Source organism: Sapajus apella, unplaced genomic scaffold, assembly GCF_009761245.1.
Source record: "Sapajus apella isolate SASKATOON/1434 unplaced genomic scaffold, GSC_monkey_1.0 scaffold14, whole genome shotgun sequence".
NCBI lineage: Eukaryota > Metazoa > Chordata > Mammalia > Primates > Cebidae > Sapajus > Sapajus apella.
Genome location: NW_022436954.1, coordinates 34,737,096 through 34,881,274, shown reverse-complemented (window position 1 = coordinate 34,881,274; position 144,179 = coordinate 34,737,096). Strand labels below are relative to the sequence as shown.

General features: G+C 40.5%; 1 protein-coding gene and 1 long non-coding RNA gene across 9 annotated transcripts; one reads left to right on the top strand and one right to left on the bottom strand.

The window, feature by feature from the left end:
• Positions 1-75,184: 75,184 nt before the first annotated feature.
• BDNF (brain derived neurotrophic factor) lies at positions 75,185-141,262 on the bottom strand. Of its 8 annotated transcripts, none has more exons than XM_032283692.1 (2): positions 140,609-141,262; positions 75,185-78,908 (listed from the first exon to the last, which is right to left on the bottom strand). In XM_032283692.1, exons 1-2 carry the CDS (start codon positions 140,609-140,611, stop codon positions 78,141-78,143), a joined length of 771 nt encoding a protein of 256 aa, XP_032139583.1. In that variant the 5' UTR covers positions 140,612-141,262; the 3' UTR covers positions 75,185-78,140. The 8 variants fall into 8 exon arrangements, with proteins under 8 accessions (XP_032139583.1, XP_032139585.1, XP_032139588.1 ...); XM_032283694.1 differs by lacking the exon at positions 140,609-141,262 and adding an exon at positions 139,531-139,964; XM_032283697.1 differs by lacking the exon at positions 140,609-141,262 and adding an exon at positions 139,614-139,964.
• LOC116555193 lies at positions 92,180-96,380 on the top strand. Its single transcript, XR_004270420.1, has 2 exons — positions 92,180-92,657; positions 95,615-96,380. It is a non-coding gene; the product is annotated as an uncharacterized LOC116555193 (long non-coding RNA).
• Positions 141,263-144,179: the final 2,917 nt, after the last annotated feature.

The window sequence follows — 144,179 nt, the reverse complement described above, 5'->3', positions numbered from 1 at the left end:
CACTATGACAAGGATTTTGGACTTTAAAAACTAAGGAACATTTGACATTTTACAAATACTTGACATGATACTTCTCTTTTAAAAGTAAGGAATTGATTACCTTGTCAAAAGGAGTTACCCACTTTTTTCTTTATTCACAAATAATTACTAGTTTGTGTATATGAGGATGACGTTAAGTCTTTAGGTTTTTTTTTTTTTTAGAAGCTCCTGTGATGTAGACCAGTATGGACCATAAAGTTCTGTAATAGAAACATGCATCCAGAATTGACTAAGTAGTTTTGCCTCTTTTATGTAGCAATGTCTAAATTTTTAAGTTTTGGATAATTCTTTATATATACATTATATACATATATATTTATAGAATATCTGAATTGATAATTACCTCACAAACCATCTAATTCAGTGATTTTCCCCCTTGGCTGCATATCTGAATATTTGGAGAGCTTTAAAAAAATACTGCCTTTCCTATCTCCAGAAATTCTAATTTAACTGGTCTGGAATGGAACCCAGGAATAGACATTTAAAAAAAAAATGCCTCAGGTGATTCTCATGAGCAGCCAGGACTGAGGAATCTCTGGTTTAATTCAACCCTGGTGTTTCACATCTGAGAAAACTGAGGCCCCTCTTGCTTAGCTGTCACTGTGGGTTAACAATCTCAATATCCCTGTGAATCTCTAGATGTTTTTAAAAGGGCTCTGTAAATGTGACATCACCTTCTTTATTTAGAACTGATCATAATTTTTATGGCTTCCAACAGATGTCTTGGTTTCTCGAATTATCCTTTCACGTCATGGGGCTTCTAAGGCACTTGCTGCCAAAGGAGCCGGAAGGTATGCCTCTTTTTCTGTTCTCCAGGTAGTACAGCATATTTTAGCTTTTTATTTCTTGCCAGTATTCTGCTTCAGTATATCTTTTGTCCACTAAAGTTTATCTTCTAACACTTTAGATTATGTGGATTACATGCCTGAAGATATCACACTTCAAAAATATTTCTCTTTTCACTTTATACTTGAATGATAGTTTAGCTCAGGGGTCAGCAAATTATGTCCCAAAGGCCAAATCCAGTAAGCTGACAGTTTTTATAAAGTTTTATTAGAATACAACCATGCCCATTGATTTATAAGTTGTCCACAGCTGCTTTCAGGCACAACTGCAGAATTGAATAGCTGTGACAGAGATTGTACAAGCCACAAAGCTGAAAATATTTACCATCTGGTCCTTTACTTTAAAAGTTTTCTGACTAGTTAGCTAGTTAAACTCCCTGGACTACAGCTTGTAGGCATTGCACTTCTATCTTCTAAAGTTAAATAAAGCTGTGGAGATGTCAGAAGTCAACTTGATTCCCGCCTACACTTCCATTACTCACATTAATGACTTGGTCTTTTTGCATGATTATAGGGATTTTTTCCTTCATCTCTGAAATCTCATAAGTTTTAGGCTCAGTGTCACTTATTCTCCATCAGTTTTTCTTATCACACTGTATATTTGATTCTTTTGTTATTTTTGAATGTTGTTTTGAACATCTGTAATGCAAGGATGCCAGTTATCCACATTTTCATTTAATTTTGATGGACTTGTATAGTTCTACATTTTTTCATATGTATTTCTATTGCTTACTTTTTTAGCCCTGTATTCTGTATATCTTATAGTATTTTCAGTAATGTCTATTCATTCTTTCCCTGGCTCTTGTATCTTTGCTTTAAGATTGTTAAAAATTCTTAAAATATATGACAATATGCTTGATCACAATTTTGTCTGCCTGGTGACAGCATTTTTTTTTTTTAAAAAAAAAAACAAATGTTCCTTCTTCATCTGCCATTTGTTTTACTGTTTCCTTCCTCCATTTTTTCTTGTGATATCTTTACATAGCCTGTATACTGGTTTCTTTTTAATCACGACATCTTTGAATGAGATAAGTTCTTTCTGACTATTTGCAGGAGATAGGACAGGGTTATGTTCTGAGCTATAAAGAATTTTCTATGGTTTATGGTTGTGGCATAAACAACTAATTGCATCCTCCAGCTCTCATTTCTTCCTTCTAAAGTAACAGAAAACAGGTTCTATTCATTGTCAGTGTGCCCAGCTATAGCCCTAAAATATCTCAATTTTTCTTGCAGGGGGTTACAGCCATGTGACTAATCTTTGTCCATGAATATATAAAGCAAAATTGTTGAGTTGGCTTTTGGGTAACATCTTAAATGTGGGAGAGGAATGGAGCCTTCTTCCTCATCTCTGCAGCCTAGAATATGGATTTAATGACCAGACTTCCAGAAGCCATTTAAAACCATAGTGTGCTTGAAGATGGAAGCCATGTACAGAGAGCAGCAGAGCAGAAAGTTAGGACCCTGGCTTCCTGATGATGCCATGAAGCCACTATACAAATCTTATTCCTGAAATTTTTAAAACAAAAAATAGTATTTTGAGATACAACTTATATATACAGTTCACCCCTTGAAAGTGGACAATCCAATGGTTTTTAGTTTGTTCACAGAGTTGTGCAAACATCATCACAATCAATTTTAGAACATTTGAAATTCTTTTAAATGAGAGAAAAATAATGATGTTAAAGTTTTTTGGTTTTTTTGTTACATAGCTGAACTTCATCTTAACTGATATGGTAATAAAGCTTTTTATAACACAGAGTTGTGTGAGTGTGAGTATGTGGGTGTGCAAGAGAATCGCTTTGCCTTTATTTTTTCACTGCTTACCTAAAGTGCCAGCTTGGAGTTCAGGATCTTCCTCTATCTGCCTCATCTCCCCAATAACTTCCTTCCTGTTGAAATGTCATGTCTGTGTGATTCTGATTTCAGTCCCAGTTTCTCTACTTCTCTAAGGTGCCAAACAAGCACCAAAGAAGTTTCTCCTCTAAGCCTGCATATTCCAACACCATTGTTCAGACAAGAATTGGTGGTTGCTGTCCCACTTCTTAGAAGAACACAGGCTCTGCAGGCTTGTCTGAGTTCTGCATTTTCCGGTGGGTCCTGGTTTTGTCTTCCCATTGGCCAACTTAATGGGCTCTTCCCACTGGGCTCTTGGCGATAGACTCTACATTAGGCAACCCCTTCCTTAACATAGCATGGTTCAGGTTTACAGTCATTTCCTAGTTTTCTCAAGGGTAGAACTTTTATTCTGCTTTCCTTCTGGTTGTTGCAGATTGACTTTGGAGAAGAGAGAGGAGACAGATGTTTTTACTCCACCATGTTAAAACCGGAAGTTTCCCTGCTTAAATTAAAAATAAAGTTTTTTAAATTTAGCAAAGGATATATGTCCACCAATCAGTGGTAACTACTATTAACATTTTGGAGAATATTTTTCCAGATTTTCGCTCCCTCAATCTCTTTCTCTGTCTATATTAACCTGTTTAATTTCTGGACAACATAATATGGATCATCATTAAATAGTTTACAACATTATTTTTAATTGGTCTTTGGCATTTCAGTGTACAAATATACCATAAGTTATTAACTACCCCCCCTGCCCCGCCCAGTTTGGGACACAGGCCACGGGGTTGAAGAGCATTACCTCAACCCTAGCGGTGAGGTTAAAATAATTCCTGAGGTTGGCCGGGCACGGTGGCTCACGCCTGTAATCCCAGAACTTTGGAAGGCCAAGGCAGGCGGATCATGAGGTCAAGAAATCGGGACCATTCTGGCCAACATAGTGAAACCCCGTCCCTACTAAAATATAAAAATTAGCTGGGTGTGGTGGCGCGCGTCTGTAGTCCCAGCTACTCGAGAGGCTGAGGCAGGAGAATTGCTTGAACTCGGGGAGGTGGAGGTTGCAGTGAGCCGTGATCGCGCCACTGCACTCCAGCCTGGCGACAGAGCGAGACTCTGTCTCAAAAATAATAATAATAATAATTCCTGAGCTCTAGGGCTCTTATATGAACGGCCCAATAGGCCACAGACTTTCAAGGACTGGAATATCTGCTCTGCTGGGGGTTCCCAATGTCGTAAGACCCAACAGCCCTACTTCCCACTGAAGTCTTTTAAAAATACTTTTTAAATTTTAAACCAATTTTAGACTTATGAAATAGTTGCAAAAGTAGTGCAGAATTCCTTATAGTCCTTACCTCATGTTCCTTAAAGTTAACATCTTACATAATTATAATAAAAGGATCAGGAACAGGATATTAACATTGGTAAAATATTGGCAGCTAAACAACACACCTTATTTGAATTTTATCAATGTTTCCATTAATGCCTGTTTTTTCATAGTAGGATGCTAACAATGATCCCAGATTGTATTTATTTGCTTTTTTCTCCTTAGTTTCTTTCAGCCTATAATAGTTCCTCAGTCTTTCCTTGTTTGTGTGTGTGTGTGTGTTTGGGGATGTTCACACTTTTAATAAGTACCAGTCAGTTAATTTGTAGAATGTCATTTAATTTGGAATGTTTTCTCATGATTAGATTGAGGCCATGTGTTTTTGGCTGGAGCACTGTAAAAGTGCTCCTGTATCTTTCTCACGGTATCCTTATCCAGCAGAAATGATATTAATATATCTTACTGCTAGTGATGTTTATCTTGATCAGTTGATTAAGTTGGTGTCTGATCAGTTAGGCAAAAAAAAAAACTTTTTTAGACACACAGTAGCCTATCAAGACACTATCTTCCATACTTAGGTTAATTCTTTTACCCATCCATTTTAGTGTGGTAATGTTATTCACTTGTAGTACAATTAGGTTCATTTGTTAGTGTTTCTACTCATTTCTGGGTTCTCCTGTCCTTGCGTCTTGGTTGATTTTAAGTTTTTGTTTATTTTGAGGATATGTGAAGGGTTTATGAAACATTACTGTGGTTCTAAGAGTCAGAGCTATACAAAAATATGTGCTTGGGGAAGTGTGACTCCCTCCTCATCCCTGGAACTGTTTCCATCTTCACCTCTTTTCTTTTTCTCTTGCTTTCTTAGGTAATCACACTATTTAGCTTCTATTTATCCTTCTTTTTAGATCTTTTGCACAAAAGAGTAGACACCTTTGTATTTCCTATCTTCTTATGTCCTACAGATACTCTTTCGGGCCTTGCTTTTTTCACTTAACAGCATGTCCTGGAAATCATGCCATGCCTGTTCACAGAGATCTTCCTCATTCTTTTTTGCCGCTACATAGTATTCCATGGTATGAATGTACCATCGTTTTTTCAACCACTTTATCATATATGGGCATTTGAGTTACTTCCAGTATTGTACAGCTACAAACAAAGCTGCAATGAATAACCTTGTATATATGTATTAATGTGTTGTTGAAAGTATATCTTGGGGGTAGATTCCTAGAAGTGGGATTGCTGGGTTGAAAGGTAACAATGTATGTAGTTTTGTTAGGTATTGTCAAATTTATTTCCAGAAGGGTTGTGCCATTTATATAATTGGTACATAAAACCCATAAAAATGACTTTTTCCTCACACCATCACCAACAGAATGTGTTGTCAAGTTTTTAAACTTTTGCTAGTCTGGTGAGAAATGATACTTAGTGTTGTGTTAATTTGCATTTCTCTAATTATGAAAGAATTTGAACATTTTCCCATATTTCCAAAGGCTATTTTTAATGTCCAGGTTTTGTGACTTGCCCATTCATCATTCATGTCTTTTCCCATTTATATATATATTTTTTAATTTTAATTTTTTTTTTGAGACAGAGTTTCTCTATTGCCCAGGCTGGAATGTACTGGTGTGATCATGGCTCATGGCAGCCTCCAACTCCTGGGCTCAGGTGATCCTTTTGCCTTAGCTTCTCGAGTGGCTGAAACTACAGGGACATGCCACCATTCTCTGTTATCATTATTATTTTTTGGGTAGAGATGGGGGGTCTCACTATTTTTCCCAGTCTGGTCTTGAATTCCTGGCCTCAAGCGATCCTCCTTCCGTGGCCTCCCAAAGTGCTGGGATTACAGGCATGGCCCAGTACACCTGGCTTCCTATTTTTTTAAATTGAGTTTTCTGTCTTTTGTACCTCAGTTATTAAGAGTTCTTCATGTATTAAAACTATTAGTCCTTTGTCTGTGGTATATGTTGTAAATCTTTTCTCTCAGTTTTATCAGTTGCTTTCTAACCCTCTTTGTGGTGCTTTTGTTATGTAAAATATTTTTTATTTTCAAGTAGCAAAGTTTATCAATTTTTTTTTATTGCTTTTTATTGTCTTGGGATTTTGAGTCATCCTTTGAAATCTTATCCCTACCGTGAGATTAGAAATGAGTTTACCCATAGTTTCTTGTAGAACTTTTAGTTTTATTTTTAAATATTTAGATCCTTAATTTATTTGAAGTTTATTAATATGGGTGATGTGAGAGATGGATTGAATTTTATCTTTCTTCAAATGGCTACCCAGGACCATTTGTTTAAAAGTGTCCATCTTTACCCTAGTGATTTGAGATGTCTTCTTTTTTATATACAAAGTTCTCATATTTTTTAATTTAGCTCAGGACTTTCTATTAGATATCACTGCTTTATTCGTCTATTCATGTACCAATACCAAGACATTTTAATTATGAAAGCTTTATACTCATTTTAATATCTAGTAAGGCTAGTTCTTGAAGTTTTTTTTTTCAGTGTTTCTTAGCAATTTTTATGTTTATTTCTCCATATAGATTTTGATATACTTGTCTAACTCTACAACGTAATTTGTTGGTATTTATATGAGGATTATACTAAATTTATAAATTTAACGTAGAAAACTGACATCTAAAAAATTAATATTAACTTTTATTTTAGATTCGGGGGTATGTGTGCAGCTTGTTAAATGAGTATATTACATGATGTGGTGGTTTAAGATTGGAATGATCCCATTACCCAGATAGTGAGCAGGGTACCTAACAGTTAGCTTTTCACCCCTTGCCCCACTTGTTCCCCAGCCCCTCTAGTGGTCTCCAGTGTCTATGGTTGTCATCTTTATGCCTATGCATATCCCGTATTTCGCTCCCACTTATAAGTGAGAATGTGGTATTTTGTTTTCTGTTCCTGCATTAATTGTCCTGAAATAATGGCCTCTAGTGTATCCATGTGGCTGCAAAGGACAAGATTTCATTCCTTTTATGACTGTGTAGTATTCCATGGTATATATGTACTATATTTTCTTTATCTAATTCGTTGTGGATAGGCACCTAGATTGACTCCATGTCTTTGCTATTATGAATAGTGTTGCAATAAACACACAAGTTCATGTGTCTTTTTGGTAGAACGATTTATTTTCTTTCAGATACATACCTAGTAATGGCATTGCTGAGTTGATGGGTGGTTCCATTTTAAGTTTTTTGAAAAATCTCGGCTGGGCACAGTGGCTGACACCTATAATTTCAGCACTTTGGGAGGCTGAGGCGGATGGATCACTTGAGGTCAGGAGTTCCAGACCAGCCTGGCCAACATGGCAAAACCCCCTCTCTACTAAAAATACAAAAAATAGCTGGGTGTGGTGGCACATGCCTGTAATCCCAGCTACTCAGGAGGCTGAGGCAGGAGAATCACTTGAACCTGGGAGGTTGTAATGAGCCAAGACCACGCTACTGCACTCCGCCCTGAGGGAAAGAGTAAGATTGCATATTAAAAAAAGAAAAATCTCCAAACTGCTTTCCACAGTGGCTGAACTAATTTACATTCTCATCAACAGTGTATAAGTATTCCCTTTTCTCCATAGATCTGCCAGCATCTGTTGTTGTTTTACTTTTTAATGATAGCCATTTTGACTGGTATGACATGGTATCTCATTGTGGTTTTGATTTGCATAAATCTGATGATTACTGATGTGGAGAATTTTCCTATATATTTGTTGGCCACTTGTATGTCTTTTTTTTTTTTTTTTTTTTGTGAAATGTTTCCTTGTTTTTTGCCCCTTTTTTTATTTTTTTTTTTTTTTTTTTACTTATTGAGTTTTTAGGTTCCTTATAGATTCTGGATATTAGACATTTGTTGGATACACAGTTTGTGGATATTTTCTCCCATTATATAGGTTGTCTGTTTATTCTGTTGATAGTTTCTTTTGCTGTGCCAAAGCTCTTTAGTTTAATTAGGTCACACTTCTCCGTTTTTGTTTTTGTTGCAATTGCTTTTGAAGACTAGGTCATACATTCTTTCCACAGTGCTGATGTCCAGAATGGTGTTTTCTAGGTTTTCTTCTAGAATTCTTAGAGTTTGAGGTCTTACATTTAAATCTTTAATTCATCTTGAGTTAATTTTTATAAATGGTGAAAGGTAGCAGTCTGGTTTCATTCTTCTGCATATGGCTAGCTAGCTATAGCAGCACATTTTATTGAATAGGAATTCCTTTCTCCATTGCTTATTCTTGTTGATTTTGTTGAAGATCAGATGGCTGTAGGTGTGCAGCTTTATTTCTGGGTTCTCTATTCTGTTACATTGGTCTATGCATCTGTTTTTGTACCAGTACAATGCTGCTTTGGTTACTTACTGTAGCCTTATAATATAGTTTCAAGTCAGGTTATGTGACGCCTCTGGCTGTGTTCTTTTTTGCTCAGGGTTTCTTTGGTTATTTGGGCTCTTTCATAATTCCACATGAATTTTAGAACAGTTTTTTCTAATTTTATGAAAAATTACATTGGTAGTTTGATAGGAATAAGTGTTGAATCTGCAGATTGCTTTAAGCTGTATGGCCATTTTATCAATATTCTTCCAATCCATGAAGTTGGAATGTTTTTCCATTTATTTGTGTAATCTATGATTTCTTTCAGCAGTGAGAAAACTGGCATCTTTATAGTGTCGGCTTACCTAAACCAAGAACAGAATATTTATCTTTTTTCTTTTCTTTTCTTTTTAGTTTTTCTGGAGTAATTTAAATTTTTGTGTGTGGAGTCTTTTGGTTGATCTAGAACTAGGAAAAGACTGTCCTAGACCATAAGTGGTCAAGAAGGAAAATACACTAGAAAATGAATCAAGGATCTGGTAAATCTACTTACATTGTCTCACAGATCTTCACAACCACTCTGCAAAGTAGGCATTGTTAGCTACATTTTACAAATGGTTTTAATGAGCCTTACATGTTAAATAAATAGAAAGTGGTCAATAGTGAAGGGAGGAGATAAATTCATTTGTCTGGATGTCTCCGCTCCACATATTATTTGCAAGAGCATGCCAGGTAATGGAACATCTAGGGAAAGAAGCATTGATAATAAAATCTAAAGTCTTCAGAATGAGGCTACAATGATGGTTAGCTTAGATGCAGTATTAGAACTCAGTGCTTGAGGCTGGTATTTAGTCCCACTTTTAGAGGGACATGGCTAAACTTGGATAGCAAAAAGATTTCACCCTCTTGTTAACACTAATTGATTGACCAGAGCTAGAGAGCTGTGCTGAAATTGATTACAGGACTTCATCTGGGCATAGTAGCAAAGTACATAGGGATCAATATGCAGTGTTTTCCATGAGTATGAAAACAATGTGCAATGTTTTCCATTTCCCTTGGACTATAAAAGAAGTCCAAAGGTAAGTGACAAAGATGGGATGGGAACTTATAAGCATGCCATGGAATGGAAGGTTTGAAATCCAGGGTTGGGATGGGAGAAAGTTTTGCTAGTTGTTTTTTAACATTTGAAAATAAAGTTATGTCAACTTTTTGTGTGTGATTCCTGTGGTTAGAACAATTATGTTGTGTAGAATGCCAACTCAGTTTCCATAGAAGAACTTTTTAGCAATCAGAGTTGTACTGCATGTTTTCACTCATATGTGGGAGTTGAACAAGGAGAGCACATGGACACAGGGAGAGGAACATCACACACCAGGGCCTGTTGCAGGGTGGTGGTGGAGGGAGAGATAACATTAGGAGAAATACTTAATGTAGATGACGGGTTGATGGGTGCAGCAAACAACCATGGCACGTGTATACCTGTGTAACAAACCAGTATGTTCTGTACATGTACTCCAGAACTTAAAGTCTAATAAAAATAATCAGAGTTGTCTAAGTATGAAAGAAAATGGCCTGGAGGTGATCATACACTTGGTGACTTTTCAGTGGGACATACACATTGAGAGTTCAAGCTTTGGGATTGTAAGATCATGGGTTACTTGTGTTGAATTTATTACAGAAGTCAAATCACTCCATTATATATACTCTGAACTCTCTAGAGCATCATGCAGACTTATTTTACATTTATTTGTATGATCCTTTGCTAAAAATACCTCTTTCCCAGCACATGAGTATTCCAGTGATGACAGTTACTGTTTTGCTCATAGTACCTGACACAGAATAAATGCTCAGTAAATGTTTGCTGAATAAATGAATGAATGAATGTAGGTTTGTCATTCTCAGTTGTTCTCTCCTGGCAGTTACTATCAATCTTGTGCTTGAGTCACCAATACCACTTGCTCTGAGGTACCAAATTATGTTAACCAATAGGGGCCCCAAGTGACACAGAAGTCACAGAATGGTGACACTCATGCTTTGTGTCCCTGATGCCAGTTTCACTCACGGATCCAGAAAGGGGTAAGGCGGGGAGGGGGGATGTTTAGAAGATAAGTGAGGGAGGGGTGGTAACCTCTTGATAGTTGTTCTTTCAGACTTTGCACTTCCCTTTAATAAACCTCATCATACTTCTTCTTAGTTGTTGAATATTGTCTTTTCTGCTAGATCCTCCTTGTTCAATTTCTAGTTTTCCTGTTATGCAGTATGCCCCATGAGGGTAGGGACTTTGTTTTCCTTAATTATTTCTGTAACCCAAGCACCTAGAACAGTGCCTGGTATATAGTAAGTACTCAATAATTTTTGCGAGACGAATAAATAAATGAAATGTGGCCTACAATCTGTGTGCCCAATACAGTAGTGTATGAGATATTAGAACATGCAATACACAGTCTTTGTGTTCAAGTAGCCTGTAGCCTAGGTAGATACTTAGGAATATGCACACAAAACTCCAATACACAAAGAAAAAGGCACTAACACAGAAATTAAGTTTAAATATTTGCCCCCAGTGATTTGGCAGTGAATAGGATTTCAGCGGCCAGTAAAAATTACCCTGCTCCTTCATGGTGAGTTGCCATAAAATATATGTGCTCCTACCTTTTCTTGTATCATCTAGTAGCAAAAAAATATAAGGCTGAAACTTACAAGTCCAGCATGTAGCCTATTCAGTTTCCCTCAACTGTGACAGGTGAGTGGGGAGCAATAATTCAGAAGGATCTTTCTAGAGATAATCTTGCAAAATTCTTACAAAGTCTAAATTGCAAAGTGAATATACAAGGAGGCAGTTGTGCAAGCATCTTCTGCCCAAGATGCTTCAAAAGTACTGAGTCATTATCAAGGCCAGAAAAATAGACCTTATCTCATGTAACCACACATTGAACTATACATGAACTTAAAATAAGGGAAATTAAAATGTTTTATTTTTTTTTTGGATATTACATAAAACAAGTCCCTGAGAAGCCAGAGAATGATATCTTGGTTAAAGGAGTATTTGATGTTAGTTGAACTGTAAATTTTTAGGAATTTAATATTGATTATAGTTATATACAAAGAGGACATGAGGAATGTCATGGGCTGCCATCAGCCAGGAGAGACTGTTGTACTTGGAACCATAAGAAGTATGTGTGAGTGGTCAGGGTGCTGAAGGAATAGGACTGAAATGGGCTGTCAAGAATGCATGAATGATTAATATGTAAGTGCAGTGATGTGGATTGGAATATATTGCAAATTTGATTGAGTGGGAAAAGCGGGAGGGGAGACTTAGTGCCTCTAAATGTATGTGGGATTGTTTTAATGTCATGCATTAATAGACACTAGCTAGATCCATTAAGATGTTGTCACCAAGACTCATCAATTTTTCTTACCTTATATTTCTTGTATGCATTCTTCCTTTTCATTTCCTCTGCCTTTTCTCTAGTTTGGACCACACATTTCATGTCTTGGCTATTTCAATAGTTTTCCAATTAATCACCATGACTAGTATTCCCCAAATCAAGTTGACAGCATCTAAAACCACCAGGTCAGTATTTCTAAAACATTACTCTTCTGTCTTAGTCCTTTATTGTCATTCTCCCAACCCCCGCCCCCCAGTATTACTCAAAATAGTGGGTTTCAAACTATGTCCTAGGACCATGTATAGTATGCTCCAGAAATAGAGATTATGTTTATTTTTACTTAACTTAGCACGCTCTGGAGGCAGAAGAAGTGTTCAATGACTATTTGTTGAATGAGTGAATGAGGTTGCTCATTGATTGCTGGGAAATGGAATTAGATGAAGATAAGAAATTGGATTCTGAGACTGTAACTTCCTCTCAAATCAGCAGCTTAATTATTGTCTGCTTATTATGTAGGTGTTTTGAGTAAGTTTTGTCTGAAAAAGAATCTTCCTCCAATATTTGTTTGAAAACCAATTAACTAAAAATATTTTAACTCGCACACCTGACATACAAAATGCTAAATTAATCTTTCAAAGGAACCTGCTAGTACTTCCCAAAATACAGGACTTTGTGTGTGTGTGTGTGTGTGTGTGTGTGTGTGTGTGTGTGTGTGTTTGGCCCAGCAATCCTCTCCAAAACCCCATGGGTGTGTGCGGCTGCCATATTTGTTGCTATATGATCCCATTCCTGAGAAACAGGTTTTGAACCAAGCCTGGCAAATTGTAATGTCTTGACATTCAGGTTTGAGTTTGTGTTTGGGTAGGTACCTGACCCTAGCTGGGCTCTTTATTATCCTTTCCTGGGATTTAAAACAGTTTTTTATCAGAAATCGAGCAATAACAATCTGATCATTTCTGTGGCTAACATTTTTTCCCCTGTGGCTAATGGTAAGAGAAACTGCACATGATCAGACTTCCCAGTGTTTGGAGAAGCAATCTGGAGTGGAAGAATCAGAAGCAAAGATGCAGAAATAATGAGATATGACAGACAGAGAGAGCATCCTGCTGGCATTTGAATTCATTTCTTAGGCTGTTGAAGGTTGGGTTCTACTGAAACAGTCCCTGAGATAGAATTCAGGGTGCAGGATATTTATTAGGGGATGACACTTATGGAAAGAAGGAGGAGAAAGCAAGATTGAGTAGAGGGATAAACTAAACTCAATGCAAGTCTGACAAAACCAACTCCACAGAGAATTCTTGAGCATAAATGGCCCATCGAAATTGTTCTGCATGGGCTGAGATGTCCCGGCCTTTATTCTTCCACAGTGATTAGTAATTGGATATGGGCTACCCAGGAAAGGGCAAGTTCTTGGACAAGGCAACTCTTGGCAGCTGAGGAAAACTGAAGTAGATGACAGCTGAAGGCTGTCAGCTGACCACATGGCCAGCATCTGGGATAACACATTGTTCTGTGAAAGGGAATCTGAGCAGCACATCTCCATGTCCACCATGTTGGCCCACATTTACCCTGCCTTCAACATATTTGATCTTCAACTTATTCTTTTAATGATGTGAGATACTCCAATATGCTTTCAATACATTTCTGGGTTTTTTGTTTGTTTTTGGCTTTCTGATTTTAAAAATTATTATATTTAAGTTCTGGGATACATGTGCAGAACACATAGGTTTGTTACATAGATATACACGTGCCATGATGGTTTGCTGCATCCATCAACCCGTCATCTACATTAGGTATTTCTTCTAATGCTATTCCTCCCCTAGCACCCCCACCCGCTGACAGGCCTCAGTGTGTGATGTTCCCCTCCCTATGTCTATGTGCTCTTATTGTTCAATTCCCACTTATGAGTGAGAACATGAGATGTTTGGTTTTCTGTTCTTGTGTCAGTTTGCTGAGAATGATGGTTTCCAGCTTCATCCATGTCCCTGCAAAGGACATAAACTCATCCTTTTTTATGGCTACATAATATTCCATGGTGTAGATGTGCCACATTTTCTTTATTCAGTCTATCATTGATGGGCATTTGGGCTGGTTCCAAGTCTTTGCTATTGTGAATGATGCTGCAATAAACATACATGTGCATGTGTCTTTATAGTAGAATGATTTATAATCCTTTGGGTATGTACCCAGTAATGGCATTGCTGGGTCAAATGGTATTTCTGGTTATAGATCCTTGAGGAATGGCCACACTGTCCTCCACAATGGTTGAACTAATTTACACTCCCATCAACAGTGTAAAAGCACTCCTATTTCTCTACATCTTCTCCAGCATCCATTGTTTCTCTTGACTTTTTAATGATCACCATTCTAACTGGGGTGAGATGGTATCTCAATGTGGTTTTGATTTGCATTTCTCTAATGACCAGTGATGATAAAGTTTTTTTCATGTTTGTTGGCTGCATAGATGTATTCTTTTAAGAAGTGTCTGTTCATATCCTTCACCCACTTTTTTGATGGGATTGTTTTTTTTCTTGTAAATTTTTTTAAGTTCTTTGTAGATTCTAGATATATTAGCCCTTTGTCAGATGGATAGATTGCAAAATTTTTTTCCCATTCTGTAGGTTGCCTATTCACTCTGATGATATTTTCTTTTGCTGTGCAGAGGTTCTTAAGTTTAATTAGATCACATTTGTTAATTTTGGCTTTTATTGCCATTGCTTTTGGTGTTTTAGTCATGAAGTCTTTGCCCATGCCTATGTCCTGAATGGTATACATTTCCATTAAAAAAAAAATCAAGGTCAAGTTAGATTTTTGTCACTTGCTATTAACATCCTGACTGATATCCTTCAGCCAGATTGCCGTCCAAAATACTGTTTTATCCTTTAGGCCTTGAAATACCTGTGTGTTATTTTCTCTACTGCTAAGGTCTGCTTGTTGGTGTCTTCTCCAAATTCATATGTTAGAACTGGAAAACAAATGTGATAGTAATAAGAGGTAGAGCCTTTGGAAAGTTAATAAATCATGCAGGTTCCACCCTCATAGATGAGATTAGTGCCCTTATAAAACAGCCTTTAATGGACTCCCTTGTTCCTTCTGCCACATGAGGACACAGGTAGAAAGCATAGTTCGTGAAGCAGACACTGAATCTGCTGCACCATGATCTTGGACTTCCCAGGCTCCAGAACTTTGAGAAATAAATTTCTGTTGTTTATAAATTGCCCAGTCTAAGGTGTTTTGTTATAGGATTCTGAATGGACTGACATCTACACAGTCATTCATGCAACAAATACTTCCAGTGTACCCATCATGGATCAGACAAGAATCTAAACCCTCCCTTTCCTAAAGCTTCAGCCCACTGCCTTTCTTTGCAGATGGCCCCTCATGGCATCTGCCCACCTTTGAATGACAATAGCACTCACGTTCCTCATCATCTCTACCATTTGTCCAGCACCACTTTGTCTCCCACTGGACCACTGGCCTCTGGCAGAACTCTTTTTTTGTGACACTGTTCTATGAAATAATGGGCCTCAAATGAGGGACGGCGGGAAGAAAAAATTTCATGGGACTTTGTCCCAACCTCTAAGGATGTTGTTCACTACATTGCAGTGTTCTCTCTATAAGACCCTCAGGAGATATTTCTTTTTTATCTCAATATCAATAGCACATGTGCTTCTGAATAACTGCTTGGTTTTTATCTTACTACCTTGTGAATTGTGCAACTGGCTAAATTTCTCTTTTCACATTGGCTGCCAGAGAACTGAAGCCAAACTTGCACCCTCTTAGCAAATGTGTAACATACTATGTCAGATGCCAATAACTGTTGCCTCTAGGTCATTGAGACTGAGGCTATGTTTGTTTAAGTGGGATGATATGGTTTGGCTGTGTCCCCACCCAAATCTCACCTTGAATTGTAATAATCCCCAGGTGTCGAGGGTGGAGAAAGGTGGGGATAGTAAAATCATGGGGGTGCTTTCCCCCATACTATTCTCAGGGTAGTAACTAAGTCTCAGGAGATCTGATGGTTTTATAGTGGGTCATTCCCTTGCACAAGCTCTTTTGCCTGCTGCCATGTAAGATGTCCCTTTGCTCTTTGACTTTGTCTTCTGCCATGATTGTCAGGCCTCCCCAGCCATGTGGAACTGTAAGTCCATGAAACCTCTTTCCTTTATAAGTTATCTAGCTGGGTATGTCTTTATTAGCAGCATAAGAACAGACTAATACATGGGGTTTCTTAAAACTTTAACCTGAATGCATTAGGATTGGACATAGAGTCTTAGTTGCCTCAAACATACCCCCTGTTGTAAGCACTACTTGTCACTTCACATATGTATGCACACGCTGGCCCCATTGAAGTTATTTGCCTTTATTATTCTTCCTCTATGGTTTGCATTTAAAAATTTAAGAATAATATGTTTAATTTAACCCACCACATTCAAATATTATCGTTTCAACTTGCAATCAATGCAGAAAAAAGTATTAATGAGATATTTTTCATTTCTTTGTACTAAACCTTTGCAGTCCAGTGTGTTTTTTATTGTTGTAAAATATATATAACATATAATTGACCTTTTAACCATTTTTAGGTATACAGTTTAGTGACATTAAGTACAGTCACCTTGTTGTGCAACCATCACCACTATCTACCTGCAGAACTTTTTTATCTGTCCAAGAGAAAACTCCAAACCATTAAATAATAACTCCTCATACTCCTCTCTCCCAAGCCCACGGCAGCCACCATTCCAGTTTCTGTCTCTATGAATTTGACTATGCTAAATACCTCTTTTAAGATAAATTGTACATTATTTGCCCTTCTGTGTCTAGCTTATTTTACCCAGGATGATGTCCTCAATACTCATGTAGCATGTGTCAGAACCTTCTTCCTTTTAAGGCTGAATAATATTTGATATATATATATATATATACAAATATTTATATATATATAAATATTTATATATATATATATATATATATTCCATGTTTTATCTATTCATCTATGGTTTCCATTTTTTTATTAGCCAATTTTATGTCGTTGCCCTTGTTTTCTCTGTAACTGCCTTTAATTATTTTATTAACAGTGTGCAGCTTAAATACATTCATAGTTTTCATCTTCAGTATGACGCTAAGCTCCTTAAAGACAGCATCAGCACATGTTAGCACAAAGGAGATGTTTGACACGTGCGTTCAGTGGCACAAGTAACACTGTGCTCTAAGCTGTAGGTGAGATGAATGTGGTGGGGAGGTAGGGGATGCCTGCACCTCGGCTGGGGGTGATGAGGAACACAGAGCACATTGTGTCCCTGTGTCCATCTTTCTGCTGATCTTATCTGTATATTCTATGATCCTGCAATGACTCTTCTTTCCCCAACATCTTTTTAATGATCATTTAAATAACAGTACTTTCAGCATACATTACACTGCAGATGCTGAAAAGGGCCACTTTAGGAGGAGGCACACCGGTGAAAAATTGCTCTTATTTTCCGCTCCTTCCTAGTCCAGCCTCAACTGCTGTTCTTGGTGGAGACAACCACTGTGGGATCAGAGTAGATTAAAATGTAGGGCTGCCTTAATGCTAAAAAGTTTCCCAGTATTCAAATCCGCTGAAAAATGCCCTTAAGCTTTAAAATAGAGAGATACAGTTCAGTGATTGTAGGGAAAAACATTTAAACACCAATATAAAAATAGAAGTTTTGGAAAGAACCTATAAACAGAGCCTTGTTGTCCCAGGAGGTAGGGTTATAGGGACATAATGGCTTCTTCTGTGGTATAACTAAGGAACATCAAAGTCTTTCTGACCTTATGCCCAGCATGCCAGGAGAATTTTCCCTTGTGTAGTGACACTTGACTGGCATTCATGCCAAAAGGCTCTTTTGAGATGGTTGCCTGAGCAGAGTGAGACGGGGCTATAGTAGCACATCAACACAGATTCCCCATGTGCTCCCTGCACTATCAGCCCCTAATACATAGGCATCAAGACTCTGCTGGAGGCACTGCAGGGATGGGAGCTCAAGACCCACTCATGCCTCCCCTCACTTGAGTAGCCCACTGTGGTTTGGGACAGCCTTGTTGTTAGAAAAATCTTTGTTTCATTGAGAACAAAACTTTCTCTATAATCATCACTTTTGGCTTGTAATTTGCCTTAACAATCACATCTAATCTTTTTTTTTTTTTTTGAGACAGGGTATTGTTCCATTGCCCAGGCTGGAATGCAGTCATGCAATTATAGCCCACCGCAGCCTCAAACACCTGGGTTCAAGTGATCCTCCCATCTTGCCTCCTGAATAGCTGGAACTACAGCCATGGGCCACCATGCTACCTGGCTAATTTTAATTTTTTTTGTACACATTGGGGGTCTCACTACATTGACCCAGGAGGTCTTAAACTCCTGGCCCCAAGCAATCCTCCCACCTCAGCCTCCCAAAATGCTGAGATTACAGGTGTGAGCCACCAAGCCCAACCCACATGTCTAATCTTGAGTGTACATGTTCAGCTAGTTCTCACCTAGCCAAGAATTGGCACCAAGGGACCTGCATACTGGATTGGGTGCCTTTCATGACGTAGGAGTCCTTTCATGACATGAGAGTATGTATTTCTGTTTTCATACTGCTATAAAGATACTACCCAATGCTGGGTAATTTATAAGGAAAGAGTTTTAATTGACTCACAGCTCTGCATGGCTGAGAGGCCTCAGAAAACCTATAATCATGCTGGGAGGGGAAGCAGGCACCTCCTTCACAAGGTGGCAGGAGAGAAAAGAACAAAGGAGGGACCTTCAAACACTTGTAAAACCATCAGATCTCATGAGAACTCACTCACTATCATGACAACAGCATGGAGGAAACCACTTCCATGATCCAATCACCGCCCTCCCTCAACACGTGGGGATTACAGTTTCCATTACAATTCATGATGAGATTTGGGAGGGAACACAGCCAAACCATATAAAAGTGGTTTATGTTAATTCCAAATGAAACTCTTGATGGGGGTTGGGTGAGGAGTGGAGGAGGGCAGCAGCTCTGGCAAAGACTTTTGAGCAGCCAAAAACCAAAACCACCAAGAGGGCTTTGAATGACTCCTGAAGACAGGAAGACAGGCTAAAGAAGAACCAAATGTCCCAAGACATTGTCGACTTGCATTCATTCCTACTTTCCCTGGGATCTCTCCCACCCTGGAGACTTGGGCATCAGAATCCACTGAGCTCTGGGCTAGCAGTTAGGAAAACTTGTATCTGAGGTTAGGCCCCCCCGCTTATTTTTTTTAACCAGCTTTGTCACCTTGAGAAGATCATTGAAGTTCTTAGAACCTCAAGCCTTCTCATCTGTAAAATTGGATTAATAATGCCACACCCAGTCTTCCCAGTTCATAGGGTTGTGTCAAGGATCAAATGGGATAATGCACGTGAAGTCTAGAAAGGAGAAAGGGCTTTAAAACACAGATAGCAAGTAACATAACCTCTCTGTGTTTCCACTTTATTTTCCTATTTTCTTTGCATTAGTTCAAAACTTATTTTGTAATTGTTTATATACTGCTAAATTGTTTGCATATTTTAAGGTGCCTTGTCTCCTTTTTGAAACGTGTGGAATAAATAAAAATATACACAAAATTAACATTTACTTGATATACTGTTGTCTTAGGGAAACATATTGGGGGAATTATGTATAGAATATATTATCAAGAGAATATGCTATAGAGAAAATATATGATATTATTGGTCTAGGCCTTGGCACAGGCATTTTAAGGGTGCTACTTTACTAAATGGGAAACTCCTTTACCTTGAAATGTGTATTTCAAACCCGGTTCCATGAAAAGGAGAACTCACCAGGAGGCGCTGCAGAGTTCATTTTCACAGGATGCACGTTCTTTCCTATTCAGCACTAGGAAAGTCATTCACTTTGCCATTGAGGTGAGGCCTGTGAGTTAGGGTACAGTCCAGTATGTGGTTTCCTTTAATTTTCTTAATTTAAAATTGCCATTTGTAAAGTCTTCCACAAGCCACCATTTGTATCGTGTTCTTGACAACAACAATGAAAGGTAGGGTAGGCCTGCTCTGGTTGTGCAGATGGTGAGATCGCACCCTGGGAGACGGTGTTGTACAGTGAGAAATGCAGGCTGAAGCCAAACAGACCTGGGTTGAATGCAAGGTCCACCAGGCATCTGGGTCCACTCTCCCTCTCTGGCCTTGGCCTAAGTCACTTAAACTCTCTGAGCCCAGTTTCCTCATCTATTAAGTGGGGAATTTAATAGCAGCTACAGAACAGGGTTGTAATAATAATGAATTATAAAGTTGTACAGCCCTAAGCTTAAAGCTTGGATCGTGTTATTGTTGTTAATAAACTATTCTCCACCCACTTCCTTTCATTTGAGTAAATCTGCAGCCCAAGCTTTACTCAAAAGAAAATATTTTGCATTATGAGAAAAGGGGGATTTTAAAATATCCTTTCTCTATGATACCTGGAGTCTGTTTTATGGACCTAGAAACTAAATATTCTTATCAACTTGGCAGGTAAATGAAACCACAATTATGTCACACCAAACTGAAAAGGTGAATGCATCTTCTTGCATCTGACTTTAAAAAGCTGTCAGGTCTAAGCCACCTAGTTTTTATTCTAATCAAGATTCAGGCCCAGCTTGCGAATCATGAGTCATGTGCAGGCTCTTAACCCAGCAGTTGGTATGCTGAGCTTCAACAAATAACTTAATTAAGGAGAACCACCGTCTTCCTGCCCCTGACTTATTACCACGCTCAACCCCCACCCACAAACCACAAAGGTATATGCACCTTGCACTAGGTTTTTGACATGCACAGTGTAACATTTATCACTTCACTCAACACTGCTGGATGAAAGCAGTCTTCTTTCAATTTACAAAAACCCACTTTACAGGAAACGTAGGAGAAAGGCCAGAGTACAGTTTAATGAATGCTATCAAATACATCTACCCAAAATATCACCAATTTTACTGTGCCACAGTTCTGGAATTGCATCAGAGATTTAAACTTTTGGATGCACCAGTATTGTATCCCCAAAGACTTTGAAAGAAGTGCAAATATTAGGTGCTATTCACAATGCACCATCATGCTTATTTGCATGTGTGTCTGGTTTGCTTTATTCCAAGGCCCTCCATGAACTTTGCCCCATCTGCCTCTCCCATCTCTTTCCATCCCTCTCTGCTTCAGCCAACCTGGCCTTCCTGTTCACTGAACCAGCAAAGCTAATCTTGCCTCAGGATATTTGCACCTGCTGTTACTTCTGCTTAGAACATCCTTTGCTTGGCTTGCTCCTTCTACCATACAGGTCTCAGCCAAAATACCATCTCCTTAGAGAAGCATTTTCTTATCACTCCTCTGAAGTAGCAGCTCTCAGCTTTTCTCTGTAACACACTCTCCCCCACCCCTCGCTTTTTTTTTTTTTTTTTTTTTTTTTTTGCCTTCACTGTACAGTCTTTCCTTGGTATCTGTGAGAGATTTGTCCCAGGATCCCTGGAGGATACTAAAACCCCAGGATGCTCAAGTCCTTTATGTAAAATAGCATAGTATTTGCATATAACATACACACATCTTCTGTATACTTTACATCGTCTCTAGATTACTTATGATACCTAATACAATGCCTACACATGATGTAATTTGCTTGAATTCAACGTAGTACTTGGCAAGTGGCAAATTCAAGTTTTGCTTTTTGGCACTTTGTGGAACTTTTTTGACCCAAATATTTTTGATCCACAGGCGGTTGAATCCGTGCATGTGAAATGCATGGATGTGGAGGGACAACTGTATTTACCACTGTATCTCAGTGATTTTAGTTAACAGAGGTGACAACACGGAGAGGTCAATGCCACTGGAAGAAGACTTATTACTTTACATTTCCTTAGAGAAGGGGATGTACCATGCTACACAGGGCCACAGAGAAAACACCAGGTTTTGGTAGGAGGCAGAAGCAGGAAAGGGGAGAGTATAGGCTACAGTCTTTATCAGGGATTCCATGGGAAAGTTAAGACAGGGCAGAAGAAACACTTTAGGATTGGCTAGTTTTAATAATTTCAGTGGGCTTTGGGCTGTAGAGGTGGTCTTTAATTGCCTCGTACATGGTTCTGGGATAATTTAGGGCAGGGAAAATATTAACTTGGTGTGTGAAAGTTAGATAAAGAGGGTAGTTGGAGATATAGACTCTGGATTGGTTGTTTAGCATATGAAAGGTACAATCCTGAGCTCTTAACTATCTCTAAGAATTGGCTAGTGTTGCAGGGAAAGTCTCTTTCCAGACAACAAGAGTTTTCAGATGTCAAAATGTCGTAAGACATAGACAATAAAAAACATGATTAAGACATACTATATGAAATAATCTCATTTACTTTTTGTCTATCTACTCTATCAGAAGGTAAGCCCCATGAAGGTAATGGCCATGTCCTTATTATGCACAACCATATTGCTAGCACATAGTAGGTGTTCAATAATATTCGTTGCATGAAGCTCATAAGGAAATATGAGCTTCTAGAGTCTGGGACTGTGTGGTCTGCACAGTTGTATCTCCTTGTTGCAACCCCATACTTATACTTTCCTTAGCACAGTGCAGAATACATAGTAACTATCATTTAAAAAGGGTTGTTGAATTGATTTGAACTGAGAAGGGTAATATACCATTTTAATTTGTGTAGTTTAAAATAGTTTTAGCAAATTTATTCGTTTGTCACAGATAAAGTGGATGGCACAAAAAATCATACATTTTGGTAAGAAGAAATAAGATCAAACAGATTCAAAACATATGCTCCTTTTAATTAGGGATTAGCAATTGCATATTCAAATATCAAGGACAACGCAGCATGGGTTATAATGACCCGATCTCTGCATAAAAATGAAATTTAAATTCACTTCTAAAAACAGGAACACAGCCGGACATATACCACAGGGTGGTATATGCCTGTAGTCCAAGCTTCTTGAGATGCTGAGGTGGGAGGATTGCTTGAGCCGAGGAGTTTAAGTCTTGCCTGGGCAACACAGCAAGACTCTGCCTCTAAAATAATAAAAATAAATAAGTAAATAGGAACCTAATACAAAGTGTTAATCTCTAAACAGCAGGATAAGTATCTTTGTAGTTTTCCACATTTTCCTTATTTTTTACAATGAATGTGCATGGCTTTTAAAATAGGAAAAAAAAATCATTCAAAAGAAATTAGCATTTTGGTTACATTTTTTTGGCTTCCACATTAGAGTATGCCAGCAGATTAATGGAACTAACAAAGGAGCCTAAATTCTGCAGCATTTTTTCTGGCTCCTTTTTTATTTATGCCTCAGAAGCAATGTGAATTCTTAAATTATCCTTTATTAAATCTAATCAGTTTCGATTGACTCCAACAAACGAGAGCATAGCACGTTAGTTACCATGTCATGCCAGAACAGAAAATAACCTGGTAGATTCTCCGTGTCCCTTTACCAATGTCAGCCCTGCCAATGTTCCTTACTGACGTTCCCAAAACTGACATTCCCCTTTCATTGATGTCACTGAATCAGGAAGCTGAGAAGCTGTTGCAAAATGACTGTTTCTATTGCAAAGGTTTAAAACTTTAGAGATTGAAAGGTTAAAGTTAAAAATATGTATTTTAATTTGAACAACAGATGGCCTTGGAGTGACTACAAGGCTGAATTAACTCTCGAGTCTCTATGGCTGTTTGTGGAAAGAAAAAATAAAAAAGACAACCAAAACCCTTAAAAAGCCCACACTGGAACACACAGCTCAAGTGCTGGTGACATCAGCAGAATCTCTCTGTTGAATTAGAGTCCCGAATTTGGCTTCAGAGCCATCTGTTAGCCTCCAGATAGAATAATCTTCTATGAAATTATACTGCATAGTTTCACTAATGAACATTTCCAATTGTCAGGGCCTCAGCCTCATAGCTGTCTCACCTCTTGGAGCCTCTATGGCTCCCTGAGCCCCTGTCATACACAGAGGGATCCTACTTGCTAAGTTCACAATGGATCTGTCCTTTGAAAAGATGTGTCCTAGCTTAGATTGAGTTCTATGGAAACAGATTTTGAGATGGAGAGCTGCATGAAGAAGTTTATTAGAAAGTGCTGTTGGGAAATACAGCTATGAGGAAATGGGGAAGGTTGCATTGTGCTAAGGGAGAAGCTGACTTCCAAGGTAGTTCTAGCTCAGGCCTTGCTGTCCTATGGGAGAGCTCTGTTGCTGGGAAAGGCCCTCAGAGTTGTCCCAGATTGAATCACAGGATCTTGGTCTTTGCAGCCTCACATCAGCTGTCATTGGAAAAAGGCTTCTTCCTGAGAAAACATTTATTAAATGATTGTTGCATTATTATTATTGTTTGCTATGGACTGCATGTTTGTGTCCCCTCAAAATTAATATGTTGAAACCTAACCCCGTAGGTGATGCTATTAGGAGGTGCAGCTGTGGGGAACTGGTTAGGTCATGAGCATAGAGCCTTCATGATGAATTAGTGCTCTTATAAGGTGCTAATAACTCTGGTCACCCCTTTGCCATGGGAGAACACAGCAAGGTGGCACCGCTGATAAGCCAGAGGTCAGGCCCTCACCAGATACCAACAAATCTGCCTTGATCTTGGACCACCCAGCCTCCAGAGCAGTGTGAAATAAATTTATGTTGCTTATAAGCTACCCAGTTTATGATACTTTGTTATGAGAGCCAAATGGACTAAGACATTATTAATCCCAAAGTGAATGGATCCTTTTTCTCAACACCAGGCACCAGTCAGGGAGCTTTGGTGCCATTTGTATGGGTGATGAGGAAGGATAAAGGGCTGAGTAGAACACAAGTCAGATGTGCAGTGCTGAAATTAACAGAAAGGCAATGCCATCCTGGCATGCCTATGCACATGTATGGAATAGCAAAATGTGTGGAGAAGCCAGCTACCCTACCCAGCAGAGATGAAGTCCCAGAGTCTACTGGCTTGGGCATCTTGCTGCTCTAACTGGAAAGCTCCCAGCCTGGGCTGCTGCCAGAGTGGGTATAAGCGGTCCCTTTTTAGGCAGAACATTATCTAGATTGGATTACATGCCTGTAAACTGATCAGTGCATCTTCATATGCTGTCAAGCATCTGGGTTCAAACAATTGGACTATTTTAATAAGATTAGCAACTTGGCCCCTTCCTACAGTTTTCTCTCTGCAGGATTCCATTCAGAATCCTCTGGAGAAGAGTGTCTTAGGGAGGTAGGAGGATTTCAGGATGCCCTGCATCTGCCTTCCTGAGGCAATACAGTTAAAAAAAGTCCTCCATGTCCACTAGAACCACCTGTACACCCCAAAATGTGCCAGAGAAATGTGCCCAAAGTCAAGGGAGTAGTGTTGTGGACAGGAGGTTTAATAGGATGAATGCGTATTCTTGGGTGGTAAACCTTGCAATGGGTGTGCTTATAATTCACCCATGGATTAAGAGCCAATCTCTGCCTGCATAGGCTAAAGTGTAAAAATGGCCAGATGGCCATAATGAGGCACAGTTTCATAACTGTATAATGATTAAGGGTTTGAAATAAAGGTTATAGAATTGTACAGATCTGCTTTTCAAATTTCAATTCCTCCACTTACTAATTTTGAAAACTTGATGAAATGATTTAACATCTCTAAATCCTACCTCCTCTTTAAAATTGGATAGTAATAATCCTACTTGTGGCAAATGGACCTAAGCCAATTTGCTCATTCACAAATACTAGATCCTTCAAGGGTTATGATTGGGTTCTTTTTGGTAGCTGGCAGGTAGATAGTAGATGCTGTAATCATTGCAGGTAGAAAGCTATCAGTTTCCTCCTCAAAATTTCTCTATCAAATGCTATTTTGCCATGAAAGAAAGACTCAGGCCAGATTGTCAAATTCTGCCGTAAAGGTAGACCCGAAAACAGTCTTTTAACCCATTCTGTAAATATGACAAAATCTCAGCTCTCTTTAGGACAATGTTTAGAGGAAGAATTCAGCTTAAATTTCTAGTAGGTTCTAGGTAACACCATCCTGTCTTCAGAATCCTAAATCTAGGGGTTCTTTTTTGAAGCAATTGTGCCATTTCAGTAAAGTGGGGTGTGTCTGTATGATATTTATAGACAGTGCAGTGCCTGGAACACTTTATTTCACCACCAAAAAATGGTTTCTAACATTTTTATGCTAATGAATAAACCTTTGGTGTGGACCAGAAATCATGATAGCTAAAGAACTAAAGTAGTTCTGTAGGAACTGTTTCTGAAATACTGTATTCTAATAGGGTTTAGCAAAAGCTAGTCATTTTTGGAAACTGCTTTCCTAATTAGAATTCTTTGATTATTAATTGACCACCCTTCAGGTCATTTTAATTAAGGCAATTAACTAAGGTAATTAACTACTCTAAGATATAGATTAAAATACATACACACACACAAACTACTGTCTATGCTGATATATTTTAAAGTTAAAGAGCACATAGACTGTCTCATAGAATTAAATGAGATCGATATAATGCTACACAGAAATTTAAATATGCTGTATTTATAGCAACTCTAATGACAGTATTTTAGATAAGATGGCCTGAGCATAGTAGCATTTTAACTGAATGAATGTCCCTACCTGAAGAATACAGGTAAAGAGACTCATGTTGACCTGAAGAAAGGGCTCTATGGTAGTCGTTGGAAGGCTCCCTTCTAAGCTCATCATAGTCTCCATGTAGAGATTGCCATTTTTCATGTATTTTTTTTAATGAACAGCTCTTAATTTTAATTATCAAATCTATCAACCTTTCTTTTTTTGGTTTGCACATTTTATACCTTGTTTAAGAAATTCTCTTCTTGATCAAGGTTAAAAATATATACTTCTTTTTTATTTTTTGCTAAAGTTTTGAAAAGTTTGTCTTTCTCAGAGGTCATCAAACCATCAGGAATTGGTATTTTGCATATGGTATAAGGTAGGAAAATACAATTTTATTTTTGCTCATATGATTAGTCATTATTTAAATATAATTTTATTTAGTCCAATAACTACATTTTATCATTTCCATCTAAATCTTGACTAGAGGCCTTTTTTAGGAAGTGGGAAGGGCAGGTTGTACAAGTCATGTTAATTTTATTCTCCCAACTAGTGTGAATGGGAGCCTATGGGTAGGGATTTGGTGAGAGGAGAGATCCTTCCTCCCATACTCCCTCTTTTCCAGCTTCAACTGTCTCAAATCTGAGCCAGGCCATGACTTTCTTCTCATTTCAAGTTCATTAATTATCTAATGAGGATGTCAACCTTTGGGTTGTGGGAAACTTTATTCTAGAATTTCTGCTTTACCTTCTCATTCTGCTTTATTTCCTCACATCTCATGTCTGCCCCAATGAAACCAAGGCTTTTGCTACCAGGAGTAAGGAATTTAATACTAGATTATTTCTCCTTATTGTTGATTCTGGCCTCCAGGGTTTTGGAAATTCTCTTTAATCTCCTCAAAGCTCATTCATGCATTAAACAAATTTTTAAATTTTAATTCAAACTTGTAGATGTTCTAAACCATGAGGAAGTCTCCAAAAACCTAGGCTTTCATGTTGCTGAAATAGAAGTGTATGGTTGGTTTTGTTGTTGTTGTTGTTTTTGGGGGGCTTGGTTTGTTTTTTTTGGTCAGTGCGTTTGGAAACAAATGTGTTTTACATTCACATCTTTGATCCATACAGACTTAATTTTGATATAGTAAGATGTATGTTAGGGATCCTGCTTTATTTTTTCATAGTCACCCAGTAAACACAAAACAACACTATTTATTGAATAATTTACAGAGTGGAAGTTTTAGAATGTAAGTACTCAATATATGATAGGGAAAGAACACTAATACAAAGTATAAAATCTTCCAAAGCAAGACTGACCCCTATTATTACTATCTCACCAGCCTTCACTGGATGTGGTCAGCTTCTTGAATCACCAGGGCTGTCCATGCTAGATATACTTCCATCTCTCTTTAGCTCAAAATATTTACAGAAATACATATACTGTTGGGAATATAATGGAGGATATATTATCAACTTTTTCATGTTCACTGTTTTGTTACTATACATAGTAGATGAGTTTTAGAAAAGTCGTATTAAATTAAAATTATGTTTTAGTTTCCCTGGCAAGTTTTCTCCTTAAAGGGATTTTACTCTGAATTATTTTTGAAAATCATCTTAAAGGGTAAATACTGACTCCCTAATTTTTCTATGATGCAAATAAGAGTTTTTATTTACTAAGTTTCTCAATGCAAGACATACTTGCATAATGCAGTTTCCTTTCTAATATAGGAGAAAAAAATTAGTAGGCTAAATTTTAAAAGCAAATCAATGTGTATTTTAAAAAATGCAATTGTTGGAATACAGACTTAAAGACATTTCTTAAGGATCATTTACATGAATCCAATTTGCTTGCCTCTATATGAGAGGCAACATTTTGGGTGATATTTTTTTCCCAAAATCTAATTTTTAAGCTTTGTAGGGTAGGTGCCAAATGGTATTTTAAAAACACACATTTAAAAAAGGAAGAACGTGCAGTTTTGCCTGGAGTACAGATGGCGCCCGTGTCAATTGAAGGCATTTTGCCTAAGGACACAGAGAAAATCACTTTTTCATAAAGACCATAAACTCCACTCATGTTTCTGTTCATTTTAATTTGCGGAAAGTGGAAAGAAATCAAATAGGGGGCATATGGGTTCATTTGTTTAAATAATCTCATCACTCAAATTTTATATTGTGCTTTAAAAATTATTTGACCCCCAAATTAGTAACATAATTTTTATATGAAAAAATATGGTCATTTATGGTTATTTCTTGTTCTCTTACTGATTTTTTCTATCATGTAGTGTGTATTGTGTAGATAGGGCCCAATTCTATTGTATCTCCATACCTCATACATAACTTCTATGTCTCCTCAATTTGGTCCCCTGCAGCATATCTTATATTAATAATTTTTAAAATGATGATGGTTACCCTCATTCCCTGTGCCAGGAATTGGCTCAGGACTGTAGAGGTAACTTTTCATTTAAGCTACAAAACAGAAATGAGGAACCACAGAGTATTTGAGTGGTAAGAGGCAGAGCCAATACCTGAGAATGCACTTTGGCTTTTAAAACCCCTTCCCTTTACCACTCTGCAGATATTCTTTATAAAGACATAAATGTGAAACTGCTAGTAAGAAAATAAGTCTTCACTGATTGACATGAAAATATGTCTATTATAAATTGTCATGTAAAAAACTCAGATTTTAATACAGGGTAAGCATCAGGATCTCATTCTTTTAAAAATAAATGTGCATATGTACAAAAATGGCTGGAAGGATAGATTCCTAAATGTTAACAGCAATTCCCAGTGGTTTAAAATATTCTTCTTTAAATTTTTGGATTTCATTTTTTAGGGAGCGTTTTTCAGTCATGGTTCTTTATTGCAAGCAACAACTCTGGTGGGTTGGGGGAGGGCGAGGGGAAAACAGCAGCACATGGCTAGACATGAGATCTTTGGTTTTAACCATGTGCTGCCGTATCACTTATAGATGATAATCTTTTTCATTTTATTTCTTCCTTCTACTTTTGATTATAAAGCCAATTCTCATATTATCAAATAGTTGGGACGAAGTTAATCCTGCTTGGCAAGAATTTCTCATCATTTTTCTATTTTTAAAGATTAACTCATTTTCATCTGTTCTCTCTGTCATTAATATTGTAGTGGTGTCAAGCTACAGAAAACTCTGCACAAAGTGACCTGTATAAAAAAAGGAAATGTATTGAGTTATAACTGGAGTGCAGAGGTTGAGTCAGAGGTTCTCATTGTCACCAGAGTACTGAAACAGTCTCTCTGTGATTCCTTTCGCTCTACTCTGCCCCTTTTGATAGGCTCATTTGCATTCTGCTTCCTCATCCTTGTATAAAAGGCTGCAGCTATTGCAGGCTCCACATCCTTACCTTCCTCTCTTCAGAAGGAGAAAGACCATCACCCCTGATAACTGCTGGGAAAACACAAGGAAACTTCTTTCCCAAAGAAACCTCAGCAAATGTCTGTTTCTTATTTGCCCAAGTAGGGTCACCTGTATATTCCTGAAGCAATTTCTAAATATCTAATTAACTACTAAATACCAAATTTATTACTCAATGCTAATTATCATGAAGCTGAAGTGGGTGGGTAGGTCTCCAAAGGGAAATTTGGCTGCTGTTAGTAGGGGAAGAGGAAAATGAAGGCTGGGAAGCCACTCATTCTCACTGGCTTTTATATCTACTCCCCAGTACCCCCTCCCTCCCAACTGTCACTCTTAACTCTGCCTTACTTCATTGTTGTGACAGTTTTATTCTGCCTACCTACTGAATTATTTTCCTCATTAAGGTTTTATGATTACTTTAAGAATCTAACATAACTTGCTTTTGGCCACAGCATCAAACCCAAACTCTCATATCCGTTTCAATATTTCTCTCCCCAACCATTCACCACCATGTGACATATTATCCTAAATACAGTTCTCAGTTTGCCGCTTCTCTACTGAAAGTTGTCTGAGTCCTGGCTGCATAACAGGTGAAGTCCATTCACCCTATCCTGTCATTTAAAAATTTCAACAATCTGGCCTCATCCACAATTTAACTTTTTCTCTTGTCCTTCCCCTTACTATTTCTAGAAAACACCATATTCCTTCTTACCTCCACAACTTTGAAAACACTGTCTCTTTCCATCTGGAAATCTTTCTTTTCATAGATCTGGATAACAAAGTAACATTCTATACCATATACTTCTGCATACTTATGTCTTTTTCTGTGAATTATAACTGTTCATAAAAACACAAACTAGCAATATTTATATCAAGGCATGTTTCATTCATTAGTTTATTCACTGATCGTGGTCTATAAGGTTCTGCATGAGCAGATACCCACCTGCCTCCCAGTCTTGTGTCACATTCTCCTTTTTCTTGCTTGCTGTGCCCTACCACACAACAAATGCTTAATGCTGTTTCCTGTTTTAGAAATTCCATGCACATATCCTCCACCTGAAATGCTCTTTCTCCACCTCTTCACCTAGATAAACACTACTCCTCTTTTAGATATCTCCTTGAGTGTCATTTCTTTAATGAAACCTCTGACTCTCAAAGCTTTGGTCCTCCTGTTATGTGCTTTTATGGTACCCTTTACGTTTCCTTTATAATATTTATTTCAGTTGTTATTAATTATCCATCATATTATCTCTTGAATGCTTATTTCTCCTAACATACTCTAAGCACCTAACACGATGATTAGTACTGATGGAGGCTCCATTCTTTTTGAATAAATAATGGTGGATACTTTTTCTCCACAGCAGTGCTTTTTTTCATTAATCTTCACTGGCTAACAGGTGCTGCGTAATCTAACATCGGTTTTATTTTTGGGTAAAGCATTAAATTCAAATCATTAGATTTAGAAGTCTTCCTGGAAATAGATGTGAACTATCAACTCTAAAGCTTTGGAAGTTGACTTTACTTCCAGCCCTTCTGCTGTCTTCTCCTCCTGTCCTTGATCATCTCACTTGCCTAACAAGTGAGTCATTCACATAACATTTAAGAAGAAACTCCCATTTGCTACTGTGTCCTGTTCAATGTCTTCTTTTCCTTAAGGACAAAACACAGGATAAAAGATAATAAGTATTACACCAACATGTCTTCAGCATGCCTGGCCTTTTTCAATCAGTATTCCAAACATATACTGCACATAATGCATTCTGTTCATTTTAAATGAGCTCTAATTAAATGCTATTTTATGCCAAATATCAGCAATCCAATTAGCTATTCAAGTAGACTCCAAAATATTTTCTGTTTGGCCATTCTTACTGAATATTTCAAAATTTATTGAGTCAAAATTTTATACTATTTAAACCAAGGCTTCAGAGTTTCAGAATGAGTTTTAGAGAAACGAATTCAAATTATATTCTTATTGATCCCATGATATCTTTCTATGAGAGATATAGGACAAATACTGCTCTTCTGATTTCTTCAAAAAATGAAGAAATGGGAACTATGTCAATAGCCCACTTTTCTTTGGAGCAATGAAAATGTTCTAAATCTTGCTGTTCAATATGGTAGCACTAGCCACATGTTACTATTGAGCACTTGAAATATGATTAGTGCACTGAGAACCTGAATTTTAAATTAAATTTAATTAATTTAAGGTTACGTAGTCACATGTGGCTAATGATTAATGTATATCATAGCATCCCTTTATATGCTCAAAGTGACGAATAAATGGGCTTCTGGATATGTAAAAGAAGAGAGAATCAAGAAGTGACTATTAGCCAGGTGCAGTGGCTCATGCCTGTAATCCCAGCACATTGGGAGCCTGAGGTGGAAGGACTGCTTGAGGCTACGAGTTTGAGACCAGCCTGGACAACATAGTGAGACTCCATCACTACAAGAAAAAAAAAGAGTGTTGGTTAATTCTGATCATCTCCTCACTTCACAGTTAGGTGAGGGGACAACTCACAAGCAGACACTTGTTTCTAAAAGGATGTACTAACTATGTGAGACATTCTATGCCCTTAAAACTACCATCACCTCATTGGAAAAACTGAAAGACAGACTTCTACAAAAATAATTTGCTAAGTTTGTTTAAACAGACATGCTGGGTTTCTTCTCTCTCATAAGACTGAGATGTAGAAATATTTAAAGGGTTCCAAATCATACCATTAATATGAGCACGTATTATGGCTGAGTGTTTATGGAAATATTGCATATCCGCCCAGTTCATCACCTGTGAAGTCACATCTTTGTTTAATTTTCAAAGATGAAATGATTCATAGTCATTTCATTCATGGGAATTGGTGCCAGTTTATTTCTGGGAGTTCAATTGCCAGCTTCTGGAATTGAGACACAAATATCTTAATATAAACAGGCTATATGCAGGAGCTTTCAATCTTGTTTCCCTTTGGAAAAGTACCAGTAATTTCATATTTGGTTTAATAAATCTGTTTCCGGAAGAATGTTTGCTGACGTCATTTTTTATCCCTCATGGATTTGATATGGAAAAATAGCCTGGCCATGTTCAAAGCAATAGATTAGTACTGGTAGTGTCTTTCGGCCTGTGGGAGCCCTCATTCCTCTGCAGCCACGGTTTAGGAGTGGTTCTGTATCATAGTACAAGAGAAATGCTTTTGTGAAAGGCAGATTTGGAGGTATGGTGGGCAGAGAAGCTGGAAACTGATCTCCTTGAAACATTGATTTCATCATGTCTGTGTTTAAGTTGTGGCTGCAGTTTGCTATTTTTGGAGACAAGGCCAATGTCAGCCTGTATTCAAAGCTCTCCATAGTAAAGCAAGTTACACTTACTAGGTGAACCACACTGCAAAGGCCCCTCTCCCTCACATTTAAAATTTTATCTATGTGAATTTTGATCAAGATTAACATTAAAGGCAGCCTTGAAGGCAAAGAGAGGAGAAGATTCCACCAAAAAAAAAGCAACATGCAGCATAAACATACTTAAAAAGTAGAGAGGTTTTCTGTCTGGAGCCCACACTGCTGTGATTATATGTTTAGGAGAACACAGTGATTTTCATTCATCCTGTAGCTGTTTTCCATGCTCCAATTCTAGTAACTCATAATGCACCTATTAAGCACCTACTATGTGCAAAGAATGGGTCTCAGTGGTATAAAAGAATCTGTTTTCAGCCTCATTGGTTTTTTGAAGCCATGCATTTTAAATGAATCTTTATTTAAAGCAGTTTCAAACACAGAAAGATTGAGAGACAAATACAGTGATCATCTGTATAGTCATCACCCAGCTTTAACAATTAGCAAGCATTTGCCATGTTTGCATCACTTATTCTTTTCTGTTGTAATTATTGTTGATAAATATTTTTAAGCAAATCCCAGATTTGATGACCTTTCCCAACACATTCGTACATGTCTGCAAAAAATATTAGCATTTTCTCTCGTAACTACAGTGCCATGATCACACCTCAATAAACTGAGAATATTTCCTTGGTATCCTCCAATAATCAGTCCATATGCAAATTTTCCTACTTATTAAGAAAAGATCTTTTTAAAAATTAGTTTGTTCGATTCAGGAACTAAACAAGGCCCAACATTACCTTACATTACCATAACCATTACCATAACCATAAACTTTACATTAATACAATCCAAACAAATTTTCAGTTATATACAATATACTTTTATATGAAAATATAAAAATATTTTTATTATATTTATAGAATAAACACACAAACACACATATATTTGACATGTTGAAGAAATTATGTCAGTTGTCCTGCATTCCCTACACTCCAAAATTCTAAATTTTTCTATTTACTTCTTTGTGGCATCATTTATCGACGGAGCTTCACTCTTTTAGCCCAGTCTGGAGTGCAATGGCGCTTTCTCGGCTCACTGCAACCTCTGCCTTCCAGGTTCAAGCAATTATCCTGCCTCAGCCTCCTGAGTAGCTGGGATAGCAGGCATGCACCACCACGTCCAGCTAACTTTTGTATTTTTAGTAGAGACAGGGTTTCACCATGTTGCCCAGGATGATCTCGATCTCTTGACTTGCGATCTACCCGCCTTGGCCTCCCAAAGTGCTGGGATTACAGCTGTGAGCCACTGCACCTGGCCTATTTTTTTTCCTTTTCGAGACAGATTTTTGCTTTGTTGCCCAGGCTGGCGTGCAATGGTGTGATCTCAGCTTACTGCAGTTCCACCTTTCCGGCTCAAGCAATTCTTGTGTCTCAACCTCTAGAGTAGCTGGGATTACAGGCATGAGCCACCCATACCCGGCTAATTTTTGTATTTTTAGTAGAGATGGCGTTTTACCATGTTGGCTAGGCTGTTCTTGAACGCCTGGTCTCAAGTGATCTGTCTGCCTTGGCTTCCCAAAGTGCTAAGATTTTAGACATGAGTCGCCACTCCCGTCCCCTCCATTTTCAATAAGCTTGAAAGTTTATGTTCAATTTTTCTTTTGGCAAGCATACAGTACTTCAAAAGTGGTGCTATGTGCTATACATTGTATCACATCAGAAGGCACACAATGTTGATCATTCCACTTTCTAAGCATCCTCCTTCTTCCCCTATGAAGTTAAAGAGAAGCTTGGGGAAATTATTTAACCTTGCAGAGCATCAGTTTTCTCATAGAGACATTGGGGATAATAGTAGTATACCCTTGCAAAGCTTGGTGTAAAGATTACACTATGTAATCTTTGTAAAGACCATAACGTGGTGCCTGGTACATTGAAAAATATGAGGTGTTAACTTATTATGAATAAGGCATGCAAAGTACTTAGTACAGTACACTGATCTAGGAGACTCTTAATAATGTTAGCTATTATTACCTTTATAAATTATTTTGGCTGAACAGGCCAGTTAAATTTCATTGAGTAGACAGTATTTGAAGGATGAAATGAAAAGGCATAGACCCCAACACATTAAGGTTCAGAGAAACCTCTCTGATAAGTTTCTTTTTAGGACTAGATTATGAACTACAAGATGGCAGGAATTTATTAGTTCTTTATCCATAGTATGCAGTTCAGTGCATGGCCCTCAATAATAGATGAGTAAAAAGTCCTACACAAACTCAACTTTGGACTGGCTGGTCTCTTATTGTGAAGTCCCCTGCATTCACTCCTATGATATCCACATAACATCCCTTTATTCCCAGTTCTGTATACTTACCCCTGCAATCTCTGCTGCTTAGAAGACCTAGGCCTGGCCAGTTGCGGTGGCTCATGCCTATAATCCCAGCACTTTGGGAGGCCGAGGCGGGTGGATCACCTGAGGTCAGGACTTCAAGACTAGCCTGGCCAACATGTTGAAACCCATCTCTGCTAAAAATACAAAAATTAGCCAGGCGTGGTGGTGGGTGCCTGTAATTCCAGCTACTTGGGAGGCTGAGGCAGGAGAATCTCTTGAACCCAGGAGGTGGAGGTTGCAGTGGGCAGAGATTGTGCCATTGCACTCCAGCCTGGGAAACAAGAGTGAAACTCTGTCTCAAAAAAAAAAAAAAAAAAGACCTACAGCCTCTACTTCTACCAATGTAAGTTCTACAATATATATCCTTCCAAATTTTTTTCTCTTATCTGTATCCTTTGGGAGGACTTTTCCAAGGCTGTTCCACCCTGTATCACACTTGTCCTTTTCTCAATACCCACTTCATACTCTTTGTCCACAAAATTTGATGCTTATACTTTAAAGATTTGTAGGTTGTCTTGCTTTCTAATAATTCCCTACACTTACATCTTATTTCCTCTAAGTAAATTGTAAACTCTTTAATGGCTGATATGTTAGTCCGTTTTTGCTTTGCTGCAAAGAAATATCTGAAGCTGTGTACTTTATAAAGGAAAGAAGTTTAATTGGCTCATGGTTCTGCAGGCTGTACATGAAGCACTGTGCTGGTTTCTGCTTCTCCTGAGGACTTCAGGAAGCTTACAGTCATGGTAGAGGGGAAGAGAAGCCAACATGTTATACACACATAGAGGGACTAAGAGGGAGAAGGGAGAGGTACCACACCCTTTTAAGTAACCAGATCTTGCGTAAACTAACAGAGCGAGAACTCACTCATCACCAAGGGGATGGCATTAAGCCATTCATGAGGGATCCACTCCCCTCATCCAATACTTTTCACTAGGCCCTATCTCTAACACTAGGGATTACATTTCAACATGAGATTTGGAGGTGACAAACATCCAAATCGTATCAGCTGAGTTGGTGTTTTCTGCCTTTCTAACTTCTATTCTCCTCTTACCCAATACCCATTCCCAACCCAAACACCTGGCACAGGAGTAGACACAGTAGAACTTCAAATAAGTACTATTTGCTAACTTATCATCTCCTTATTACACCTTTTTCAATGTACTTGGGAACTCGAGGACATGGCCATCAACACACTGCCAAGATGAGAGTGGTGTATCCCTACTACAACTGCATTATGGTATGTCTGCTTACGTGCCTGTGTCCCTATCATACTGATAGAATCCTGGAAACAGAGATTATGGATTTTCACCTCTGAGCCCTAGGAACTAGTACAGGAGCTGGCACATAACAGATAATCAATGATGAATTTAGGAAACGGTGGGTCAACCAATTTGATGAAATCCAGTTTTGCCTAAAAAAATTTGACTATTTGGACTAGTTCAGCCAACAAATTAAGATGTTTGAACCATTTACACATATGGGCCAAGTCCTCATGAAAATATAAAACATGTTTTTAGGAGTCAGATAAAATTAGATCTAAAATTGAAATGGAAAGAAAAAATAAAGAAAGTCATTGACTACTAATGGCTTTATTGTTCGACTCAGGAGCATTACGGAGCTTTCAAGATTTTAAACCTAAAGAAAAACTCTTGACAGTACAATTTCAAGCAGGAAAGAGAGCTATTTTGAGGCCTCTTGGTACTGCTAAATTCACACTCAAGAGATAACTCTCTTCTGTCTTCTGGAAGCTATACTATAGTTCCTCCTTCCCCACCCAGCAACCAAAAAAACAAAGCAGCTTCAAGTCCTAGAAAGTACAGAAGAAAAATCTTCTCTGCTTATGTTGTAGGTGTGTTTCTTCCACTCTTTGGGGTGGAATCTGTCAGCAGGTTGGGGCATGTTCAGGCTGTGTTTCACACATCTTTTGAATCCTCAGTCCGGGCAGAAATCAGTCACCTACATGTTGGCCTTTAAGAAAAGAGCTGGCATTTTAGTGTTTTAAACACTGGCATCTTCTGGTTCAGTGCCCCAGCCAGAAGTAAGGAAAGTGTGTTACCCAATTTTTTTTTTATTCTTTGAACCAAAAAGACGCTCTTCCCTATGTTTTACTCCACCTGACCATTGCCTGGCTTGAAGGAAAAAAGAGGACACTTTCAAGAGATGAGAAAATTGGCATTGATGATTTAACATAATTTAGTTAAAAGTTAATTCTCCCTTCCCATGAGCCACAGCTGATTATTTAGAGAAGGATTACCATTCATTGTTCATCGAGTTTTATCTTTCTAAATTTTCACTGATTAGCATGATGTGTTACTAGGAAAAATATTATGCTTTTAATTGCATTTTGGCATCTTAAAAGACTGTTTCACACTGCTTAACATCTGCAGTCAACAGATGTTTAAACACAACTCCCTCAATGACTAAAATTTGGCAAAATGTCTAGTAGTTGGAACAGCTTAAAATTCTAAATATACTTCTAGGAACATGATACAGGCAGATGAAGTACTAATTGTGTGTGTTTTATATTAAATATTAAAATATTATATATACCATCCCTCTCAGAGATGACAGGTGTCAGGGAAAAAACAACAACAGCCAAGAGATGTTTCAATCCTACCGTTCCAGAGATATTCTATCTATGAGCAGGGCTGTGTCTTGTGGTCACTGTCAACTGCAGTGGGGACCCTTTTTAAAGTGCTATTTATTGTGGTTAACTCTAGAGGCTGGTAGAGGCAAAGCTGTGAGACTGACACGTTTGTCCCGTTTGCTTCCTCTTTTGGTATCCTTCTTTTCTCTGACTCAGATCCTTAGGAACTTCCATGCAGGTAGATTCTAAGATTAATACCTTGGACTGGAGTTTAAGTTAATTGGTCAGCCTTCAGTTAATTGTGGCAGAGATTCATTCATATCAGAGTGTGTGTGTGGTGTCTGTCTGCTGTCTGTTTCTCAAGGCAGGGGGGCAGAGAGAAGAGAGGATGATCCAATTAGCATTTAGTCAACTATTTGACAAATCATTGGTCAAATTAGCATTGGACCAACCATTTAAGCCATTATGTTTAGCATGGCTTAAATAAATCCAGAGAAGATCATGAATTTCATTTCAGTCACAACTTGTAATAATCAACACCTACGGGCACTTTAGGACAGTTGATAACTCAGGGCTTAGAGGGCTGCTTCCTGTCCCCTTGTTGAACTCACCCTCAGTAAAAATGCCATTTCTACTCAAGCATCCTAGAGGCTGTAGCAGAAAGAATGAGAAATCCACATTTTCTATCCTTGGGTGGTTAGGTTCGCAGTCACAGGAACTGTGCAGTAAATAAAGACTTTCAATTGATACATCTCTGCCTGAGCTCATCACGTCATTCTTTTCTTTGTTACTGATTTAAGTAAGTAAATTTTGAGTATAGCCGATTACTTTATCTATTATGGGCGGGCCTAGTCCAATCAATTGAAGGCCTTTGGAGCAAAGACTAAGGTTTCCTGAAGAAAAAAAGAAATTGGCCTCAAAACTGCAGCGTAGAAACCCTATGGAATTTCCAGCTTGGCCTGACCTGCAGATTGTGGACTCAACGCTGGATGGAACATCAACTCATCTGAACTTTCAGACCACCAGCTTGCCCTACAGATTTTGGACAGGCTGGTCCCCACAATTGAATAAGCCAATTCCCTAAAATCTCTCTCTCTCCTCTCTTGTTCTCTCTCTCTCTCCTCTCCCTCTTGACTACACATGTGTATATATAACATCTGGATTCAGAGAAGGTGACTATTGCCAGGAGGAAGTAGAATCATGGAGAGATAGATAGGACTAGGCTATGAGGAGCGCAATGCAGGTGGTCCATCAGGAAGAGGAAGCAGCTTCTACAAAGACCAGGAGACGGGACCTGTGCCTTTGACAGGGGCAATGGACAGAGACAGCCTGAGAGTCAGGAGGCTGTGTGTTAGAGAGCAGTGGGTACTAAGACTGGATGAACTGGTAGGACCCAAGAACTGATGTGTAGAAAAGAGCCTCTTCTTCTTTTTATTTTTTCCATGCAGGGGGCTTAGAATTATTGCATTTTTTAAACACTGAGTCATCTTTTCTGTAGTACTCTACAGCAGAGACCACTTCAGACTGTGCAGCTGTCCCCAGCTATCACCATATCCTCTATCTTTTGTATTCATCCCAAAAGGGATTTGCTCTTCCTAAAAGGGATGCCCTCCAAAGAAATTTTAAAAGAATCTCATCAAGGAGCCCTGGAGAATAAAGGGATGTGAGGGTCAAGTCACAACTTTGAGGGGAAATAGAAAGAGGGCTCCTTTCTGAGAAAGGAGAATTTCAAAAGACTCTCAGAGAACCAGAAATTCAGGACCCAGAAGGGTAAGCATTTCTGTTTATGCAAGCATCACAGGCCGTTTAAGAGAGTGGATTTTTTCAGAAGCTATATAAATGAATAAACAATATCCATGTCTCAGGGTCAGAAATGGTACTTTTGCAGCTGATTCTGTCCCTCTTGAGAGGCTGTCACCAGACTGAGAGGGTGGGATGTCTTAATGAACATTACAAACAATGTGATTAGGCTGGACATGGTGGCACATGCCTGTAATTCTAGCACTTTGGGAGACTGAGGTGGGTAGGTCCAGGAGTTCGAGACCAGTCTGGGTATGGCAACACCCTGCCTCTAATTAAAATACAAAATTTTAGCCAGGCATGGTGGCACATGCCTGGAGTTCCAGCTACTTGGGAGGCTGAGGTGGGAAGATCACCTAGGCTCAGGAAGCCGAGGCTACAGTGAGCCGAGATTGCATTACTGTACTCTACCCTCCGTGGACAGCAGTGAGACCCTGTTTGAAACACAAAAAATGATCAAACAAAACGCCACATGTTATTTTAAAAAATACTGAGGGGAGAAGATGTGGGAAAAAACAGAAAACCTGAAACTATGCATAATCGTACCATCAGAAAATTATATTCATGTGATAAGTGACATTCTCCCCTCTGAATCCCAATTCCATTAACTTGTAGTAAATATAAATCTTATTCCACGAACTCAGATGTGCAAAAAAATAGCACTTTTTACATAAAATTAATTCTGAGCCTATAGCAACTCTCTTTATCGTATTAAGTAATTAGGAATTCAGTCTCAGGTATCATTGTCACCCTCACGGATAGGCAAAGGTCTCAGGGTTTTACGTAGCACCAAACTCTAATGAGATCTCTTCAGCCACTGAGCTTAGTCTACAATGTTAACTGCTGAGGTGTCTGTGGCCTCAGACTACATGGTCTTTTCTGGTTCTGGCTCCTCTGCTGCCACTTTTAAAATTAGGAGAATCTTTGGTGAGGCTTTGGAATTCCCATCTCCCTAGCCCAGCCTCCCTACCGTCTTCCTCCTCTTCAGAGTGCTCCAGAACTAAGACTAGGATTCCATGTACATTCCAGATCCTTTCCCTTCTCTCTCCAGTTCCTCCAGGACACCAAGAATACTCTCCTCAATGGGTTTAGATTTTATAAAATTCAAGACCAGAATCGGAAGTGTCTTTCAGACAACTTTGGCTTCTGGCCCTATGACAAACATCTCCCCTGTGGCAAGAGGCCACAAAAAGGCCTGACCATCTGCTTGCAGGGGAGGAGGGGAAGAAACACCGGGAGGACAAACACAAGTTAATATTCCAAAAATTATACCACAAATTGTTGACAGTTTGGTGAGTCTCTTTCCATAATGTTCTCATGCTTATAAAGCAAAAATCTCTCTACGCATAAGCTTTCTTTTCCTTTTTTTAAATATATATATTTTATTACACTTTAGGTTCTGGGGTACATGTGCAGAACATGCAAGATTGTTGCATACATATGCTGAGATCTCATACATACATAGCAATGTGATTTGCTGCCTCCACCCCGCAAGCTTTTCTTTTTTAAGCAAAAAGCGATTGTACTATATATACATTCAGTTACAGCTTGCTTTTTTTTTTTTTTTCCCACATAGGTTAGTGTGGGTACCTTCCCAGGAAGTTTCTTATTTCATTTGTGACATTGGGTACTGCACCACGGATCGGTACTAAGGTGGTTTCTATTGTTTTACTTTTTTACACAATGTTGTATTGTGCACATACATGTATATCTCTGTGTTATTTTTCTATCATCACTTTCTAGAAGTGAACTGACTAGGTTGACCAAGTGGCTAGTGAATCAATACTCAGGTTTATTTGCAAACCATAGCATAGTTCTCTGTTTCTCTGCACTGTAGGCCCCGGCCAACTCTGGTGGGTTGGTTAGCACATGCTGGCTTTAGGGAAAGAGCCTGAAAATGCCTTTCTCAACATCGTAGTCTTCGTCAGTTTGATAAAGTTGGTGGAGTTGGTGCAAAGATTATTCTAAACATCTCTCTAGTTTGCCTCAGTGAATAGGAATCTCACTATTAGTGGATAGGGAACCACTAATCTGGGCTTTACAACTAACCAGCTAAGAGACCCTGGACACATCATGTCCCACTCGAGGTCTCAGGTAGATCATTTGTAAAGTGGAGATGGGACAGACAGATGATCTGCTAAAGACTTCCTGAAGTGATATCATACATGTGTCATATGTCCTCTGTGTTCATAAACATACACTGTCCTGGACAGGTAACGAGTGTCTGTGGATTGATGGCAGACTTTGGGCTTTACTGACTTTGCTATGCCTCTTCAGTTTCCTACTTTATATTTTAGCAACAGTACAGTACATTTGTATTAGCTTGTGTTCCTCCAAAAGCTGACGCAGTGACAAGGGTTCAAGTTTAAGATGTTTATATTTGGAAAGTACAGGAAAGACCAGTAAGGGAGGTGGCTTATGTAAGGTATGTTATCAAGCCAGCTGTCAACGGGCTTAATCTCGAAGGGCAATGTTGAGAAACAGTGTAAAACCCATGCTTTGGAATTATCTGCCTTTACAGCAGGGGAGCTGGGGTGTTTATATATCAAATCCCATCAGCACACCCTAACGTGCTAATGTGCTAATTACCAGCATATCTAGCCTGCCATGCAAAGGCTGAGCAGCCTGCCTTAGTTTAGAGAAAAGCCTTCAGGTCAAGAGTGCAAGAAGAATTTTCTGGAACCAGCTAAGGGATGTGGGCATGGCCATAGTGTCTACTGTGTAACTCTCACAGTTTCACTCACATCAGTGTTGCTTTACTCTTCTGTGTCTTTGCTCATGTTGTCTTTACCCCTTTCCCTTTCTGATTAATTTCAAATCCTCAGACTTCCTAAGTTTGTGTCCTGTCTCTGCTACTTCCTAGCTGGGTGACTTTGGGCATGTTACTTAAGCTTTCTGTGCCTCAGTTTCCTCATCTGGAAATAGGCATAGTGATCATTCTCATCTCATTAAACTGTTGTTAGGATCAAATGGTAATGGTGGAAAGCACTTATGGCAGTACCTACCACTTAATAAGTCTTCGGTAAATGTCGTCATATTTGTCATCCTTCAATAGCTACTTCAAGTGGTAGTGCCTTGAAGAAAGCATCCCTGAGACTCCAGGCTGGGTTAAGGGCTCAGGCCCCTTCTTAACACATTATGGTGATATTTTCCATATGCAAGTTTATCTTCTACTATGGACAGTGAGCTCTCCAGGAATCCATCTCTGTGGCTTACTCAGGTCTGTGTCCTCTGCAATTCTTGCAGGACCTAACCTGCCATTCTGTTAATGAATGATAACAGAGACTTTGCTTTCATTCACTCAGAAATAAACCCTTTCCTTTAAGATTCCCTCTGAGTAAAATGTAAACTTCATCAAACTGTAGTAATAATACACTTTCTTTATCCTAACACATACATTGCCAAAACTGCTCCTTTAACACACACACAAACACACACACACACACACACAGAGAGAGAGAGAGAGGGAGAGGGAGAGGGAGAAAGAGAAAACCACTTCTTAATATTTCTGAAACGAGGTTGTCTGTCTTAATACTGAGATTTTTTTTCACTTTATCTTCCTTTCTTTCACAAAGTAAGCTATTATTAATTAAAAGCTAGACTCTAGTATTAAAATTGACAAACATATGGTTTAGACCTCAAAATGAAGGATAATTTGGAAATAGTTTTCAGTTGTTCTTCAAGAAGAAAGCAGGTTCCTGGGGTGCCCTGCCATGTGGTGGATCTCATACTCCTGTCATTCTGCTAACACAATTCCAGGAGCTGATTCTGCTGCATTTCACAGGGTATCAGTCTCATCCTGATCAAGAATGAGCAGATCAGACTGGTGGGTCCTAGGAGTAGGAAATTAAAGAAGAAATAGTTTCATGCCATGTTGGAAGTTCAAGACAGAGACACTAAATCAGAAGCCAGGATGGTGGAGCCAACAAAATGGGCAATACATGACACAGTTGAGGAATGGAGTAGCCATAGAGTGGGAAGTAGGAACCCAGCACAGGGATGCAAACCCAGCCGAGAAGTTATCTTGCATTAGATGACAGTGAACTGGCCTAGAATAGACACCCCAAAGCCAAGATCCATGGCAGAAAGGACACTGGTGGTGCAGGGTCTGGCCCTGGGCATCAGCTGGGTGAAGCTGTTAGGGATGGTGGAGAAGAAGGCATTGACAATGAACTACAAGGCTTGGGAGGCTTTAGACAAGTATTAAACATTTAATTGCCTCATTTAATTTTGCTTGAAAAGAAAAATAACTCTGGTTAGAATATTTTAGAACACAGGCTTGCTAGTATCACTAAACTAGAAAAAAAATTGTCAAAAATTAAAACAAAAAACAAAGAGCAAATCCAGATTTGAATCTAGGCTCCTTGAGTTAATAGCTAGAAGAATTTGGGCCAGCAATTTGGACAAGTAAGTTCTCTGAATTTAACTTTTCATCATGAAATACACGTAATACCCCTGGGTTGTTGTGAGGAATTATTGGGTAAGAAGATAATGACAGCAATGGTCTACTGAATACTTAATATTTGCAGGCATGGTACCAAGGGTTTTCCCATACTTGGTCTTATTTTCTAAAATTAGTCTACAAGGTAAGTACTAAGGTTCTTATTTTTACAGATGCAAATTGAGCTTCAGTGTGATTAAGTAACTTGTGGCATGTCTCATAGCTAAAGAATATATATAAATCATCACACATGGAATACAGTAGGTGTTTAACACATGTGAGTTTTCTCCTTTCACTTTGCTTGCAATGCTAGCCGTAGAAGATTTTAAAACTGTCTGATTTTTGAAGAAGAAATCCTTGGAAGAGCACTCCCTCTCTGCTGGACTAGAGTTTAACTATCATCATGTTCTTTGGGAATTTGATAGCCTTTTAATCCGTCGAGGCCATGACCTTCTTGTAATGTGTTGACTTCCTCTGCCGCCAGTGTTTCTCTCGAGGGACCTCCATCTGCATTTGTTTGTGGCTGTCTCTCCCAGTGACATTTCCTTTTTTACCTGATTCTCAAGATAATTTGTTTCTCATATGAGCTTCAGCAGCCTGAGAGATGATATCAAAATCAATCAGTACTCCAACAAGCTTTGTAAATACAATCCCTTGGCTTTGCATAAAGGGTGTAAAGGGTATCTCTATTGCCCAATTCTTCCTGGAGCAGTGGGGCCACTCAAAGGAGAATCAGGAGGTTAGAACACATCCTAGAACATGAAATCTCATGTATGAGGGGATGTCAGCCTCATAGCACCTGAGCCCTAGTGTGGAAAGATGAGAGCTAGGGAGGTGTTATCCCCTGGGACTTCTGAGACCTGCAGATGGGACATGGTAGCCCTTGATCCAATGTGGATAATGAGGAGCCCCCTTAGCCACAGAAACCATCCCTGAGTCATGTCTTCCCTTCTCCTTCAGTATGACCTTCTCTGTTTGGGGGAGGCAGCAATACCTTGGAAAGTTTGAGCTGGTTTGTGAGGAGAGGTTGAGGCTAGAATCTCATGGTTATCTCCTTCCTCAAAACAGAGCCAGAAGATGCAAGCCAGCTGCCATGGCCTGACTGAAGCCTGTTATGGATTTGCCTTTTAATATATTTGTTAAAAATTTGAATCAGATGCAACATTTAAAATAAGACTTCACATGAAACTCCAGATTTCTGGCCTCCCTTGAAAAATCACACCTGATAATCCTGGGCTAGCATTTCTATGGGCAAGAGTAGGCCGGATCTAAGTACACCTCTTCAGGTGGGGCAGGTGTGGTCCTGTGTGCCCCAGTCCCCACCTGGCCCCACGCTTCCTTAGGTTTCCTGTCTTGTTCCCTGGGCATTTGAATTTTGAAAGAAGGAACGGGAAGGAAAGTAATGATAGAGTTAAAAGACTTACAACCTAACCCAGTTAATAACGGGAAAAGTAAAAGTTGCTTCAGGTAACTATTTCCCTTACATATCATCCAGTTTTGCAGAAAGAGTAATTGGAGATCAGAGAAGTGAATTAAGCCGCTCAAAGTCACGTGGCGTTGGTAAATAGTACAACCAAAATTTGAGGTCTGGTCTCTTTGATTCCAAGTCATGTGACCACAAAATCCCACTTTGCCACAGTGGCCTCGCGGAGAATCTGCTTCCCTTTTATGAAAAGGATACCCTCACACTTCTGCATACCTGGGGTACCTGATGCCCTGTCAGATATCAAAGAGTTAATGCTATACTGGTCACCATTCTTGATATCAAGAAAATTCAAGAGGAGTCTTGTTTTTCTCTGATGCTGGCTGGCATCCTCTCTGCTCCCCAAGTCACTAATGACTGTACACTGTACACTAATATGTACAGTGATATTCAAATAGGATAGGAGAAACTTCTCGTATCATTGAGGTTACCATTTGCATTAAGGGAAAAGAGGTTCGATGACTCTCAGTTCGGCAATTCAGCAGCCATCTGTACTTCACATCATTGGCCTGAGTTTTCAGCCTCATTAAATTCTTTCAGGTCATCTGGTCTCAATCTTTGTGGTTGCCCAAGTGCACATTTATGTCCCATGAGCTATTGCCATTTCTAACCTGTGCTTAACTGCTCCCACCTCCCACCACCCTTAATTGATCTTGCAGTACTTCTGGTATTATTTTTAAAGTCTTCCATTTCCCAATTATTTCCAAGAGCCCACAGGGGTTACTGCCTGTGTAACAGACACTGTGTCCTCTGGGTTTCTACATGGCTTTTACCTTGTTCTGTCAAAGCTCCCTGGTGAGCTATTTTTGGTGGGTACTGCAGTCTCCTACTAGACACTACTGCCAAGAGGTGTTAAGGTCATATGGCGTGCATGCAGTGGTGGGTAGAATGAATGTTTCTTTCTCATGATCTATGTTTCACATGGCTACCAAACTGCTGGTATTGCCATGTCTTAGAGAGTCTTAGCTTGATTGGTTTTTGTCACAACATCCCTCTGCCTACATACATACCTTTGTATTGCTCCACAGGATTCAGAGGAGATGCTATGGGGACCTGGGCTGGGAGATACAATACTGAGCTAGGGTTTTCTCCTTCCATTTGATGACTAAGGCTTTATTTTTGCACCAAGACTATAACACCCTCTTTCCTTAGGCTGAGTTTTCTCCCAGGTGGTTCTTTACTCCCCTGTGCAACCCTTGCTATCTTGCCTGCGTTGGGCATGACTGGCTCTAAGTGATGGATATGGCTCAGTGGCTTGGAGTCAAATTGGAATCCCTGAAATCTGTTGTTTTGTTTTTGTTTCTTTGTGTGTTTCTTTTTTTTTTAAAAGACAAGGTCTCACTATCTCATCCATGTGAGAGTAAAGTGGCACACTCTTGGCTCACTGCAGCCTCAATCTCCTGGGATTAAGTAATCTTCCCACCTCAGCTTCACGAGTATCTGGGACTACAGTCACATGCCACCATGTGCGGCTCATTTTTTTGTATATTTTGTAGAGGCAGGGTTTCGCCATGTTGCCTAGGCTGGTCTTGAACTCCTGGGCTCAAGCTATCTTCCTGCCTTGGCTTCCCAATGTCCTGAGGTTACAGACAGGAGCCACTATGCCTGGCTGGAACCCTTGAAATCTTAGGTGGCAGTATTTTATATAATTTTATCTCCTTAAAGCCCAAATCATCTGAAATAGGTTTATCATACAGCCTCAATCCAGTCACAGGTTGGCTTAAGTGTTCCTCTGGGTGCTTGGGTATGCAGTTTCATTGTCTTCTTTCCTGAACAAGCAAGCCTGTGACTCAAAGAGATTTTGAAATTTGGACTCTTGCATGAGAGCTGAGTAACAAGGTTATAGGGCCACAGACACCACTGCAATAGGTGACACTCCCGGAGCCAGCTGAAGCATCAAGCAGGAAATGGAAGTGAAACCCAAGAAAAGGATTATGGCTAGGTCTTGGGAAGAAGGGATTGAGGCAGTGAACTTTCTCTTGTTCCTGCCTTCCTCTGTCGACTGGTTTCTTCCTCTCTCTCTCTCTATGCAGACTGTCTACCTTTGCCTCCCAATTCACAAGGTGGCATATGACCATCCCATTGTTTTCAGGTTTACATATAATAGTTCCAGAAATATGCAAGACTTTTTTAGTCCCAAATTTAAATTCTCAGGAGAAAGAGCCTGATTGTTTCTGTTTAGATCACTGTTCACCTCTGATTCAATCAACTGTGTTCCAACCACCAAGTCTGTGTCCAAGGATCAAAGATAGACCAGAGAGGTTAGAGTGAGCTGGACAGTCACATACACATTCATTCTACCCGAACATTTTTTACCCCCCCATCTTCTCACATTTACTTGTCTTTTCTGGAAAGCCATTGAGGAGTAGAGGAGCAATACTCAAGAGAAGCAGTGCAGTCTAACAATAATGTTTTCTTTTTTTTTTTTTTTTTTTTTTGAGACAGGGTCTCACTCTGTCATCCAGGCTGGAGTGCAGTGGTGTGAGCTCAGCTCACTGCAACCTCCGCCTCCTGGGTTCAAGCGATTCTTGTGCTTCAACCTCCATATTATCTGGGATTACAGGTGCACACAACAACTCCAAGTAATTTTTGTATTTTTAGTACAGACAGGGTTTCTCCATGTTGGCCAGGCTGGTCTCAAACTCTTGGCCTCAAGTGATCTCCCCTCATCAGCCTCCCAAAGTGCTAGGATTACAGATGTGAGCCACTGCACCCAAACCTAACAAATAATCTTAGTAACTAATATTTACTAAGAATTTCCTATGTAACAGATACTGTATTGAGTACATCACAGGAATTATCTTACCTATTACATACAAGAAGATCTTACCATTGGTTATTATTATTAGTGTCATTTCACATGAAGACACCAGGGTTAGGGGGCTGGCTGGACCAAGATCTATGTGGAGAGCAGAGCTCACACCAAAATGCATGCTTTCTATCACTGTATTTAGAGACAGACACACCTGGTTTCAAACCTTGAGGCTGCCACTAGCTATGTAATTTTTGAATAATCATTCTGAGTTTTATTTTCTTCATCTGTAAATAAAGATGAAAATAGCTTTCTAATTAAAAATGGTTTTAAACTAGGCAACTTAGGCAAATTATTCTTTTCCTTCATGTATCTGGGCTTTCCTGCCTCGTCTAAGCACGTTTGTTCTTTCTAATGCTCCCTGACTGTAACCAAAACCTCCAGAGCCCTTCACCCCATCCTGTGATTGTCATGAAATGCCAATCTCAGATAAATAGTTTAAAAAGTGACAAGAAAGCAGGATTTGAAGTCAGAAGACTCATATTTAAATCTTGTATCAGCTTTGTATTAATTGTTTGACCTAAGGCAAATCTTTTTATCATTCTGAATCATAGTTTCTGTAAGGGTTATTGCCGAGTTTAAAATGAGGAAACTGAGGCCAGTATAAGAAAATTAAATGCCAATTTATTCAGCTCCTGGGCGAGGTTGTATGGTCCTGGGGAAAGGAGGTCAGAGAAGTCGTACGGACTTCCTGGGGTGTGGGGTTTTTATGGCTATGAAGAACAAGCAACAGCTGGGTGCTCTGATTGGCTCTGGGGAGCAGGATTGAGACGGGGCGGGCCGCTATTTGTTGTTGGGTTGTTGGGCGGGTTTTCCAATGCGAGAGCTGGCCAGGGTTGCATTAGCCAGAGCCTTCCAGGGGAGCCATGCGGCAGAGCTAGGTGTCGAGTGCAGAGCCTGGTGCCAGGTGCAGAAGTAGGTGTGTCTGGCCTCCCAGTGAGGCAACTGGCCTTACATTCTGACCCTTTTGATGATATAGGATGCCGCTTCCTTCTGGCTACTTCCTGCTGAATAGGGGCAGAGTGAGGGAGAAAGGTCAGTTGGCTGGTGCCTTGGTTGGGAGTCGAACATAGGGTTGAAGTAGCATCTGGTTTACGGCCACCCTGGAAATTTCCCTCATGCGGGCCTGTAAAAACTTGAGGAAAAAAGGGGCTAGCATTAACAGAAGACAAACTATGATAATGGAAGTGATAATAGGAGTTAGCCAGGTTAGCATGGGGGATTGCCACCAGTTAAGAGGCGAGACTGATGCATTCTGCTTCTTGCGGAGGTCTTCTTGTAGGTGATAGAAAGTGTTGACATTTTCTTCTACAAGGCCTGTTACATTAATATAATAGCAACACTGCTCCTGAAGAAACAGACAGGTACCTCTCCCTTTTCTGCTGTCAGCAGGTCAAGGGCCCATGGGTTCTGGAGAGTTACCTGGGCCAGTGATGTGATTTGTCGCTGGAGGGAGGCCAGGGAGGTGGCCAATGCTTCGATAGCCACACGAAGCTTGTCCTCTAGTTGAGTGGCTAAGGTGACACGTAGCCTCGGGCACCGCTAACCAGCCCAGCCGCCACCAGAGAGGATGCTAGAGTGAGACCAACAACAATTGGGAGGAGGACTGCTCATCTGTCTCAGTGATCATGGGAAGGTGGAAGGAGGGATAGAAGTTCAGCCTGTCTGTACACTTCTAACTGCGGGACTAAGGTGACAGGCACACAAGGGAAAGGGAAGGAGGCTCTGAAGGGTTAGGGGGTGACGGGTCAGGGCCATAGGTGAGGCGGAGACAAGTGGGGCCCAGAGGTTCGGATTTCCACTGATCATTTTGGGGGGCCAGTTTGAGGTGGGACACATGGTACCATGGAGTGTGACCCAGGAGTTTGGCTGCTGTGGGGATGGTTAGGCTAACAATATGGGGTCCCAACCACCTGTGCTGCAAAGATCCTGGTTTAAGCTCTCAGAGGAGAACGCTGTCACCTGGTTGGAGAGGCGTCGCTGGGTGGGGGTCTTCCGGTCCTGGAACAACAGGGAGGTTGCGGTCCGCATGTTCCCTAAGCAGGTGGAGGAGAAGAGAGAGGAAGGGAAGGTACGAAGCCAGTGGGGGCGGTTTTACAGGGAGATTGTGAGAAACCAGGAAAGGCCGGCCGTACAGCGATTCGAAGGGGCTAAGGCCCGTTGGCTCCCGTGGGGTGGCCCAGACCCAGGCCAGGGCAAGAGGTAGGAGTGTGGGCCAAGAGAGTTTTACCTCAATAGCAAGTTTGGCCAAATGGTCTTTGAGGATGCTGTGGGCTCATTCAACTTTACGTGATGACTGAGGATGGTAAGGGATGTGCAGTTTCCAGGAGATGTTGAGAGACTTGGCAACCAGCTGGACTACTTGGGCTGTAAATGCTGGACTGTTGTCAGACTGGATGGTGGCAGGTAGGCTGAAGTGAGGGATGATTTCTTAAGTAAAGAAGGGAGGCCACCGTGTCTGCCATCTCCTGGGAGGTGGGGAAGGCTTCAATCCAACCTGAAAAGGTATCTATGAAAGTTAGGAGGCAGCGGAGCTTTTGTGAGTGGGCAGATGAGTGAAGTCAATTTGCCAGTCTTGGGCTGGTAGATTGCCACACATTTGGTGAGTAGGAAACTGTGGCCTTAAGCCTCCCTGAGGCGAGACGTTAGAGCAAGTAACGCATGCCTTGTGTACCTGCTTAATTGTTTGTTGCAGACCTGGCAAGAAAAAGAGGGGCTGTACAAAGCAGTGTAATGCCTTAGGCCCTATATGTAAGGACTGGTGGATTTCAGCAATAATTTTAGGGGCCTGTTCCCTGGAAAGGGCAATTCTGTTATTTAGGAAGATCCAGCCCTGATTAGATTCTGTTCCCCCTTTTAGTATGAGGGCCTGTTTTTCTGATGGTGAGTATACAGGCTGTGTGGCGATGGTAATGAAGAGAACAGGGGTAGGGGTCAACTTGGCATTAGTTAAAGATCTTGCTGCTGTATCTGCCAGTGCATTGCCCCAGGAGACGGCATCATGCTGGGCCCGGTGTCCTTGGCAGTGTATGACTGCAACTTCCCTGAGCAATGATAAGGCCTGTAAAATGCTGGAGATCTGTGTAGCATTGATTATGGGGGACCCCTTTGTGGTAAGGAATCCCCACTCTCCAGAGGGCAGAGTGGCAGTGGGTAATAAGAGTCAGTATAGGTATTTGCTCACTTTCCCTGTGCTAGTGTAAGAGCTTGGGTTAGGGCAGTGAGCTCCACCTTTTGTGATGTGGTTAATGAATAGTTTCTGTGCTAGCAGGTGGGTGACAATAGGCTTCAGGCCTTGACGGTGGGTTTTCGAGATGGGAAACTGAGGATGTAAAGGAAAGTGGATAGGGTCTTTGAGAAGTATTTTAACCGGGGTACGATGTTTGGCTACTACAGGCTTGGAGGTATCCCATACCAGGGGATTAACTACGTCAGGAGAGATGGGGGTGGGATGAGGAGTTAAGACAGGGTGTGGCGTTGGTTAGGAGTGGCAGTAGGAGGTGGGCGGATGACATGCTTGAGTGTGGGGTGCCAGTGAGTTGGAGAGTGGCCCCCACAGTCTGGAGAATGTCTTGTCCTAAAAGGGGGACTGTGCACAAGGGTATGATTAAAAAGGAGTGGGAAAAGGGGTGTCCCTCGAGGACACAGGCTAAAGGGTGGGTTTGATTAAGACAGGAAGGCTTGCCATCAATTCCCATGACTGAAACCTGGGAAAGTATGCTAGGTCCTGAGTAGGAAGGCAATACAGAATAGGTAGCCTCATGTTCACTTAAGAAGGAAATGGACTTACCGGCTACCTGCAGTGTTACCCTGGGCTCGGCAAGGGTGATGGGGGTCTTCGAGTTCGGGCTGTGTCAGTCGTCCAGAAGGCCGAGAAGTTCAAGCGATGGGATTGCTTCCTGCGGACCGGCCTGCCCTCCACATAGATGTGTGGGGGGTGAGCCTGTAGTCCGGGAGACGGGCAATCACTGCACCAATGTCCAAGCTGCTTGCAGTCCGGGCAGGGCTTGGTAGATGGTCAGGGACATGAACACTGACGTGCCCAGTGTCCCTCCTGACTGCACTTGAAACAGGCCCCAGGCGGAATGCCTCCAGAGTTCTTGGTGGGTTTTGATGGACCCCCTCCACCAGGCGCCTGGTGGGCTGCAGGCCTCAGGGCTGCCACAAGAGCTTGGGTTTGGAGGCTTACCTTTTGCTGTAGATGGGCCTGGTGGGTGGCCTCAGCCTTTTCCTCTCCACCATTAAAAACTTTAAATGCCATGTTTACCAGGTTTTGTATGGGAGTTTGGGGGCCCTCCTCAGCCTTTTTAAGTTTCTTTCTAATGTCAGCCGCTGACTGAGAGATGAAATGGGTGGCTAGAACTGTAGCCCCCGGTAAAGAGGCCAGGCCCAGCCAAGTATGAAGGATCATAGCATTAGTTAATCGGTCAAGGAAGGCGGCTGGGTTTTCAGTAGGGACCTGAGTTATTTCCCTTAACTTATCATAATTAACTATCTTTTGGGCTGTGCTTTGCATGCCCGCTAGGAGGCACTGTAGCATTTGGTCTCAGCAGCGGTGGCCATCTTGACCAGTTTGATAGCTTCAATTACGGTTGGCCTCCGGGACCGCTGCTGCACCTACTGGCATTTGATTGTTTGTGAGATGTACCTGATCAGCATGTGCCCAGGCCGCCATAAGGATGTGGTTATGCTTATCTGGAGTAAGGGTGGAGGACAGAATTACATAGGTATCATGCCAGGTGAGGTCGTAAGCCTGGGTGAGGTAGCAGAATTCTTTGGTGCAAGCAGTAGGATTGGTGGAAAATGACCCTAGGCGTTTTTCAATGGTGGATAGATGAGAGAGGGAGAAGGGAACATGTACTTGGACAACGCCTTCTGCTCCAGCGACCTCACGCAGGGGGCAAAGAAGGGAGGTTTTATTGTCAGGAGCACAGCACGAGTGAGTGTGAGCAGTAACAGGAGAGGCTAGGTTGGGACCAGGAAGAGGAGGAGCCGGAGGGGGTTGAGGTTCCGCATAGGGTGGAGGATTAGTGGGTCAGGCGGGTGGAAAGGAGAGTCCTTTGGGCAGGTCGGGATCGGAAAAGGAGGAGGATGGTGGAGGGACCGAGGGCCAAAGAAACAGAGGGTGGGGTGGGAGCGAAGATACCAGAAAGCCTGAACACAGGGGACCTCCGACCATTTACCATTTCTTTGACAGAAATTGTCCAAATCGGTCAGAATGCCAAGATTGAAAGTTCCCTCCTGTGGCCACTTGGACTGGTTGTCCAGAGGATACTGGGGCAAGGCCACAGTAGAGAGGAAAAGCAGCCTTTTTTTTTATGGAGAGGCCCAGCTTGGGTAAATTTTGAACTAGACATCCCAATGGCGACTTGGGGTCTAGGTGGGACTCCTGATTACCCATAGTTCCCTCTCTGTTGCGGGATGGTCAGGAGTCAGGAATGGCATCCCGGACCTCAATGCCCGACTACCAGAGGTTACGGGGAAGGACAGGAGTATAGGGACGTCTCCACGATATTCCTGTCTTCTGGAACGGGTGAGCAGGGGCACTGGGACGTCTCTGCGAGGCCCACAGCTCGAGAAGGGAAGGAGTCCCTGATCGCGATTACGGAGAGGGTCTCCTCAGATCAGAGCAAACAGAGGATGGGTTATGGGTAATAGCAGTCTTACCGAGTGATGGCTGCAGAAGATCGGAGAGGCGACGGCTCCCTGGTTCGGCTTATGGTAGAGGAGTCAGTTTCCCCCAGGAGGGGTCTTGAACTCCTCCTGGGTTTTTGGCACCACTTGTAAGGGTTATTGCCGAGTTTAAAATGAGGAAACTGAGGCCAGTATAAGAAAATTAAATGCCAATTTATTCAGCTCCCGGGTGAGGTTCTATGGTCCCGGGGAAAGGGGGCCAGAGAAGTCGTGCTGACTTCCTGGGGTGGGGGGTTTTTATGGCTATGAGGAACAAGCAACAGCTGGGTGCTCTGATTGGGTCCAGGGGAGTGGGATTGAGACGGGGTGGGCCGCTATTGGTTGGCGGGTTGTTGGGTGGGTTTTCCGGTGCGAGAGCCAGCCAGGGTTGCATTAGCAGGAGCCTTCCAGGGGAGCCATGCGGCAGAGCTAGGTGCTGAGTGCAGAGTCTGGTGCCAGGTGCAGAGGTGGGTGTGTCCAGCCTCCTGGTGAGGCAACCAGCCTTACAGTTTCCCTATCTAAAAAATAAGATGTAGAGTTGTTATTATTGGTGGTGGTCTGTCCTAAGCATTAAATTAAGAAATGCACATGAAATGTTCTGAAAACTGGAAGACACCACACACTTCAAAAGGAGTCTGTTACCGCCTCACCAATGTACCACAATGTAGCTGTCTCTCCATGTGAGGTTATCACCTGAGGCCAAGAGAATTAAGGACTGTGGACACGAAGGGTGAGGTTGGAGTAAAAGTTTAATAAGTGAAAGAAGAAAGCTCTCTGCTATGGAGAGGGGACACAGAAGAGGGTTGCTGTTTTTCACAGTTGAATGTAAAGGCTTTTACAGGAAACTGATGAGGGCTGGGCATATCATTTGCATAAGTCATGTATTTCTGGTAGCTTCACCCCCATCCCCCTAATGCACATGTGGGCCTTTAGCTTGAGTTACCCTATTGCTTTGTTCCCCTTATTACACATGTGTCAGGGGATGAAATTTTCTACTGTGGGCATGTCTGGACAAGTCACCCATGTAGGCTTTCTTATCTGTGCAGCTGTGGGCATGTCTTGGGCAAGCCTCCTTGTGCAAATTCCCTTATCTGTGCTTGTAGGCTGTTCTTTTGTTTGAAAGAATTCAATCCACTACCCATCCTAACTGCCTGCCTGATTGGTTTCTTTCTTTCTCCTCTCTCAATTCTTATTAAGGCAGAAAAATTCTAGAATGACTTTTTATCCTATAGCCTGGTTCCTAGAATGTTTTGGGAATGTAACCACCCAGTGGGTTCACCTTGCCCACTGCCTACACTGAGCCAATTTATCAACATGGGAATTGCAACAGAGAAAGAGTACCTAATGTAGAGTTGAAGAGAAAAAAGATAAGATCTTTTAAATATATATAGCTTGGATATTCATGTTTAATTAAACATATTTTAACCATAGAGCTATTTTGTTTAAAAAAAATCTCTTGTACATCTCTTATTACCAGACTGTAGTCAAGACAGCCAGTATTTCTGGCCTTTGAATTCTACCCCAGGAAACCACCCATATGAAATTAGTAAGTTTTAATTAAGGTTATAACTTAGCCATGGATACATAAGATGTTTTAAAGAAATGGTAAGCAGTTTTTTGTTTTTTTTTTTAAACAAGATTTAGAATATCCCCAAAGGTAGTTCAGTGAAAGGAAAATTCAAGACAGGAAATCAGAAGCTATCCATGGGTTGAAAAAAAAACCTCAATAAATGGCAAAGTTACACAAATAACAAACCAGAAGGGAATCATTCTGGAAGCCAAGAATTGAACCCAGGCCACCATTGTCAAAAGATAAAGCCTTAGCTACTGAGCTACACAGCATTGAGCAGTTTCTACTGCTCTTCCCAGAAGTCTAGAGCCGCTGATTTCAAGCTTGTAAAGACTTTTAACTGCTCAAGAGAATTGTTAGGGCTGTGACATAAACCCCAAAATTTCTGTCCTCTGGATGGTGGAGACCAAGATAAAGTTTCTTTACATGGTCACAAGGTTAGGCTCTTAAGGACACAAAACAAGACAGAAATTTCATCTGGTATTGGTTTCAGGGACACACAGCAAATTTTATAATTGACCAGCCTGCTGGGTTGGCTTGAAAAGCAGGCTTTTAGGGGTCCTAAACTCATGTTCCTGTCTGGACACCCTTCTCTCCATTACAGAAAGATAAATTCTTAGCACAAAGTGCACCAGATTTGCTACAGCCAAAGACTAGTCTCACAAATCCTTTTTTTACTATTAAACTCTTGCAGACGAGACACACAGTGACATTTATCATATTGCTTACCACTGCTCCCCCCAACACACACACAGCAGAGAGAGAGAGAGAGAGAGAGAAAGAGAGAAAGAAGACACTTTTCTGGCAAGAATACTTACCCTTTTTGCCATCATATCAGGTTTCTGGGTCCCCTGTCTCTGCAGCTTCCAAAAGAGTGGAGCAGCTTTTGATGGCCCTGTTCACTGTGCCATAGCTGTGGGGGACCAAGCCCCATTACAAAAGAAAATCATCCTTTTCTGTTTTGTGGAACCATAGGCAAAAGCTTCGCAGTTTTGCAAGATGCTGCCTGACAGGCTACATGGGGAACTAAATTAACATTTTCCATCCCAGTGGAAGCAAAATACACGTAATGCAACAGACACTGGTCACCTGGTTTGGTACCCAACATCGACCTGGCAAGGCTCAAACTTTTTCCCGTTGGTTCTTGTTGACTTTGATCTATGCAAAGTGGGGAATGGTGACCTCCATTCAGGAGTTCAATGGGTGGTCTCTGGGCAAGATGAAGAGCAGTCACTCCAATCCAGGGCTGTTAAACTTCTTTCGGGACTCACAGAATGTGACCAGATAGATAAGGAGAGTTCTTTGAATTAGGCCTGCTGGACTTCAATCAGCAATTCCTTCAGAGATCCTTTCTACATATACAAATACATGCAGACAAGACAGACAAAAGGCCTTCCACATCAAGATTCCTAACCAAGAATTCCAGAGTATCTCTTCCAGACTATCCTCCTATTTTCTGTTTGAGAAATCTCCCTGAAATCTTGATTGAGGAGAAGTTTCTTGAACCAAGACTCTTTCTAATAGTTAGGGAGAGACAACTGAGACCCCCCAGGAGCCAAAGCAAGACAGACACCCCATGGTGTAGCTACAGACACCTCACAATGGATCTGTAGACAGACACCCCACCATGGGGCTGTAGAACTAGTTGGGAGAGGGAAGGAGACACTGGCAACATGTAGGATACTCACCAACCCAGACACCCCACAATGGGGCTATAGACAGACACCCTGTGATAGGGCTACAGTTATGGTACGTCTCCCCAGGACTATTTCTATATTGCAATTAAATTCATGCACATTGGGTTAACAGTACCCTATCAGTGCAGAGAGTACCAGAGTCAGCCCACTCGTCTAAGTGAGCTAGGCAGCTGCTTGGGCTGGCCTCTGAAACCATTGCTAGAGGGGGCTAGTGAACCACAGGCGGGTAGCCACAAGGGCAATCTTCGCTAAGTCTCCAAATTTATAACCACCCAATGGGCTCACCTTGACCACTGCCTAGACAGAGCTGATTTATCAAGACAGGGGAATTGTAATAGAGAAAGAATAATTCACCCAGAGCCAGCTGGGCAGGAGACCAGAATTTAATTACTACTCAAGTCTCCCCAAAAACTCAGGGATCAGAGTTTTTAAAGGATAATTTGGTGGGTAATGATTGGTTGGCTCAGGGATTAAATCATATGGGGTCAAAGCTGTTCCCTTATGCTGAGTCACTTCCTGGGTGGGGGCCACAGAACTGATTGGCAGGTCCAGGTGGGGCCATCTAGTTGGTAGAAATCCAAAAACCTGAAAAGACATCTCAAAAGGCCCATCTTAGGTTGACAACAGTGATGGTACCTTTAAGAGTAATTGGGGAAGTTGCAAATTTTATGACCTCTGGAATAATGGTTGGTAATATCTAGAATTCCAGCCCCTCTCGTTCTAACTTGGTGGCTGGTAGCCTTTCATTCATTTTACAAGAACGTTTAGTTTTCGGGAAGGGCTATTATATAAACTATAAATGACTTCCCAGGTAGTTCAGCCTACACCCAGGAATGGAGAAGAACAGTTTAGAGTTTAGAAACAAGATGGATTTGGTTAAGTCTGATATTTTTCACTGTCATAATTTTCTTAGTTATAATTTTGCAAAGGCGGTTTCAGGAACGCATTGTTTGCACAGTACTTTCATACTCTTAATTTGTAGTTGCATATGTTTGCCTGTCTTACTTTTTAAGTGGCAGGAGTTTTGAGTCCAGTTTTGAAAGAAACTTGGGTATCTTTCAAGTTTCTTATAGAACTTAGAAATAATGGATGTTTAATAAATGCTAGATGTACAGATAACATTCAGGCTTTCCATACATCTGTCTTTCATTTTTTGTTGGGATGTTTTTCAACAGTCTGGGGACCTCTTAACAATGTGGGTGAAAGGCTTTGAAAAATCTCTAAAAGTCCTATATAATGCAAAAGTATTTTAAATTTACAGGAGGTGTTATTACTACTAATACTGTGCAAATTAATGCAGAGTTGTGGAAATAATAACTCCATAAGCAAAAATGCTTTTATTTGTGTTTTGTTCTTTGCATTGTGCAAATACAGCCTATATAAGTAAAATTTCTACATTTCTGTATCCTGTGTGCCGTAAGGCATATCTTGAGATATCAAAAGAATAAAGAAACATAACAACATGAAATCACAAATGATCAGAGCTTGAAGATCATTATGTTCAGCCTTGCCATTGTACAGACAAGGAGACTAAGAGACACAAAATAACAAAAGGTCACACAGCAAAATAGTAATCTTTTCTCTGTCGTTATTCATCCTCTGAAATATTTGGATGTGTTTAGTATTATTGACATTTCCTTGAAAAAAGAACAATTTTTAAAATGAAATTTTTTGTTTCCAGGGTAGAGTAATGCATCACTCCTTAGCCTCACCTAAGGAGGTTGTAGAGATGAGGCCAAGGAAGGAAACCAGAAGAGTCCCTGATTCACCAGTTATTTGTTGACTCCTTACAAACATGTCATTCAAGTGGGTAATCTTACACCAGCACCAGGTAAGTTTCTCTAAATTAAATATTGAGTCGCTTCAAATAATTTTTTCTTGAGCATCTAATTCATGCCAATGGTGTGCTAGGTTCTATGAGAGAATTAAATATGAATTACTCACAGGTGAAAATAAATAACCATCAGGCCAGGTACAGTGGCTCATGCTTGTAATCCCAGCCCTTTGGGAGGCCAAGGTGGGGTGGATTACTGGAGATTAGGCATTTGAGACCAGCTTGGCCAACATGGTGAAACCCTATCTCTACTGAAAATGCAAAAATTAAGTGGGCATGGTGGTGCATGCCTGCAATCCCAGCTACTCAGGAAGCAGAGGCATGAGAATTACTTGCATCTGGAAGGCAGAGGTTGCAATGAACTAGGCTCTCACCACTGCACTCCAGCCTGGTTGACAGAGTGAGACTCCATATATATATGTGTGTGTGTGTGTGTGTGTGTGTGTGTGTGTATAAAATCAGAGAATAGAATGAATATAGCCCAGTGGACAAGACCATGGACTATGGAGCCAGACCACCTGCTTACCAGCTGGATGATTAATTTTGAGCAAGATCCTTAAGCTCTTTGGGAGTCAGGTTCTTCATGTATAAAGTGTGGCTTACTTAATATTAATAGTTTCTGTGAAGTTATGAATTTAACAAATATCAAGCTCTGTGTCAAAGCTAACTAATTTGCTAATCACTGATTTTGCAAAGTGTGTTGTGGAGATGTGGCTGGACAGGTTTGCCATCAGTGGATATACTGCTGTATTAAAAACAAACTGCCAAGTTCTTTAGCCGGTGGTTGGTTGGTCTGAAATCCTTGCAAGGCGCTGATGCACAAGCTGTTGACACACTCTGCCTACTTTAACAACTATCAGAGAAACATGATATGGGATAAGCAGGTACTTTTTAGAAATCGTTCATGGACTTCTGTAGAATGCAAGATAAATAAGTTATAACAGTGGAAAAAAAATATCAGGTGCTTACAGGGTCTGACATATAGTAAGTGCTGTAGTAACAGTTATTTTACATTTATTATCTCACCGGGTCTCACTCTAATCCCATGAAGTAGGAACCATCCACCTTTTATGCAGGAGTAAAATGAAGTTCAGAGGTCAAGAAGCTTGCTCACAGTCACCCTGCAACCAGCAACAGAGCCAAGAGTCAAGCCCAGGTCTGTCCGACAGCCAGGCCTGGTCTCGTAAATACTGTTTCGGGTGCTGTCCTCAGATACAAATCTTGCTCTCAAGGAGGTCGTATTCTAGAAGCCTTATTGCAGGACTGAAAACACTAAGTGCCACTAGAGAAATAGAAATAATGTGGATGGGGATTTCACAACAGGGCCTGTGGGAAATTGTTTCCAGCTTAGAAAATCAGAGGAAGCTTTAAGGAAAAAGTGGAATTTGAGGCTTGAAGGATTTATTTGTGCAGAAGCGGGAGTGAGAAAGGACAAACAAGAAACCAGGGATGAGAGGGGTGAGGTATAGCTGGAAGACAGGAGGTAGTTGGTTCAATCAAAGTGGACCCTGGGGTATGTGCAGGGCAGCAGGGAAGGCTGAGGCCTGAAGCCTTCCCTAGGTGAAACTAGATCACAAGGGGCTTCAAGTACCAAGCTAAAGAGTGTCTATCTAAAATTGAAGGTCCTTAAATGGATTTTCAGAGGACTAAAAACAAAACAAAACAAAACAAAAACCAAATGCGAAAAGAACTAAAGGAAAAAGTAAGACCTAAGACGCTGAGACATGATCATTTGTCAGTAAGAATTGGCGGAACATGGGCTTATTGACCTAGTTAGTTCTCTTCTGAAAAAGCCACATAGGTTTACAGAAAAAAAAGGAGTTGATTTTGTAAACCTACTTGTTCATTTGAAGGGTTGAAGCATTCTTTCTAAAATGTGATATAATTTTTATATTTAAGTTAAAATACAATTATAAGTATTTTTCCTTCATTGGCTAAAACAGATCTAGAATTTAAATTTTATTCGTGAATTGTTTCCCTCCCTCTCTCCCCCTCTCCCTTCCTTCCTTCTACTTGCATTTGTGTTTGGTTCGCTCCTCTCTCTTAGACAATAGGTATTTTCTCATTTTTTAAGTTCCAATTTCTCGTCACGTTTTGAATGCTGTTTTATGTTTAAATTTCGTATTTATTGTAATGTGAACCCTCAGCCACTAGGTCATCCAATATCCCTAGAATGGCAGAGTTGAAAGGAACAGTACAGATGATCTATTCTAACATTCATCGTACAGCTGAGACAACAAAGGCTCAGAGAAGGAACATGACTTTTTCAAAAACACAAGAGCTAGTTCAAGGCAGAAATGGGACTTGGACTTGTTTTCTGGCTCCTTTCTAGTGCTCATTTCAGTGCATCATCTGAGTATGTGTCGGGGCTCTGGGGACTCTACCTTCTTGAGAATGGTTTAGGGAGTCTCAGTAGACTTCTCATGTACTACTGCAGGACTTAGAATCTATGAAGTATTTAGAGCTGGAGGGAACCTAAAGACCCTCAAATCCAGCATCTTCCTTGCTATAGTCTAAATGGTCCCTCAAAAATTCACGTGTTGAAAAGAATCCCCAGTGCAACAGTGTTGGGAGGTGGGGCCTTTTTGGGAGATGCTTGGGTGAACAGATTAATACCACTATAAAAGGGCTTGATGGAAAAAGTTTGGCTCCTTTTCCTTCTCCTTTCCCTTCTGCTATGTGAGAACACAGTGTCCTCCCATCTGAAAAAAATGCAGCCTCAAAGTGCCATCTTGTAAACAGAGAGCAGTCCTCACCACACAGCTGAACCTGCTGGTACCTTGATCTTGGACCTCCCAGCCTCCAGAACCGTCAGAAATAAATTTCCATTCTTTATAAATTACCCAGTCTCAGTGATTCTGTTAAAACAGTACAAATGGGTGAAGAAACTCCTTTTGCAGAGGAGAGGATCAAAGCTGAAAGAAGTAAGGGGGGACCTGCTTAACTCACATGGCTGGAGACGTGCAGAACAAGGTCAGAGATTTCAATCTGCTGACTCCCAGGCCCATGCTTTCATTCTGTATATGCTCATCCTTAGTTTCAAAGTCTCCAGTTCAAAAATTCATCTCTTTATAGTCACATATACTGAAAGGAAGTCTGCTTCACAATGCCTATAGCAGCTTCAAGTTGAATGTGTCCAAACCAGGAGGAAATAATTCCTTTGATTTTCCTCTGGATGTTAGTGCAGGTTGGTGTGCAGTGAAGGTAGGGGTGTGGAAAGCTGGCCAAGTCCGCTTTACGAGTTCTTTATTTTTTCACACCCAGAAAGTACCACAGCCATTGAATTCTTGGTGAAATCAGAACATAAAATAGTGAAAGTGGGGTTGGGAACCTGGTAAAGCAATACTCAACATAGCCAAAACCAAGATTGCATATTTACTTAGTATTTCTGTAGCCATTTAGTTCGTCACACTCACAAAGTGAACACACCGCTCAAGGCTCAGTGGCCAGCCTATGTAGTGGGGGTGGGATGTGCCAAGGTGTATATGCATGTGAAAGAACAGTGTAAACTATGAAACATGTACAACAGGAAAAAGCAAAAAGAAATCCATATCTCTCCCTCTGATTATCTTGTTCTCTCTCCTCTGTCATGGATTAGACCCAGAGAAGAATATTAGTCTAAATCTCCAGCAACTGTTCATCGTTTTCAACCTTACCTGCCGGGTGAAATCACTTGGGAGCTTTGAAAATAATATTGATGCCTGAGCTTCACCCCCGGAGATTCTGATTTACCTGATGCAGGATGGGGTTTACAGATCATGATTTTTTTTAAGACTCCCCAGATACCTAATGTGCAACTAGGATGGAGAATGACTCAATTAGACTATCAAGTAGCTTTCCCTGACTGCTGGGATCCATTCCTTGTGCTGCTGTGAACAATTTTGTAGCCAGTTAGGGCTAAATACACTTATAATGTGGTCTTACACTGCATTCATTCAATTTAATAGATACTTGGTGAGTGGTTTCTGGTACATGGCTAGGTGAACTGTAGTGGGTACATAGGTAAATGAAAATGTCCACTGCTCTAGAAGAGTTTATACAAGTAACTGTGGCCTAGTAAGAGAGCAATGATCTTTCCCAAGGAAATGCTAAAGGCCTCATGCATTTGACCTTGAAGATTCTAAACACATAGAAACCCTTTTTATATTATGGAAGATTCATTTGTAAAGAGAAACCTGCCTAATTGAAAATTTGCTTTGATAAGTCTACCATGAAAACAAGCCTTGGACTGGTGCCTGGGTTTGAAAAGTGAAAGCTTCTCTGATCAGCACTAAATGCTATGTAGGGAGATGGTCAAAAGGACACTTAGTGACTTTTAGAGATGGGGTCTCAATCTGTCACCCAGGCTGGAGTATAATGGCATGATCATAGCTCACTGCAGCCTCAAACTCTTGGGCTTAAGTGACCCTCTCACTTCAGCCCCCTGAGTAACTGGGACTACGGCACGTGCCACCACATCCAGCTATTAAATTTTTTTTTTTTTTTTTTTTTTTTTTTTGTAGAGACAGGGTCTTGCTATGTTGCCCAGGCTGTTCTCAAACTTCAGGTCTCAAGCAATCCTCTTGCCTCAGCCTGCCAAAGTGTTGAGATTATAGGCCTGAGCCATCGTGCCCAGCCGTAAGGCCATTTTTAAAAAGGACTGTTAAAAATGTCAATTATGGAATGTAAATCTCATTTTCACATTTATTAAGAATTATGCCAGAAAATACACATTGCTCCTTATTTAGTAAGAGTAAATTCTGTATGGAAAATTCAAAGAAGTGCTGAATCCCATCTTGAGATGGTCAGAAGAAAACCAGAGGGTGCACATGGGGCAGCTGCCTTATGTGTGGGTTTGCTAGACTTTACCATTAAAATTGCAGGACACCCAGTGAAATTAAATGTAAATGAATACAAATCATTTTTTTAACTATAAATACATTCAATGGAGTATTTGTGCATACTTATATTTTTTTTCCTAGGAATTTTTCATTTTACTTAAGTTTTAAAAATTTTTGTCACAAAGGTTTTTAGTGTTCTCTTTTTATTTTTATTTTTTTAAATTTTACTTTAGGTGCATACTATTTCTGGCATTTCTCCCTGCATTATCCCTCCCCAACTTCCCTACCCCCCACTGTCTCTCCCCTACCCCACCCAACTGCCTCCAGTGTGTGATGCTCCTTTCCCTGAGTCCACCTGTTCTCACTGTTCAACACCCACCTATGGGTGGGTGAGAACATGCGGTGTTTGGCTTTCTGGTCTTGTGTCAGTTTGCTGAGAATGATGGTTTCCAGATTCATCCAAGTCCCTACAAAGGACACAAACTCATCATTTTTTATGGCTGCATAGTATCCCATGGTGTATATGTACCACATTTTCTTGTCCAGTCTATCATTGATGGGCATTTGGGTTGGTTCCAGGTCTTTGCTATTGTACACAAGGCTGCAATGAACATACGTGTGCATGTGTCTTTATAGTATAACGATTTATAGTCCTTTGTGTATATACCCAGTAATGGGATTGCTGAGTCAAATGGAATTTCTATTTCTAGATCCTTGAGAAATCACCACACTGTCTTCCACAATGGTTGAACTAACTTACACTCCCATCAACTGTGTAAGAGTGTTCCTATTTCTCCACATCCTCTCGAGCATCTGTTGTCTCCAGATTTTTTAACGATTGCCATTCTAACTGGCTTGAGATGGTATCTCAATGTGGTTTTGATTTGCATTTCTCTAATGACCAGTGATGATGAGCATTTTTTCATGTTTGTTGGCCTCATATATGTCTTCTTTGGAAAAGTGTCTGTTCATATCCGTTGCCCACTTTTGAATGGGGTTGTTTTTTTCTTGTATGTCTGTTTTAGTTCTTTGTAGATTCTGGATATGAGCCCTTTGTCAGATGGGTAGATTGCAAAAATTTTTCCCATTCTGTTGGTTGCTGGTTCGCTCTAATGATTATTTCTTTTGCTATATAGAAGCTCTGAATTTTAATTAGATCCCATTTGTCTATCTTGGCTTTTGTTGCCATTGCTTTTGGTGTTTTAATCATGAAGTCCTTGCCTATGCCTGTGTCCTGGATGGTTTTGCCTATGTTTTCTTCTAGTGGTTTTATGGTGTTAGGTTTTATGTTTAAATTTTTAATCCATCTGGAGTTAATTTTAGTGTAAGGTGACAGGTAGGGGTCCAGTTTCTGCTTTCTGCACATTGCTAGCCAGTTTTCCCAACACCATTTATTAAACAGGGAATCCTTTTCCCATTGCTCGTTTCTGTCAGGTTTGTCAAAGATCAGCTGCTTGCAGATGTGTGGTGTTGCTTCTGGGGCCTCTGTTCTGTTCTATAGGTCTATGTCTCTGATTTGGTACCGGTACTATGCTGTTTTGATTATGTAGCCTTGTAGTATAGTTTGAAGTCTGGCAGTGTGATGCCTCCAGCTTTGTTCTTTTTGCTTAGGATTGTCTTGGCTAGCGCATACTTATATTAAACAATTTTTCATTTGGTTTGATGTTTTTTTCTGACAGCCCTATTATGGGTTTTGGTTGGATAGGGATTTTATAATCAGAGAGGGAGACAGGAAATGGGCAAAGGTACAGAAGAGGTAGAGTGTAAGGTACATTTAGGGAATAGGGAGAAGTAGGGTGAGAGTGCAGTGTCAAGTGCGTTGGGAGTCGCCTGGGCATTAAAGCAGGAAAATAAAGCTACATCCTATAAGACTGTAATGCCAATATTGCTGACTTGTGCTCTGTCAGCAATGGAGAGCCCTTTTACATGTTAAAGGGAGGGAAATTATATGCTCTATTCATCCATCCATCCATCTATCCATCCACATTAAGGTATCTGTATCAGTATGGCACTCTTGAAAAGTATATGTTCTTTGAATTTCTCACTGATCTTCTGCAAATTACTGCCTCTCTCAGTTCCCTGAAAAATGGGCATAATTAGATCTACATCTTACATCTCTTATCAGGTTTATCACAGCAACATACAATTACCAAGCAGACAAGGCCACCTTGAAAGCCTTTTTGAGGACTCATTTGAGGGTTCCAATACTGTGTGCCAACTTAGATCATTATTTCCTAAACACATTCTTCTCAGTCTGTCTATTTCATTCCCTTGCAACATACTGGCCTTTACACCTGTGTAGTCAACAGTGAGTAAAGACTGCATTTCTGTCTCTCCTGCCACATTGGTCCATTTGTTATAGGTGGGTGTTGCTATTTGTGTAATGGATTACGAAGTGTTTTCACATTCCTTATTTTCATTGAACCTTCAGAGAGATCATTCTGCTATCATGTGAGGATAGATTGGAAGTGGGTGGGGGTAACAAATTGGAGGTAGAGAGATGGTTTGAAGGCTGCTGTGATAGCCCAGGTGAGATGCAATGAAGACCTGAACCAGAGTAATGGAAAGGTGAACTGAAAGTGAAAGGAATGGATGAAAACAAACGGCACAGAAATAAAAACAAAGGAAGTTCTGACACCCACGTTTTGGTCTCCTTGACATTGCTTCCCTTTCCTCTAGGGACATGTCCTGGATAAGGGTGAAACTGGATGCTCCTTGGCAGTTTCAGATGACACCACCCCTAACTTTCCATTGGATAAAAGAAGGCCTAAAATAGCCTCTGGTCCCATAGGCTAGTGATTACTGGGACTCAGATTCCTGTCCTGAAAACATGGGGAAGAAGCCAGGCATTTGCCTACTTACCCTCTCACCAGCTGACCTGGAGCATTAGCACCCTGGTGCCTGCTGACGCAGAGCATCTGCCAAATTCGATTAGCCCTGTGGCCTGGCTAAGCTGGGCATGTCTTGTATTGCTTCTATAACAAGCCCTCCAGGAAGGGGCTGTGAGTCTCGGAGATGCTTTTTCTCCTACTGTCAATCAGGACTCACTGCTTGGCAGTTTGAGGTAGGGATGGGGAGGAGATAAAAATATTAGAAGATGCAGATGATAAAGCAAAAATGAATCTAACAGTCACTTCTCAAAACAGAGAAAACACTCCAAACAGTCAACATAGATTGTTTTTCTTCTTTTTGCTTCAACTTAATAAAGCCGTTTGGAGTCCAGCAGAATGAGCCAAGCAGTGTGAAATGTGTGGAAACATGTTGCTGGCTCAGAGCAGGTTGCTTGGAGGTGGGATAGGTGATGACCTGACTCTGAGAAGCCCATAGAGCTCTGTTTTCCTCACCACCTGGTCAGTTGATCCTCATCTGTAGACTCAGCCCTCCTGCAGCCCTTAGCGCCTTTCCTGTTTTTGATCACAGAGAATCTAAAGAAATTTAAGGAGCTTCGTTCAGGAACTCAGTATTAGATTGAGCTTTCTGTTGGGTCCATTCTGACTCTGAATGTTGATTTTACAATCTAAAATCATTTTTCTTGTTTCTACGGCTAGGTTCCTACTTATATTCAATTTCCTATAGAACTAGGGTCCTGTCTGGTTAATTCCCAGTCATTAGAATCCCACACCCAAGTTTGAGACCAGGTTAGAGCTCTGAGTCCCATGGGCAGAAATCTCTGATACCTCTAACTCCTGTTTACCTGGAGAAAGAAGAATCTGGGGCAGCATTTCTACCCTGGTTGGTCAACAAAACCACTGGAAAGATCTTTAAGAAATACAGATACCTGGGCTCCACTCCCAGAGATTCTATTTAACTTGTCTGGGCATAAATATATATTTAAAATTCCCTATGTGATTCAAATGTACACATCAGGATTGAGAGCAACTGGTCTGGTGGTTAAAATTTGAGGCCTTTGGATTATATAGATGTGGCTTCAAATCTGACTATATCATTTATTGTGACCTTGGGCAAGTTATTTAGGCTACTGTGTTGTCAGTTTCTTTGGCTCTCAAATTACACCTGTCTTATGATTGATGAGTATTTTAGATAGCATGCAAAGCATTTAGCGTGGCATCTGGTACAAAATAGGGACGTAATAGTATTGCCTATTGCCACACATTTATCCTTGTGTTCAACCAATTCCTAGGGTAATCTTACCCTTTACTGGGCTTCTTTGCATATGAATCGTCTGTCTGAAGCCCATGGATAGAACTCTCTACACTCATTTTAGAACATTCACATCACCCTTTCGCATCTAGCTTCTGCTCAACCCGAGGGCACCTCCAGTCCTCAGCACCTTGACTTTACTACCTGTTCTACCCCATCACCAATGGGATCTGTTCTTAAGAAACTCAGGAAGCCAAGATAGCAAACTGAGTTCATCTTTTGGTTCAAGTCAATTCAATTGGCAGTGGAGCATGACCTTGAGATGACTTCTGAGGCTGAGGCACAGCAAGGACTTACGAGTGATGTCTACTATACATGGAGGAAATTGGGGAGAGAAGGCTGGTGCTGGTGGCCAGGGCTATTGCAGACCCAGCAGTCCTGAGTCATTGTCCCTTCTCTTCTCCACCAGTCCCAAACACAAAATAACTATAAAGTATTGACCTAGGGAGGATTGAGCATTCCTGAATTTTGCAAGTGGTTCCACACCACTCTGCCTATCTACCCAATCCCAGCAATTTACAGGAAGCTCTTCAGATTGGTCATGAGGTTAAAGGGGTGACAACTACCTCATATCAAAGATTGGAAACAGCTGGCATGAAGCTCTAGAAACCCTGTCTTCAAGTTTCTCAGAGCAGGGTTGTATCCACTTTTGGAAAGTCCTCCACGCAATGTGAGCCTATTTGCATGTTAACCCTTAAAAGAGCAATCCAGTGCTCTCTCGAAAGCTAAAAATTCTAAGCACCACTAGTGGTCTCCCTTTTTGAGGGAAGCCAAATGCCTGGGACATGTAACTAGCTATTTTCCCCACCCAACCTCTCGCCTTTTTTTTTTTTCCTTCTGTACGTTCTCAATTCCTTTTGCACTTTTAAATTTTGCAGTGGTTAAGAGTGGCTCCAGATCCAGGCTGCCCTGCTACTCACGAGTATTGTAGCCTTTGCCAACTTAACTGAATTCTCTGTGCCTTAGTTTCTTCATCTCTAAAATGGGAATACTGAAATATGGATTGTTGTGCAGTGAGAAAATCTGCATAAGGTGCCTTGAACATGGCCTGCTTCACTATAATTGTGCGATGGGTTAAATATATGTCAAGGACATGGGGCAGAGGCCGACGTAGGATTTTCCTGATGGGCCCTTGTTTCTTTCAGACTACATGAGTTCATCCATTTCACCCTGGCTTCAGTCATTGCCATTCAGCTGAAAAGACACTTAAAGATAATGGGCTTTGTTTGGAATGTATAGTCTAGAAAAACACCCTTTATTGTAGTATATCTCTTCCATTTGCCTGGGTGTATGCAGTGGCCACAGCTTAACTGCCAAGCAGTATTGCTAGTGGGTAAACAAGAGTTGTCTCTCTGAGTCTTCCAGAAAAGACAAAGTGACCCTGGATGTTAATGGTACAGATGAGATGGGATCTCTTCCAGGAGTCTGAATATGAGAAAAGAGTCTCTGAGTTATGTACTAGATGAGTCCAGCTTATCACCAGTCAACAGAGTGACTACCATGAGTTTGTAAACACTTTCTGAGGCTTTCCTATGGGTCCATAACTTTCCTAAGTGCTTTGTATGTATTACCTCATTTAATTCTCACAAAATCCCATGAGGAAAGTGGAAGTATTTTTACCTGTCCTTTGCAGGTGAGCAAACTGAGGCACAGATCAGTTAAGTGACTTGACTACAGTCATACAACTCTTGTAGCAGAGTTGGGATTCAGTCTCTATTCTTTTCTATATTATGTGCCCTCTGAGAGGTGAGACATTGGATCCCAGAGGAAGCAGAGCTCTGGGGTCATCAGGAAGGGAAGCATGGCATAAAGTGGGAGCAGAAGTGAGTTGAACAAAAACAGATTTCTTAGAGATTCAGGCACAAAGGACTCTGGGCCAGGAATAAACCAAAGTTGAATTGCTGAAATGAGGAATTTCATACCCTGGCATGCCAGCGAGATTTGTCTCCTAAGTTGGCCAAAACGCCGCTCAGAATGACCTCTCTACGATACTGAAGTATCAGTTGTTGCTCTGAAGAAATCCGCTGCTGAATGTGGTGTTGCTGTGATTTGTTATGAGATACTCTTGTCCTCAAGGCCATCCTCTCAAGAGGATGAGCTATTCAGAGTGCTCAGGGGTGGTGGTGAAGCAGGTTGGGAGCTGAACATCCTTGGTGAATTTATAAAGCCCAAAGAACAGAGGTGCAAACCCATTTCATTGAGAGAGTTCTATAAACAGTGACTCTACAGGATGCTAATCCAGCAGTTTCATGCAGTTTCCTGACTCTGCAACTCAGCAAAGCACATGGAATCTCTCCTTGCCAGGCACCATGTAATACAGTAATAATGAGTGACATAAAACAAAGGTAAATACATTGCCTGGCTTTGAAAGTAAGGTTAGAACCTGGTAGAAAGTTTGCACCTTGAAGAATATTTGGGCACTTTCCCCTAGGTATTTTCTGCCTGCTTGTCAAATAGGTGGTGATATTTTTATAGTTGCATATGAAGTAGAAACCTTCCTTGGGTCACATCCTCCCCAACCCCCATGCTAACCCAAGGTGCCTCCTGCTTTTAATCTTGTGGCAAGTGCCAAGAAATAAGGACACCAACTATGGAGGGAGGCAGGAGATGCACAGTGAATTATCTCAGACTGCTTCCCAGCCTTTAAGTGCTTCAGAGACCTCTTTAATCTCTTTTTATAGCAAACAAAGCAGTAGAAAGAATGAACTTGTAGTCTTAAAACTGAAATTTACCTCCAAGACTATCCTCTTGGTAAATCACCCAAGTTCAGCCTTTTCCTCTGACAGATGAGGGCATGTGGATGCTCAGATACCAGAAGGGGTTGGCCAAGCTAGTGAGATACCTGGCTACCAAGATACCTGGCTCTCGAGGTAGCTTGTTAGAACTAAGGCTTGTGTATTGCCTAATGGATGGGTAATACATTTGGACACCCTCTCCTCCATCCCAGGAACAGAAAAATCTTCTAATGCAGTTTGCAGTATAAAATATGCAAGAGGGTGCACACACACATACACATACACACAGAGATGGGATGGGGATGGGAATAGCTATGTTCAGGTCCTCATTTCCAGAAACCAGTTCTTACAATGTGGAAAAGCTTTGCCACAAAGTCTGGGGAAGCCCTTTGTATTTATAGTCTGGTCATTCTGGAGGTGTGAACCTAGAATTCTTCAGCTGGGTGCCAATAGCTGATTAATTCAGGATGCTGATTTAATTTGTGACCAATAAAATGCTATTTCACAGAGAATGGGCTATGTTGGCATGTGCAGAGCCCAGCTCCCCAGATGGAATAATCTTTTCCTTATTAATTTGCTGCATGTTGCTTCTCATTTCTCACAGTCGTTCCAAATGTGTTACAAATGACTACATGCTCTGGGTCCTGAATCCACTACTGTTGTTGCTTTGAAAGGAAAGAAAAAAAAATTATTGACTATGAACGGCACTGAGATTTCCTGGCTCACATTTGCATGCTTGCTTCCAAACCATCAATGCACTCTTCTCTTACAACACTAAGTATTGCTCCACCTGCGAGCACCCATCACTCTTGAGTTGTTTAGGAAATGCAAACATGGACAGTTTGATGTTTTCAGGGCCAAGGAAAGAGGTAGTGGCATGACTAGGATCAGATCTCACGGTTCCAAATTCTTGGGTTGTGCTATCTTCCTGTTATCTAAAACATGTGAAAGGCTGTTTAATCCCCTCAGTTCAATATTCCTCAAATTTGAGTGGGCACAGAATCACCTAGAGGGGTTGCTAAAACTCAGTGCTGTGCTGTACCCCCAGAGATGCTTATTTAGTAAGTCTAGGATGGGCGCTGAGAGTGTGCATTTGTAACAAGTTCCCAGAGACGCAGATGCTGGTCGCAGACCACACTTTGAGATCATTGCATTAGTCTAACTGGAGGAGAGTATGGGTACTGTTATCTCCAAGTAAACGCTGCTTGGTATCTGTTGGAGAAGGTCTCTGCTGGATAAGGTTTCTATTTTATGTCTTTTCCCTCTTTCCTTCCTGATATGCACCAAATCCCAGTTTAGCAACCATTTTTTAAATGTTAGAGCTCAATGGAGAATGCAGCTTGACTAAATAAATTTAAATGTGTACTGCAGTACTAGATATGGATTTTTTCAAATTGTGAGCACTTAAGCTAGACAAAAACATTTCCCCTGGGTCCAGCCATTCTATGCAGCCAGCCCCTGGTTTCTAAGGAACAATTTGAAATAGAATACAATACCAAAGTGCAGAGCTGCGGAAGCATCTTTATGTCCTTTCTAAATGTAGAACATACACCTCAAGCGGATTTCAAGTAATACTTTTTGGTCATTTACAGGCTTAAGACAAGTCCTGTCATTAACTACAACATTGTGTGTGAGGTTTTTTACAGGACAGATAGGCTTATTTTTCTAAAGGAAAGGACTTTTGTTTTGCCAGATATAAATTAGCAGCTCATACTTAAATATATAATGAATGCAAAGGTCTTATTTATTGTTTGTGTGATGAGGTTTAATTGGAAGGCCAGCTTTTTACAATTCCCTGCTACTGACGTTACCAAACACACAGGATTGTTGTTAGAAAAGCAAATGCCAGGGTGGGGAGCTCCTAATCTGGTGGTCTATGCCTTGTCAATAATTAGGCGGCGGGAGTGAGGTAATGGCCTACAGAAATCCTACAGAGTGCCACAGAAATGGGTCTTCTCAATGATTATATGTAAGATCACAATATTTTTTTCTGTTACTATTTAAACATAGTCTTCAAGTAATTTACTGCATCTATTTACATATTAAAAAGCAAGAAGCTTGGTGTTTTTTTTCCCTAAAAATAATTCAAATGGTGGCCTGAATTGAGAGAATAGATGATGATACTCATAAGACTGGGGATAGACATGCAGGCAGGGTGTTTATTAGAAGGAATGTCTATAAACGTGGGCTGATTTGGAGTGGCTTCACCCACTCCAGTTGCTAAGTTTAGTTCTTAGGTGGGGAGTTCACCAACCACCAGTTAGTTCAATGTAACCAACGAAAGCAGATTCCCAACCATTACCCCCACTTGTCCCCAAACCAAGCAACCAACCAACCAACCTTTAAAGCAAGTTAAAAAACCCGCAGCTAAAACGATGGCCCATGTTCCATCAAACACTAATTTTGCTGGCCAACATTCTGAGGTTGGATCAAATCCGTGATGGCTTTTTCCAAGCTAAACACCTCATCTTCCTAAATTTATGTACACGTATATTGTTTCTTATCCTAGTCTTAACAATGGCTTATCAAAATATGCAGCCATTTCCACTTTAACTTATAGACCAGGCTTGATCTTAGAACATGGTGGAGACATGTATGTTTTACAGTAAGCTTAAACCTTAGCACTACTGGGAGTGCTGGCTGAACTGAGGCAATGCCTGAAGCCATTTGTTGCAGTTCAAAAAGAGTTTGACATTTTATCCAGATCTAGAAACCACTTAAATGAATGAGGAGCAATTTAACCTGATTCATTCTAAGACTTATTTCAGATTCTCATTGAGAACTGTCTTATTATTCACAGAATTAGTACAGCTCATAAGGACTTCATAGACACAGCTAATGACCACAGAGGCTTATCAGTATCGTGAAAAAAACAGATCAAAGCAATGATCTGAGTTATTTCCAGGCATCTTAATAATTAAACAAGTTTAACTGTTTACTCAATGAATACAGTACACATTGTTTACTCCTATTAACTCCAAGTTTCATAATTTAGTAGATATGTCTCTATTTTGTTTTTTTCTCCAAACTCATCTAATGAAAACTTTCAGTCATGTTTACGAAACCCCTTTAAGTTCAAGTAATTTGGATGTCATGTTTAATTTTTACATTTTTTTACTCAACCATTTAAAAAATATTTTAGTCCTCTGACTATAAAAATTGGTCAAGCCTGAAGTTTATCGAAGTTCTAATTCCATGGCTGGGCTGTCATGACTGGCAGGCAAGGGTTTCTCTTAGAGTTTAGAGTACTTTTCAAGTTCACTGGACAGATTAGGATACGGTAATTCATCTCATTCAATCTGTTTTTCCATATACACAGCACAAGTCAATGTTTGTTATGACTTTCCTGATCCTTATTTATAAGACAATACAAGAGGAAACCATGTGTGTATGTTTAGAAATAGAAATGATACATTGCACAGATATAGTTCACCACATTATGGGATGGATTGTCAGTGTTCAAATGGGGAGGCTGAAGAGTAAGAACAGATGCTTTTTTTCCTTAATGGCCTTTTCTCTGATTTAAAATCCTTCCATTTATTTCCCTAAGATTTAGTGATAACTTTAAACACTTTAACTAAATTACCCAGCGGCTTGGCAGCCATCACAGAGGCAAATCCTTTTAGAAATCTTAGCAATCTGTTAGATTGTGGGTACTATGATATAAAATCTGTGTGCTCCACATACAAAAATTAAATCAGTGCTATGGATACAAATACATACTGCAAATGGCACCATTTACAAACCCAGGGTATGTGACCTGTCTCCAAATATTGAATTTCCTTTTTTTTTTTTTTTCCCCAGTAGTTGACTTTCTAAATTTGGGCCAATTTATTCTCATTATCCTAGGTAAACCTACTTTGATTTTTTTAACAGTTATTTTATAATCAAATAGAGCCAGCCAGCCGTGATTCGTGGATCCTGATGTTGCTAGGTTACGTGGTTTGGTATATGATGAAAGTATATCACTTCAAAGGGGTAAAACTTCCAAGTGTCCGAGAAAATGACACTCTAATCTTCCACCATGGAAGATAGACCGAATCCTATAACTCCTCAGAAGCTCACAGACTGCAGGATTGGCCTCCCAGACTTTCAAATAAGTATCCTCTCTGGAGGGCTGTTTAGTTGCTAAAACTAGTCAGATTAGTCTTAAAGCAAGGAACACACGTATTTATAATAAAACACGTTTTCATGTTTGTTTTACAGTAAAGAGAAAAAAACCCAGAACCCCCAGATTTTATGTACTTTGAAAATATATTTAAAAACATTAAAAATTCTATATTTAAAACATATATTATATGTTAATTAGTACACTTAAATAGAACTTGTATTTACAATAGGCTTCTGATGCGGTTAAGTTTTAATGCCAATTTTTTCCATAACATAATTATATAAATATACTAAAATACAATAAATATTTTTTTGTTTTACATGGTGAATAATATCTTTACCATAGAGAGAACAAGGCCACAGACATTTACTTACATTTTCAATGGGAATCACCATAAAAAAGCAACAGGCCTGCTGCCATGCATGAAACACTTCTGCCACAAAGAGACCACAGCAAGACTTTAAAACAAAACAAAACAAGAACAAACAGCAACAGAGAGAGATTTTAACAGAATAAATCTTAGGTCAACATCATAAACCACCAAGCATGTGACTGTGATGTATCTTATTGGGTAAGAGAGTCACTGACCACACAATTGCTGGATGTGTCTCCCATGAAACCACTTAACAGATCTGGCCCTTGCAATCCTTTAAGACTGTGATGGGGACTTTTTGTTTCCTTGTTTTAAATTTGTCCCTCAAAAGGAAGCTGCATAAAGTTAACATACAGCAGATATTCCAAGCATTCCTTACATATGAAAAATAATTACAAAGATAATATTTTCAAACAACACAAAACAAACCTATGCTACATAGCCTTTCTTCTTTCAAAGACAGGTATTCAGATGGTACTGTGAAAGACAGGCTAGCTCTAAATGAAAGACTGAACAAATTGAAATTCTTTGCTGATAGTATCTTCATTCCTGGGTCATAGTGAACATCCTCTTTTGCTTATCCCTCACCCTACTAAGATGCAGCAATTGCTTGGGGCTTTCTGATACTCAAGGACACTGGTCCAAATGGTGATCAGTAACATTTTCAGGTGTGAAATGGGTTGAATGGGCTTAGAGCACTAGTTTTCACTGGGGGTCCGTTTTTCCAAGAACCACTATTCCAGGCTCCCAACTTGACTTCTAACCCAACATGGCAGAGGTGAGGAAGGGACCCTCTCCATGAACAGACAGGATGGGCAGAAGGGTTGCTGTGGCCTTCACTGGGGAGCAAAATTTTGTCAGCTCTGTCCTGCCCTCTTCCATTGAGCAAGGCACCTTCAAGTCTTGGTGTTCTGAATGTCCAGACACTTTCCCGAAATCTTGTCTCTGGACAAGATTTCCTATGGGACCCCTTGATCATTCAGCCTGAGTTTGGGGTTTCTTTTCCTGTTCCCTTTCCCCTTACCAAAAGTTCTCAAAAGATAAACCCTGGTTTCCTCAAGTCTAATCTCAAAGCAATAAGTGTTCATGTGGCAAACATCTTCTATCTCATTGCATCAATCATGATCACAAATGCCACATTTGGCTCCCAACCTGTTCCAGGCTAATCCAATTTTATGCAAAATTATCCAGAGGTGGGATGGAGGGCATAAGTCGGCTTGAGTGTGGTCCTCCAGTCGAGAACCTCTTGAGCACAGTTAGATAATGTAGGCACTTAAAGCACGAGGTCCAAGCAGCTTGACACATGTCATTCCAGAGCCACCTCTGAAGGGTCCTTCAGAGGCTTTCCTTTTGGAATGTCTCAAATACCATGCCCCACCTCCACCTAGGCCTTGGGATGGCCACTCAGAAATTCCTCCTGCACTGCCGGTAAATGCTATGTCAGCTCCACATAGCCTCCATATGGCTGTTCAGTCTCATGTCACTGGCAATGTGGATTCCTGTTCTGATCTAGGTGTTTCTGGGTTCATACAGGGCTCTCCCTTTTGCTTGCAAGGTATTGCAAGACATTGTTAAGCCTTAACCGTGAGTTTTTTAAGCTTTACCATGATTTACCCAAATGTGTACCCCTTATAAAAATAATCTTTGTTTTGGGGTTATTTTTTGTTTTCTTTCCTTAAAAAAAAAAAATCACTATTCTCCATGCTTATATGAGTGTCATGATGTGACACAATGTGTTCACTTGTTTACAGCAGTGGTAAAATATTTCAGAGCGTGCAACTGATTTTTCTTATTTAAAACAAAATAAAGAGGAGACCAGAGAGGGAGGGAGGGAAAGAATGTGCTCTGAGCAAACATAGGTTCTTCCATCAAAAGCAGCTTACTCTGACCAACGCCCAAAGAATGAGCGGGGGCCTGGGAGGTGCATCACAGTATGTGGAGTGTGAGCATTTTTTTTGTTCAGTTTCCTTAATTTTTATTCACTTTCCAGTCATCTGATTGATATTGCAAACATCTTCACATCATACAAATGTATATTTTATCAACCAGAATACATATTGAAGGAATTCTTTCCCCATCCCTACTCCCTGTGGGAACTTAAAAACAAAACAAAACAAAACAAAAAAAACACAAAACAAACAAAAATATACCCCTCCCATCCCCCATCCCCTAAGCCAGTAAAGCAATGACAACAGCACCTTGACATTGTTTTAATTCCAACGCTATCAGAAGTTAAAAGCAGTAAAACAGATGATATAGTACTAACAAGAACGAAGATACTTACTGTCTAAAATGTAAACGGAATGTTTTGGTTCAAATTTTTGGTGTGTGTGTGTGTTTGTGTGTGTGTGTGTGTTTCGTCTGTTTTCTGAAAGAGGACAGTTTATTATCAATTCACAATTAAAGCAGCATGCAATTTATTATTTTTTTAAACTTTTTATGTTTTCAATTCTTGGCAACGGCAACAAACCACAACATTAGCAAGGAATGTAATGCAGACTTTTTTTAAGTTGTGCGCAAATGACAGTTTCCCTTCTGGTCATGGACATGTCCAATAAATAGATTGTAGAACCACTGTACTGTATAAACTTCATTTATACATGCAGTTCATAAAATTATTTTTTTCTTAACTGAATAATTTACCCTGTTATGTATATATACAAATAGATAATTTTTGTCTCAATATAATCTATACAACATAAATCCACTATCTTCCCCTTTTAATGGTCAATGTACATACACAAGAAGTGTCTATCCTTATGAATCGCCAGCCAATTCTCTTTTTGCTATCCATGGTAAGGGCCCGCACGTACGACTGGGTAGTTCGGCACTGGGAGTTCCAATGCCTTTTGTCTATGCCCCTGCAGCCTTCTTTTGTGTAACCCATGGGATTGCACTTGGTCTCGTAGAAGTATTGCTTCAGTTGGCCTTTCGATACAGGGACCTTTTCAAGGACTGTGACCGTCCCGCCCGACATGTCCACTGCAGTCTTTTTGTCTGCCGCCGTTACCCACTCACTAATACTGTCACACACGCTCAGCTCCCCTCGGCGGGCAGGGTCAGAGTGACGCCGGACCCTCATGGACATGTTTGCAGCATCCAGGTAATTTTTGTATTCCTCCAGCAGAAAGAGAAGAGGAGGCTCCAAAGGCACTTGACTACTGAGCATCACCCTGGACGTGTACAAGTCTGCGTCCTTATTGTTTTCTTCATGGGGCCGAACTTTCTGGTCCTCATCCAACAGCTCTTCTATCACATGTTCGAAAGTGTCAGCCAACGACGATGTCAGGCCTCTTGAACCTGCCTTGGGCCCATTCACGCTCTCCAGAGTCCCGTGGGTCCGCACACCTGGGTAGGCCAAGCCACCTTGTCCTCGGACGTTTGCTTCTTTCATGGGGGCAGCCTTCATGCAACCGAAGTATGAAATAACCATAGTAAGGAAAAGGATGGTCATCACTCTTCTCACCTGGTGGAACTATAGGGAGAAAGCAGAAACAAGACAGAAAACTGATTAGGGCTTTCTTTCTTTCAATGGGATGCCATGTGGCCCATCTGATTGTAATTCCAGGCTATTCTGCAGGGTCAAGGTTTTTTTTTTATGTCTTGGTGATAAACTCCAGCTGCGCCAGACACAAATCAATGTCAGTAGTGTGCTGTATGTGGTATAATATAAACCAGAGATGTGCAGTGTTTCCCCCAAGATCTAGCATATAAACCTGAGATTAGATGGCTTCTAAGCAAGTGTAAAAATTGTGGCTTCAAGTTCTCCTCCTTCCTCCCACTTCAGCAGCTTTGTAAGCTTAATTTTTAATGATCTCTGCTCATGCTGTCACAAGAAACACAAAATCAGAAACGTTACTAAGCAACAATTGCAAGTGTAATAGTAATTTTTTTCAAGTTAGCAACATGGTCCTTTGCAGGAATGTGTGACAGGAACAGCAGTGGCCTGAGGGGTCTGATGGGCCTTTCTAGCTATGTGATGTCTAGGCATGAATAGCACAATAAAACAGCAGTTGGGAGCTATAAGGAGCCTTTAAATTGACTTTTTTTCCCTCTTCCCACAGAGATACTCTATTATAGCAAAGAACAAAGATAATTTCATTGAGCCATCCTGTTTTACAGATAAGGAAACCAAAGGCTTGCCTTTGGAAGACTTGCCACATGTTATGAAGAAAGTTTATGTTAGAACTCAGGGCTCCCAATTCCACTGTTCTTTCTTCTACACCTGGGTGGTCACAACTGAAAATGTTTTGCTTATTTCTAAACAGAAATCATTTTCGACATGTTCATTTTAATGATGTGTCTATGCCTGGGGCTGATATCATGAAAACAATGTGTCTGCTAAAGAGAAAACTGAAAAAGTCAGCATTAAGAAGGCATTTAAGTCAATTTCAAATGCCTCCCATATGTAGACTCCACTTTATCTCCACCTCAAATTCTCTAAAACCCTTCACTCCTTGGCTTTTTCTGGCTAATGCACACATCTAGTTAAGAACGCTCAATTTTTCCTTTTACTGGAGATGTGGTCGTGTGTGTGTGTGTATGTGTGTGTGTGTGTGTGCACGCACACACTCCGAGTTTATCCTACTTTTAAAAAACTGAGTAGTAGTTTACACATTTTGGAATAGGCAGCTAGTGCTTCTTTTTCTGCTTTTGAAGTTTCCTGGGAAGTCCCTTAAAAGCATACCACAAAATTAATCTTTTCCTGTTTGCCAGAGGGTTGCTCTACTCTAAATTTGGCTCTACATCTACAAGCATGCTCTAGGAAGCCAATTAAAATGGATGAACAAGCAAAATGAAAACGTACCTATAGACCAACCCAAGGTTACCGTCAGGTGGTGAAGGACTTCAGAATCACTTACCTGAAGTATTGTGTCCCTCAGCAGCAAAGAGTAGCATCCCCAGCCCTGACACTAATTTTATTCCTACTTCTCAGCTCTGAGGCATAGACTTACACAAAGACACATATATGCAATGGCCGTCATGTTATTCAAGTAAGTAGGAAAGGAATTATGTTTCTGCCCATAAAGTTTTACTGAATGCAAAGCCAACCTACCTCCAGTCAATAAGTCAGAATGTGGAAATGGCTGAAAACTCTGATATTGAAAAGCAAATGTTCTCCACTTTTGTAAGAAATAACATTCTCAACCACTAAGAGATTTTATTACCATCCCTTGTTTAATTTCTTTTAGATTCTCACTTTGTGCGAATAGCAAACATGCTTAGAACTGCTTAGATTGCACAATGGTCTCAGATTAGGAAGTGCAAATTGGTTTGAATAAAATACAGATGTCTATTCTTCTAATAACTAAATCTTTGTGAACGTTCTGAGTCCTGCACCATCAAAGACAGAGATCCTCCATGGGGGTTTCTATTTCTGGCAGATGGTATTCACATCAATGAATGAAAAAGCTTTCTCCTAATATTCCCAGTCCAAATAAAAACAACCCAAGGGATACTTCTTATTTAGGTTAATGAAAGTTTGCAAATTTGGAATACTTTAGCCAACTATGTCACACTGGTAGAGACTTTCTGTGATCAGCTATCTTTTAATACCATATTTAATCAAATCTAAGATACCACCATTGTGAAACATAGCATTTTGTATACCACTAAGAAAGCAAAAATGCAGCCTGGGTGACAAGAGTGAAACTGTCTCAAAAAAAAAAAAAAAAGATTAATGAATTATAATTAATTTAATACCTATTTACTAAGTGTCCACACTAACTATTTAAAAATGGCCCAAAGTACTGAGGCATCTTAAGCTGCTGGAAAATTGTTATCACCACTACAGTAATGAGTCCTTGAATGATACCTTTTTCTATACTTGGCTTCTACTTGACTCTGCCTTTCACTGGTCTTATCTTTCTATTAATAACTGTTTTATCAGAAAAATAATGCTTTGTATGTTGTTTTCTCAGTTCCACAAGCAAATATTTTAGAGGAAATACTGGCATGTGAGGAAATATTACTTGGCTTTCATTCTGAAGCCCAAACATGGGCATTCCTCAAGCTGATCATCTGCATAGAATTAGGAACTAACAAAATGGTGACAAAGTCCAACCCCGCATTGCAAGCCCTGCTCTCTGACTGGCACTTCTGCAATTCTAACTGCCTACTCACTCATAAGGCCTTGAAGTCAAGTGGATGTAACACCAAACTCAATACTTTTTGTCAGAACAGTGGTATCTTCTACCTTTTCTGTTTCTAACAATGTTTTCCTGATATTATGGACAACCCAGGCATAGGACAGAAATCCTGGAATCAAGTTTGACAATATATTTCCTATATAGCCTTCCAACCCAGTCAGCGAAGATGTCCTGTTAATTTTCCTTTAAAATATTTCTCCTGGCCATCCCTTTTTATCTATCCCACTGCCACCATCTTGGCTCAGCCCTCACCACCTCATTTTGTGACCACAATGTCCGCATGCTGTATCAGACACTCTGCTCCATTCAACTCTGATGACGTCTTCCTGACTAACCACTCTCATAGTATTATTCTCTGACGCAAAAACTTGCAATGGCTTTTTTGTTCTATCTGCTCAAATCTAATGTCTTCTATCTGATATTCAACACTCTCCAAAATCTGCCCTCACTCTTCTTAGCTAACTTTCTCATATTACTCAATGCTTTGTCACTTCTGTTCTGATCAGGACGGAGTCCTTGGAGCTCCAAACACATTACTGCCTCCTGATTTGTTCCATTCCTCTGGCAAACTCTTCTCTTTCCGTCTCGCTCACTGCTTAAATCTTGCTTATCCTTCATGATCCAGTTGAAGCATCAACTCACGCATGTCCCCTTCTCTAATTACTCCAGCATACACTGCCTTCCTCCCTAAAATTCCACATTACATCTTATGTAGTACTTGATTCCCTTCTCAGTTGTTTTCTGTTGCCAAGATGGAGTCTTGCTGTGTCACCCAGGTTGGAGTGAAGTGGAACAATCTTGGCTAACTGCAACCTCCGCCTGCCAGGTTCAAGCAATTCTCCTGCCTCAACCACCCAAGTAGCTAGGATTACAGGTGCCTGCCTCCATGTCTGGATAATTTTTGTATTTTTAGTAGAGATGGGTTTTCACCATGTTGGCCAGGCTGGCCTATTCACTTGTTAATTGTTAACCATATTTGCTCATTCTGGTCAGCCTTCATCTGGAAGGTAAGTTTTTGAGGAAATGGATCATGTCTGAACCCCCATAATGCTTAACACAGAAAAATGTAATAGCAGTACTTAGTTTAATAAACCCATCAGTAAGTTTTTACTAAGAGAAAAGACAGTTCGGATATAATTTTCATAAGAAGTCTTTTCATTTGGAAAGATCAGTGAACTCATTAAATTCTTAGGTAAATACAGGCTGTGCTAGCTCCAAATTATAAACTCTAAGGCTGCGGTCCCAACCTTTTTGGCACCAGGAACTAGTTTTGTGGAAGACAATTTTTCCACGCTCTGGGAGTAGCAGGGGGGATGGTTTTGGTACAAAACTGTTCCACCATAGATCATCGGTTACATTCTCATAAGGATTTGGACTCTCATAAGCAGCACACAACCTAGATCCCTTGCATGTGCAGTTCACAATAGGGCTCATGCCCCTATGAGAATCTAATGCTGCTGCTGATCTGAAAGGAGACAGAGCTCAGATGGCAATGCTTGCTCACCTGCCACTCACATCCTACTGTGCAGCCTGCTGCTTAACAGGCCACAGACTGGTGACAGCCATGGCCTGGGGGTTAGGGACCCTTGCTCTAAGGAATTTGACAGATGGCAGTTATCAGCCATGAGCAACTTCTTGAGTTCCTCTAACGGGGTAAAACTTTACTTGAATAATTAAAAAGCAAATAACACTACGCAAACTAACTGTTCTACTATTTCCTGTGTAGCCCTGTTTCTAACAGATCAATAAGAGACTTGGGAAGTAGTCAGTGATAGTAATAACAACAATAATAGCAAAATTTGTAGTTTTCAGCCTTTTAACTTCCTGTTTCTTATCTTGCTAAGCTTTCAATAAGTAACCTTATATACTGTATTGGGAAATCATAAAAGAGTAAGAGCTTCAAGGACAATTCTTCATTTCCAGCCTTCAGATGAGTCTTTATCACACATAAGATAAAGAGGCTGTGCAATATTGCTAAGTAGATTATATATTTATTTACACAATAAATTCATTGATGTTGTCTAATTCTGCTTTAAGGCTTACAACCATTAATTCAACTACATCTATAAAATGCTAGGAAGGCTTTCTTAGCCCCACTCTCAGAAATTCAATACAGTACATAGAACTAAAAAGAAAATGAATGAAGTAGATATCAAGTTTAGCTTTAAGCATGACTCACAAGTCTTAAACATTCCACTGAAAGAATGTCCATGACAACATGCTGTTTTACTCTTGCTGTACTCATAACTTGGATTTGTCTAAGAGACTACAGAACATTCACAGGCATCATCTAATTTGATTTTTACAAGGAGACAGGATGGATATTATTAACCCCATTATGTAGATGAGGCAATTATGCTTCAGAGAGGTTAGGTAAACTGTTAAATGCCATAAAGCTAATAGGTTACCTGTCTCCTCAACCAAGCTTTTACCATCAGGACGTGCTGCCAGTTTTACAATATCAACCAAAGGGAAGAGAGTAGCTATGACAGTGAAGGAGCTTACAAAATGTGGACACAGTTTCTGCAACTAAGTGTGTCCTGGAGCCCAACTTTCTAAAGGGATCACCATTAAGATACTACTTCATAGCATTGGATTAATCATGACCAAGACACTTCAGCTTTAAGGCTTGATTACTTCAGTGGATGAAATTTCAGACAATGTAGTCTTTTTCTAAGAGAAAGCACTGCAAAAATTTTAGCATGTTAAAACTAAATTTCCATGGCTAAAGCTGGGAAAACAAACAACAGTACAGATAATTCAGGCATATGTAATAATAATAATTAAAAAAAGCAAAGTCTTGTTTGACCCCTTTGGGTTTTACCTGTGAGCGTGTAATCACAGAAAACACAGTTTAAAGATATGGCTGCTCATTTCAGACAGTCTATAGAGACAATGGTAATGCTGAAGAAGTTATTAATATTTGGTTCCTAACATATATGATGCAAGCCTATTAAGAGTTGGCCTTAATGAAATCTTGCAAATCAATATTTAAAATTATTTAATTTGCATCCAGTTCACTACATCCATATGTTAAACTTCCTTTTGTTCATTCATTCATCACACGTGAAGTCTACTTTCCAGTCTTATAGTCTAGGAGGGAGGTAGGACATATAAAACATGTAACTGGAATATAAAGATACAAATGACCTAAAAAAGGTACAGATAAAATTCTTTAAAGAGAAGAAGTTACTTCCAGTTAGGGAATAAAGGAATGCATTGTCAAGAAGGTTGCAAAGGGACAGGTGCGGTAGCTCACACTTGTAATCCCAATACTTTGGGAGGCCGAGGCAGGAGGATTACTTGAGTCCAGGAATTCAAGATCAGCCTGGGCAATGTAATGAGACCAGGTCTCTACTTTTTAAGATTTTTAAGTTTTTGTAGTCAGATGTGGTGGTGCACACATGAGGTCCCAGCTACTTGAGAGGTTGAGGTAGGAGGATCACTTGAGTCCGGGAAGTTGAGGCTACAGTGAGCCATGATCACGTGACTGCACTCCAGCCTTGGGTGACAGAGAGACTCTGTCTCAAAAAAAAAAGATTGCAAAGAGTTTATATGTACCCTACAGTTGGTGCATGACAGCTTGATGAATGGCAGGAAGGTGGGAAGGCATAGAGTAAATGTCTAGGGAGAAGAGTTTAGAATGGGAACAGTGAAAAACAGGATTGAATGATTGCCAGATTTTGAAAGCCTCTGGGGGAATGCCAAAGAGTTTAGATGTTGCCATGAAAGGCACCAAAGAGCCAATGAGAGTTTCTGAGCATGGGAATGCTGTAGGAAGATCAGTTTATCGTCATGTGAAGGAAGACCTGAAAAACACGATAGACTAGAAGAAAGAATAAATTGACTGACTTTTAGTGACTATGGAGTTTTAAAAATAAACATTAAGTAGTTACTTAAATGTGGGGCTAAAGGCCTGACTATATTTAATTAATTAATCCATTTATTTATTTACGTATAAGCTGAAGTGAGTTGCAAAAAGAAAAGTGGTGGAGAGAGTGTTCAGAGCTGAGTAGTCTGGGTTGGCAGAAAGAACAAGATAGAGAAAAACAGAGGAAAGGTGGAATTGCAAACTGATTCCAATTATAATTACAATGAATTTTGATTATACTGCTCAGTACTTTTAATTCAAATATCTCCAAACACTTTGCAAATATTAATTAATTAAGACTCAGAGGACCCTAGAGGTACAAGTAACTATAATTATCCCCATTTGGTACAGGAGGAGAGAGGACCAGAGTTTTTAATCAACTCATTTACTCACTGTGGTTCCCCTGATAGAACAGGTTCATGAACCCCAGATTCCAAAGGAAAGTAGGTCTTAAACTACAGGGACTGGTTTGTTCCATTCCTCTATATTACTTCCACATTATTTTCCCATCATGTATTTATTGCTTAGTCAAGAAGACTCAGCAAACAAACAAGAAAACACCACCTCAATAAAAACCACACGGACAGAACTCAAAGATAATAACACTGAAATCCATAAATAAAATGGAAAAAAAGTAATGGTCATTACAGATACTCACCTACTTATCCAGATGGCCATTCAAACGAAGTTAATAAATATTTTAGTAAATGATATCTGAAAATGCAGATATTCCAAAGCTTTGAAGATACCTTTAAAAATACAGTTTTTAGCCATAATGTAGCTTAAGTCCAAGAACATCCAAATACATGTCCTACAAAACACAGTCCTTCATACCACAGTACGCTCTGAGCCCCTGGTATGTCCGTGATGATTGATACTTGCAGACATCACTTAAACTCACTAAGTGTCAGATAAATTGCTGACTCTTAGTTCATACCTGAAGTGATATCTATGCATAACTACCATAAGAAAAAACAAGCATGATTTCCAGAATCATTAATTTGACAGATCAGTTTACATGCCACTTTGTTAGAAAGCACCAAAGCTCTGATCCTCTTTACTTCCCACTACACCCCTGCTCCCCATAGCTGAAAAACAGGATTTTAAAAAAAAATTATTGGCAGGTGTTCTACCTTTCTTCAAGAGTAAATTTTAATGCCTATGTTACACAGACATTTGTTTTTCCTTGTTAAGGAGCAAAGGCTAAGGACTGACATTGGGCATTCTCCTCTGAATTACCACCTAGAACAATTTGCACAGTACCATGCACAAACTAGGTACTCAGCTCTCTTTGTGCTAGAAATATTTGTATAGTTTTTAGGGAGGTGCAATTAAATGAAGAGCAGTAAGTCTAAAGGTAAATTGAAACTAAGTCATGAATTTTGAAATGAAGGATAAAAAATGCCTGGCACAAAGGCCAGAACTGGGCAGAGAGCATCCCATCTGGCCTCCTGACCCCAGGCACTTAGTGCTTCTATCAAGAGAAAGAGGTTACTTCTAGTTAGGGAATAAAAGAATGTATTGCCAAGAAGGTTACAAAGGGCCAGGTGCAGAGGCTCACACTTGTAATCCCAACACTTTGGGAGGCAGAGGTAGGAGGATCACTAGAGCCCAGGAATTAGAGACCAGCCTGTGCAGCAAAGTGAGACCATGTCTCTACAAAAACTTAAAAATTAAAAAAGTAGTCATGGTGGTGCACACCTATAGTACCAGCTACTTGGGAGGCTGAGGTGGGAGGATTACTTGAGACTAAGAAGTTGAGGCTACAGTGAATGATTGATCATGCCACTGAACTCCAGCCTGGGCGACAGAGACACTATTGCCCTAAGAAAACACCCATGTTGCTGTAACCAATGAAGTCTCCCTGAAAGCCAGAGCCACTCAGAGCTCAGAGTCACATCAAACCTTGCCCTTATCTTCTGCTTCCTTGTCACAGAGCAACACTGCCTTCATAGCACATCTCCAGTCTATAACAAAGAATTCTTAGCATCAAGCACACTCAAGTCACTTGCATAGCAAATCAGGTCATCTGAAAATACTTTTAAAGATTATTTTTTAAAACAACAGTTTTTCATTTATGGGAACCAAATGGCAGTTGACATTCCATGTAAAAGTTTAACCTCTTCAGGAGCCGGTGGGATTGGACCAAAAGCCCGACCAATGGACCGACGGTTCAAGGGGAGGGACACAGACCTGGAACCTGAGCTAGGTCAAAGACGCCCAGGCCAGGTGTCCCGTTGCAGGTGCCCCCGGCCAGAGATGCGGTAGGAGGGGTGCGTGCGAGAAGCCCCTTCCTCGGCGCTGCCAACCTGCCACCCAGCCCATGGCGAACCCCAGCCTGGGGCTACTTTTGGCGCTGGGCCTGCCGCTCCTACTGGCCCGCTAGGGCCGACCGTGGGCCAAATATCAACCCCTTCTGCAAATGAGACTAGCACTGTTTTGCCTACACCCACCGCCTCAGTTCCAGCTCTGATGGCGCCCTGTCTCAGGTGGCCATCACTGCTATCATCGTGGTCTTCTCCACCCTGGCCACCTTGCTCCAGGCAGTGGGGCTGGCACTGCTGGTGCAGAAGCTTTGGGATACCGGCCTAGCAGCGAGAAGCAGGTGGGTGCCCGTGTGCCACCGACCCCCAACCTCAAGTTGCTGCCTGAGGAGCGGCTCATCTGAATTCTGGGGCCTGCTGCAGCCACCAACACTGCCCAGGAATGCCAGGTGCTGGCTTGTACACCGCAGCTGCCACCGAGACACCAGCCTCTAATGCCTCAGCAGGACTTTGGGGGAGAGGCTGGGGGCACCCACCTGGCGGGCTCTCTGTAGCATGCTGCCTCTGCTTGCCTGCAGCTCAGGGTGCTGGGGCTCGGGACCCACCTCCCTGCTTGTGGAACCAACTTTTCTCTGTGTGTCCTGTAGGCCCCACAACCCTCTTTCCTTTCTTTCAGTTCTCTCATGCGGCTAAGGCCCGGGCCCCTCAGGACTCCAAGGAGACAGTGCGGGGCTGCCTGCCCATCTAGGTCCCCTCTCCTGCATCTGTCTGCCTTCATTGCTGTGTGACCTTGGGGGAAAGGCAGTGCCCTCTCTGAGCAGTCAGATGCACCCGGTACTTAAGAATAGCAGGGAAAAAAGTGCTTCAAAGACTCCACCCCAGAGGTCAAGGGAGGATGGGGCTATTCACTAATATCCATGATCAACATAGATGCAAAATCTTCAATAAAATACTGGCAAACTGATTGCAACAGCATATCAAAAACCTTATCCATTATGATCAAGTAGGCTTCATCCAGGGGATGGAAGGCTGGTTCAACATACGCAAGTCTATAAATGTAATTCACCACATAAACAGAACCAAAGACAAAAAACACATGATTATCTCAATAGATGTAGAGAAGGCCTTCGACAAAATTCAACAGCGCTTTATGCTAAAAACTCTCAATAAACTAGGTATTGATGGAACGTATCTCAAAATAATGAAAGCTATTTACGACAAACCCACAGCCAATAAATATCATACTGAATGGGCAAAAACTGGAAGCATTACCTTTGAAATCTGGCACTAGACAGGGTTGCCCTCTTTCACCACTCCTATTCAATACAGTATTGGAAGTTCTAGTCAGAGCAATCAGGCAAGAAAAAGAAATAAAGGGTATTCAATTAGGAAAGGAGGAAGTCAAATTGTCTCTATTTGCAGATGACATGACTGTATATTTAGAAGACCCCATTGTCTTAGCCCTAAATCTCCTGAAATTGATAAGCAACTTCAGCAAAGTCTCAGTGTACAAAATCAATGTGCAAAAATCACAAGCATTCCTATACACCAATAACAGACTTAAAGAGAGCCAAATCAAGAACGAACTGCCATTCACAATTGCTACAAAGAGAATAAAATACTTAGGAATACAACTAACAAAGGATGTAAAGGACCTCTTCAAGGAGAACTACAAACACTACTCAACGAAATAAGAGAGGACACAAACAGACAGAGAAACATTCCATGCTCATGGTTAGGAAGAATCAATATCATGAAAATGGCCATACTGCCCAAAGTAATTTATAGATTCAACACTATCACCATCAAGCTACCAATGACCTTCTTCACAGAACTGGAAAAAACCACCTTAAACTTCATATGGAACCAAAAGAGAGCCCGTATAGCCAAGTCAATTCTAAGCAAAAAGAGCAAAGCTAGAGACATCACACTACCAGACTTCAAACTATACTACAAGGCTACAGTAATCAAAACAGCATGGTACTGGTACCAAAACAGAGGCCTTGGAGGCAATGCCACACATCTACAACCATCTGATCTTTGACCAACCTGACAAAAACAAGCAATGGGGAAAGGATTCCCTGTTTAATAAATAGTGTTGGGAAAACTGGCTAGCAGTGTGCAGAAAGCAGAAACTGGACCCCTTCCTGACACCTTACACTAAAATTAACTCCAGATGGATTAAAGACAAACAAAACTTAACACCATGAAAACCCTAGAAGAAAACCTAGGCAAAACCATTCAGGACATAGACATAGGCAAGGACTTCATGACTAAAACACCAAAAGCATTGGCAACAAAAGCCAAGATAGACAAATGGGATCTAATTAAACTCCAGAGCTTCTGCACAGCAAAAGAAACAATCATTAGAGCGAACTGGCAACCAACAGAATGGGAAAAAATTTTTGCATCTACCCATCCAGCAAAGGGCTAATATCCAGAATCTACAAAGAACTAAAACAGATTTACAAGAAAAAAACAAACCCATTCAAAAGTGGGCGAAGGATATGAATACTTTTCAAAAGAAGACATATATGAGGCCAACAAACATATGAAAAATGCTCATCATCACTGGTTATTAGAGAAATGCAAATCAAAACTACATTGAGATACCACCTCACACCAGTTAGAATGATGATCATTAAAAAATCTGGAGACAACAGATGCTGGAGAGGATGTGGAGAAATAGGAACACTTTTATAGTGTTGGTGGGAGTGCAAATTAGTTCAACCATTGTGGAAGGCAGTGTGGCCATTCCTCAAGGACCTAGAAAGTCCATTTGACCCAGCAATCTCATTACTAGGTATATATCCAAAGGATTATAAATTGATCTATTATAAGGACACATGCACACAAATGTTCATTGCAGTACTGTTTAGCAAAGACTTGGAACCGACCCAAATGCCCATCAATGATAGACTGGACAGGGAAAATGTGGCACATATACCCCATGGAATACTAAGCATCCATAAAAATTGATGAGTTCGTGCCCTTTGTAGGGACATGGATGAACCTGGAAACCATCATTCGCAGCAAACTGACACAAGAACAGAAAATCAAACACCACACGTTCTCACTCATAGGCGGGTGTTGAACAATGAGAACACATGGACACAGGGAGGGGAGCATCATACACAGAGGTCTGTGGCGGGGGAATTGGGGGGGGGCAGTGGGGGGTGGGGAGTTGGGGAGGAATAACATGGGAAGAAATGCCAGATATAGGTGATGGGGAGGAAGGCAACAAACCACATTGCCATGTATATACCTATGCAACAATCCTGCATGTTCTTCACATGTGCCCCAAAACCTAAAATGCAATAAAATATATATTTAAAAAAAAAAGACATTATAGATGATAATTAACCAAAAAAAAGAGATTATAGATGATAATAGGATTCTGTTTCCTTTAGAATTTCAGGTGGGATCTGTTACAATTCACTAAAGTTAAGTTTAGATTTAACAACATTCTATCTACTATGTTATTGAAACCCATATAATATTTACCAAATTCCCATACATGGTAGACAGTAACATTAATTAAGAAGATAATTTCCAATTTGTTCCATAAAGTTTCAGTGACCCACTCCGTAATAAAGAACCTGGAGACATTACCAAGTAAGCATCATATTTAATGAATTTACCGTGAAATCATGTGAGAAAAATTTTCCTGTATAGGGATGATGACTCTGGAAATGTTGCATAGAGAGCTAGAAAAACAAATGTCATTGTAACTTAGGCATTTAAATTGTACTTAAATGTATAGACTTTTGAATTTATAGAAAATTTTCAAGTATGAAATTGATTTTATTCAACCTAAAGTCTCAAACTTCAAGTAATTTTTTGAGTGTTACACTTATAAATTGTATATTAATGCAATTCAAATTTATTCCTAAAACTATTTCAACTAAAGGAGAAACTCATGGGGCCCGAGATTAGAGTTTTGGAAAATGTACATATGGGATAAACTTCCACAGGCTGAAATTAAGTGAAACCTGACTTCTCAGTGTTGAGATGGGTTAGCCATTTTCACATAATGTAGAAGCTTCTAAGAAATGCAGAATCTCAACTTCCCCTTCCTTATTCCACCTACCCCACTCAATCAGATCCTGCGTTTCAATAAGATTTATTTAGTGCAGCAACTTCTTTACTTATCAAAGTTTAGAAGCACTAGGCTAAATGATAAAGAGAAAAGAAGTTGCTTAGGATAAGGAAATAAAAGATTAAAGTCAACTTAAGTATTTATGATACTTTCTTAGCATGTCATGGGGTTACCTGTCATCTTTCCTCTTTGGTTCCATTTGTTTTATGGGGATATTTATGTGGAAAAATGCCTTTGCTTTTGTAATGGTATTAAGTAAAATCTGCACTCTGTTTATGTCAACTAATTTTTCCACTATTGTTTTTATGTTAGAAAGTACAATCTACTTATAAACATGATGGTTCAATGAGAACTTTTAGAGTATTGATGACCTAAATGTGGACATCTACATAATCATTAATTGTTACCACAATACTACAAGGCAATATAAGCACAATTTGCCTCTCTGATCCCTAAACATAGCCTAATATCACTCACTCAATCAGCATCATACTGGAAATGATATGACCAATTATGGCAGGTAGTAGATGTCCAGTCACACTGGTATTACTTTTAGCCAGATGTCTCTTGTCCTTGTGAGTTCTTTTGGTCCTAAATAGTGAAATAGCAACAGAGCGAACCAACTCACCTACTCAAGGCAGATTTCTCATTTCTAGACTTGTCCTGAAACCAACAGATCCAGATCTCTCCTACCAAATACCATGAAATTTAAAGAAACAAAACTTACAAAATAAAGCAGCAGCAACAACAACAATGAAATCTTAAAAGAGTAAATATAAGTATCAAGCATCAACCCCCCTCTCCAAATAACATCTCTCTTCTTCAATAAGGTTCCCAGAAGGTAATTCAATTTCTTAGCTGGTGTCCAATATTTGGGATCATTTAATTCAAGACTGAAGGACTTAAAATGGTTTTTTAAAAAAGGAAAAAAAGTTAGATTTCCAGAGAAAAGTAAAATGTTTTAAGTTGAACATTATGAGGGATTTGATGGGGGCAGCTTTGCCAAGTAGAACTGGAGACTGGTCCACTGTTTAGGCTTTTTACAAAAGACTGCAAAGATTGTTTCCGTACAACAGGAAGTCACCAAGTTGACAAGTCCCAATGCAAATGACTCGCACTAGGAACCCTAATAGTGCTGCTGTTAAATCATTTGCAAATGGGTGGGGCTGAGATGACAAAGAACTCTGTTTTCCCAGGTAGCATCTCAAGTATGGTTGATTGCACCTTCAGCCCCACATTGAAAAGTATAGTGTAAACACAGCTAAGGGACTGCCTCCTTCAAATTACGCACAAGGCACACCTACTAACAGGAGATGTTGTGAAAGCCAGGTGGGGCTTTGTCTTTCAAGTCCCTCCATTCAAAAATAAGCATATTCTGTACCAAAAAAGAGAAAGAAAGAAAAAGAAAGAGAGAGAGAGAGAGAGAGAGAGAGAGAAAGAAAGAAAGAAAGAAAGAAAGAAAGAAAGAAAGAAAGAAAGAGCGAGCAAAGGTGATACAACTGCATTCATTGTCCCTAAGGGGAGAAGAGGCAATAACTGTCAGACCCAAGGATAAAGGGAATCCCCCTTTAAGAAAAGATGTTGGCATTATGTGAGGATTGGGAACATGCCAGAACAATCACACTTTTTTTACAAAAGAGAGAAAGAGAAAGAAAGTTAAGGCCCATTTGTCTTATTTCAATCACTTTCTTCAGAATTAACAACTTTAATCAACAGGTTGCTTTCAGAGTATTGCTGGACATCTTGACTCTCTGCCATGAAATGCTATAGGAATTCTGACAGTTGAGAGCCAACGCCCCACTAGACACCAGTGCTGCATAACCACACTTTTAATAGACCCCAGAGCTGTGGTGACAGCATGCCCTTCCCAGTTTTTCCACAGACGGTGCTTCTGAAATTTTCCATAGTCAGTGTATTCTTGTGGTTAATTAGTTACCTGAGCAATTTCCATTATAGAAAGAGTATCTGTACATAATTAAACCCATCTTAGGATCAAACGGCAGGCTTCAATGTCATTAATTCAGAGGGCCAAAATGAAAATGAGATGAATAATTATCACCTGATGAAGGGACCTCACTAGGTTAGATCCTACCTTCTGAAATACATAGAACATTAAATTTAAAAAAGCAAGAGAGGTGAAAACAGGTGAGGGAAGAAACTGGAAAGGTAAGTTGCCTCTAGAGACCAAAGAATAACACTCCTTTTCAAATTATTATCAAGAAATCTTGGGGGAAAGATAAAATTAGTGAGAGAAGGCTATTAGCTCTGTTACTCACCTTTATGAAACCATTTTCAGGGATCTGTTTGTTAAATTCCACTGAAACGCGGAGGCACACAGCACAGCCCTTCTTCTGGGATGCACAGTCATGCCATACAGAAGTGTGTGGGTAGACGCCAAAACATGTGTGGACCTGCAACCCTTTCTATAGAAACTCAGCATTCTGAGCAGTAACAAGGATTAACCTTGTGTGCTCATGGAGAAAACTGGTGGCTCCACACATCCAGTTGTCCTTCTGGTTATTTTTGTATCCAACTCTATAATTTCTTTTAATTACTTACTGTAAAGCACAGGAAAGTGCTCATTACTTGTAGCTTAATGCAAGTGGAGAAATAATTGAATATGTTCTCCTAGCCACTGCCCTACCCCAGCTCCCAGCTCTTCTGAAGTGTCACTGTTCATCTCAACAGCATGCATAAGGCAGTTTCCAGGCCCTGTGCATAATGAGCCATGTGGACCCTATTCAAGAAGCTGGCTGTCCTCCAGAACTACTATAAAATATAAGGAAAATATTAACATCTTAGATGACAAAAGATCCATATGGCTGGCCAGAAAATATCCACATCATTTTAGCCATTAGAATGCACCTATATGGAAACATTCAATTTGGCAGTACTGTGAATAACAGAACTGTGAGAACATCTGTTTGTCTCCACCCATTTTCACTAAACACTGATTCCTATAGAAGACATGCAAACTCAAATGCCAACATATTTCATCTAAGCATAGGACAGGGACTCCATTTATACACAGTTGCTATAATAAATACCATATATTATTTGTTGGTGATAGGATTTTGGAAGATGCTCTAGGCAGCTGGAAAAACAAAATGTTTCTCTTTGTATTAAACTTGATTTAAAAAATAGCTAACATTTATTAATGGTGAGGTAGATCATTTGATTATCCACCGTTTATAGCTGAGGAAACAGAGTTTCAGAGCATTGTGGTGGATTCCCTAAGATCACAAACCCATTATGTGGTGGACAGGGAATACGAACCAGTGCTGGCTTGCTATGTCTCTTTCCATATGGGGTCAGACATGGATGTAGTATCTTATAATGTGAGGGTGGTCTGCTTGGCAGAGATATCCTGCAGACCCTGTGTGCCAGCTTCTTATTTATTTAAACAAAGCCCCATATGATCATTTCTGGTAAGCAGTTTGTTTACACACTAATTCCACAGAGGTTTAATATAACCCCAATGTTTCTTTGTTGCTACTCTGTTCCCCATATTGAATTATTACCACAAGGTACCGACCGTACACCCATACTTAATAGGGCATTGTGTCAAAACTATGCATGAAGGCCATTTGTTTGAGATGTCAGAACTTTTTCCCCTGAGAAGATCTCTTTGAGTATTGAAACAGAGCCACATGCTTTTCAGACCAGCAACCACAACTACCAAATACTCCTCTGTCAACTCTACTTGAGTAAGAATGCTTTCAATTAAGGCCTAAGTGTCAACAGGCCATTAACAAAAATCATGGTGACATAAAATCTTTCTTTTTGGCACCCAAACAGAATCCCTTCAAAACCTGGTGGTCTGATACCCTGTGCTACGTAACTTGTGACCCATCCGTTTGTCATGTTCTTCGGGAATGTGGCTGAGGGGCTGAGATGTGACTTGAAAACAAAGGTAGAGCGAGATAATCTCAAATTGATTATCAAGGAGTAGTTCAGACAACTAGTTCAGACCACAGAGATAGTAGAACAGGTGGTCTGGCATGGATAGAGCATCAGACATTCACAGACTGTGCCAACAAGAGCCATCTACTCAAAACAGCCAAAAGAAGAAGGATCATGGAATGGGTTCTCACATGAAACTGATGCCCAGAAGCCCTCGGCATGAATAACAAAGGCAACCAGACCCACAAGCCATACTGAGTTGATACAAAACTGATACCTGGGCTGACATCCCAAAAGTGGCAAGTTAGATGATGATGGCACAAAAGACAGAACACCTTGCTTCTGGTCATTGTCAGCTCTGGGAAGAGAGGAGACTTTTAGAGGAGCAGCTGCAAGGAGCCTGAGAACAAAACTGGAAATGCCTGTTGTGAAAGCCTTCACAGCTATTATTAACAAAAGAAAATGTGTATTTGTCAATGGTGTGCTAGCTAGGTTTTGTCAGTCCATTCTTATGCCCAGGAATGACCTCTTGTGTCGACCGGATACAGTCATCAATGCAACTGTCCAGGTGCAACTGTTCTATAAAGGGGAAGAGGAGTGGCTTTCCCCTGTAAAGTGGCCCTGTCAAAATTCTATAAAAAAAAGTCCATTTAAATTGAATAACCACTGTGCCCAGCTCCATTTACCACACTTTTCTATGCAGTGGAAATGAAGGGGATTTTTTTTTTCTGTCCTTAGAGAAAAATAAGACTGAGAATCAACCTTTTGAATGAGAATGGTAAGGAGTTATGTGAGGATGACCTGGAATATGTGCTTCTCAAAATGTGAAGATGTTATCTAGGCCATAAATCATGGTGTTTTTATATGATCCCCTATTTGCCTAATGCAGGAAACTACTTGGCAACTATAAGGAAGAAGTCTAGCAATATTGCATCATAGTTCAATGTTTATATTGTACTTTAGCAGTTTAAATTTATCTTATCAAGTACTAATTACTTATTTAAAAATGTTGGGGGCATTGCAAAATCTTTCCTCAGAAAAGCATCCATTGAGTATGAAAGTTCCAAGCTTAGCAAGACATCCCTGTGATTTGGGATACGTCTCTTGAACTCATTATCAAGGATGCACAAGAAACTGCAAAGGGCTTGAATTGTTTGTACTCCCACCATGTGTGTCACTAGAGCTGGTGCAAGCCCATGGTCATGGTGAGGCACTGATTCCACTGGAACTAATCTGATACCTGCACCGCTCTTGAACTGCGGAGTGTTCCCACTGCAAACTACAGATTAGGTAAAAGACTGTTCACCTCCTATGTCTTATCTCATCTCACACACTCTGTTTCATGAGGATATGGAGAAATAGGTATTCTCATACACTAATGGTGGGAGTACAAACAATTCAATATCTATCAAAATTATCAATGATTTTTCCTGCTGACCCATCAATTCCACTTAGGGGAATAAATGACAGATATAGGTGCATATGTACAAAATGATGTATGTAAAAGGCTATTAATTACAACAAAGTATAAAATGCAAAACATACTAGAAATAGCTCCAATTTCCAACTATAGAAAAGTAGATAAACTATAGCACATACTTAGAATCCTTGCAACTGTAAAGTTATTTCCCCATATACTAAAGTGGAAAGCTCTCACGAATATATTAGTAAGTGATAAAAACAAGGTATAGAATAGTGTATATATGGCTACTATCTTTTGTTTTAAAGATGGGGAAAAATAATAGTACATATTCATATTTACCTGTATCTATATAAAACACATTATCAAGGATGCACAAGAAACTAATACAAATGATCACCTTATAGATGGTATGTATTGGGGGATACTGGGGTGAGCAAGGTACAAGTGTGGCAAGACTTCTCAATCTAAACTTCTTTTAAATTTTATTTTGACTTTTGAATAATGTAAAGTAACTATCAAATAATTAAGAATAATTGATTTAAAAAAACATTTAATCTAGTGGCTTTACTTTTAGCACGAAACAATCTCCACCAAATCACCAAATCTCCACCAATCACTAAAATCAGAGATTTACACCAGTTCTTTTGCTTGTTTTCCTGGTAGTGACTACAATTAGGAAGTCTGGTGGGTGCCATCTCAGTTCTGGAGATATCTCCCTAGAAGAAACTGATTCAAAGTGGGATAATTCGGTATGAAGAACAGTCCCTGGGACTTGGGGGCTGAAGACCTGAGTTCTGGTCCTGCCTAACTCCCACTTTATATTAAGCTGACCCTATGAAACAACTGATATGTAACTATTTTTTACCAACAAATTAGACAAATTCATGGGTTAACAAATTCAAAAACCATGTTGCCTCACCACTGTGACACGAGGACGACACGTATACCCACCTTGCCTAACTCACAGTATCACACCAGGGATTGTCAACATATGGAAAGGAGCTTTATAAACTGTAAAGGTCAATCCTACAAGGCAGCCGTGAGATACAACACAACACTGAGGGGGTGACCATGGCCAAACATAAGAGGGGAATAGGACCAAGTCCCAAAAGTATCTGAGATACTGAGACAGTGCCAAGGAATGAAATCTTCGAAAAGATGGAATCTAAACAAAAACAGAAAACAAGAGCAGGCTGCGTTGCAGTGGAAGATGCAGTTAAATGACTCTACATGTGGTCATCTGCCACTGAATACACTGCAAATTCTGTAAAACCTACTAAGGGAAACTAGGGAGATATATCTGGGAGCAAACTGTAAAGATACTGATATGAACACGAATGTGAGATCAGTGTTGAATGATGGACACAGAAGGATGGCTCTCAGTCCTTGTGAATGTACAGTTGTTGGAAACTTGTGTCTGTCATATACAGGCAGGCCTCCAACTCACCTCCAAAATCAGATACAAACTTCAAATACTTTGAAAAGGCTCCCTAGAGGACCTTTTACCCCAAATGCAGAGACTAAATGAAAAACCACTCTTTAAAGAGGAAAAAAACACACTCAAAAAACTTCTCATTTCCACATGTATAGTCATCTGGAAAACAGATCCCCCATTAAACGGATGGTCAAAGCTGCACCACAACATTAAACTAAGTACATAAATCCAAGAGTTCCCTTCCTCACCCTCCTGAAATGAAACATTCCAATAGGATAGAAATAACCTCATGAGGAAGTTCAGTGAAGGTACTCCTGTTTGGCACTGCTATCCAGATGCTGGGTTAGGAAACTAGTTATTTGGAACTCAGAAAAAGAGAGAACTATTTTGATTATGTAAGGCCCTTGTTTCATCTGGGTCTCAGTAGTCTGACGGGTGTCATGCACTCCTGGACTACCTCTTAATGAAAAGAGGGACCTTGACTTCAGGCCCCATGCTCAGCAGCCCTGAAGCCTCTTTGGGTCAGATATAATGTCCTCTCACTTCCAGCTTCATAGCAGACCATGTTTCCGTACAGAAATTTATCTAGCAGGCTTACTATCCTACGTTACTTAAAGTTTGGGCCTACTCTTACACAAGAGGCTTAAACTGCCTCTGAGTAAGAATAAAAGATATGTTATATTTTTGTGAATTATTCATTTATTCATTCAGCAAAGGTTCTTAAGAAGGTACTGAGTTTGGATGTACTTTGCTTTAGGAAAATCATTTTCAAGGTTGCTTCATGCAAAGTGGGAATAACTAACTTGGTAACTCAATAGATTAATTAAGTGATTACCCCCAGTTTAAACTGTCATTGAGTTTCAAGTATGACAAGAAAACCAGAGACCCATGGAGGTGGGCACATTCCCACCTGTCAATAGCCCTCAAGGGAAAAGCTTCAATATTACCCCCAAATGGCCAACTTTGCATGGTTAATCATTTAGTTAGAGGCTCACAAGATCAAAATCAATTCTTAAGAAAATATTTATGTGAACACAGGGACAATGAGCTGACACCTCCAAGGTGCATGTCAGGGGTAGAAATACAAGTTCCTGTTTCACCAGCAGAGCTCCAGTCACTCAGTTGAAGCTGAAAGTCAGAAGCAGCTGTGTTTCTGTCATTCCCTCACTTGAATAGAACCCAGCTATAGACCTTGTTTACTCCATGAGAAAAATTCTTAACAACCCACAAATAATTTTTAGGTTTCATTTTTGCCTCTGCTTCCTCCAAGGCTACAAACGTCACCCAAATTTCTGTGGCAAGGTTATTTAGGAGAGCCTTTCTTTTGGATGTCAACTTGTCAAACTTGCAGTTTAAATGAATGTGATCTAGTCTTCTCCTATAATTTACTTTTGCACTATTTGTTCATATAATAGGCATTCTCTGAGAATAGGCACTGAGGACACCAAAATGAATGATACTGAATTTTTGCCCTTGGGAACTGCGGTGTTAAAGGTGGGTTAGACCCATAAACCAACAACACAGTGCAATGTGGTACATGCTGTAACTGGCATGCACAAAGAACATTCACAAAAAAGAGAATGAAAAGGGGGAGGAAGGTGGCAGATGAGAAAAGGCTTTGGCCCAAGTTTTTCTTCAATGAAGATCATATTTTGTAGATCAAAAGATTATATAATCTGCCAAACCCTTAGCATGTATAGCTCATGAAGCAAGACAAAGTACTCATGAAGAGTTCCACACTGGTGAGCCTCTTGGGCAAATAAGTTAGAAGTCATAACCCATTTTTGGATGCCTACCTAGAGTTGATTTCCTAGTCAGAGTGCTTTCCTAGCTGATAAGAACAATACTGGGATTCTGAATTGGGAACAGAATACAAACAAGTTGCCAAATAAGAATCAAAATACAGGATCAGCCTTAATTTCAGTGCAAGTGGTCCATTGCTTTGGTCCACAGGCTACACAGTCCAGATGACAGATCTAAGGGTTTAATCAATCAGATTAACCTCTCCTCTTTTCACAGAAAGAACAAGTAATAGGGATAAGAAAAGAGCCTAGAATAGTCCCCTGAAGGTGTTACATATTAGGAAGCAAGTTCCCATGTGGAAACACAACGATGGGCGAAAGGGATTTCCCTCAACATTGTTCTATTTATGCACAGAGAATTCAAGTACCTTGCCCAGTATCACACAGCTAGTAAGTGGCGAGCCTTAAATCAAACTTGATCATCAGGTCCAGGAATGCAGTTAACAGGCTGGGGCTGCCTGATGAAGTTTCTATTCAGGAAATATGTCTTTAAAGTCAACAGACTATCCTGAGTAGGGCATTCTAGAACATTTTTCTAGACAAAACATCATATCCACAGCTTCCAGCCTAGAAGCTGATACAACGAAGACACACAATAATGATTTGTGTATAATTGCATACACAATTAATTACCAAAATGTGAGGTACAGACCATCTAGGAACTCAGATAGGGCAGGTTTATTATTATGGGCAAGAATCTTTCTAGAGGCAGTAGAACTGCAGTTGGGTCTTAAAGAATGAGTAGAATTAAGATGACTAAAGAGCAGGAGAAACGTAATGAATAAACAAATGAGACTCAGAGAATTACAACAGAAGAGTTTTAGTCTTGTAAACTTTGCTATAAAATGAAGCAAATTTAGGTATGAAGCATGCTGATTAAACTTTTTATTGTCTTGATATAAGTCATAAAAAAGTATCTTTTTTGGGAGCTGGAAAGTGCTATAATACTGAAAACAGTGGCTGAAATTCATTAAGCATTTACTATGCCAAGCACCGCTCTAAGCACTTCACACGTACCAACACATTTAATCCCTACCAATACCCTGTTGAGAGGCTGAGATACAGAGAATTTAAATTACTCACCCAAGGTCATAGACCTAGTAAGTGTTAGGCCTGGAGTCAAACTCAATCCTCCTCAGGCTTAGGAATATTGTTCCATGTCTTTGTTCTCACCCAGAAATTTCTAATTAGAAAATTTCTTTCAAGTCAGAATAAAATCTTCAGCAGTTCTCCATCTCAAAATGTCTGAATTTCTGATTATTTACAAGGCTGCAAATCCCTTCTAGCCACTCTCTAATGCAAGTACTTGGATAGTGAAATAAATGATAAATCCCTCTAAATCACAGGATATTCAGTTTATTTGACTTTTAGTTCAGCAATTCTTAAACTTTCCTATACATCCAAACTATCTGTAGAAGTTTCTAAACTTAACACAGGCCCAGGGACCCAATCCCAAACCTACAAATCTTAGAGACTAAGATTTCATATGTATATGTATTTTAAATATTCAAGGGTAATACTGATGCTCAATGTGTTTGAGAATCACTGCTTTATGCTGTGTTCTATTTTATTAGTATTTCTTTTTTCATTATTATTATACTTTTAGTGCTGGGATACATGTGCAGAACATGCAGGTTTTTTACATAGGTATACATGTGCCATGGAGGTTTGCTGCACTCATCAACCTGTAATCTACATTAAGTATTTCTCCTAATGCTATCCTTCCCCTAGCCCCTCACCGCACAACAGGCCCTGGTATGTGATGTTCCCCTCCCTGTGTCCATGTGTTCTCATTGTTCAATTCCCACTTATGAGTGAGAACATGAGGTGTTTGTTTTTGTGTTCCTGTGTTAGTTTGCTGAGAATGATGGTTCCCAGCTTTATCCACGTCCCTGCTAAAGACATAAAATCCTTTTTTATGGCTACATAGTATTCCATGGTATATATGTGCCACATTTTCTTTATCCAGTCTATCATTGATTGGCATTTGGATTGGTTCCAAATCTTTGCTATTGGTGCTGCAATAAACATACGTGTGCATGTGTCTTTATAGTAGAATGATTTATAATCCTTTGGGTACATACCCAGTAATGGGCTTGCTAGGTCAAATGGCATTTCTGGTTCTAGATCCATGAGGAACTGCCAGTCTTCCACAATGGTTGAATTTATACTCCCACCAACAGTGTAAAAGTGGTCCTATTTCTCCACATTCTCTCCAGCATCTGTTGGTTCCTGACTTTTTAATAATGTCCATTCTAACTGAGGTGAGATGGTATCTCATTGTGGTTTTGATTTGCATTTCTCTAATGACCGCTGATGATGAGCTTTTTTTCATATGTTTGTTGGCCGCATAAATGTCTCCTCTTGAGAAGTGTCTGTTAATATTTTGCCCACTTTTTGATGGGGTTGTTTAAGTTCATAAATTTGTTTAAGCTCCTTGTAGATTCTAGATATTAGCCCTTTGTCAGGTGGATAGATGACAAAAATATTTTCCCATTCTGTAGGTTGCCTGTTCACTCTGATGATAGTTTCTTTGCTGTACAGAAACTCTCTAGTTTAATTAGATCCCGTTTGTCAATTTTGGCTTTTGTTGCCATTGCTTTTGGTGTTTTAGTTATGAAGTCTTTGCCCATGCCTATGTCCTGAATGGTATTGCCTAGATTTTCATCTAGGTTTTCTATAGTTTTAGGTCTTATGTTTAAGTCTTTAATCCATCTGGAGTTAATTTTTGTATAAGGTGTAAGGAAGGGGTCCATTTTCAGTTTTCTGCATATGGCTAGCCAGTTTTCCCAACATCACTTATTAAATAGGGAATCCTTTCCTCATTGCTTGTTTTTGTCAGGTTTGTCAAAGATCAGATGGTTGTAGGTGTGTGGCATTATTTCTGAGGCCTCTGTTCTGTTCCATTGTCTGTTTTGGTATCAGTACCATGCTGTTTCAGTTACTATAACCTTGTATAGTTTGAATTCAGGTAGCATGATGCCTCCAGCTTTGTTCTTTTTGCTTAGGATTGTCTTGGATATATAGGCTCGTTTTCGGTTCCATATTATTAAATTTAAAGTAGTCTTTTCTAATTCAGTGAAGAAAGTCAATGGTAGCTTGATGGGGATAGCACTGGATCTATAAATTACTTTTGGCAGTATGGCCATTTTCACAATATTTATTCTTTCTAATCATGAGAATGGAATGTTCTTCCATTTTTTGTGTCCTCTCTTATTTCCTTGAGCAGTGGTTCGTAGTTCTCCCTGAAGAGGTCCTGCACCTCCCTTACAAGTTGTATTCCTAGGTAATTTTCTTTGTAGCAATTGTGAATGGGTTTCGCTCATGATTTGGCTCTCTTTTTGTCTATTATTGGTATATAGGAATGCTTGTGATTTTTGCACATTGATTTTGTATCCTGAGACTTTGCTGAAATTACTTATTAGCTGAAGGAGATTGTGTGCTGAGATGACTGGGTTTTCTAAATATACAATACGTCATCTGCAAACAGAGACAATTTGACTTCTCTCTTCCTATTTGAATACGCTTTATTTCTTTCTGTTGCCTGATTGCCCTCGCCAGAACTTCCAATACACTGTTGAATAGGAACAGTGAGAGAGGGCATCCTTGCCTTGTGCCAGTTTTCAAAGGGAATACTTCCAGCTTTTTCCCATTCAGTATGACACTGACTGTGGGTTTGTCATGAATAGGTCTTATTTTGAGATATGTTCCATCAATATCTAGTTTATTGAGAGTTCTTTTTAGCATGGAGGGGTGTTGAGTTTTATCGAAGGTCTTTTCTGCATCTATTGAAATAATCATGTGGTTTTTGTCATTGGTTCTGTTTATGTGATGGATTACATTGATTGATTTCTATATGTTGAACCAGCCTTGCATTCCCAGGGATGAAGCTGACTTGATCATGGCGAATAAGCTTTTTGATGTGCTGCTGGATGCAGTTTACCAGTATTTTATTGAGGATTTTTGCATCGATGTTCATCCAATTTTCTTTCTTGTTTTGTCTCTGCCAGGTTTTGGTATCAGGATGATGCTGGCCTCATAAAATGAGTTAGGGAGGAGTCCCTCTTTTTCTATTGTTTGAAATAATTTCAGAAGGAATGGTACCAGCTCCTCTTTGTACCTCTGGTAGAATTCAGCTTTGAATCCATCTGGTCCTGTTTTTTTTTTTTTAATTGGTAGGCTGTTAATTACTGCCTCAATTTCAGAACCTGTTATTTGGTCTATTCAGGAATTTGACTTCTTCCTGGTTTAGTCTCGGGAGGGTGTATGTGTCCAGAAATTTATCCATTTCTTCTAGATTTTTCTAGTTTATTTGCATAGAGGTTTTTATAGTATTCTCTGATGATGATTTGTATTTCTGTGAGATCGGTGGTGATATCCCTTTTATCACTTTTTATTTTGTCTATTTGATTCTTCTCTCTTTTCTTCTTTATTAGTCTGGCTAACAGTATATGTTTGTTAATCCTTTCAAAAAACAGCTCCTGGATTCATTGATTTTTTGAAGGGCTTTTCATGTCTCTATTTCCTTCAGTTCTGCTCTGATCTTAGTTATTTCTTGTCTTGTGCTAGCTTTTGAATTTGTTTGCTCTTGCTTCTCTAGTTCTTTTAATTATGATGTAACGAGTGTCAAGTTTAGATATTTCCTGATTTATCCTGTGAGCATTTAGTTCTATAAACTTTCCTCTAAACACTGCTTTAGCAAATTTGTTCCTGCCATTTTGATGGCAATGAAAACCAAAATAGACAAATGGGATCTAATTAAACTAAAGAGGTTCTACACAGCCAAAGAAACTATCATTAAAGTGAACCAGCAACCAACAGAATAAGAAAATATTTTTGCAATCTACCCATCAGACAAAGGGCATATATCCAGAATTTACAAAGAACTTAAATTTACAAGAAAAAAACAACCCCATCAAAAAGTGGGCAAAGGATATGAACAGACACTTCTCAAAAGAAGACATTTATGCAGCCAACAAACATATGAAAAAAAAGCTCATCATCAGTGGTCATTAGAGAAATGCAAATCAAAACCACAATGAGATACCATCTCACCCCAATTAGAATGGCGATCATTCAAAAATCAGGAGACAACAGATGCTGGAGAGGATGTGGAGAAATAGGACCACTTTTACACTGTTGGTGGGAGTGTAAATTAGTTTAACCATTGTAGAAAACAGTGTGGTGATTTCTCAAGGATCCAGAAGAAGAAAGCAATCCCATTACTGGGATATGCCCAAAGGATTATAAATCATTCTATTATAAAGACACTTGCACATATATGTATATTGTGGCACTGTCCACAATAGCAAAGACTTGGAACCAATCCAAATGCCCATCAATGATAGACTAGACTAAGAAAATATGGCACATATACACCATAGAATACTATGCAACCATAAAAAGGATGAGTTTATGTCCTTTGCAGGGACATGGATAAAGCTGGCAACCATCATTCTCAGCAAACTTACACAAGAATAGAAAACCAAACACAGCATGTTCTCACTCATGAGTGGGTGTTGAACAGTGAGAACACATGGACACAGGGAGGGGAGCATCACATACCAGGGCCTGTCAGGAGATGGGGAGCCAGGGAAGGGATAGCAAATGGTTGGGGGATAGGGGAGGGATAGCATTAGGAGAAATACCTAATGTAGATGACGGGGCAATGGATGCAGCAAACCACCATGGCACATGTATACCTATGTAACAAACCTTCACATTCTGCACACGTACCTCAGAACAAAAAGTATAATAAAAATAAATAAAATAACAAAAGTATAATAAAAATAAATAAAATAACACTGTTTTAGCTGTATCCCAGAGATTCTGGTATGTGGTGTCTTTGTTCTCATTGGTTTCAAAGAACTTATTTATTTCTACCTTAATTTTGTTATTTACCCAGTAGTCATTCACGAGCAGGTTGTTCAGTTTTCATGTAGTTGTGTGGTTCTGAATGAGTTTCTTAATGCTGAGTTCCAATTTGATTGCACTGTGGTCTCAGAGACTGTTTGTTATGATTTCCATTCTTTTGCATTTGCTGAGGAGTGTTTTACTTCCAATTATGTGGTCAATTTTAGAATGTGTGATGTGGTGCTGAGAAGAATGTATATTCTGTTGATTTGGGGTGGAGAGCTCTCTACACGTCTATTAGGTCTGCTTGGTCTAGATCTGAGTTCAAGTCCTGAATATCCTTATAAATTTTCTGTCTTGTTGATTAGTCTAATACTGAAAGTGGGGTGTTAAAATCTCCCACTTTTATTGTGTAGGAGTCTAAGTCTCTTTATAGGTCTCTAAGAACTTGTTTCACGAATCTAGGTGGCTCCTGTATTGGGTGCATATATACTTAGGATAGTTAGCTCTTCTTGTTGCATTGATCCCTTTACCATTATGTAGTGCCTTTCTTTGTCTTTTTTGATCTTTGTTGGTTTAAAGTCTACTTTATCAGAGACTAGGATTGCAACCCCTGCTTTTTTTTTTTTTTTTTTTTTTTTGCTTTCCGTTTTCTTGGTAAATATTCCTCCATCCCTTTATTTTGAACCTATGTGTGTCTTTTCATGTGAGATGGGTCTCCTGAATACAGCATACCAATGGGTCTTGACTCTAACCAATTTGCCAGTCTGTGCCTTTTAATTTGGGCATTTAGCCCATTTACACATAACGTTAATATTGTTATGTGTGAATTTGATCATGTCATTATGATGCTAGCTGGTTATTTTGCTTGTTAGTTGATGCAGCTTCTTCATACTGTCAATGGTCTTTAGAATTTGGTATGTTTCTGCAGTGGCTGGTACCAGTTTCTCCTTTCCATCTTTAGTGCTTCCTTCAGGAGCTCTTGTAAGGCAGGCCTGGTGGTGACAAAATCTCTCAGCATTTGCTTGTCTGTAAAGGATTTTATTTCTCCTGCATTTATGAAGCTTAGCTTGGCTGGATATGAAATTCTGGATTGAACATTCTTTTATTTAAGAATGTTTAATATTGACCCTACTCTCTTCTGGGTTGCAGGGTTTCTAAAGAGATATGCTGTGAGTCTGATGGGTTTCCCTTTGTGGGTAACCAGACCTTTCTCTCTGGCTGCCCTTAACATTTTTTCCTTCATTTCAACCTTGGTGAATCTGAGGATTATGTGTCTTGGGGTTGCTCTTCTTGAGGAGTATCTTTGTGGTGTTCTCTGTATTTCCTGAATTTGAATGTTGGCCTGTCTTGCTAGGTTGGGGAAATTCTCCTGGATAATATCCTGAAGAGTGTTTTCCAACTTAGTCCCATTCTCCCCATCACTTTCAGGAACCTCAGTCAAACATAGATTTGGTCTTTTCACATAGACTCACATTTCTTTGAAGCTTAGGTCTTTCCTTTTCATTCTTTTTTCTCTAATCTTGTCTTCATGCTTTATTTCATTAAGTTGATCTTCAATCTCTGATATCCTTTCTTCCACTTAATTGATTTGGCTATTGATACTTGCGTATGCTTCATAAAGTTCTTGTGCTGTTTTTCAGTTCCATCAGGTAATTTATGTTCTTCCTTAAACTGGTTATTCTAGTTAGCAATTTGTCTAACCTTTTTTCAAGGTTCTTAGCTTCCTTGCATTGAGTTAGAACATGCTCCTTTAGCTTGGAGGAGTTAGTTATTACCCACCTCCTGAAGCCTACTTCTGTCAATTCATCAAACTCATTCTCTCTATCCAGTTTTGTTCCCTTGCTGGCGAGGAATTGTGATCCTTTGGAGAAGAAGAAGTGTTTTGGTTTTTGGAATTTTCAGCCTGTTTGTGCTGGGTTTTCCTCATCTTCAAGGATTTATCTATCTTTGGTCTTTGATGTTGGTGACCTTCGGAAGGGGTTTTTGTGAGTGTGTCCTTTTTGTTGATGTTGACACTATTCCTTTCTGTTTGTTAGTTTTCCTTCTGGTAGTCGGGCCTCTCTGCTGCAGGTCTGCTGGAGCTTGCTGGAGATCCACTCCAGAACTTGTTTGCCTGGGTATCACCAGCAGAGGCTACAAAACAGCAAAGATTGCTGCCTGTTCCTTCCTCAGGAAGCTTCATCCCAGAGGGGCACCCACCAGATGCCAGCCAGAGCTCTCCTGTATGAGGTGTCTGTTGAACCCTGCTGGGAGCTGTCTCCCAGTCAGGAGGCACAGGGGTAAGGGACCCACTTGAGGAGGCAATCTGTTCCTTAGTAGAGCTTGAGTGCTATGCTGGGAGATCCACTGCTGTCTTCAGAGCTGGCTGGCAGGATCGTTTAAGTTTGCTGAAGTTGTGCCCACAGCTGCCCCTTCCCCCAGGTGCTCTGTCCCTGGGAGACAGGAGTTTTATCTATAAGCCCCTGACTGGGGCTACTGCCTTTCTTTCAGAAATGCCCTGCCTAGAGAAGGGGAATCTACAGAGGTAGTCTGGCTACAGTGGCTTTGGAGAGCTATGATGTGCTCCACCCAGTTGAAACTTCCAGGTGGATTTGTTTACATGGTGAGGGGAAAACCGCCTACTCAAGCCTCAGTAATGGTGGATGTCCCTCCTCTCACCAAACTCAAGCATCCTAGGTTGACTTCAGACTGCTGTGCTGGCAGTGAGAATTTCAAGCCAGTGGATCTTACCTTGCTGGGCTCCATGGGGATGGGATCTGCTGAGACCACCTGGCTCCCTGGCTTCAACCCCCTTTCCAGGGGAGTGAACGGTTTTGTCTCACTGGTGTTCCAGGCACCACTGGGGTATGAAAAATAACTCCTGCAGCTAAATTGGTGTCTGCCCAAATGGCCACCCAGTTTTGTGCCTGAAACCCAGGGTCCTGGTGGCGTAGGCACCCGAGGGAATCTCCTGGTCTATGGGTTGTGAAAACTGTGGGAAATGCGTAGTATCTGGGCCAGAATGCACAGTCCCTCAAGGCACAGTCCTTCAGGGCTTCCCCTGGCTAGGGGATGGAGTTCCCCAATCCCTTGTGCTTCCCAGGTGATGTGTCACCCCACCGTGCTTTGGCTCGCCCTCAATGGGCTGCACCTGCTGTCTAACCAATCCCAGTGAGATGAGCCAGGTACTTCAGTTGGAAATGCAGAAATCACCTGCCTTCTGAATTGATCTTCCTGGGAGCTGCAGACTAGAGCTGTTCCTATTTAGCCATCTTACCAGCCACTTAGTATTTCTAAAAATTCACTTAGCTAGATTCTCAGGTTTAAGTAAAATTATAACTAAGTTGCTCAAGAAACAATGCATCAAAAGTCATATATTCATTTTTCCCTCTAAGAATTTTTTTTTTAATTGAAATTTAAAAACTCATCAGAATAAACATTTTTAATCTTCCCATTACCACTTTATTCCTTGGCACATAGAAGGGTGCCAGTCTCTGCTGGAGAGAAAAGTGGATACTAGGCCAGGGTGATAATTTCAGCCTGCCCCTGCTCCAGGTTTCACATTAATACATCAAGGGCAAGATATGGTTCCTTACTTGAATACTGCAGGTTACAGTTACAGACAGTCAGAGTGGTGGTAAATGCACTGAGTTAGGTGAAGTCACAGGGCTATCATCCTTGCTCTGGTTCTATAGCTGTGCATTTTGGATTGCTATTTAGCTTCTCAAAACTCCAATTTCCTCCTTTGTTATAGAGAAATAATGTCTGCCCAGTCTTTTTATGGAGTTATTTGTAGGATCAAATGGAATGAGATATGTGAATACATTTTTTAATGTATGGAATACCACACATTTGGACAAGATTATTATTGAGGTGTGCAATCTTGTTTGTGTGACAAGTGAAATCACATAGGAATTTTAGTAAGAACAAACCAACTGAATTTTGGTCTCAGTACCAATGCCTACTGGGGTGCTGCACTAGATCAAGTTTTCCTAACTCCTCATGGAACAGTGACAGTGAGGGTTCGCCTAGGTTTTTATATGAGACCATCTGAAGAACAATTAGAGGCACTGGAATGACAGATGCTACCAAGTTTATTTTATTTTACTTTAAGTTCTGGGGTACATGTGCAGAAAGTACAAGTTTGTTACATAGGTAAACTTGTGCCATGGTGGTTTGCTGCACCTATCGACCTGTCACCTAGATATTAAGGCCTGCATTAGCTATTTATCTCTTTATCCTAATGCACTCTCTCCTTCTCCCATCCCCCGCCAGGCCCTGGTGTGTGTGGTTCCCCTCCCTGTGTCCATGAGTTCCCACTGTTAGGCTCCCACTTATGAGTGAGAACATGCGGTGTTTGGTTTTCTGTTCCTGGCTACCAAATTTAAGAAAGTCATTGTCAGGGATGTGAAAACCAGAAAAATAATCTGGTATTTTAGGAAAAGCACTTTAAAATTATATTAATGATACCACATTTTAATGATTAATGAAATATTTAGGATAAGGCCATCCTGTGTTAATATTCAACCATTTATACGTGATTATTTCTAAACATTATACAATGCAAAAAAAATCACATTTTTAAAGAAGTATCTATCAGGTTACCATTTGTGAATACTCTCAACAAGCAGGTGAATACAACTCTCAGTGTAAGTGAGTATGCACAGAAATGGGCAGCAGTATGGTCATTTGCCTGTCTGTCCTGCTTGGAAATAAAAGACAAGGCTAGGAAAATGGCTGTAGGTTTGGTTTTAGAAGGAAAATGGGACCTATTCCCACTTTCTTATCCTGGGATTTATTTTTTTATTTTTATTTTTTTTTGAGATTCGCACACAAAAAAACTATGCACAAGTTTGCTTCCATGTTGTATAGCAAGAGTTTAAATAATTCTGAGTTAATGATGCCAAATTGTGCTCCAATTATATCGGCATATTTAACATGATCCTTGAACACCACATACAGATTCCTATACCACACATTTGAGCAAAATCACCTCCTGACTTCACAATGAAAGGAAACCTACTGGATTAAAAAGTGGTTTCTAGTAAACCCCAAAGAGATACTGTTACTAAATTACCATATTTAAAGGCAAAATAGTATTCACTAAACTGATTTTTCTGTCTTCTTTTCCTTATTTAGCATAAGCATTAACCAACTTTTAGTAAATGGAAAAATTCTCACAATTTAAGTTTTTTTTTTTTAATTTTTTTTTTTAATTTTTAGGAGAAATACACAATTCATAAATACTGTCAAGTGAAGAACACATTCCTGAATACTAAAAGACCTATGCATATCCTTGTATGTAAGAAAAAAACCCATCATAAAATCAAAGAATCAATCAAACATCATCTTTAATTCAGAACTTTCCTTCTACTGTGGCTTCGGCTATAGAGTCATTGTTAAAAATAGTTCTTCATGACATATTCTCAGACAGCAAAATGCTTTAAGGCAACATCTAACGAGCATTTTGATTGTCTCAATTTAAACACAAAATGACACCTGAAAATCAGAGGGGAAAGAAGTTTAATCTTTAAAAAAGAGAGGTAAGTTCTTCCAAAAGGCTCCCAGTCAATACTTAAAAATACAGTTTGGGGGCAAGAAGTTCTGAAATAACTCTGAGAATTTGCTCAAGATTTTACTTTTGGACCAGTCCTCTCTGGGAGGGAGTATGTAAATAGGTAATAAAAGCCTTTTATGGGAGAATCAATGGAGAGCCTTATCAAGTAGCACTTGAAGATATATGAATCAATACAGGGAAAAGAAATCCAACTAGCCCAGTTCCTGGTACTCACTGGCACTCAATTAATGCATGGTGAATTAACAAATGAATTAATGAAAGAAGCATTCTCTGCAGGTAACATTGTTACTTTAAGCAAAAAACTACGAAACAGAAGAAAACATACATACAAGAACATAAATACAAACTATAAAATATGTGATATCCTAAAGGAGATATAAATATTAAACTGTTTGCCGACTGACACTATTAATACGTAAAAGCAGTATGAGAGATGGCAAAGAATAAATACTCATTAATACTTGGAGTGGGCTGCTCATCTTATGGTTTAACTTGCATTTTATGACATGTCCACGTTGCTTACTCTCTAACTGTTCTAAAGAAGGGCAAAATAAGTTACAAATAAGTTGTCAAAGAACAAAAAGTAACCCTATCCATGCTGAGGTCTGAGGGAGTTGGGGGAGGATTTCATTTATTTTAGTTTACATTTAAAAAGAGAAACTCTTTGGAAAACTGGAATATCTGAAGATTTTCTGGTTTTCAAAAAGTGAAGGTAAATGGTGAGACATTTTCTTAGTTTAGCTACTGAACTCTAATGTCAAAAGTTAACTTCTTAAGCAATTTGGATATCTGAATTTGCCAAGAGCTCTTTTTTTTCCAGACATTCTGCTCTGTCTAACCCAAAGGAAAAAATAACCACTTTTGAGAATCTGTATATAAAAAAGGACAAGTAAAATACAGAGTTTTGCAAAGAAATGGGAGGGATTTCTGATACTCGATTCATGATGCTAAACGCATCAAGTAGAGCAAAGGCAGAAATAGACAACTGTTCTTATTAGGATTGTTTATGAACTATAAATAAGGAGTATACTTATGGCCAATGCTCTAGAAAAAAACAAATACAAAGGTACTTCAGAGAATACCTAACTCCAATCTCCCATTTTAGTGTCATTTCTAAAAGAGTTTCAGCCTGCCTACCTTTCTTCCTTCCTTTCCTTCCTTCCCTCCAACGGGTCTCCCTCTGTCACTCAGGCTGAGGAGCACTGGCATAATCACAGCTCACTGCAGCCCCGACCTCCTGGGCTCAAACGATCCTCTGCCTCAGCCTCCCATGTAGCTGGGACTATGGGTGCCTGTCACCAGGCTTGGCTAAATTTTTTTGTCTTTTGCAGAGATGGGGTCTTGCTATGTTGCCCAGACTGGTAATGATCTCCTGGGCTCAAGTGATCCTCCCACCTGAGCCTCCCAGAGTGCCGGAATTACAGGCATGAGATACCACACCAGACCTCTTTTTTCTTTATTACATATTCCTCTAATAAAGTGCTCTGTATGCAGTGGGCATTCAATATTTGCTTAATTAAACTGAACAGAAAGTTCTTCTAGCTACCATGTAAAGTATCTAAATTTATGTCATTGATCCTAGAACTGCTCTCTGAGGCAACACAAATTATACCTATGACAGTTCTTCAAATTTGTGAAGCACATACTCAAAATAAGGATGTCAAAAACCCAACACACATGCTGACACTCTAATGTCCCAGACACAGTAGGCATTAGCAATCTGAACATATTTCTTACTAAGCCTGCACAGTTTTAGAATTCTTCTCAACCCAACATTCAAAAGCCATTTGCCATTGCAGCCTAAGTTTTCGTGTCCCTAATTCATTCATTCCAAGTCCCCTCAGCCATTGCTCATATGCAGATTCCCTGTGCATCCTGGTCACAGTGATCTGAATGGATACTAATTTATCAATGATGTACCTAAAGCAACTTATTTCATTTTCTTGAACTGAATATTCTAGGTATAGTCTGTTTAAAAAGTGAAGAATTATTAGCTTCTCCATTTCAGTATTATATTTCTAGCGGTGTGCCCAAAATGAGTAGCTATGATAACAGCCTCTTGTTACACCACTGGTATATACTGAACTTGCAGTTAATTTAAAATATTCAGGTTTCCTTTCCACAGTCTGCTGGTAAGTCCTCCCCTAAAACTGTGCTCCCCAACCCTCTATTCTCTCCTAAATTGATTTTTTGAACTTAATCGTAGTATTGTACATTTAAGTAAATGTAAATGATCCAGATTCTATCATTCAACAGAATGTCTGCAGTATCTGCTGGCTTCATGTTTCACATGATAAGCATATCGTCTGTGCCTTCAGACACACTATCAGCCAACATGTCGGTGCTGGATGTATTTTCCCAATGTTGCGTAAGAGAGAATACCTTCGAGAGTTTGGCCTAGGAACGTGGCCTGGGACTCCGCCAAGCATCTCTCTCCAGCAAAATGACTGCAGATTTCTCGACCTTCAGATTCTACATCATGTACAAGAAATTTGTCTGTGTTTAAAAACACATTCAAGAAATAAGTGAACATGTGAAAAGATAGAAAAACTTGTTTCAATTTGGGCATAGTTTCAGTTTTCAAAGGCACATGAAGGCAGAAAGAAAGAATCAGAAAATGGAACTACTGATGATAACAACTCCAAAACCAAGGCTAATTAGAGTAAATCCCATGGCAAAAATTTTATTTAGTAAGCTTCCTTCTCTCTCTCTCTCTCTCAAGTACACACACACACACTCGCACACACACACACACACACGCACGCACCTTTTAGTAATTTTTTAAAAAGTTTTCTGCACCTGATTGCTTCCATGAATGACACAAAGTACAGACAATATGAGTTTCTTTGGTTATCATGCAATTTTTTCTCTGCTTACCAGAAATTGGCACAAATTTAAGATATACTACATTCTACTCCCTGAAGCACAGTAGCTGGCATCTCCACTGGCATTTAAAAATTTGAAGACATTTAAAAGAAAATCCACAAGTTTATATTTGCTGTCTAAATCAACTTTAACATTTCGTATATTCACAATTTCCTGAGTGAATCAAATTACACATAAGAAATTGCAGAACTAAGCCAACTAAATGACTTTAATAATACGTAGGTAGTGGGCAAAAATAGTATTCAACCTTTTTCCTCCAATTTCTGCCTTTCTTCCAGCAAAACAAATAAACCATTTTCTATGAAGTTTCTGTCTGCATCACTAGTGATAATCTGAAGCAGCTATTAATCAATCTATCAGTGCATTCAGCAGCATTTATCAAAGTACCTTCCCTGCCACCAGAACTGTTTTGGATGCTGTTGTGGTTGCATGCAAAAATGAACTAAATATAGATTTTTTTTTCATTCAAGAATTTTAAGTCAATTTGTGATTATTGGTTTCTGGTTCCATTACTTTTTTTTTTTTTTTTTTTTGATGCTGGCTCAGATGTATATCTTTATCTCTTCTAAGGTTGAAGCAATCCTTATAATTTTCTTCCTTTTTTTTTTGGTGTTAAAAATCTTGTTATATATATGACTTTATTTATTCTTACATCTTCTGAAATCATTAAAGGTGGAACATAGATCAAAAACATTCTTTAAGGTCTCTACTCAAATTATTTGGTGTCATTGTATCTCAGAAACTGTAATGAATTGCCTGTGGTAAATGAATGCAATCAGAACCTTTGTACTCAATGCTTTGGTACATATCCCTGAAAATAATAAATGTTTAAAAAAAAAAAAAAAAAAAAAGGCCAGCCCTTGATTCCTGACATGCTATTCTACACTTGGCTACTACAACGTTAAAAGGATTTAGAACATCAAACTGTGGGTCTGCTTGTTTTAAAATTTCATCTGTAATTCCACATGCATCCCCACCCCCATACACACTCACCAGATCTGTATATGGTAACAAGGAAATCCTAGTAACTGTAGCATTGGAAAAATGGTTCATATGGAAATAAGCCATTTGACTGGTAAAGCTGGTGATTTTGTTCTCTAGGTGGCACTATTACTTCAATTTTTGGTGAGTTGCTTAAATTACTTGAAACTGCCCATTTATTTTCTTTGAATTCCCATTATATAAGTTTTAATTTTATACAAGCTAGTTGTAATTAAATGATAGATTGCCTTCTAGATTTTATTTCAATAAGCCAGTTTGAAGTTCAGTGATTTTATCATATAATTTTATATTTCCTTACTATATTGTCTTAGATTTAAGAAATCCTCCCTTGCCTGACCTCCTCTCTCCAAAAATGCAGAGGCATGTCAAAAACACAGAGGGTCGTCATATAAAGTTTCCATCAGACCAAAGGAACCAAGATGAAAGCATGTTTAAGAGCTACTAGGTTCTGGGAGATTTCAAAATCAGGACATTACTACCATGACAACCAATGAAAAGTTCTTTCAAGTGAACCTTTGGGGAAAACTATATAACATTCGTTACTCTCTAGGCTCTCTGGAAATAAACTTTTACTCTATTACGGCTGTCACTAAAGCTTGTAAATTTACTTTTCTTCCCTCCAATCGTTCTCCTGTCCCACACCCAGCCCCCTAACTCACCTAATGCAATCCATCTTCAAACATCAATCTATAAATGAGACATCAGGGCAATGAGCCACTTCTTAGCATCCAGTTTATTTCATAAGATTTGTCTCACCAAGAACACATGTGCCCCAGAGTTTGTACATGAACTTAAATACTTAAATGAAAGCTTCCACACTTATCTGACCAGATACTCATATTTTTCTACAGAAAAGAGAATACCTTCCTGTCCCACTTAGAGAACACACCCATTTGCCACTCCCGATTTCCGCCCCTGCAAAAGGTTTTCAATGTCAGTACATTAGTGAGTTCCATTGTTTTGCATCTGCCATCAATAATGATTCCATATACTCAATAATTAGGTCCATGACCTTTCTAAGTCTTTTTAGTGTACATACTCTGGAAATCCAGTGATGCATTTAAGTATAAAATTATTTAGGATTAAATAATTCTATGCCTTAAGAAGTTTAAGAGGACTTTTTAGGACACACATGACTAAGCCTACACATGCCAAAGGCACTCTATGTTTCCTAGGTTTAAATCCCACGTGCAAATGACATATGGATTTCATTTGCCAACATCATTTATAGCTTAACATTACTCCATACTAAATAGAGTAAATGGATGCAGAGTGTAACCAATAAGTTTGCTCATTCACTTTTGAAGCCCATCTGTGCATGTTATTCATCCTAATAAAGAAAATTTATCACAACACTATTTGATGTGATTCTTGTTCAAATGATTTCTTCTTCCATTGAACAACAGCCAGCACTTAAAACCTAGAATTCCACAGAATTCTCTCCATGATTCCACTTTAAAATGCAATTCACAGCTTGAGATCACAGAGCCTGCCAGTGGCTGAATGGCTGTACTAGATGGCTGAGAGTCTTTCAATTAAGCAGCAATTTTGCAATTAGTGGAAAATGAGTGCTCTATAACAATTGTTTGAAAACAAATTGTGACAAGTTAGCAATTACCTTATAAAAGGTACATGTTCACTTTTGTTGCATAGGCGAGCCCCCTTACACAAATTCAACTCTTGCACACAGGGAGATGCAAGTTGAAAATTAATGTTTTAATCACTAAAATCAAATCCATATTATGGGCACCTGAAATGAGAGTGCCTTTCTTCTCAAAAGATATTGAGAGTTTAGCCATCATCCACTCTCTATGCTGTTTTTATTCAAGAAGTCTGAAATTTTTCTTCTCTACTCTGATATTAATTTCCTACATCTCAAAATGTTAATAAACTACTTGAACACGACCTTTCCAGTCTGTAAATCTTCAAATTTTTAAGATTAAATCTACGATTGAGACCGAGAGAGCGCGCTAGCTACAGGTTTTAGAAGATGAATGTAAAAAGAATGTAGACAAGTTCTTTGCTATACTGTCAGGTGGGCGTGCCCAGCTCACTCTGTGTGCTGAACTACAAACCACGAGAAAGAAATGAGATTATCAATCATCTACATTTTGACTATTGAAAAGCTGATACTCTTTAAGATTTCACAAAGAAGGGAACAGCTTAATTCTCATGGTGCCCCTTTTAAAAAGGAAACCTAAGGACTTTGAGCCAGGATTTTAGAAATTTGCATTTTGTACAGGATTTCCCACTCCTTGTGAGTAAAAATGAACAAGAAATACCACAGGACCTTCATTCCCTCTTTCGCCATTTATGAGATTAATAAAGCAATTAACTCACATAGTGTAAACGAATCATTTGAGGTGATGACTGCATTTTAGGCAAATGATGACTTTCTTGGTTCCTTTGGTTTGCAAGTAAAAGTTACACACATTGAGAATACACTCTGAAACAGGTTTCCTAAATGCTTTATTTTCTGGATACGCCAATGTTGACCTACTATACATCTTAAATGGCTTTAAAATATCACCTTAAAATAGACAAAACTTCCAGCTACTAACTTAGCTCTGAATGGGCTATGAAAGACTTCAAAGGTATGAGAAAAATTATTATTTTGCTTCAAAAAATGTAATGTCTAAGCGTGTCTGCAATGTTCTAAAGCTTCAAAACATGTACGTAAGCCTTGTTTATCTGGAAATCATTTCTTTCTGCTTATATCATTTATAAATAGAAAATGTTCTGTAACAACTTAAAATAGTTCCACATACATAATGCTTTTTGTGTCAGACTACTTACTGGTCTATATTTACCAACATTTATCACATTTTACAAAATGAAGTAGAAGGAAAAAAAAGACAACGACTTTATGGCCCTGGAATTCCAGTAATGGTGACCAACGTGTTTTAAATTCCAGTAAAGGTTATGGTTACATTTCGACAAGTGTCTCTTTCCTTTCTCTTACCTCTCCTGCTAGCCCAGAGGTAAATTTACCAAAAAGAAAGAAAGAGGAAAAAAAAAAAGTCTTAAGCAAGGCATCTGCAAAACCAGAGAACAGGAACAGGAATTTAGTGATTGTTTTTAAAAGGTGCCGTTTCCAAGGTTAAAACTTTGTAGTATAATTTCAACACGCTATGCTGCCTATTATGTGTAATGCCTTGAAGTGCTACATGTCATAACATCAGAAATCTCCAACCTAAAAATTATGTTGCAAGAGGAAAGCACTGAAGGCACACACGTTCAAATTAAATCTGTAATTATGCCTCAATAAATTAAAATGTAAAGAAGACATATCAAATTGTAAGACCAAAATGGCTTTTGACCTCACAACAAACTCATGTAAAAATAGGTTTTTCGATAATAATGAAGAGGGGAGAGAGTTTTTGCAGGAAGTTGAGACAGTAGGGAATGGTCTCATTTCATAGCATATCGCCTTTTATATGCAGTTAGAAAATCAACGTTCCCAATTACATATTACTTTGGTTTAAAAGATAACTGTACTAGGAGGATTAATAAACACTCAGAAATATGCTTTTCTTCGCTTCTGGCCAAGAACATTCCTGCATGCTTGTCGGAAAATGTTCTTTGGTTGCTACTGACATTGAGAAGTAAGTGCAAGATACCTAGAGGACCTTAAAATAACATTCAAGAAACCCTAACACACCACCAGTCGAGGCTTATCAAAACTCCCCCAGCGCGAGGAAAACTTTTGCAAATGAGCCAAACGGGAAAGACAAGTCAAAATTCACCGACGACGACTCGGACGCCCCACCGAGCTCGAGTCAGCAGCACCATTCAACAAGTCCCTCCTACCAGCTCTCGAAGGGATCCCGCAAAACCTTCTCTTACCACTTCCCCACCCCCAGCCTCCCGCCCCCAGCAGCTGCTCTTGGCAGCATGGCCAGCAGAGGGCACCCTCTACCTTCCCTAGCTTCGCTCTCTGGGTCCCCTCCTCCTCCTCCTCGCCTCCCCTCCACCTCGGTCCCTCATCCCCGCTCCACCCCCAACACACAAACACTACATCCTCCAGTTCATCCCGCAGCCCCGAGACTTCTTCCTTAGGGATGCCCCTAGTCTGTAATCTCCCCTTCTTGGCCGTCCGGCACAGAGCCCCTAATCCTCAGCTATTTCTTTCCAGGCGCAACTCACTCACCCATTCCTTTTCCCTGCTCTGCATCCCCAGAGACTAACCCGAGTCAGGAATCCCTCAAGTACATCCACCCACTCTCCTAAAGTCAAAACTGACTTCCTTGGAGGGCGCTTCAGAAGAGGGGTTTAAGACGGGGAGAGGCGTGGGTTCGGCCAGCCCCCGAGTCTCGCAGACCCTTCCAGGTCTCAGCGGTAGGAATTCCGCCTCCCAACTTTTCCAAGCTACGTAGGCTTCGGATTTGTGAGTCCACTTCAGTCTCAACTCCTGGGGAGCAGGCAACCGTGTGCAGCCCCGGGACGGGGTGCGGGCTGAGGGCGCAAGCTTCCCTCCCCACTACCCCCACAAATCGGCGAGGGGACCACCCTACCCCTGGAATGATTCCTAGCCCAGCCCCAGCACCCTCCTCAGTCAGGGACCCCGATAGCTCTGGGTCCCCAAGTCTCTCTCTACCCCTCCTGGGCTGGGGGAGGGCTGCGGGGGATACCCGGTGCGCCGTCTTTGCTCCCACCACGCAGCTCTGGGTCTCTTCCTGGCCCTGTGTCCTCTACTTCGTGGCTTCCCCGGGTCCCTTTTTCCCAGGTGCTGCCGGTTGACCCTCTGGGTCGTGGGATTTGGGAGAAAGCTCCCCAGGAGCAACTCCAAATCCTCCCTTCTCCCGGAGGGGAGGAAAGAAGGAGCCTGGCCTCGTCCCACAACTTTAGGGGGTCCCCAGTCAACTTTCTCCCGCGGACGGGCGGCTCCCGCGTCAAGCCCCACGCCCGGCGCTCGCCTACCTCGGGGTCCACACAAAGCTCACGGGTCCCCGGCGGCGGAGTCACATCGTGGTTCCGATTCTGGCTCCAGCGCCCAGCCACGGTCCCTGTCGCGGTGCTGCTCCCCGCCGGCCCCACAGCAGCGGTGGCAGCTGCATTCAAGTATCTCATCAAAGCCCCCCGAGCGGGAGGTGGGGGGCACACTGGGCTGGCTCCTCGGTCCGGCCCGGGAGCCCGAGGCGCCACGGGGTGCGCGGGATAGCGAGCCAGCGGGTGCTCCCGGGCGCTGCGGCGGCGGCGCGGACCCGGAGCTCCAGGCTGCGCCCTGCGCCCGGGTCAGACATTATTTAGCTCTTCGGTTGAGCTTCGATTGGTCAAACGGCGCCGCCCCCCCGCCCCCCTCCCCCGTCTCTCCCGCGCTACCGATACCCGTTCGGGGCGGACGCTTAAAGGGGACGCCGCGCCTTTTCCTCGTCCAGGCTCAGCCCCCGGGGGACCGAGGGGCGCCTTGGACTCCCCGTTTCCCCGGGCCCTGCCCCCGTCATCCTTCCCCGGGGTCCTGCGACATCGTCCCGCGAGCCCTGTGCCCTCCCGGGGCCCCTTGGGCGGGACGCCCGAGGCTTCGAGGGGTGTTCCAGCCCCAGCCCCAGGGAACCCCGCGTCCCGCGCCCCCTGCGGAAACCCGGGCTGTGCGCGCTGGGGTGAGAGGGAGGGAGTGAGAATCGGACGCCCAGAGGTCTCATACCCCTCGCCTTCAACTCTCCCCTTCCTCCGCATCCCAGCACCCAAGTTCTCTGGGAGAGGGCGTGCGTTTCCCGGGCCATAGACACACCTTCCCGCACCTTCCCGCACCACGGAGCTTGCGATCGCGAGCACACAATGAAATCGCACAGAGCATGGGGGCTATTGGTTTACTCCGCTGCCTTAAACACGCCGGCTTAAAGAGTTCGCGCACTGACCTCTCTGGAGTTTGCCTAATAGGAATTTAATCAAGATAATAACGGCATTTTTTATTGATGAACGCCCCCAGATAACGTTACACCAAGTTACTTGTTCCAGCCAGGAAGCCCAGGCAATGACAGCCCTCGCTAAAGCCGCACGCTTTCTAGCAGACCAAACAGAAAAACGGAAAGAGAAAGAAAACAAACCCACCTTTTCAGTCACTACTTGTCAAAGTAACCATCAAGGCAGCTGCTCTGGGAAAGACTTCGGCCCCCAAACTCCCAGACTCTATTATTTTTTCACGTTCCCTTCGCTTAATTAAAGGGGGGAGGGGGCGCGAGTCTTTGGTGCCCGGTATGTGCTCCTTCTGGTCTGCAGCAAAGAAGTTAAATTATTGATAGTGGAAATTGCATGGCGGAGGTAATACTCGCACCCCATCAGCGAGGAGCTCCATTTGATCTCGGCAGAGGCAGGGAGATTTCATGCTAGCTCGCCGGGGGGAGCGGCAGCGCGAGCAGCCCTCTCCGCGGTGAATGGGAAAGTGGGTGGGAGTCCACGAGAGGGCTCCACGGTGCCTTGACGTGCGCTGTCATATGATACCTCCGCTGCCTCGAAATAGACACTCTAGTGCACGAATTACCAGAATCAAAATTCAGCGCATTTAAAATGATACATCTTTTATTAGAAGAGTTCCGTTCCAGGGCATTGCATGCTTTTGCAGATGTTTTCACTTCCAGCCCCAGCAAACACACACACATAAGCGAACCCTTTTAATAACGAACCAGGGCAGCAAAGATAAAGTCTTCTGCTTTAATCAGAGTGGGGGTAGGGGATTCTAGGGTGGGGGCAGAACTGGCTCCGTTAATCCTCCCCTCCCCTCCACCCCCACCACTGCCAGCAGCAAAAGAGCAAATAGCTTTTCGGGTTCTCATTTGCCTGTAGTCAACACCCTTCGAGAGAACTTATATGGCTGGGGTCCAGAGGACATTTTCAATTAGCCATTTGATGAACTCTGTCAACCGTCTACCTGTGTTCCTGCTTTAAAGCTGAATTTTCTTCTCATTAGTTCAACCAATTTGTGCAGACCTTATAAAGAACAAGACAGCAGCACTGTACTTAACTCATAAAAATCACCTGAGTGAGTGTTAAAATGAATGTTCCTCCTCCTGAAATCGTGATTTAGTAGGGGTGGGGCAGGGTCCAGGAATTAGAATTTTAATAAACACCACCAGCAATTCGGATGCAGACAATCTGAAGTCACACTTTGAGAAACACTCTCTTGTGGGTACAACACTGGCTATCAGAGGAATCTCCCACCAAGCCCACACCCAAATTCTCCAGGCAGCTTTCTGTGTATGTGCATTTTTCTGTAATCTCAAAGGGGATTGACCTAATAATTGTGAAGACTCACTGCTGTAGGAATTTCCCTAAATACTCCAACATTAATTTTGCTAAAGGGAAAGATTTATAAACAGTTTCCTTTCGTGGACCCTCTTGTGGTTACCAAGAATGTACTGTTGAACTGAATATATAATATTATTACATATTCAGTTCAATTTACCTAGGGGTTTACAGTTAACAAAGTGAATTCACTAACATTAGCTATTTTAGAACTTCTAAAGACTAGTTAAAAGAAATTATTTACTCATTTTATAAAAGAAGAATCCGATACTTTGCCAGGAAATAATTTACCCACGTTCACACAGTGAAGTACCAGGGACGAGACTTCAGTGAACTCAAGAATTCCTGCTAGAAATAACCCTGCTTCCATCTCCCCACCTCCTAAGTGAAGCTATCGGTTCCTTGGAAGTGTTATCAGAATGTGTGATCATTCAGAGCGCCTTTGCAAATTGTTGGACTAAATAGTCAAATTATTCAAATATATGCATATTCTTCGAGTGTCACACATTTAGCTTTGCACCTCTGTCAACTTGACAGAGCACATGACCAATACAAACTACCCTACAGCACAGATGGTGGAGTTCATTGTGGAATATTTAATGTATGTGAAATACGCAGGCTAACCAGAAAGCAATAAAGGACAGAGGGTATGAAGCTGGGTACTGTTACCCCAGAAACCCTCTGCGTTGGTTTCCAGGTTGTAAGCTGAATGCATACATAGTTTCTTTTAGTAGCATAGTACAATTTAAATGGCTACTTTTATAAATTAAAAAAACATACTTGTACTACATTATAAAGGACTGGAGGAACACCACTCCAAACTTTTTGTTTTAAAACTTTATGTTAACTTTAAACTGATGCTTTACATTTGGTTAAAAATGAGTTCTACCCTCAGATTTTTAAGCTCAATTGTGATTTATTTTCTTTCTGAAAAACACCTGGCAAATTAATACCAGGAATCTAAGCTAGCATTCTGAATGCTGCTCACTTAGAAGTTATGGCAAATCTTTTTCCTGCTAAATTCACATTGGCACGTCAGCATTTCTGCTGAAGGAAAAAGTGTTCTCATTTCCCAGACTCTGATTGGGTGGGTCTATGGCCAATCTTCTTATTCCTACTCTCCCTTGACATTATATAAATAAATGTGTGTATCTTCGCTTTCCAGTGTGTGGTGCAGTTTTACTGAGGAAAAGACAGAGGAGTCAGAAATGTCAGGGGTATTTAGAAAGAAAAGAAGATCAAATGCCAATTCAGATAACCATGATGAATCCACCTCTTAACACTTCTGAGCATTTCCAAACTTTCTGATTTGTGATTATAGCATTACCAAACTATACGTGACCAGACTTAAAACACATACTTATTTGCCTTAAATTACATCTTACGTTCAAAAACAATGACGCCAAGGTAAACAAAAGTTGTACCAGTGCCTTACATGGAATTCTAAATGTTATTTTTTACTTGCTTAATTCAAGTAGCATATAGAGATAATTTTGGAGGTCTAAAATCAAAGTTTTACAAAATTATTTCCCATTGTGGGCAAGGTTGATGCTGAGAACATATAGCATATATTTCTTGTTCTTCTTAAAGATTGGTCTCCGACATGGCTGATATGTTAGGAAAAAAGTTTCCAAGTTTATAATCTGAACATTTCTTTATTACTAAAATGAGGGAAAGTTTCACAGCTTGAAAAGAAGATGCTACTTATTTCAGTTTTGTGGGGCTTAAAACTTAATTGTGAATTCATCTGAATATTTCTTTTTGGTTATGTTCTAATATGATCCTAACGCGATGTTTCCGCGGGGACAAAGGTCAGGAAGAAATGTGAATTCCCATCTATTCTTGTCAGGAAATATAAACTAATCCTCATTACCCAAGTGGGAAGAGAGGTAGTAGGCTCAGATTTGACATTGACATGTTTTTTCTATTAATAATTTTAATTGGCTGAGGTCAATTCTACCACTATAAGCATTTTATATTTAATTGTGTTTATTTTAGCCTCCTAGTTACTCCTACCTTCAGTCTTCCTTGCAAAATAAAAAAATGTTGTCTATTCTAGTATCAAATGAGTTGACCTAAAAAACTGCTGAAAATTTCACTAATTGGCATAGGGAAATACTAAGTAAACAGAAAACTCTGCTGCTGAGCAGAGTTGCAGAGTTGTTTTCAAATTCATGTTGGATAATTTCAAAGGCCCAGCCCAATGTTAAACTGTGTCACTCGCAATCCTTGAAATTCTTGTGTAAGGCCTGTCCTGAGAAAAACCTTAAGGGAGAAGTAATTTCCCTATTCATCAGATGGTATATTCTCTCTAAGTTTTTTATGAACCATAAGAATAGCTCTATACCATACTCAAATGTGTTCAAATTGGTCAACACCTGTTAACAGGAGTTATGTAACCAGGCATAGCCATTAGTGGCAGACAAAAGAAAGGAACCACAGTAAGAAACTTTTAGAAGTGCCAGGACTAGGAGAGTAGAACAAGAGGGTAAAAAACTGATCCCATCTGGGAATAAAATTTAGTTGGATCAAGAAAAACAGTGTAGAAACCATTATGAAGCTTTGAGACTAAACCCCCAAACATATGAGAATCATCAACTTGTAGCCTCCAAGTTACCAGATTTTTGCTGAGAACATTTAAAAATTAATAATGAAGAATAAATTTGGTTTACTTATAATATTTCTATAAGCATGGTCAAAAGGGATGTGAGAGTGTGGATATAAGTTACAGCTGACAGTAATAAGAGCTATGGTATTAGCTGGTTTTGCTATGAGACAAGCCATGAGAAGAATTAACAAATTTAAACCAAAGGGTTTCAGGACACTGAATCAGATGTAAGATGAAGATTAGCTTATTTTTGAGACTCGCCTATTTAGGCTGTGTGATGATTGAAGGGAGATTTCCTACAATCAAATTTTATATTCTTCATGAAAAAATATTTTATATAAAATACAAAAATTTTTTATATTCTTCATGAAAAATTATCTTATGCAAAAAGATAATTTAGAAAAAAAAATCACCGAAATTCCTGAAGTCTTATTTTAAAAACACACACTAAGAATTTGGCCTACTTTCATGTGATTCTGATACATGAATCTACATAACACCTGTCTTTATTGTTTTTTTTGGCCAAAGACTTGGGCAGGATGTGCAACTGGCTCTCTTTCTACCTCCAGATAGTGCAGGCATGGTGAGAATGAAATCCTCAATAGCACATGTATGAAGAATGGGTTAGGCTTTAGATTTGTCTGGCATACAGAATCATTTGGAAACATCTGAAACCCCTGACATTCTCAACTTATTTTCCCTTCACTTCACAGTTACAGTCATTTAATTGATTAAAAATTGCTGAGTACCTACTATATATCAGAGCCTATTCTATGGGCCGATATAGGCAGATGCATAGAATACATTTCAGCCCTTTACATGCTCATATTCTAGGACATAAGAGTTGCATTTTAATACACTTGTGAATTTGTTAAACATAGGAAGTTTTTTGTTTTGTTTTCACTTGCCATAGGTTTGGTGTGTAAAAAGATTATGGTAAACATGCCCCTAGTGGCCAGGGGGTGGTAGTGATGGACAAGAAACTTGCTCCCAAAGCTGAAGTGGCACTTAGAGGCTGGGGAGGACCCATCACCGTTGATCAGTCCCCAGTTATTTTGGTTAGCAGTGTTTTACAAAAGGTAGATAAAGATAAGGAGTGGATAGGGTGGGAGGGAGGAAATGAGACAATTTTTGCTTGAGGCAAATAAATTTTCTAAATATGATAGACCTATAAAAGATAGGTCCAGAAGGGATCTTAAGAGATTACCTCATCTTCCTCACTACTTATAGGCCTATCATTGCAGACCAGGGAAGTAGACTATACATCCTTCTTCTGGGGAGCTATCTAGAATCCAGCAATGCTATTGCTTGGAAGTTCCCATTTGTAATGCATTTTTGTTCCTGTTGCAATTTATATCTTATTTCACTTCATTCAACCTTAGTGAAGATGGAGAACAGCTGCTTACTAACCTCCTTGTGTTATTAAGTCACCACTCAGACTTTTCTCATAGCAAAAGATCAGATCTCACAACCTTTCTTCATAAACTCCAACTTTCAATCCATTAATCATTTCCCTTGGTCTACCCTGGACCTCCTCCAAGGTTTCTATATTCTTCTGAAAATGTGGAGCCCCAAACCAGACATGTGTGTGAAATTATCCAGGGCTCAGGAAACACAGGAGTCGTGAATTATCTGAACACAGCTGTTGGGAAAAACTAAAGGAAAGATTCAATCAGATTGACAAATCCTCCCCTTGCAACTTGGAGACAGAAGTGGTTGTTTAATAAAAAGATGAGCTTTCATAACAAAGCTAGATCTCCTGTCCTTAGCTTATAAATGAAGCATTATTTTCAAAAGAAGAAGTTCTTGAATAGAACACTCAGCTTTCACTGTTTTCCCCCTCAATAAAATTGTTTAAGAACCAATGGCTTTTCTGTACTCCATTTAATATCCCAAGTTGTAGACCTTAACATTTAAACTGGAATTGTGCTTTCATATTCTCAGGTGCTTATTATATGCTGATATAATTTCTCTCAAAGGTAAGGTCTATGAAATACTGCACTACTTTTGGAGCTTTAACTTTCACCTAAATTGAACCATTTCTTTTCATTTTGTCTGCACTCAAAATCTAGTTAGACTAAAATGAATGCAACTAAGTTGAATTCAGTAAAAGAGAACTAAGCCAACCTACACGATACCTAGAATCAAGTCTTCATAAACTCATCAAGCATATCTCCACTATGGCCTTACAACCCAATGTGACCAAATCATGGGGTCAGCAGAAATATTGTTCCCATGACCCATGGTTGTCTGTTTAGGAGATATTCTATGGTGACTGTAAAATCAATCCAATTGGCCCAATAAGACATTAAGCCAGATGAGATATAGAATAAAGCCAGCACTCTAAAAAGAAATGGGGTAGCAGAGGAGCACATTTACTTCTTCTTCATAATATTACCTTGAGAAATTGTCTGGGGACTTTGTAACCAAAAAGAGACGACTACAGTGTTTGCTGTAAGCAGGCACTTCTGAAACCTTAGTCAGCCAGTGAAAGGCACCAAGAAGTGGTAAGCCTAGTAGGTAGGAAAGGGTGATGCTGACACAGATGAATAGGACAAACATACTGTTTCATAAAAGTTGAAGACAGCAAGATGGGGTGGAATGGGGAATGAATTGGTGAAAGTACAGCCATGAATTTAAATTCCAGCCCCCATAATTATTTGTTTGGTTGGTAGCCACTGCTGTGTATGTACTCTGGGAAATTATTTTTACTGCTTGGACAATAGTCCTGACCTGGGAATGGGGGGTGGTATATGTGGGAGGTGAGGGATTATATGGCTGGAAATCCAATTTTGGAAACTTAGCTAGTGTCTCAATAGTCATAAAGTAACTATAGGATATTTAGGAAGTTTAAAGTATAATTAGTTTTGTCCTACCATTTTGAAATTAATAATATCTTATTAGAATGATATTAAAGTGTTGTTATGCTTATGTTTTAGTAATTTGTTTTTATTTTATTTTGAACATTAAGGTAATTAAAATCTTGCACAGACTGTCCATTGTTTCCTTTTGATGGGACTGTTTGAAAATAGAAGAAATATCTTTGTCCTATGATTAAGATTTTAAGGCCCAGATAGTAGTCAAAAGAACTTGGGTCCTAATTCAAGCTATGTCAGTGTCTGCCCATGTGACCTGGGCAAGCGACTTCACTAGCCCGAGATTGTTCAGATAGATACCGCAAAAAAAATATACCATATAATTGTTTATTGAATAAATTGAAAGATCAACCACTGTGCACCTCAGTTGCCTAATCAGTAAAATGAGGTCAGTGGGCTACAAACTGAGTTTGCTAAACCTGGCAACACATTCAGACCTTAACTCAGAGAGAAGAAATGATTTAGGTAATTTCAATGCACAAGGGGAATCAGTGACCTAGATCATTTGTAAGGTACATTTTCTATCTAAATTTGAACTCCTTTCAGGAACTGCATATCATTTGGTAAACTAAACTTGGAATTCATGTAATCATTTCCCCTAAAATTAGAACTTTGAGCCAAGGTAAGGATTTATAGCCTTCCAGCCATCATATTCTTTAGTTATCTCTGACAAAGCTTTCGGTGGACTTTTTCATATATCAAAATGTCCTTTAGGATCATTCCTTTTTGCTAGGCTGTTTTCGGAACTCTGGGACATATCAAATCCATTATGTGTTCATGGTGTCCTTCCCTGAATAAATCAGAGTAGAAATGCAATGAAGTCTCTCCATGGATTTCTGCATCTTTGATTACTTATATGCCTTTGGCAACTCTGTAAAGACCACTGACTTGTGCTATCTAAGACATACCAGTATGCATCCAATCCCTCATTTAAAACCACATCTTTCTAGGAGCTGCTTTCTAGGAGGAAAATGGATGAAATAAATATAGCAGGAAGAAGCCCAAGTAGATATACACCTCCCTTATCCAGACTGTATCCCAGCTTAGTCTCTAGAGCTAGTATCTGGAGTTCTGAGTTGGTGCAAAGACACAAAGGACCCACACACCAATTCTTGGCATGCTCCCAAATGAGATGCTATTTTCAGGAAAGTCCCAAGTTTGGAGTGGATCCTTTAAAGGAAGAACATTGAATTGCACAAGGAAAGCCAATAAACATTTTAGTCCCCAACAGGGACTATAAGCCTTGTAATTACGTTTCAGACTGTGCTTGTCCATCCTCTTCTTCTCCATATCTGTAAACAACATGTTAGCTTTGGAGGTTTGTCATCCACTGTGTGTCTTTAGAGAGGGTGTTCCTCATCACAGCATCTGCAGTATTATAGCCAGTAACAGTTCGAAAAAGCAAACTTATGAAATAGCTTCTAAACATACCAAATCCTAATCCAAACAATTTATAACGTTTCTTACTCAATAACTCTCAGAAGTCAACTAACTTGGAACTGCCCTAAACAAGTTAAGAAAGGAGTCAGACATCATCCATTGGGTTAATAAACTAAAGTAAGTGGACGGAAGAACATGCAGGTGAAAAGTTTCAGATTCTAATCTCTTCAGTGACTATATACTTATGTCTAGTAATTTTGTATTTTGATAGTGTTTTAAGTGTGATGATAATTATAATAATAACAGCTAAGACTGAATAGTGATTTTCAGATTAGTCTGGTGACTTAAAAAAAAGGGCTTTGGCATTAGACAGACCTACATTTGAACCCAGTTTTGTCACTTATTGGCTCTGTTAATTTAAGATAGTTAATTAATTACAGATACCTCAGTTTTCTTATCTTTAAAATAAAAATAATCTTTGCCTAGAAAGATTGTTGTGAGGATTCAATGAACTATGGAAATGCAGAATGCTCACCATAGTGAGCTCAACAAAGTTAGATTTTATTATTCATGTGTTTAATCCTCACAAAACACTTTAACACTTTTTCTGTTTTATGATTATGAAAACTGGGATTCAAAAAGGATAGGTGACAATTAGCTATTTGAAAGTCTCTCATCAGTTAGCAAAGATCAAAATGATTCTAAAGTAGCACTCCTGACAATGAAATTTTGAGACCCATGGCCATCTCAAAGAGTTGCGGTCAAGATCTCGTAAGAAAACTTGTATGTAAACCATTTGATAATGGGAGATCCAGATTAAATCTGGGTGGTAGCTGGGAGACAGGGAGGCACCACTTTATAATGGACTTTGGAACTAGAAAACTTTAGGTTAGGAGGTTAATTTTTCCATTTCAGATTTTCTGTGTTAGTTTAGTCAAGTTACTTAAATTCTCCAAGCTCTAGTTTTCTTAATCTGAGAGCTACTTTGAAGGTTAAGCAACATATTCCAAATACAAAACAAATGACAGCACTGGATGAATGCAAAATAAATGTCACCCCACATCATTACAATTTGCACATCCTTTCCCATGGTGCAGTAATGACAAACAGGAAGAGTTTCAGTTGGGTTAGTGAGGTCAGAACAGGTATCTTAAGCAATGCCGAGTTAATCACCAGAATCTGAACTTTGTATCTTTTTCAACGGAGTGATGGATTGCTAGGGTAATGGGGTTGTGCTGGTGATAGTAAGGATAAACACTGGAGTATTAACAAGTTCAGTCAATAGAAACATGCTTACCACACCCTCACCTTCTCAGCCTTTGGTCCCTTCCCCACTTGGCAGCTTGTCTAATGGCAAATGTGAATTTTAAAAGTTTTCTCCCAATGCCAGTTTCTTTTTGCCAGGAAGGAAACTCCATGGCTAATGTTAACATTGACTAAATTAACATTTCTGAATCTATACTGTGTTAATAAGTGCTTCTCAAGTGTTCTGTTGTCAAATATGTATGGGAAAGGTTACACAGTAGTATTGCAGGCTTTCTCACCGGTATATATCACATACACCTTCATATCACTTCAGTTTCATAGATATTTCAAAATACTGATACTTATCATTACTTCAAAATTATAATATTTACCTTGTGGCTAAATCATTTTTAATGCATTAAAAAGCATATGTATTACTATATCACACAATATGTTATTTTAAATGTTTTTATAACTGTACGTCAATGTTATTGGCTTCCCTTGTAATTTTACACTTTTATTTCATTCACTTAGATTTGTTTTTCTTTCTTTCTTTCTTTCTTTTTTTTTAGACAAAGTCTTACTGTGTTGCCCAAACTGGAGAGTGCAGTGGCTGATCTCGGCTCACTACAACCTCCGCCTCCCAGGTTCAAGTGATTCTCATGCCTCAGCCTTCCAAGTAGCTGGGATTACACATACATGCCATCACACCTAGCTAGTTTTTTGTTTTTGGTAGAGACAGGGTTTTGCTATGTTAGCCAGGCTGGTCTGGAACTCCTGACCTCAAATGATCTGCCCGCCTTGGCTTCCCAAAGTGCTGAGATTACAAGCATGAGCCACCGTGCCCAGCCCTATTTAGAAATTTTTATGAGAAGGGTTTACATAGGCTTTACCAGACTGCCAAGAGAGTAGAGTCCATGGCACAAAAGCTGTTACAAACTCCATGTTAATTAAACATGCAGTAAAGGATAATAATAGCAGTGCAATTTTTTTTTTTTTTTTTTTTTTTTTTGAGAGGGAGTTTAGCTCTTGTTGTCCAGGCTGGAGTGCAATGGCGTGATATTGGCTCACTATAACCTCCACCTCCAGGGTTCAAGTGATTCTCCTCCCTCAGCCTCCCAAGTTGCTGAGATTACAGGCACCTGCCACCATGCCTGGCTACTTTTGGTTTTTTTTTTGTACTTTTAGTAGAGATGGGTTTCACTATGTTGGCTGGGCTGGTCTCGAACTGCTCTCAAGTGATCCACTTGCCTCAGCCTCCCACAGTGCTGGGATTACAGGCATTAGCCACTGTGCTGGGCATCAGAGCAATTCTTAAATACTGATTATTGAAGTTATTGGCAAGGAAGAAGTCCTTAGCAGAGAAGGAAAGTGAAAGCAGAAGAAATCATTGTTTCCTACTAAAGTAGCCAGAATAACGATGAGCATGGAAGGTAGAGAACAGTCAATTCAAAAGCCCCTATATAATTAGAGCTCCATCTTCCTTTCCCTTTTTATTTCTCAATTTTCTCCATATTCCTTTTCTTTTTCTCTATTCACTCACCCTGCAATGTCCTATCCCAAAGGCTTTGGATGTTTGTGGCACCTTTCTGCAATCAACTAATTTGTATATATTTTTTCTCACAGTAGTCTTATTACTTAGAGGCAGGAGGTGGTTGACTATTTCCTTGAAGCTGGAGATAAATCAATTCTAACTCCTTTTGGTATTGATGAACAGGTGCTCCAAAGAAATTTCTAGATAGCATAACATTGTAGCATGCACTCTGGGAACAAAGATCTCAGAGCATTTTCTGCCGCTGTTTAGGAAAATTGTTGGATCACCTTTCCCAGGGTGTGAAGATTTTGGAGTGCATTTCACATTCGCTCAGAGGTGAAACTTTGACAAGTATATGTTACTTCTGGTCGTGGTTCAGAAAATGCCCACAGTGGGTCAAAATGTCTCACACAAGCTACAGCTTTCTCCCAGCTTAGGCTGAATTGTTAAATCCAGAGGTCACATGTTACTACAGTGCTGGTTTTTAGAAACAAGGCTTTAAAAAGATTTTTTTATTTTAAAATTAATACTTTGGAATATATTTTGCCATTTGTCTAAAATAGAATTCAAGAAAGATGTCTGTTATCCCTAGTGCATCAGAAGTTATTTTAAATATGGCATCTTTATAAAAGTCAATAGCTGCCTCATCAAAGGGCAATCATGTCTAGTGTGGGTGGCTGTGCCAATTGTTTTTGAACTACTGCAGCAATCTAGCCAATCCCAAGGAATGGCTTGCAGTCTTTCTACACCCACAATTTTTTTCTTAATTATCTCCACCAGGCTGAGTTAGCTAAGGACAGATCTATAGCATTTCCTGGATGTCAAAATGCCCACACACCTTCTGCAATCCTTGGGACCTGCTCCCTTTCATGTTTCTTTTGGTTGGTCCATCTAATTATCTATTATCATGTGCATATAATGCATTATTCATGAGACCCATGCAATTTCAGGATGTAATATCTTTGATTTTAAAAGGAAATGACCTGAAAAATTAGAACTTCTGCTTGCACAAAGAAAATAAACAGCAAATTTGATAGAGGGTCTTCCATTGCACCACCTGCTTTTAAAAATAATCTGCAGAAATTTGAGATCATTCTCTAAATTAAAACTTTCCTAGCCATCATTCCATAAACCAACAGGTTCAACATCCAGATTCCTTCTATTCGGGGTTCAGATATGTTGCTTAGATTTTTTTCATGATATACTTAACAGGTTAAAAATTTGTGGTACCCCAAATTGTAAATCATCAAAGATTACAGTAACTTAGGCTTTACTTTCCCCCACAAAGTAAGGCCTAAGTTACCCTAACCTTTGATGCAAGAAATAGTTTCACTCAAACTTGGAACAGAAATGGAATTTCGAGTTTATTCTTAGAACATCTCCTTTGTTTTATGTGAGAGGAAGCAGAGATCAAGAATGACTGATTGACTTTTTTAGCTACTGACAAGCAGTTGGTGGTAAAGCCTGAACTCAGGATTTTAATATTATTCACTGTATTCTCTTGAAAAAAGGAATCTTATGAGGTCTGTTCCCTTCTAAGGACTGGAGCTAATAAAGGTACCAGTCTTTGTCTCTAGGCTACAAGATCCACCAAGATATGGACCATTCGGTATTGCTTATTCTTGAATCTCCAGATTATAACACAGTTCCTGGCACATAATGGCAAGTAATGTGTTACCAATTAATACTTACAAAATAAAATTATGAATGCTAGATTCTCCATAGAAAGTAGACCTTTTGGGCAAAATGGGAAATGGCCAGACAAGCTCATGATCCACATAAGCATCAGAATATCTACCAAGATAAACAAGTACCCAGGTGTCCAAGACTGGGATGAAATTCCAGAGGGTCAAAAGAAAACAAGCCAGCATGAATTCATCCATCAGATATGGGCTGGGCTAAGTGACCTCTGTGAACGTTCCCAGACCACAGAATCTATGACTCACAAGTAAAAGTAATGTACATCTTGGCTTTGGCTCCTTATTCTGTGTGTTTGTTTTATGGGGAATTAGCAGCTATGACTTAGATGGTGTGTCAACTGCAGGAAGATTCCTGCTTTCTTTGAGTTTCTCATTGAGGGAGAGGGAAAGACTGTCTTAGGAAGCCTAGTTAAAACTTTCCATTAGGCCTGAACATTTTGAAAACTATTTGTAGACCATGCTTTTAATTTAATTAAATAAATCAAAATAGGAGAAAATAATGTCTACAGCTCCCATTGTACCTTAGTGGGGTTTAAGGCAGTATGGTCTAGAGAGGAACAAATGCAAATTTTCTTAAAATTTGAAGAAAGATTCTGAGTTAGTCTTTACATCTTACAGGCAGTATAGTGTTAGATAATTCTGCACCTTACTTTCCTCATCTATAAAAAGCAATTGGTGATTACTACCTTACATGACTGATAAGGAAATCAAATGAAACCTGTAAAGAACAGTCAAAGTACTATACGAATCTAAAGTGTTATTACTAGGAAATACAATGAAGTCTGTACTACAGCAGAACAATTTCTTGTAGGACTCTTTTATAATGTCGGAACAAAAAAAGAAAAAAATGTCCACCTGTTTTTAAAAACTCAGAATGAACACTCTAAAAATTGCCAAATGAGAGTAGAGGCAGGGATCAAGAATTCATAGTTCCATCTCTGCACCACAGTGTTTTAGGGATATTAATCTTTATGAAACACGTGTATCGTCCTCAAAAGACACTTGTTAAAGTAGCAGCTCTATATTCCAAAGTAAAAGAAGAAAGATGCCATATTTTTGAAATTATAATCACCTTTAAGCCAAAAAGGGGAGAAATTTTTTTTATTGTTAAAAAATTTAATCTTTCTCCCATTAAGACCTGTATTTCCATAGCACTCAACGGTGGTAAACTTTCACTAGATGCTAATGTTTATTTTTATTGTTAAGTACTACGCAATGTTCTTGACATAGATTATGGCATGTAAATTTAAGAGACTCACTGCTTGTTAAATTCCCACTAGAAAACACACACAGAGACACACACGCCCATACACACACGCACGCACGCACACACACACACACACACACACACACAGCAGTAGCAGATCAGCAGAGAAAGACACCAGCCAAAGAAAGATAATTTGAGATACTTCTGAGGTAGCAGTTGTAAAATTAAAATAAGCAACTCATTAAATTATCCATAGAGTGAAAAGAAAGCTGCAAAAATAGATATTTTTCTGGCAAGTCAGTGCTTTTCAGAACAAATTTAGTTTTCAGCAGAGCTTTTAAATCTGATGATATCAGTTCATATTCATTAGAGTTATTTAAGTGGTTAGACTAGTTTGTCCTAATTAAAATCAAAGAGTAGCTTTACTGACCTTTGATAGAAGTATATTTAATAAAAAATATGCTCAGTTAGACCTCATTTTAACTGACAGATTGTAAGCAATATGATCGAGTGAATGTTATTTGAGCAAGTTTGAGGCTGGTCCGAAAAATCACAGAATTAAAAAATAAAAACCCTTTGTAAGTCATACTTTCATGCTGGTTTTCCCTCATTTCTGTTTGTTGGCATTGGTGGCTGATGATCTATTTTGTGGTCGTCCAGTCCCTTGCCTTCTCTCTCTCAGTGCCTGATTTTGGAATGCTGTTTCTTACTAAAGCTTCCCCTAGAGGACAGGCCAGGAAAAGGAAAGAAACTAAATTTACCAGCTTCTCTTCTTATTAAGAAATTAGATCAGAGATTTGATGGGGAAAGAGTCTGGCAAATGAAAGGGGAAGCTTATATATGATGATTTCAGATCTTTAAAAAGGCTTCTTTCCAATGTACATTAATAGACAATTGAAAAATAATATTTTATAAGCCAACTAATCACTTGCTTTTAAAATCTCCACTTACTACCTTGGGCATATAAATTAGATTATGTTTTAAAATAACTAATACTCTGGTTCAGTCAAATGAAAATGTTACATGCAAATGTCATAACGATACCTCCCATTTATGGAGTGCCTGCTTCCTAGTATGCAAAGCCCTTACAGACATTCTCTTCTATCCTCCAAAAATTGCTGCGTTGTAGGTCTTACTATCAATGACACTGAAAAAGCTACTGGCAGGACACACATATTTTCATCTGAATCAATACTGGTTTACTCCATTGGGGGAGAAAGACCAAGCTAAAATCTCATATACAGAAATATTAATATGCCACATCAGGGGGTATAAAAGTAGGCTAGGTTACTGTTAATTTAATAGCAGCTAGGTTAAAATTCTCTCTCTTTCCTCTTTCTTCCTTTTCTCTCTGTCACCTGCCAGTCTTCTGACCGATTCCAAACAGGACAATTGAAATGTCTTGCCTTCAAGCTGAAGAGCTCTTTGTAAATACACATAAACAGTGAATATCAGGTGCACCATTCTTAAAGTGACATTCATTTCCACAACAGTTTAGGTGAAACCATGTCACCTTACAAGTGGAGTGTGTGTGTCCGTGTGTGTGTAGATGATGACGTGACACTTTTGAGATTTAAGTTATTAAAGAACTCAAGGTTACAAGACTTAGACTGTTAAGCATTTTCCCTCCCAGAGACACGAAATCTACAATTTTCTCGGTTCAACGTCAGATAAATTGGCAAGTAAACTAAAAGGATAATATTCCCTTAACGATGCATTCATTTGAAGCCCTAGCAACAGTATTAGGCAGCAGCGAGTATTCGCTAGCAAGGGATGGCGCGGGGAGAGGGAACTCTGCAATTTAGAGTGACAGATGATTTTTTTCCCATCCATCAAGCTGCCTCAAAATGTCACAATATTTACACCTCTTTCTTGGTGAATTAGAATCCAGAGACAAGCAGACAGAAAGAAAAAAATAATAATTCCGACCGCTTGCCGCTTGATTGGAAAAAGCAAACATTGCACCTTTAAATTCTGCTCCTCCATTCCCCGTCCCCCTCCCCCCCTTCCCGGGATTTTGCAATAAATCTCCCAGTTCTGCGTTCGGCCCTGCAGATCCGTATTTAAAACAGCACCATCTGGGAAGGGTGGGTGGCGATGGTGATGCGGGCGCCTTGGAGTTCCTTTGCAGCACGCTTGGAATTGCATCAGACTGATCAGAAATCCCCCCGCCCCCAAGCCCAGCCCCTCCCGCCACGCTCCCCTGCGCGCCCCTCCCCTCCCCTCCCTGCGCGTAGATCTGACTGAGAAAACGACTGGATCTCGGAACAATCTGTGCCCCATTCGCTGCAGGCTTGCTCCGTAAACCCTGCCCTACGCTCCCTTTGTGTGCCGAGCAGCCAATCACCGTCATCTGATCCTAGCGCCTGTTTTTTATTTTTTCCTTCTAAATTTCCACAATATCCTCGCGTCGCCTATGAATCCACCTGCGCAGAGTTGGGATTCTTTCTTTCGTTTGTTAAAACAGACGAGTCTTGAGTTTCTGAAATAGGATTTTCCCTACGTTCCCCTCATCCCTACCCCAAGCTCTTGCCTTTTAATTAAGAAGAGCTGATCCGGGGAGGAGTCCAGAACGACCAAGCCCTGGGGCGAAAACTGCCACCGGGCACGGCTCTATGGCCGGAACAAAGGACCTGAGAAGCGGGTGGGGGTGAGGGTTATAGCTGTGTGGAGAAGCTGTTGGTCCCCGCCCAGGGGCGCGTAAGTCCCTGAGCTCCCCGAAGAATGGCAAGAGGACAACGCAGCCGCGCGCTCCGGCAGTTCGCGGTCCCCCGGGGGTGCAGGCGGGGGCGGGAGAGGTAGAACACAGGACTGGGCGGCTCCGCGCAGCTTCTGTCTCACCCGCCAAGCCCCCGACATCCACCCTCCTCCAGTCCCCCGGACCACCCGGGTGGCGGCGGCGGCTCCGCGACTAGCCGGCCGCCCTCCACCGGTGCCTCCGGACGCAACCTCGCCCGGGCAGGGCGGTCTGCGCGCCCAGCTGATTGGTGGCTCTGTCCAGCCGCCGCACGGAGCTACGAGTTTTCTTCTCCACTGCCTCCAGCCGCCCAGGCCCCCTTGCCCGGCCCGCTCCCTGGCTCTTCAGTCCGGAAAGGACCTTCTACTCCCAGGCGGAGGCCCCAGTTTCCCTGAGTTACCCCGACTGGCTCGGACCTGGGCTCAGTGAGGCATCCGGCCCGGCTGAGGAGCAGAGCGCGGTCTCGGCAGCTCCCCTTCCCTTGAGAAAGCGGGAGCCCTCTAAGCCAGCGCCCGAAACGCGCAGGGAGGGAGGACAGAAGGGGGAAAAAAGAGGACAGAAGGGGGAAAAAAAAAGACAGAAAGAAACATCCAGCGAGGAGCGAGGGCGACGGAGAGGAAGAGATAGAATGAGGGAGGGATGGAGGTTGGAGGAGGGGGCGGGGTGGAAGAAGGGGGGCGGGAAGGAGGGAGGGAGGGGGAAAGAGAGGGAGGGAGGGATACAGAGAGAATGAATCCTTCTCACTAGAAGAGCTGAAATTACCTTGATTCATTTTGTGGAGGTTTAGCTTTACCTCCTTCCCTCTTCCCAACCTCCACCTCCTTTTTCCCCACCGCACACCACCTCCACCTCCTGATTCTAAATGCTACAAAGTCCAATTTTAGGAAATCGAATGTTGTGCAAAAGCTTCATAATTAGTAATGAATCTACTGTACACACACACACACACACACACACACCAGCAAAGAGAACGGAAAAGAGGGAGGTGAAGGGGAGAAAAAGAGATAAATCTTACATTTGAATCAGACATTTGCAGGTCCAAGTTAACTAAACTCATTATATCCGCTGGAAGACTGAGTTTCTCTCTCTCTCTCTCTCTCTCTCTCTCTCTCTCTCTCTCTCCCTCCCTCCCTCCCTCTTCCTTCTCGCTTTGCCCCAGGGTTCTCACCTAGGGCAATTCAAACTGGGCAAATACCAAGAAACAATCCCCTCTCTTGCTCCCCCCTACCTCCTCCCCTCCACCACGCGTCCTCTCCGGAAGATACAGTATCAAAATAGCTCAAGAATTGGGGATGCAGGGGGTCCCCGCCCCGGTGCTTACCTTCTTTGCGGCTTACACCACCCCGATGGCTAGATCCTGGAGATAAACACTTGCATTGCCCAAAGTTAACCCAGTATACCAACCCGCAGCTTGCCAAGAGTCTATTCCAGCCTACACCGCTAGGAAGCCAACTTCAGCGAGCTCAATGAGGGGACCAAACTGGGGCTCGCTTTCCAAACGCTCCGCTCCAAAATCTGACTCTCTCTCCAGCCCCGATCTCAGTGTGAGCCGAACCTCCGAAAAGACGCTTTTTAAGGGCGACACAGGGTTGGCTTTACAGTGGGGCCAAGAAGACTACCTGGGGTACCGCCACCTCGGACAAATCCGTTGGCTCTGTCCAAGGTGCTGAATGGCCTCCGATCGTCCCGATTACACACCCGGCACAGCAGGAGGAAAAGGCTTAAAAATCTCTAATTAAGTGATACTTGATATTGCTCTAGACGGTTTCTTCCACTTCCTTACGTTTTGTCACGTGCGGATGGCTTTGCCAAAGCCATCCTGTTAATAGTTGATCACATGTTGATGAGAACCTTTTCGTCTACGAGAGGATTACCCATTTCATTACCGGAGATATGCACTTCTGACTTATTTCTCTCCCCCAACTCACCCCCCCCAACTACACCTAAACTCCTAGTCTCTACCCCACCCTTACCCCCACTCCACCGCCTAACCCCAACCTCTAACAGCATTATTGTTTTTAGATGGAAATTAACCTCCTTGCAAATGTCAATTACATACCCACATACAAATCATAGAATATGATCATACACCATACACATAAAGAAAAAGAAGGGAATGCAAGACGGCTGAAACATAAACATCAGCGTTGAACAGCCAATATAACACACACACACACACCCCCCCCCCCAGCTCCAAGTTTGTTCCACGCAGTTCCACATAGCTGTGTTAAATCTCAAATGATTCCAATTAAAGTTGCACTGTGTAAAAACCCGATTCCCCTGGCCTGAGTAGCTGCTGTTCTTTGGCGTGTGAAGTGCTAGGAAGAGCCGTGATATGCCCGTTGTTAAGCAACATGTCAAGATTTTTCAATTATAATGCAGGGTTTATTGCTACTCACCATTGTGCCTTTGCTGTCCTGGAGACTCAAGTGTCTTAAAATCTCGTCTCCCCAACAGATGCTGGAAGGTAATGTGTCTTGTTTGAAGTCATCATGTGAGAAGTTCGGCTTTGCTCAGTGGATCGCCCACCACTTGGTGTGACTTATGAATCTAATAACCCTTTGCAATATCCGCAAGCTTAAACTCTCAACCACCTTGGCGACTACGGAAGACAAAGCAACTGGCATCGATGTCGAAAAACCTATAGATTTACGCAAACGCCCTCACTCCGAAAGACACACTTCCTTTTGAGTTCTTACGCGATTCTAATGAATGAGCGAGGTTACCAATGATTGCCCAACTGCCCTGCTATGTAGCGGGTGTTTCCTAGGGCTGCCTTCTAACCGCCCGTCACTAGGTCCTGGCACAGAAAGTTCCCAGAGAAAGTGAGGAGTTTCAGGGTACCCCCATAAAAAACAAAAACAAAAACCCAGCCTGCGCACCGCTCCCTTGCCCACTGCCCAGGTCACACCTGGGGCTCCGGCGAAGCTGAATTCGGCTTGGGAGATTTCCCTGTCGCCAGGTAAGAAAACCTTCGCCTGGTCAGGCTAGGGCGGGAAGACCGGTGAGGAACTTGTTGCTTATCAGCTCCAGCAGGCTACCGCTTTAATAATAATATCAGAAAAGCGCAGCAGGGAGGGGGTGGGGGGCGGCAACGGCGACGACTAACCGCACTGTTTACGTGACCGACTCACTGTGACTCCCTGGGTAAAAAAAAAAGGAAACTTCTTAGAAAAGTTAGTGCCCCTCCCCCTCCCCCATCATGACTAAGGGTCTCCAGCCGATGAGGTCGTGAGTGATGATCAAATGGGGGCTGGGGGGGAGGGGGGCGAGTAAGTGACTTGTCCTTGGGAACAACTGCATGCGTCGAAGCGCGCATCAGCCCAACAACTTTCCCTTTTCCTCTTAGGGACTGATGACTAGGCGAGAGGCACCAAGGAGAGCCACTAGTTGCCCACAGGAACCTGTGTAAGCCGAGCTCTTGAGCGGCTGAGTTGAATGAAGTTATGACTGCGTTTGCTCTAATGGGTTATGGCTTCCCAAATGTGAGTTAACAGCCCCGGTACGCAGCTAGGTCGGAAGCCGAGCCGGGGAGAGCGGAGCCGCGGGCCAAAGCAGGGAGGGGAGGGGAGGCGGCAGGTAGGGCGCTCCGCGGTCGCTTGCTGCTGCTTCCCCGGAGTCGCTTCCGCATCCTGCAGGGGCTGCCCCGCCGCCGGGGTGCCGGGGTGAGCGCGGCGGGAGCCGGGGCTGGGGTGGTGAGCCTCGGAGGGGGCTCTCCCAGGAAGCCCCGCGGTTAGCGCGCCCGCGCTTCCCCACCAGTGGCTGCGCAGGCTGGGAAGCGGAGAGGTCACGTGTTGGCGGAAAGTAACTTGGAGGCGAAAGGATGAACTTTGAGAAGAAGAAAAAAAGCACAATAAAACAAACCACCCCACTGGAGTGTCAAATAGAGGGGGAGGCGGGAGCGGGTGGGGGAGGGGCGCCGCTCTCCGCGGGAGACGTGGGGACGACTCCGGAAATCTCGGGAAATAGGCAATAACTCGAGCTTTGGCAACGTCCCCCCCAGCCTAGGGAGGCGCTAACGCAAGGTATCTTTCCACTGAAGCTGCCCTTTGCCTACCCCCAGCCCTCGCTAGCACAGCGGAGCAGAGGAACTGAGGATGAATGTAGACCAGTTGTTATGGAGATGTCCGTCGCTCTGAGGAGCGCTACTGCCCTGGGAAGTCCCCAGACGCATTTCAGGTTTCGTCGTTTTGGCACTGACACCATGATTTTACTCCCTCTGAGTTCCTACCAAGGGGAGCCCACCAACGGCGTCACAGGCCCTGGCCGTGGCGCTATTGACTGCAGGGAGGAGGTACAGGTTGCTGCAGAAGATGGTGGACAGCTCTTAAGTTTCAGACCACCCAGCCCTTTCCAATTTCCAGTTTCTTTATTCCAATCAAAAGTGCTTTATTTGAATATCATTCTTGCTTGCTGATGCATAAAAATCTCACTTAACACGATAGGATGATTAGAAGCAACAGAACACTAGCATTCAATGGCTGCTTCAAATTCCTCCCCCTCCCATCCCGGAAATGCCTTCCTTATGGAAAATAAGCTTTGCTTCTCAATTATGTGCATGGACCTCTGTTCATTGGCGCTCCCATTGGTACTGAGTTACTATTATATTAGCAGTAAGTCCAGTGTTGAGTTCATGCCTCTCTAGAGATGTTTCCAAAGTCAAACCTGCTTATCTCAGACTCCAAATAAGGTATCTGTATACAAATGCTTCCTGGTTCTCATTAGGAATAGTTCCAGACTTGCCAGGCTCCTGGAGACCTGAGATAGGCCATCATTAAAGGATTTCAGACACCCTTACAGTCATCAACACAACAGTTCTCGCCAACCAAAAGGACTGCTCATATTGCCCACAAACTGCCACTTTTTGTCCATCCATGAATTAGCCAGCAGATGCTGCCCTAAGACTGGGACAGCTGGTACATACCATTCTCAGAGGCCTTGGGGTACAGGTTTTGTGGGTAAAACTGGTTTTTTGAGAATGTAATCCATAATGCTATTAATAACTTTCCTTGCCTATTGACAAATTCAATGACTAGCACAGATCTGCAATCTTGAAAAGACATAAGGAGATGACCACTGTATATGAACATATTATTCCCCATTGCCATCAATGTGATATATTTTTCTGACTCTTTTGTCAACAGTTTGTGGTGTGTATAGAGACTATCAGCTACTCCTCTGATGGATCTTTATTCTAGAAATTATATCTTATAGTGAGATATCCTGAATTGTTGGTGTAGGTGCCTGAGGATTCAGAACATGAATGACTGATTCATTTGAAATTATTTAAACACAAGATTGTGTTGAAGATATTTCCCAAGAAATATATTTGACCATTGCCCTTATTTTTTGTAGCCATTACTAAAATCTCCAACTCAGGGATCAAAATGATGGACAAGAGTTGCTAAATAATGAGGGTTGATATAGGGAGCTAGGGAGAGTGGTGAAGATACGGTGTTTGCCATGTATCTATGTATACCTATTCACGCTCTGGATTTCTCAGTGATCTGATAGACGATTCTCTTCTCTTGGTGCACTGTCAACTCTCCAACTCTCCATCCACTCACCTACGTATTTTATTTTTTTCCATCTGCAGAAATCCAGTTGCAATCGTTTCATTTGTTAAGATAGATGCCAAGCACTGTATCTGCCACAATTTTAATCTCAGTAGCATTTATTCCTGAGGTTATCTTATTTTTTTCATGCAACCCCAATCAGTTGTGTATGAATATCACACTTCTCTAGGTTCATTTGACCCCATTCATATTTAGTAATGGTAAGAACATTTCAGACTGAATAGTGAACAGATCTTGTTCCTTAAAGATCACTACCTAACAACATAACCAGACTTAAAGTAAAATGTATTAATACAAGCTAGAGGGAAGGATTTTTGCTTTCAAAATATGGGTGTTGTGCTCCTTATAGATGAGCTGTTCAATATTCAGTTTACTCCCTATACCACAGTTATAA

What these genes read in the sequence shown, in the direction of transcription:
- BDNF (XM_032283691.1), bottom strand. Translation starts at nt 120,750, where the DNA reads ATGAGATACTTGAATGCAGCTGCCACCGCTGCTGTGGGGCCGGCGGGG. An exon ending in AGCTTTGTGTGGACCCCGAG is followed by an intron (nt 78,909 to 120,600) that starts GTAGGCGAGCGC and finishes TTCTCCCTATAG; the next exon opens with TTCCACCAGGTGAGAAGAGT.